The sequence below is a fragment of the Trichomycterus rosablanca genome, chromosome 11 (genome assembly GCF_030014385.1).
Source record: "Trichomycterus rosablanca isolate fTriRos1 chromosome 11, fTriRos1.hap1, whole genome shotgun sequence".
Classification (NCBI taxonomy): Eukaryota; Metazoa; Chordata; class Actinopteri; order Siluriformes; family Trichomycteridae; genus Trichomycterus; species Trichomycterus rosablanca.
Genome location: NC_085998.1, coordinates 29,445,683 through 29,589,861, shown reverse-complemented (window position 1 = coordinate 29,589,861; position 144,179 = coordinate 29,445,683). Strand labels below are relative to the sequence as shown.

Below are 144,179 nucleotides of genomic sequence, written 5' to 3'. Positions count from 1 at the left end.
CATCCATCCATCCATCCATCCATCCATCCATCCATCCATCCATCCATCCATCCATCCATCCATCCATCCATCCATCCATCCATCCATCCATCCATCCATCCAACTGCAATATTGATTGATCTAGTAAATACTTGATTAGACAATTATTATAGTGTATGACCTTTAAAATCTGACTTTTAAATCTGGTTGTTGATCAACATTAGCATCCATTAATTGCAGAGTGATTTGTTTATCGTTGAGTTTAGTCTTACACAGTGTTTGGGACTCGAGTGCTGCTATTTTCAGCAATTGTGGCATTGATTGATTATCTTAAATTATTTTATATGTTATTTTAGAGACCTTGATAGAACCACTAAAACACCATTTGGGTTCAGTACATATAAACAAAAGTTTAATGCTCAGGAAGTTAGTTAGTCCTACATTCTCCTGCTTTATTGTGTATATTAATGTAGAATTATGCATATATACATATAGATCCGTGGCGATTTCTCTAAGACTGCAAGGGAAGCTCAGCTTCCCCTAAAATGTAAAAAATTAAATGGTCAAATACGTATAGTTGTGTTAACATTTAATCGACTACAAATGGGTTAGAACACGTTCATCTCGAAGACGAGTTCGTTCAGAATCAGCTACTTATCACAAATCGACTGACTCGATTTTGTTAACTCCCGTAGCGTCAATGCATTTGCCAGTAGAAGCTGAGCGTCTATTCACTTCAATGGGACTGCATGGAAAAGTTTTTTTCATTGCTTAAAAACTCGCCGGTCATTGGATAAATGCCCCGATTTTGTCCCGCCCCCCGGACGCTGAGCGTCTCTGGGGGTGAATGGAGCTGTGGGCGGGTCTGGACGCGGAGCTTCTGCAAGATGATTGGAGGATCAGTCGAAAGGCTGAATCCCATTTTGATTGACAGCTATTTTGAGATCTACACGTCACTTAATCACTGGGAGCTTCAGTCCCATCGCGGAGTTTGCGAGTGAAGTCGAAAGACAAACTGCAACCCATTTCTTGGTATTTGCTTGGTGAAATTACTTGACCATTTTCATTGTTCATTGTATAAATAAAACACACTCATAGTATTTGTTTCAGGACACTGGTCAAGTCCCTGGAAATGATGCCTACTTGGTACGATAGGATCACAGGCCATTTTCTTGAAAAGGAAAGGAGGGCAGAATTTATGTATAAATAAATTGACAAATTTTATGATGTAAGCTGACAATGAGCTTCCCCTCTTTGAAAGACCAGCAGCCGCCACTGATATATATATATATATATATATATATATATATATATATATACAGTGTATCACAAAAGTGAGTACACCCCTCACATTTCTGCAGATATTTAATTATATCTTTTCATGGGACAACACTGACAAAATGACACTTTGACACAATGAAAAGTAGTCTGTGTGCAGCTTATATAACAGTGTACATTTATTCTTCCCTCAAAATAACTCAATATACAGCCATTAATGTCTAAACCACCAGCAACAAAAGTGAGTACACCCCTAAGAGACTACACCCCTAAATGTCCAAATTGAGCACTGCTTGTCATTTTCCATCCAAAATGTCATGTGATTTGTTAGTGTTACTAGGTCTCAGGTGTGCATAGGGAGCAGGTGTGTTCAATTTAGTAGTACAGCTCTCACACTCTCTCATACTGGTCACTGAAAGTTCCAACATGGCACCTCATGGCAAAGAACTCTCTGAGGATCTTAAAAGACGAATTGTTGCGCTACAAGAAGATTGCCAACACCCTGAAACTGAGCTGCAGCACAGTGGCCAAGATCATCCAGCGTTTTAAAAGAGCAGGGTCCACTCAGAACAGACCTCGCGTTGGTCGTCCAAAGAAGCTGAGTGCACGTGCTCAGCGTCACATCCAACTGCTGTCTTTGAAAGATAGGCGCAGGAGTGCTGTCAGCATTGCTGCAGAGATTGAAAAGGTGGGGGGTCAGCCTGTCAGTGCTCAGACCATACGCCGCACACTACATCAAATTGGTCTACATGGCTGTCACCCCAGAAGGAAGCCTCTTCTGAAGTCTCTACACAAGAAAGCCCGCAAACAGTTTGCTGAAGACATGTCAACAAAGGACATGGATTACTGAAACCATGTCCTATGGTCTGATGAGACCAAGATTAATTTGTTTGGTTCAGATGGTCTCAAGCATGTGTGGCGGCAATCAGGTGAGGAGTACAAAGATAAGTGTGTCATGCCTACAGTCAAGCATGGTGGTGGGAATGTCATGGTCTGGGGCTGCATGGGTGCAGCAGGTGTTGGGGAGTTACATTTCATTGAGGGACACATGAACTCCAATATGTACTGTGAAATACTGAAGCAGAGCATGATCCCCTCCCTCCGGAAACTGGGTCGCAGGGCAGTGTTCCAGCATGATAATAACCCCAAACACACCTCTAAGACGACCACTGCTTTATTGAAGAGGCTGAGGGTAAAGGTGATGGACTGGCCAAGCATGTCTCCAGACCTAAACCCAATAGAACATCTTTGGGGCATCCTCAAGCGGAAGGTGAAGGAGTGCAAAGTCTCGAATATCCGCCAGCTCCGTGATGTCGTCATGGAGGAGTGGAAAAGCATTCCAGTGGCAACCTGTGAAGCTCTGGTAAACTCCATGCCCAGGAGAGTTAAGGCAGTTCTGGGAAATAATGGTGGCCACACAAAATATTGACACTTCAGGAACTTTCACTAAGGGGTGTACTCACTTTTGTTGCCGGTGGTTTAGACATTAATGGCTGTATATTGAGTTATTTTGAGGGAAGAATAAATTTACACTGTTATATAAGCTGCACACAGACTACTTTTCATTGTGTCAAAGTGTCATTTTGTCAGTGTTGTCCCATGAAAAGATATACTTAAATATCTGCAGAAATGTGAGGGGTGTACTCACTTTTGTGATACACTGTATATATATACGTATATATATATATATATAGATATATATATATATATATATATATATAGATATATATATATAGATATGATACATAGGATTATATAATGTATAATGTTCTGCCATACACAGCTAAGAACATATAGATGAAAGCCTTGTATACTTTCCGTGATAGCTACCATAGCACAGCCTGCATGACATTAATTGGAAACAGCGCATGTGCACACTAGCTCAGTGTGAAAGGGCACTGGATTTCATGTTTTATTGAGTGATGAGGTGCTAGTGGGTTTGGCACAAATCCAATAAATATTAAGACAGTGCAACTGTTTTCAACACCCTGGATGACAGATTGTAACATGGTACAGCTACTGGATCTGATGTGCAACAGCAAATGCTTCACTCTGTTATCCTCAGCTTTCTTATCCTTAGTGTGTGGAAAAACGTTGGCATGGGTGTGCCAAAATATATGTTGCATTATCGCCCAATTTCCTGCCAGTCTAGTTGTATCCAACTGCCCGATAATGTTTCTGTATTTTTAGGTGGGTTGGTAAATTTGTGCTTTCTTAAAATAATAAAACTGGCACTGGAATTTCTCATGACATTCCTGAATGTTTGCAATTGTTCCCCAGAGTGTTTTCACCTGTACTGTGTATTTTCACCAGTAATGGTTTGGGACGAATGCTCAGGTACAGAATGGCTGGTTGAGTTATTCATTCATTACCGTTTTTGAATGCAGGCTAAGACAGGATAATGTAAAATCAAGCAGCTTAGGTTTTGCAGATCTGAAATACGACTGAATCAACACATTCAGTCATACAGATCCAGTCTTACAACAATTCATCATGTAAAGTAAAGAATAACAGTATAAATTCTTGCTGATTTTGGAAACAGAGTCCAGAGTCCAATAAGCACAAGACTTTAATCACTGTACAGTGGTACTCTAAATTTATGCCCTTCAGTGAGAAATTTGTACCCTTAAACTCGACATTTCTTTTAAACTCGACGTGTGTGTGACCGCCGCTTTGCTCAGCGCTTGGCTGCAGCGGTGTAGTAAAACATCATCAAAGTGTGCATATAAGACGAATATGCATTAGTGTGGAATAACCGTCAAATTCACTCTGAAAGCGTCCACATGTATCTGTGTTTAGCTGGATTTTCCCCGTTTCACTTTTAAACTTGTGTTATAGCTCGGGGTACTGAGAAATTGTGAGAATCAGCTTTTCCGAGTCTAAAATTCTTATTGTATCTCTCCACTAATGAACTTCCTTGCTCATTTTATTACAATTAATTACGTTAAGCTTTGTGCACTGCTACACTCCTTAGGAAATAATGGCACAGCCAGCGCAAAAACGATACCTGCTTCATTTTTTAAACACATACAGCAAATGTTTATTGTTATGTAAGTTATGTAGTTGTGGTTGGTATTTATTTATATATATATATATATATATACTGTATATATATATTTATATATATATATATATATATATATATATATATATATATATATATATATACAGTGTATCACAAAAGTGAGTACACCCCTCACATTTCTGCAAATATTTTATTATATCTTTTCATGGGACGACACTGTAGACATGAAACTTGGATATAACTTAGAGTAGTCAGTGTACAACTCGTATAGCAGTGTAGATTTACTGTCTTCTGAAAATAACTCAACACACAGCTATTAATGTCTAAATGGCTGGCAACATAAGTGAGTACACCCCACAGTGAACATGTCCAAATTGTGCCCAAAGTGTCAATATTTTGTGTGACCACCATTATTATCACTGCCTTAACCCTCCTGGGCATGGAATTCACCAGAGCTGCACAGGTTGCTACTGGAATCCTCTTCCACTCCTCCATGATGACGTCACGGAGCTAGTGGATGTTAGACACCTTGAACTCCTCCATCTTCCACTTGAGGATGCGCCACAGGTGCTCAATTGGTTGTGTTTGGGGTCGTTATCCTGTCGGAAAACTGCCATGAGGCCCAGTTTTTGAAGGGAGGGGATCATGCTCTGTTTCAGAATGTCACAGTACATGTTGGAATTCATGTTTCCCTCAATGAACTGCAGCTCCCCAGTGCCAGCAACACTCATGCAGCCCAAGACCATGATGCTACCACCACCATGCTTGACTGTAGGCAAGATACAGTTGTCTTGGTACTTCTCACCAGGGCGCCGCCACACATGCTGGACACCATCTGAGCCAAACAAGTTTATCTTGGTCTCGTCAGACCACAGGGCATTCCAGTAATCCATGTTCTTGGACTGCTTGTCTTCAGCAAACTGTTTGCTGGCTTTCTTGTGCGTCAGCTTCCTTCTGGGATGACGACCATGCAGACCGAGTTGATGCAGTGTGCGGCGTATGGTCTGAGCACTGACAGGCTGACCTCCCACGTCTTCAACCTCTGCAGCAATGCTGGCAGCACTCATGTGTCTATTTTTTAAAGCCAACCTCTGGATATGACGCCGAACACGTGGACTCAACTTCTTTGGTCGACCCTGGCGAAGCCTGTTCCGAGTGGAACCTGTCCTGGAAAACCACTGTATGACCTTGGCCACCATGCTGTAGCTCAGTTTCAGGGTGTTAGCAATCTTCTTATAGCCCAGGCCATCTTTGTGGAGAGCAACAATTCTATTTCTCACATCCTCAGAGAGTTCTTTGCCATGAGGTGCCATGTTGAATATCCAGTGGCCAGTATGAGAGAATTGTACCCAAAACACCAAATTTAACAGCCCTGCTCCCCATTTACACCTGGGACCTTGACACTTGACACCAGGGAGGGACAACGACACATTTGGGCGCAATTTAAACATGTTCACTGTGGGGTGTACTCACTTATGTTGCCAGCTATTTAGACATTAATGGCTGTGTGTTGAGTTATTTTCAGAAGACAGTAAATCTACACTGCTATACAAGCTGTACACTGACTACTCTAAGTTATATCCAAGTTTCATGTCTATAGTGTTGTCCCATGAAAAGATATAATGAAATATTTGCAGAAATGTGAGGGGTGTACTCACTTTTGTGATACACTGTATATATATATATATATATATATATATATATATATATACATATATATATATATTTTATGCATTTTGCTCCCATTTTCTTCCAATTTAGCCAATTTGTCTTCCACTGCTGGGGGATCCCCGATTTTTTGCAGTCGAGGTGGGTATATTGCTGCTCACACCTCCTCTGACCCTTTTCCACCCATGCACTCTGCACAGGCGCCTCTATCCACCAATCAGGGTCCTCACACAGAGTTTGAAGACCCCACCCACATATTCCGGTCATTCCCTCCCTGCAGGCACTGCCAATTATGCCCGCTAGATGGCATAATTGCCAGCTGACTGGTGGCAATGCCGAGTTTCTGACCGAGGAGTTTAGAATCTCGGCGCTGTTGTGCTGGGTGCCTGTGGTTGGTATTTATGTGATTGGTAATATTGTCAAGCATGTATATAAATAAATTATTCATATGACCAAAAGTATGTAGACACAAGTCCTTGTGCTTGTTGGACATTCCACACCAAATGATGGGAATTGCTATGAAGTCGGCCCTCCTTTTGCACCCATCACAGCCTTCACTCTTCTGGTAAGGTAATACACAAGAGTCAAGCATTCCAAACAAGGTCTGCCTAACAATCCAGCTTCTACTTTATCCCTGAGGTGTTCAATGGGGTTGAGGTCAGTGCTCAGGTCATCCAACCACGTGTTTATGGTACTTGCTTACCTGAACTGTCAATACTTCATGCCAACACAAGGGTTGTCCACATGCTTTTCATCATAGTGTATACTCTCAGTTGTAGCCTAGTGTACTAGACTAGTACTTGAAAGGTTGCTGCTGGGTTCAAGCCCCACCACTGCCATGTTGCTACTGTTGGGCCCTTGAGCAAGGTCCTTAACCCTTAATTGCTTAGACTATATACTGTTACAGTACCGAAAATCTAAATGCAGACGTTCAGAACTAAGTTTCAGGCAGCACTCGAATGCACTTCTGACCAAGCATAAACCTCTCTGTCTCTCTCTCTCTCTCTCTCTCGTTCTCTGTCTGTCTCTCTCATCAGCCTCTCAATATCTTTGTCTTTCAATCCATGGGGCCACTCTCTCTCATGGTGAAATTTCAGCAGGGTATGAGGGAATGCTTCACAGAGTTTAGCACCTTTTTAACATAGACAAAATAAATGACTTCTCCTAATGCTCTAATTGGCGAAGGTTTGATGATCGGGTATCACCGCCCTTAGGCATGAAGCCTGTCAGTTTTATAAAGAGCCAATCTATGCCTTTAATAGTGTGACTTTACTTCATCAGCATTAATATACCACGTTTAATAAATTGTCATTAATTCTTAAAGAACAGGCCTTTGTGTTAAAATGTTTTTAAAATAGGCAAGCAATAGGCACTCCACAATACTTGTTGGAATGTACAGCATATACACTGATCAGCCATAACATTAAAACCACCTCCTTGTTTCTACACTCACTGTCCATGTTATCAGCTCCACTTACCATATAGAAGCACTTTGTAGTTCTACAATTACTGACTGTAGTCCATCTGTTTCTCTGCATACCTTTTTAGCTTCCTTTCACTCTGTTCTTTAGTGGTCAGGACCACTAAAGAGCAGGTATTATTTAGGTGGTGGATCATTCTCAGCACTGCAGTGACACCAACATGGTGGTGGTGTGTTAGTGTGTGTTGTGCTGGTATGAGTGGATCAGACACAGCAGCGCTGCTGGAGTTTTTAAATACCGTGTCCACTCACTGTCCACTCTATTAGACACTCCTACCTAGTTGGTCCACCTTGTAGATGTAAAGTCAGAGACGATCGCTCATCTATTGCTGCTGTTTGAGTTGGTCATCTTCTAGACCTTCATCAATGTTGGCTGGATGTTTTTGGTTGGTGGACTATTCTCAGTCCAGCAGGAACAATGAGGTGTTTAAAAACTGCATCAGCACTGCTGTGTTTTATCCACTCATACCAGCACAACACACACTAACACTCAACCATCATGTCAGTGATGGTCCTGACCATTGAAGAACAGCATAAAGCATGTAGAGAAACAGATAGACTACAATCAGTAATTGTAGAACTACAAAGTGCTTCTATATGGTAAGTGGAGCTGATAAAATGGACAGTGTGTGTAGAAACAAGGAGGTGGTTATAATGTTATGCCTCATCGGTGTAAGTAAGAAATACACCAAAAATTAAACAGCAAAAAGGCCATAGCAAGACTTATAGCCCAAACATGAACTAATAGTGTCTGACATTTCATTTAAAGGTATTTTTATACACTCAAATGTCATGTCTATCTAAAAATTGTCACATTTACTATTTATGCAAATTAATTCAATTTTCTAGTCTTGTGCCTTACCCTGTGCATCAGCATTAAAAGCTTACAAATATGCCTCCTGTTTACACTCTCTACCCTGTTTACTTTGCAATCATTTACTGCATTAGTCTTCTCAATGAAGCCTATTTATAGCAGGAACTGGCGTTCCCGGAGTCATCCGCTTCTTGTGAATGAGGCATGGTAGCATTCACAAGGTTAACAGGATTACACTTCCAAAAAGGAAGGCCAGGTTACAAAGGCTGATCAAAACAACAAGCACTACCACACCTGGGTTATTTTGTATCCAGCACAGCTTAATGCTGGCATACTATTTGGGCAGAGTCCAGACTCAGTAGGGTTAACTTTTACTCAAGACCTCAGGTTTCAACATAGCTTATTTAGTGTAGACACCCAGATTAACCTGCCCTACTCTTAGATCAGGGGTGTCCGAATTGTTCTTGTTGGAGGCCAGATGGAGTAAAACAGAATCCTACAAACCCTGGGTCGCAACCCTTGGGTGAGTTTTTCTCTTGCAGTGAAAAATAATAGTAATTAAATAAACGAACTTTAACAGGCACAAACATGAAATGAACTTTTACATGTACGCCCCCATGTGGAGGCTTTACATTACATCTTGTAAACCACAGTGGGACCAGATTGCCCACATTTTTATTGATTAAGTATATTCTGTTCTAGATTAGTGCGTTTTAGATTTTTTTTTTTTAATGCATTTTCTCCCCCTTTTTTTCTCCCCCTTTAGCTTCCTCTCTGCCTATGCCGATCCCTGCTCTGACCGAGGAGATCGAAGCTAACCCACGCCCCCTCCGACACGTGAGCAGCAAGCCGTATGCATCTTATCACCCACACATTGACGAGTGTTGTGCCACCTAGAGTTGTGTACAGAGAGACACACCCTAAGAGCACTCTTTCCTCATCTCTGTGTAGGCGCCTCTAATCAGCCAGCAGTGGTCGAAATTGCACCAGTCTGACAGAGAGAGACCCATATCCGGCTTAGTCCCGCCCACCTGAACAACCGGCCAATCGTTGTTCATGTGGCCGCTCAGCCTTCAGCCGGCAAGGCGGAGCTGAGATTCGATATGATGTATTAGAGATCCAGCTCTGGTTGCAGCGTGTGTTTTTACCGCTGTGCCACCTGAGCAGCTTAGATTTGTTTACGCGATTACGACACCTAGAGTTCAAAAAGTTCAAGCTGTTTTTTAAAAATCTGTTTAATATCCAGACGACTGTAATTTTATTTCTAAAAGTACCTAGCAAGCTGTTTAAAAAATGGTAACGGTGGGCCGTAGTTTGGACACTCCTGTCTTAGACTAAATACATACAGAATGTTGTTCTGTTTAAGCTTGCTGCTCACACAGTGGACTGTATTGTGTTTAAAGACGGACGATAAGACGCAAGGTTCACTTATTAATTATGCTTCACACAGACAGGTTTACAAAGCTCGTTACTGTGTCCATTACAAAATGGAACAATTTACTTAAAACCTGTTATGTCTGAAATATCCTTATCCTTGTACTTATCCATTTTGTTTTGCTGGGGTCTTCTTGTGGTTCCCACGATGTGTAGAGAAGTGGTGTAGATTTCCACTACTCTACATTCTCTCTCTCTCCATCTCTTACTCTCTTGGTGTCTCTCTCACACACACACTGTTCCATTGTACTGCCGCTGGCCCCTCTTTGAACCTGGGCGGCTGTAAACAGGGATAAGTGCTCTCCATCAGCGACTGGCTGGCCGAGGACAATACTGTGACAGGAAGAGGACCTCTTCTGGCCCCTTGGTTCTTTCAGGTCCTGCAGACAGGAGGCCTGGAGCATGTGGTGGTGCACAGAAGCCGCGACACTCAATTACAGCACAATTACCATCTCCTTCCAGCCAAGGCGGTGACAGATGTGAGCAGACAACAGTCAATCAAAGGAGCCAGGCTTTTCCACGGGACTGATGTTTAACACTACATTTACAATGGTAGTGAACAGGTTACTGGTGTATTTCTTGGAGGTGTTTAGCAAGTTATAAGTTTTTTTACGAGTAATAAGTAAGAACAGTAGCCTAAATGTATACAGTCTAGTACATAATTAATTTTAACTAGCCAACTTATCCTGGTTCCAGTTGCAACGGTACTATCTAGCACCCACAAACACTGGAGGTAAGGCAGGAACACAACCTGGACAGTATAACAACTGCAGTGTAACAAACACACCTTCACCCACGCACCTGCATCAAGGATCCACTGATTAAAATATATTACAAACGGCGGTAAGGTGTAAAACACATCTCAAGCTTGTGAGATTGAATCTCAGCTCTGTTACCAGCAGGCTGGGGGCCTGTAGAAACAATGATTAGTTTTGATTAGTTTGTCCATCAAATTGGATGGCGGAAGGGAATCCATATAACTGATGCAATAACGATCTCTGCTGGCTGAACGATGGCACCTGCACAGAGACGAGGGATAATGGGAATCAGTGCGTGACTCTCCATGCAAGAGACTGAGCCCCGTATGAACTCACCAAGAGAGGTGTAAAGATGCAGTCGGCTACCGCACACGTGTCGAAGAGAGCATGTGTTAGTCATGATTCTACACGGTCAGGAGTGGAGGTCAGCAGCAGAAAAGAGATAGCAAAATGCAATTAGGTGACTGGACTATGACTAGATAAAAAATTTATTACATTACATTTATGCAACTGGCAACTTTTATCCAGAGTGGTAACAAGCAACCAAGAACCTGGTTAACTTGGCAGCTTGGTGGTAGTGGGAGAGGGATCCGGTAACTTTTTAATCAATAGTTTAACAGAGCTAGCGCTACCTGCAGCACATATGTTAATACAGTATATATTAATAAAAAATGGGACAGTAGGACAGAATGTTACTAAAAGAGATATTTTAGTAACATTCTTACTACTGCCATTATACAACATTCATAACATGACCTAAAGTTGGGTTACAACATGATTAAACCATTGGGAACTCAATACTGACCATTTCATTGCTTTAGGACAATGGGAATAAGACGATTTCCAAGACCTTGTACATTCCTAGAGACAGCATTGGGTTTAATGTTTGAAACCTGCCTAGCTATGAAAGAAAGCCTAGTATTTCATCAGCAATCTTTCCCTGAACATCTGGGACCTTCACTAGCCAGGGCCCTAGGTTTGGCTACTATACCTCTTAAGGTCCTAATGCCCATTTAGGCAGCCCATGATATCTTAGCTCACCTAATCTCACCTAGACATGTAACTCATGTAACATCTCACTTACATGTCTTTGGACTGTGGGAGGAAACCGGCGCCCCTGGAGGAGACCCACGCACTGGGACACTGGGAGAACATGAGGCTGATGTTGACATCCATAGATTCGAGGTATATATGGCAAAATAATTCACTTTAAGCAAAACTGTGTTTAAATTGTGGTCCATTTCTTTTGGCAAAACCCTATTTTAACTCTTCAAGACTACAAGGGTCCCTCGATAGACTTGCAGTTTCATAATAGTTAATAATTTTAATTGGATTCAAGTAAGGCGAAACACCTCCTCATTGTTTTTTTTACCCAGTCTTATTGTGGCTTTATGTTTTTGACTCAAGTTTTACTAAAAATGCGGTGAAAAGTAGTTGAAATATTTATTTCCCATCACTGTGTCTTCCTAAAACAAACACTATCTAGAAAAAAGTGTTAAAAATAATGTATACATATGGCAGAAGACTTCCAGTTGAGACACAATATAATACAAGCATATTAGGGTTAAGGACCCTGTTTAAGGCACAGCAGTGGCAGCCTGGAAGTGACAGGACTTGAACATTTGACCTTCTGATCAGCAATTTACAGTTTACCTTTACCACTGAGTAGTTGAAGCCTGCCACCCTGACCTCCACTACATACAGAGACTCTCATTGCCTTTGTCTGGTCAATGTGTAAATGATGCTGCATTGTGTGCAAGGGCTTGGGCAGGTCCCAAACACCTGACCAGGCTTTCAGACTTTTGTAATCTCACTAAGCAGGCTGGGATTTCCAAATCTAAGCCAGCTATCTGCTGGGCATCTCCCAGGAACAACACAGTCACTGTGTGGTCTAAATAAGCTGCTTTTGGGCAGCAGAGATCATGTAGAAAATGAATACCAGTGTAGTCGTATTTGGATAATTTAGCTGAGTGTGGTCTGGAAAGAGCATTTTATTTACAGATACAACTGGAAATATTCAACCTTCCTAAAGAAAGTAAGTATTTATAACTATAGACTTAGACTCTAGACTGCAGCCTTTATCAGGTGAATCAGACAACAATTGAACTAGGAAAATGAGTGATGTAGTAATTTAGAATATTAGTATTCAACCCCTACATGGGCAGCACGGTGGCTAAATGGGTAGAACTGTCGCCTCACAGCAAGGAGGTCCTGGATTCGATCCCCTGGTGGGGCAGTCTGGGTCCTTTCTGTCTGCATGGGTTTCCTCCGGGTGCTCTGGTTTCCTCCCACAGTCCAAAAACATGCAGCCAGGTTAATTGGAGACACTGAATTGCCCTATAATTGCCCTGAATTGCCTGACACTGAATTGCTCTTACACTGAATGGGTGTGTATGTGTGTGTGTGTATGTATGTGTGTCTGCCCTGCTATGGACTGTTACTGTGTGTCTTGCACCCATTGAAAAGCTGGGATAGGCTCCATCACTATCACTGCTGGACTGAGAATAGTCCACCAGCCAAATATATCCAGCCAACAGCGCCCCGTGGGCAGCGTCCTGTGACCACTGATGAAGGTCTAGAAGATGACCAACTCAAACAGCAGCAATATATGAGCGATCGTCATCTACAAGGTGGACCAACTAGGTAGGAGTGTCTAACAGAGTGGACACGGTATTTAAAAACTCCAGTAGTGCTGCTGTGTCTGATCCACTCACATCAGCACAACACACACTAACACACCACCATGTCAGTGTCACTGCAGTGCTGAGAATAACCCACCACCCAAATAATACCTGCTCTGTAGTGGTCCTGTTGGGGTCATGACCATTGAAGAACAGCATGAAAGGGGGCTAACAAAGCATGCAGAGAAACAGATGGACTACAGTCAGTAATTGTAGAACTACAAAGTGCTATAAAATGGACAGGGAGTGTAGAAACAAGGAGGTGGTTTTAATGTTATGGCTGATCAGTGTATTTGTGTGGTGGACAATCAGTGTAGATGTGGCAGTGGCTGTGACCTTGGGTTTGGAATCGCAACCTAATGTTATAGAGATTGCTACAAAAAGAAGATAAACAGAATTGAATGCAAATAAAGTATGGGAACCAGTGTTAAAAACCCTGACCAGTGCACTAACCTTGCTGTAAATGGTACGCTCCAAGCACATGTGACATTCCCTGGCACTAAAATGCAGAAATGGCAGAAGAAAAAAAGATTTTGAAAGGCAGGTAGCCAGTACTCGACTCCAGAATGTTAGATCTGTAAACCACATAATTGAACTTGGCGTTGATTGGTAACTGTTCCTTCAGTGCTGCATAAATCAAACCGAATCAGAAATAAAATGTCAGTTTTTGATTTTCTTTTAATAAAAAGAGTGCATTCTTTTCATCCTGTTCAATCCTTTTGGGCTTACATTAAAGCAGAGCCTTTAGCATGTTTTCTTCTGCCCACAAAAACAACACATTCATGACTAGAGGCGGTTTTCATGAGCTGCTTTTAGATCCTGGTGTCAAGAGGAGGGGCGCTCGCTTCAAAAACATTGTCTTGAAGTTCTTCACTTTTAAAAACACCGCTGGGTTTGGTTATGCCTCGGCTTTCTTCAATGAGCGTTAAATTAAAATTAGGCCGAGCAGGTTCAGGTTATGCTTGCCCTGGGAAAACAAATGATAAATTATAGTATTTATTGCATGAGTATGTGTTGTGCTGATATGAATGGATCAGACACAGTTTTTAAACACCTCACTGTCCCTGCTGTGACCACTGATGAAGATCTCAAAGATGACCAACTCAAACAGCAGCAATAGATGAGCGATCGTCTCTGAATTTACATCTACAAGGTGGACCAACTAGGTAGGAGTGTCTAATAGAGTGGACACAGTGTTTAAAAACTCCAGCAGTGCTGCTGTGTCTGATCCACTCATACCAGCACGACACACACTAACACACCACCACCATGTCAGTGTCACTGCAGTGCTGAGAATGACCCACCACCTAAATAATACCTGCTCTGTGGGGGTCCTGACCATTGAAGAACAGGGTGAAAGCAGGCTAAAATGTATGTAGAGAAGCAGATGTTAAGTGGAGCTGATAAAATGGACAGTGAGTGTAGAAACAAGGAGGTGGTTTTAATGTTATGGCCAATCAGTGTATATGTGTGCATTTGTCTCCCGGTCAGTGCAAACACATTGTTTATTCCTTACTGATTATGTGGCATGTGTAGTTAGGGCAAATATTTAACTGTTTTTAGACTTGGTGATGTATGGTTGACCATACTTACAGCCCGCCAGTCTGTACTGAACCCTTCTTCGGGTCAAGCCACCAAATTACTGTCACAGCCGCCAAGAAACGATACAACGTGCCTTTTCCCATCCTCATAACAAGCCTTCTCATGTCAGTATTTCAGCAGTTTCGAAATCTATGAGTATATGATTCTGTAAACTGTATTGTTAGCTTTGTTTTGGAAAAATGCTTAAAATGCATATTTGGGTGATTCTTCAATTGCGAGCTCGTTTGACCATCTTAACTTTTGAAAAATAAAATTAGGAATAATTTAGTTTTAATTATGTCAAGATAATGCTAGAGCACAGACTTAATGATGGCTACAATTGAGCTTATATAGAATTTTAATATTTCATATTTATCTGCAAAGTGGCACAGCAAAATGTCATTATGTGTTGGTAATGACGTGTTGCGGTAATGACAATTTTTACTTTTTTTAAGAAAAAAACTAGATAGGCCATGGATTTGCTAAAGCTAGTCAACAGCTAGTACAAGATGCACTTTAAATACATATAAATAATGTGTACATTTCTTTTTTTTTGGTAAAGTACTGCCATACTGATGTAAATGGTAATGACGCTGAATAAATATACTCTATGATCAGGAGGAATACATGATTAAATTACTCACATTTCCAGACATTAAAATGTTAATCTTCTCTCATGGCTGGCATGTGCTTCCTTGCAAGTCTTTGTTTCCATGGTTACAACATAAACAAGTGTTACCTTCAAATGATTCCCCAGAGAAACCATACACTGTTGCGGTAATGACGATAATGCTGGGGACAGTAATATATTGCTAAAAAATATGCATAGGTTGTACAAATATGAAAAAAAAAAATTACATTTTGTTTCTTTTTAAGTTATTATAAAACTCATATTGTGATTTTTATAATGAATTGATCACTTTTTAGCATTTTATTAGAGCAGAGAAGTTTTAAAGTCTGGGTTGGGGACAAGGCCAAAGTAGCAAAATATTGATGTTTAAATCATCATAAAAAATGAAAATCATAATTATTTTGGTATGTCATTTTTTTTAGTGAATGATCTTTTTAATACCTAAAATATTTGTTTTGTAAAAAAGTTTTTAACAAAATTTTTAACACAAATTTCTAACTTAGGGACGTAAAAGTTCCCCCAATTGAAGAATCACCCATTTATTGTGCATAATTATATTATTAAGTGTTTATATGAGTAAGCAGTAAGCCTGTAAGCTTGTATAAACACGATAAACTACAAGCCGACTCATTAGAGCGCCTAAAGAATGTAAACATGACCTGCTGACGATGTCTCCGTGGCCTTTCTGGACCGCCTTTGATCACGATTACATGATCTGTCTGATGTTTATCGCTGCAACCCTCCTTTTTAAGGCCTCTTTGTCTGGTTTGTGTTTGAGAAAACGCACTTGAACTTGAGTCAGTCACTTGAGTGTGCACGTTGTTTATGAAATTGAGGGTTGCGAGGAGTGTTTATTGGGAGTATTGCTTTAGTTTCTGGACATTAAGTCTCATAGAAAGGCTGGTATTTTCGTAGTTACATTGATATAAAGGGTTGAACTTGATTCTAGGGGTTGCGAGTGCCAGTGATCTGGAGGTTGCAGCTCCCTAAATGAGTGCACAATCTGGCACTCATTTGACAGCTTGAAGTTGGTAAATCTCAGCGTGGTTACAAATAGCGACTAGAGAGGTATTTACTGAGTAATAAAGGCTTTTCCCCCCTTCACAGAGTTAAAATAATATTGTTCTGGCTGTAATCATCCAATTAAAGCAGCCAGGCTGCTCTTGGAAGGGCTGAGGATCACATTTCAAAGGCTTCTCTCTGCCAGCTTCCATGCTGATGGAAAGATAGCCAATCGTGTGGCAGCTAAGTCCTGTGTATGCGTATTCGTAAGCGGAGGAGGAATTTCTGTCTGCCTGTATAGGGTTGCGTGAGACTGTGTCCCGCTCGCTCCACAAATAGTATAGAGGCCATTGTGCATGCTGGATCTTTATCGGCAGATCATCTCGAACATTCCTACGGTTTCACTTTAAATCCACTGCTTTCTCTCCAATCCTGAGCATAAAGTATTTGGCACAGCTTTACCAACTCCTGGAACTCTATTAGCTCATAGTGCCACAGTTTGATGCTATGATTAATCTGATGCATTTGAACTCATTTCACCTTGGGGTCACTGAGGTGTTCCTTTAAATTCCTAGGAACTCCTCGGAAGAGTGGTGACCCATCTGTCAGTGAGGTCATGTGGCAGGAAGATGGACCTGAGTCGGGTTTCTTGTTAATGAACTACATGCAAACCTCATTTCAAGACTGTCAGCAGTAACACTCTGCTACTGGCAACTTTAGAAGCTGAGAGAAAGAGAGAAAGGAGGCTTAGTTGGAGGAGAGCTATGGGAGCAGCTGAGAGTCTGGTGAAAGGTCTGTAGATGAAAAGTAAAATAATAATGGTAGGTAAAAATGTAAGGTTAAAAGAGAAAATGTGTACATTTTAAGCAGTAGGTGGGTACTGGTCACTGTGCTTTATTCAGGATAGTTACAGACTCATGTTTTCTTTTACATCACTTGGATGGCCGGGTGTGTGTGCATCGCTTACCTGGGGAACACATGGTACCTGGATGCACTATGGGAAGAAGGCAAGCCGGTGGTGGCACTGTGATGCTTTGGTCAATGTTCTGCTGGGAAATCATGTGTCCTGCCACCCATGTGGATGTTACTTTGACACATACCACCTACCTAAGCATTGTTGCAGACCATGTTCACCCTTTCATGTAAACAGTATTCCTTGATGGCTGTGGCCTCTTTCAGCAGGATAATGCGCCCTGCCACAAAGCAAAAATGGTTCAAGAACGGTTTGAGGAGCACAACAATGAGTTTGAGGTGTTGACCTGGCCTCCAAATAACCCATATCTTAATCCAATCTAGCATCTGTGGGATGTGCTTGATAAACAAGTCAGATCAATGGAGCCCCCACCTCACAACTTACAGGAATTAAAGGATCTGCTGCTAACATCTTGGTACCAGATACCACAGCACACCTTCAGGGGTCTAGTGGAGTCCATGCCTTGACGGGTCAGGGCTGTTTTGGCATCAAAAGGGGGACCAACACAATATTAGGAAGGTGGTCCTAATGTTATGCCTCGCTGTGAACGGAGAGACACACCCTGACAGCACTCTTTTCCCGTCTCTGTGCAGGCGCCATCAATCAGCCAGCAGAGGTCGTAATCGCATTAGTTATGAGAGAGACACTCTCCGGCTTAATCCCACCCCTATCTGATCAATAGGCCAATCGTTGTTCATGTGGCCAGCTCAGCCCAGCCGGCAGGCAGAGCTGAGACTCGGTACGATGTACGGTTAACTCACTGGTGGGTTTAAATCTGCCTTTAAAAGCAACATTAGTCCCAGAACCTTTTATTGAGAGGATTTAATGGCCAAATTGCAACACTTTAGCTAATAAGCTTAATTATATGTCACATTTTAGATGAATTTGGCAATACAACAATTAGAAGTTGTATGCCAGTAGTGCCAGGTACAAATATTACTTAGGAAAAAATGGACAGGCTTTTGGGTGGTGCAGAGGTCTATTACGCTAACCCACCACAGACAAGGATGTCTATACAGACATGATTGACTATGTCTGGAGGCGACCAAAGCAAAGCAAATGGACTGGCGCCCTGTTTGGGTATTCCTGCCTTGCGCCCAATGTCCTGGTGGAACTGGACCTGCCCAGGATAAAGAAGTTAATGCAAATGAATGGAATACAGGAGTGATGCTCCTGGTCTGTCTTTCACTTTTTGGGTTAGACCCTGTAGTTTAGAAATGTAACTTGCTGATAAAAGAACTGAATTTGACCCCAGTCCTATATGTTGGACTGGGATTTTTTTTTACATCCAACATTTTTTGGAATACTTGGATTATCTACTGACAGCCAGGACATTTCACCCAACAATACTGCCTAACATCAATTGTTCTTAATACTCATAATACTCCCAAATTTAGCCATACGCCTTCCTCAAATGGTAATATCTATGGTGCTGGATATAACGCTTACACACTTGGCACAGGGTATCACAGTTATGCCACCACAGCAAGCCTCTCTGCATGATGTCACAGCGTTAATTGATAATTAGCTAAGCTGGGTATACAGTATCATCTCCCATTTCAACAGTTGTGGGCATTTACTATGCATCACATTCTCAGGATTATGTATAGAATTGCAGTCGCGGGTTGAAGCGTATGTATTTTAAGGTCTTTAAGCAGGTGCAGTAAATCTTTTCTCTTTTCTGTGGGAATGTGAGTGCCAGCGCAAAGTACTGATAGACATATTTGGAAAATGTGTCACGGTAAAGATCCAGGGCTGCTGAGTGACGTCTTTATTTTTCGTCTGAGAATTGAATCTGGAAACATGGTGAAAAAGGTCATGAGCCATTTTACCATTTTTCATATCTGGATGTTTGTGTTGGTCGTGTACAGTGGTGTAAAAAAGTATTTGCCCCCTCCTAATGTCTTCTATTTTTTATATTATATGTATATATACGTCAAGTTATTTTTAATATTAGGCAAAGATAACCCAAGTAAACGCAAAATACTATTTTAAATGATGATTTTCAGCCCTACCTAGCCCTGTGTGAAAAAGTAACTGCCCCCTTAAGCTACTAAATCAACCAGTTAACCAAATTCAGTTGACCATTGGGTCACACCCAGGCATGATTACTGCCAGGCCTGTTGAATCTAAACATCAGATTAGAGAACATGGAAACTCAGCACACAAAGGACCCGGACCACCCCACCTGGGGATCAAACCCATGACCCAGCTTGCTCTGAGGCAACGGTGCTACCCAGACCTAAAACAACCACAATTAAATTGCACTGTGGCTCTGTGGGTAGCACTGTCGCCTCACAGCGAGAGGGTCCTGGGTTCGATTCCCAGGTGGAGGTTTGGTCTAGGTCCTTTTTGTGTGGAGTTTGTGTGGGTAAGGTTAAGTGGAGATACCAAATTGCCTTAGGTGTGAATGTGTGTGTTTGCCTTGTGATGGACTGGCAGACTGGCGTGTTTCCTACCTTTCGCCCAGTGAACTGAACCCAGCACGACCCTGAATAAGATAAAGCAGTGGTAAAACAGACAATGAATGAATGAACAAAGGATTTTTTTTGTAATCTCAGCCCTACACCATGAAATGTTAGGTTGTGCCCTTTTACAAAATAACAATTTAATTTGATATTTTAAACACATTTATACTTTGGTATCTACCAGATGTAATTTGTTTGCTGTTTTCACAGCATGAATGACTTGTTAATACTACAGTGGATACTATAAAAAATTCTGCCTCTGGTTTGCCCATGCTGTTGTAAGAATGCGAGGCATGACTGCATTGAATATGTCTCGTGTAATATTACATTGTGGTTAGAGTCTAAATGTGGAATTAGCTTTGAACTTCTCATTGTCCTTCTCAATACTGTAAGAAGAACCAAAGAACCGAAACCAATGTCTGGTTTCCATTTTGGGTTTTACAAAACAAATTCAATTCATATTCACTTACTTAGAAGAAAGCCACTTTTCTAATACGGTCGAGGATTAGAATACTAGTTTATTTAAAGATTTATTAAAGGTTGATGAAAGTTTGACCTAACAGTTTGGAAACAATAAATGTTTCTACTTGAACAGACAGATCTCATTTTAAAGCCACTGAAAGAGAAAATGTTTGAAGGAAGTTTGTATGGGTGTGTGTATCCGTGTGGAGTGAGGACTCAAAGCATAGCAATGAGTAAATAGTGGAAATAACAATCCTATAATTTAACCTCAAACTAATTCACGATACAATCTAAATGCTGCAATACGAAACCACTATGACAAACATAATGATAATAGTTTACATATTTCTGTAAGCATCTTGTCGTCTCCATATTTAACTCAGCCAATGGAATCCTTCACTGTTTACAAAACCAATTGTCTTTATTACTTCCAAAATGTTTTCCTTATTTCTAAAGTCACAAACATTATACAGATTTTTACCCGATTGCGTTATGCCTCCTCTTTACTGGTGCTGACCCCTGCTTCTGATTGAGGAGAGCGAACTGACACACTCCCCCTCCGACACGTGAGCAGTACCCGACTGCATCTTTTCACCTGCACGAGGTGAGTTCTCATGCCGATCAGCCTTGTGCACGGAGAGCCACACCCTGATCAGCGTTATTCCTCTACTCTGTTCAGACGCAATCGATCAGGCAGCAGAGGTCGTAATTGCACCAGTTATGAGGTCCAGCCAAACGTTGTTCATATAGCCGCCCAGCCCAGCCGGATGGCAGAGCTGAGACTCGATACGATGTATTTGAAATCCCAGCTCTGCTGTGCTAGCGTATTTTACCACTACACCACCTGAGCGACCATTATACAGATTCCACTGAAGGTGGGGTCAGTTTTCGAAGCTGCCGGTACTGTCGAAGTTAAAACGTGTTTACATACACTTTTAATACAAAGGATATATGAGGGATCTTCAAAAAGTTTCCGCACTTTTATATTTTATTTGGAAACGGTGAGGGTGCGCCACATGAACGGCCAGATTTAATGTTATCTTAATGATGAAACAACTAGCACACAGTAAGGAGTGGCAGCTTAGCACACACCCCCTCTCACATGTGCACAGTCACTGACCACTTCTTTTCACCCGTCAGAGATGTTGTCTAATATAGATCAGTATCTCTCTCTGAGTATCTCCGATATCTGTGAATCAACCATCCCCCATTCAAGAGCCCCGGCCAGCAGAGGCTGCAATTGCAGCAGCAATAAGGAATTCCTTCACACTTCCCTTTCCTCAGACACATCCAACTGTGACTGTGTAGGTGGATGCAGGGCTGAGATCCGAACTCAAGAGCTTAAGATCTCAGCTGTGGTGGGCTAGGTCATAAGACCTCTTAAATATTATGTTAAGCTACTACTGAATATTGCAATCTGCATTTTTGATGTACTGACCAGTCAGATAGCTCGTTGCTAGTGCTTAAAAGATGTAAAAGTATGTGGACATTTAAAGTCTGAGCATGTTGGACGTCTCATTTTATTTACTATGATTAGCGTACCATTCTACGCTCTTCTGTCCAGGGTTTTTATTAGATTTTAAAAGGTGTCTGTGGGAATTAATGCCCATTTAGTTAAAAGGCATGATAGGCACTACAAAACCAGGGTTTGAGTCAGCCCTGCATTTCCACAGCCCTGTGTTTGGGTTCCGGCTCATCCCCAGAGGTGTCCTCTGCCCGTCAGTGTTTCCTTAACTTAACGGCCATTAACCATCCCTGTTCTATGTCAAAAAAGAAAAGGCAATGGAAAGGGGAGAAAGAGAGAGAGTAAGCCTCAGATAGAGAATTCCTGACAGCTGATAAGGGGGGAAAGGAGATGCAGTTTACTGCACAGATAGTGCTGGAATGCATAACCAGATTATGACTGTGGCCATGACTACATCCTGACCCGTATCTGAGCCTGCTACGACCCATCGGTGCATCTGCTTTTTCTCTAAAATAGCTGTTTCATGCCTGCCAGGCTCGGAATAGTTTCTCATTTTTTGTCTGTTCTGATTCTAAATCCACTTAGATTACGACCTCAGACTCGATTCATTATAGACCTGCTGCTACCTTCGTTTCTAAAAGATCGTATAGGTACATTCAGACAGCAGGAAATAGAACATAGAGTGTGTTCGAAAACCTAGTGAGCTGCCTTGCTGTCTTACTGCCTACATAGGCAGCTGCCTAAGCAGAGAGGATTCTAATAAGTCATCGACTTATAAGGCAGGTTTATTCGAACGCACTACTTAGACAGCGATAACATCGGGTTTCGCTTACTAAGCTAACACAGTTAGCATCATGCCATTTAAGCCAATGGGATGGGGTGGCACAACATGCTAGCATGTCAACTAGCATTTCTCTCCGTGTACCAAAAACGCTAACGTTAAATTCACTGACAAGCCCGACTTTGCAAATAAATACACTTGTACACACGTTTATACAAATTAAAAATCAATAATAACTTATTTACGTTTGAAAATAACTCCGTTTGTTTCTCCGCACCATCCGCCATGTTTTTTATTTTTCTGTGAGAAAAGTTGTGCCGCATTGAATGCTGGGATCTGCTAAGGCAGCATTGGATACTCACTCGTTCTTGAGTCAAAATAGCGTTGATATTGTAAGATAACTTACTAGAGAGGGTATTAAGGCATCTAGAATTTCGAACAGGCTCCTTCTCGGGAGCGCGCATAGGATGACATAAAATGCTGTCTATGTAGAGAGCTCACTAGGTTTTCGAAAAAACCCATAATACCTTTATTTTTGTCATATATACATTTCCAGTACAACGAAATTCTAAAGCTGGGGTCAGAGCACAGGGCCACCCCTAGAGCCGAGAGCTACATGGCAGAGCTGGGATTCAAACTTTCAACCTTTCAACTGATAGCCCAAAGCTCTACCCACTAGGCTACCACAGTCAATATAAATTTAAAGCCTGTATTGGAATCAACAGAGGCTCCATGATTTGCCGACCAATTACCTCTATACAGACTCGATTAGGGGACAGACCTCATCTTCTAGACCTTCATCAGTGGTCACCGGACGCTGCGCACGGTGCGCTGTTGGCTGGATATACTTTTGGTTGGTGGACTATTCTCAGTCCAGCAGTGACAGTGAGGTGTTTAAAAGCTCCAGCAGCGCTGCCGTGTCTTATCCACTCATACCAGCAATCTATTAATCTATTATGGTTAATGGTCGTGTATAAGGCAGTTAACAAAATCAGACTCGTAAGACAGTCTGAAAAAGAGCCAGCCAGACAAAGAGCATTTAAGAGCCATGGGGTGCACCCCAAAATCATTTTAATTCACTATAAATCACAGTAGGCATAAGAAGCGGGAATAGCACAGGAATTATATACAGCACAGTGTACCCTGAACCGGGCTCATAGAAAGGGGGATTGTAAAATGGAACCAGTTTTAAGTCATCTGCTCTCTTCTTTTCAGAGAAAGTCAAACGAGTCACAGCACTTTATTGGGTGTGTTCGAAAAGCTAGTGTGCTGTCTACACAGGCAGCATTTTACGTCATCCTGTGCGCGCTCCCGAGAAGGAGGCTGTTCGAAATCCTAGATGCCTTAAAATCCTCACTTCTGAGGCATCTTATTATTTCAATGTTATTTTGGCTCAAGAACGAGTGAGCATCGTACGCTGCCTTAGTGATCAAGACAATCCCAGCATTCATGGCTGACGGGGCGGAGAAACGAATGGAGTTATTTTCAAACGTAAATAAAATATTACTGATTTTTAACTTGTATAAACTTGTACCGAGTGTTTTTATTTGCAAGTTCGGGCTTGTCAGGAAATTTAACCGTTATCGGTACATGAAGGGAGATGTTATATTGACATTAGCGTGCTGTGCTACCTCAGTTTATTGGTTTTAATGGCGAGATGCTAAATGCTAAACGCGAAATGCTAAACCCGATGGAATCGCTGTCTAAGTAGTGCGTTCGAATAACCTGACTTATGAGTCGATGACTTATTAGAATCCTCTCTACTAAGTCAGCTGCCTATGTAGACAGTAAGACAGCAAGGCCTCCCTAGGTTTTCAAACACACCCAATGTCTTTTTAATTAAAAGACAAACTGAACTGGTGGCAATGCTTTTTAGTTATGACTTTTCATTACCCTACCTTGCTGTCACTTTCACATGAGAAATAATTAAATCATAAAGCCAACGGTAATAATTTTTATTTATATAACAGTCATGTTAACAGTCCCCTATAGACAGCATTTTATATTAGGACCATTCTCACTATTAGTGTATCAACCACTAATGGCTTTTAATCGACAGCCAGCAGTAATATGTGCCACACACACACACACACACACTGTTACTGTTAAATCTGAGGTGTTATTTGAATATGACAACGTACTTGCGTGTTTTTTGTATGCGATTCTTAACTTATTTGATTATTTTATTTATGCATTTTCTCCCAATTTTAGCATAGTCAATTTGTCTTCCGCTGCTGGGGGATCCCTGATTGCAATTGAAGTGGGTATATTGCTGCTCACACCTCCTCCGACCCGTGTGCCGCCCTTAGTGGAACCCTTTTTCACCCATGCACTCTGCACAGGCGCCTCTCTATCTGCTAATCAGGATCCTTACACAGCGTTTGAAAACCCCACCCACATAGTCCGGGCATCCCGCCCTAGCAGAAAAGTGTCTGCTGCAGGCACTGCCGATTATGACCGCTAGATCAGCGGCCCCCAACCTTTTTTGCACCACGGACTGGTTTCATATAAGATATTATTTCACAGACCGGCGGGGGCGGGAGGATTTAAAATAGAATAACGACGCTGCTCCCACCTAGTGGTGATTCGGGTCAATAACACCTGTAAAAAAGTAGTGCTTTCATTGCTGATGTAGCAATCTCTAAATATCTATTCTTTTTGTGCGGCCCGGTAACAAATGACCCGCAGACTGGTACCGGTGGTTGGGGACCACTGCGCTAGATGATGCCCAGCTGAACCGGTGGCAACGGCGAGTTTCAAACCCGAGGAGTTCAGAATCTCAGTGCTGGTGTGCTGGTGTGCCACCTGGCCGCCTTAAACTCCTAAATCTTGAATCTTAAATGTTTGATTGATTCTTTATACTGCTGTTAGTCTGTCCCACACTGTTAACTGCCCTATAAAAAACTATTATCAATACTTGATTAAATTCACGCATCAGATCTCAGACCTACAGTTCTCTCATGCCCACCAGGGGGGTTAGCTGTTTGAATATTATTCCCATTACATAACTGCTAGACTTTATCTGCTCCTGTTATTATGTCCAGTTGGTGCTAAAAAGTTGACGTGCAACAAGTGCGATTTCTATTTTGTGGGTGATAAAAATCTGGTGCATTTTGTAGCTACAATTCTTTACAGTTTAGCATTTATACTATTTTATAATACACATAAAGCCTTAAAGTGTTAGGTTCTTTTCAGGTCAGCTAAAGAATAATGGTGTGTAATGTAGTGACTTCACCCTGGGCTCTGTGAACGTGAGCTCCGTCACTGCGGCAAGACAGGAAGGAATATGTGTGTATGTGTGTACAGTCAGGGTCTCAGAACAAAGCCCTCACTTCTGAACCTTATTTCTCCACGAACACAGACGGCAACAGGAAACAGCAGTGCGCACTAGCCTGTGAGGTCAAACTTCTACCAAGCCGTGGCACCTCGACAGGTCATTCCGGGTCTATTTTTCTCGTTACATGAGGTTATTGATTCATCGGTCCTGATGTGACGTCCAAACCTTACAGGAACCAGCTCATTGGTGGGTGTTTGAATGAACGCATGAATGTTGTGGGTGTCTAATTATGCAACATCTTAGTGTTTTTTTTTTCTGCCTGTTCATCTCTGGCTATCTCCGAACAATAGAATCATGTGCTGATCTTTGCTGATCCTTCCCAACACTATCTGCTCCATCACCCACCGATGATAGCGCGCAGACTGGCGTCTGAGCCGGCGATAGCTGTCACAAAGTGTCTCTATCTTTCTCTTTGTCTTGCTCGGTGCACTAGAGCGTGCTATTATGAAGGCAGCTTCTCGGTCAGGCGGAGGGTCACCCGCTGTCGTGAGAAAAAACAACCAGTCGAATTCCAGATCGAGCTTTTGAGAAGCAGAAGACAGGATGGCACCGAGGGAGGGCCCGGTCCGTGTTAGGAGCAGGCTGGAGCCGCGAGGGACAGGCGAGCGCTATTATCGCCCGGTCGTGGGTGCCCTGGTGTCGCTATGTCACCTTATCTACGCTGCCATCAGCCTCTCTGTCTGCCGCTGAGTCATCTGCGCCCGAGCGGGAATCCCATGATCCTTGTCTGGGTATGTAGGAATAGCACAATGTAAGCATCCACCAGACTTACAAACATCTTGAAAGTCCAAAAATTAAAGTGTTCTGAATACTCCACCACCCCCTTTATTTAAATGCTTAAAACATTTTGGATTGCTGATTCAAATTACAGTAGTAGTACAGTTTTGGGATCAAATTAGTATTTACAGAGCAGAAGTTATATTTTACTATTTAAAGCAGACAAGTGATTCTGGGAAAAACTAATTAGGGATGTGGGATGGGATCTTCTGGGTGAGGTCACTAAATAAATTACACAATAATAAACCCACATAAGCACGTACACCACGTTATTCATTATTTAAAGGAGCCTTCTAAAATCCCTATGCTTTTTACTTCTGACCAAAACAAGCTTTAGTGGCCAGTAAGCCATAGTCTGATACTGTGGTAGGGACAGTGGTAGCTTAGTGAGTAGAGTTTTGGGCTCTCAGTTGAGGCTCTAAGTCTTAACCCTCTTGACTCAAGGGGTGCCGTACACGGGCTGACCCTGCGCTCTGACCCCAGCTTCCAAACAAGCTAGGGTACACAAAATCAAGAACTTCATTGTACCTTACACATGTATATGTATATACACCGATCAACCATAACATTAAAACCAACTTCTTGTTTCTGTGACACTGACATGGTGGTGGTGTGTTAGTGTGTGTTGTGCTGGTATGAGTGGATAAGACACAGCAATGCTGATGGAGTTTTTAAACACCTCCCTGTCACTGCTGGAATGAGAATAGTCCACCAACCAAAAATATCCAGCGCCCCGTAGGCAGCGTCCTGTGACCACTTATGAGGGTCTAGAAGATGACCAACTTAAACAGCAGCAATAGATAAGCGATCGTCTCTGACCTTACATCTGCAAGGTGCACCAACTAGGTAGGAGTGTCTAATAGAGTGGACAGTGAGTGGACACGTATTTAAAAACTCCAGCAGCGCTGCTGTGTCTGATCCACTCATACCAGCACAACACACACTAACACACCACCACCATGTCAGTGTCACTGCAGTGCTGAGAATCATCCACCACCCAAATAATACCTGTTCTGTGGTGGTCCTGACCATTGAAGAACAGAGTAAAAGCAGGTTAAAAAGGTATGTAGAGAAACAGATGGACTACAGTCAGTAATTGTAGAACTACAAAGTGTTTCTATATTGTACATGGCGCTGATAAAATGGACAGTAAGTGTAGAAACAAGGAGGTGGTTTTAATTTTATGGCTGATCAGTTTATATACAAGGCCTAGAACAAGGAATTATCATGGAAATCTACTTAGAATAAAGCAAGATGGCAGAGCACAGACTGTGGAAGGAACTACGCATCCTGGAAATGTAGTAGCTCTTTACACTTGCTATGCAAATGTATTACAGTTTGATACATTGGTGGTTGGCAGATTTACTCTTCTTGACCCTGGGTGTATCAAGTTTCTCAGTTCAGTTATTTTATCTAGCCTGACACTACTCCCACCGTAAATGCTCCGTCTGGGAGAGGGACATCGGAGATCCCTGATGACATCGGCATCAGCAGACCATATTTTAGAAGATCTTCCAGTGCAGTCTGGATTGTGCTGAGTGGCTGTTCCAGCTCAGCAAAAATAAGCTACGGGGAAGGTACTCAGTGATCCTCACGGTTGATTATACACCATGTAAAAGAGAGGGTAAGAAAATATAGGTATGTGGGTGGGAAAGGGAGACCGGCTGAGACGAGGATCAACCAATGTCACTTGTATCAGTGTCCAGCGCTGTGCCAGGTAGTTAGTGTTAAACTCAAGAACCCATTTTCTCAAATGTCACTTATGGATTCTCGGGCTGGTTGTTTTTCCAAGGGTGTCGTTTTCACCACTCTTGAATCTGACAATCTGACTTGGCAAACACAAAAGCCAACGTGGTAACTTGAGTGCGACAAAATAGTTGCATGTGTGGTGTTGACTTCTGTTTTTTAGTATACACATGCTGCGAGTCTCACTTTTCCCCATTTATTATTAATACAGTAAATCTGTATACACACACCAGAATTTTTAAATGTTATATTTAAGCTATAGAAGTTTATTTAAATTAATAATTACAACACAGTCACATTTTTCCACTGAAAAAAGAGATGTACAGAGTAAAAAAAAAGAGATGTACAATCTATCTATCTATCTGTAATGAAAAATGATCCTGGGAGACATCTGTGCTAATTTATCAGCATTTAGGCAGCAACTGGCACAGCAGTAAGGGGGAAAGGTGGATAGCACCAGGATCTTGTTTTTTTTTTCCTATGCTTGAATGTCTTTCCAGTGGGTATTCTGTTTTCCATCCATCTTCCAAAACCATGCCAGTTTGCAGCTTAAAATTGCCACTATGTGCGCCCAGTTGGCTACCGCTCGGCTGGGTGCCCTAGCAGGCACAACTGGCAATGCCTGCAGCAGATAAAATTGGCCACTTAAAGTCTGCTGTGTGGGAAAACATCAGACTAAACAGGGCACGGGATCTTTAATGCTGTGTAAGGACCCTGGTTAGTAGGTAGCCCGAGGCACCTGTACAGAAGTGAAGGAACGTGGAGATCAGTGCATGACTCTCCCTGCGCAAGACTGGTCTCATGTGTGAATCCACTAATGTATGGGTGAATAACAAAAGATCGGTGGACTGACCCCTTCTGAATATACCCTCCTCGGACATTTATTGTCTGTTTTGTTGCTGCTTTATTTTAGTCAGGGTCACATTGGGTCTGATTCATTGGGCGAAAGACAGGAAACACCCTGCACAGGGTTGCTGTTTTTCTCTGAAACCGTTTTGCATTGGCCGATTGGTCCGGTTCAGTTTTCTGCTGGACTGGTCATGATGGAACTGCCCTGGGAGAGGTGGTGTGACGTCCCTTTTCCGGAGCGGACCCCACTAGTTAATACATGTCATGCATAGAGTGTGCCAGTTCATCAAGTTAGGGTGCCGCTTATGCATTGCTGACACTGGCAGATTCTGAAGGTTCCTTTGTTTTATTGTCATGTGCACAGTAGAAACAGCAGTTACACTACTTTCTTACTTTGAAATTCTTACTTTGCAATTCTTACTTTGCTTGTCCTCGGAACGTCAATTGTAAGTATATATACACTGCCTGGCCACAGGTCACCACCTGGATTTAACTAAGCAAATAGGTAAGAGCCTCCCATTGGATAATTACTGCATGGGTGATTATATTTCAGCTGGCAACAAGTTATTTAACCCTAACTGATGCAGTGAGTAGCTTCTCATTTGTTAAACAACCATGTGGAAAGACACATCCTGTGGTCGTGGAAAAGATGTTAATCTGTTTCAGAAGGGTCAAATTATTGGCATGCATCAAGCAGAAAAAACATCTATGCTGAAACTACTAAAATCTGGTTAGAAACTGTTCATCACATTATTAAAAAGTGGAAGGACAGTGGGGAAACATCATCTTCGAGGAAGGAATGTGGTCGGAAAAAATCTTGAATGATTATGATCCGCGATCACTTAAACGTTTGGTGAAATCAAATGGTAGAAAAACTACAGTAGAACTCAGGGATATGTTTAATAGTGAAAGTAAGAACATTTCCACACGCACAATGCGAAGGGAACTCAAGGGATTGGGACTAAACAGCTGTGTAGCCTTAAGAAAACCACTTGTCAGTGAGGCTAACCGGCAAAAACTGCTATGATTTGCTAGGGAGCATAAAGATTGGACTCTGGAGCAATGGAAGAAGGTCATGTGGTCTGATGAGTCCAGATTTACCCTGTTCCAGAGTGATGGGCGCATCAGGGTAAGAAGAGAGGCGGCTGAAGTGATGCACCCATCATGCCTGTGCCTACTGTACAAGCCTGTGGGGGCAGTGCTATGATCTGGGGTTGCTGCAGTTGGTCAGGTCTAGTTTCAGCAACTTTACGTGCCCAAAGAATGAGGTCAGCTGACTACCTGAATATACTGAACCACCAGGTTATTCCATCAATGGATATTCCAAGATGACAATGCCAGGATTCATCGGGCTCAAATTGTGAGAGAGTTGTTCAGGGAGCATGAGACATCATTTTCACACATGGATTGGCCACCATAGAGTCCAGACCTGAACCCCATTGAGAATCTTTGGGATGTGCTGGAGAAGACTTTGCCCAATGGTACAAATCTCCCATCATCAATACAAGATCTTGGGGAAAAATTTATGCAACTCTGGACAGAAATAAATGTTGTGACATTGCAGAAGCTTGTGGAAATAATGCCACAGCGAATGCGTGCCGTAATCAAAGCTAAAGGCGGTCCAACCAAATATTAGAGTGTGTGACCTTTTTTTTGGCCAGGCAGTGTATAAAACAGGGTTAAACTAACATAACACAAAAAAAATACAGACAGACTAAAATTAACTACTAAAACTAAACTAAACTAAATTACTAAAACTAAAAAAGCTAAAACTAATTACTGTACAAGATGAAAAGAATAAATAACTTGTGTATTATTGTGCAGTGTATTATTGTGCAAGTATCAGCAGTCATTATAAAGGTGCAATCGTTCAGTGTATTGTGCAAAAAGACAAAAACAAGAAAGAGGTTCAAGGTCCATGAGGTGAGATGGGGATGTGAAGCTCATATTTGTTAACAAGCCTTATTGCCTGTGGGTAAAAGCTGTTTGTCAATCTTGTTGTTCTGGCCTTTACACTTCTGTAGCGTTTGCCTGATGGCAAAGCACTGGCCTGATTTTTTTTCCAAAAACTGAGGTGTTGTAGCCATCCGGGGCAGCCTGTCATATCGTGACATCTAGTCCAGTTCTCAGTTCTGCACTATCCCTAGGGTGGCCAGCCGTCCGGTTTTAGGTCGGACAGTCCGGCTTTTCAGCTGCCAGTCCTCCATCCACGCAACGCTAGGACGGACACTTAAATATCCTCCTTTTAGAGTGAACTGGTTTCATTTTTGATCAATATTATCTGTCATTGGCTCGGGTACACATCAAAACAAATGCTTTGTATTTAATTGGTTTAACAGCCTCATTTGACTGCTTATAGTGCTACCACTGGCCAATCGCAGAAGGTCCACCCTCTAAATGCTAGTCTGTGATTGGGTGGTTGAATTTCGCTCTCTCGCTCTGGTCTGTATACACCTCTAATAGAGTCAGTTAGTCAGCTCTCATGCTCAGGAATGCTGTGAAAATGCCAAAAAGTAAACTTTTGGTGGCAGCGAGGAACGGACTTAAATATCAAAAGTAGACACAACATTTATTGAGTAAAACAGTAATTTGTTATAGAATTCTTGCTTAAATTGGTCAAAAACTCTGTTATATGGGTTATGGTTTCATTCTGTGTGTTGCAGTATCATGCCCCCATGTTCCTGGTATGATGTCCTCCTTTTGGGTGTAATGTCCTCCTTTTTGTGGCTATGAATGTGGCCACCCTAACTATCCCTGTTCTATTCACTTTCTCTATTGCAGGCTGCAAATGTTGCATTTTTATAAATATTTTGTCTTTGTTTCTGTTATTTTCTGTTATCTTGTTCCCCTTTTTGTTAGTGGTTAGGTTTTTCATTTTTGCAGGAACAGGGCTTTCCCTTGAGCTTAGGTAGCAAAGCTACATCCTAGTTGGGTGTTATTGTAGACTGGTTGACATGCATTGAATTGTTGGGGTGCTTGGATACAAACCTCCACCTCCTACACACACCTACACATACACAAATACACACTCGTATACGACTGTGTAAATGTGCCGTCTGAAGGCAGGGATATTGAAAGCAGATGTGAGCTCTTACATGGAGAGAGAAGCAGAGTAGGAACATTCCTTCAAGGTTATTGATTGCTGGTCCTTCGGCATGTTTGACCTATCAGCAGGACGCCAAATCTGTGATGATAAATTGAAACGGAGGTTAGCACGGAGAGAAGGGCATGCAAAGACATGGCAAATACTACTAATCTGGTCTGCACAGACAAGAAGACAGCAGCATGTTCATTCATCATTTAGCTTTAGCATCATTTACCCCGGCTATTAGCCTACTGACATTCCCACAACATTACCAATTCAAGTGGTCTGTGTACATTTTGTCACTAGTGTGTTGGAATGCTAACGTCTAATCTAATGCCTTTGTTAAGGCTTGCATTTCATCAACATAATCGCTGCTCTATAATCAACGTAGTGCATAGCTGGATAAATATTAGCTTATTCAGCTTATTCAGCAGACCCTGAGGTTTTTTTTTATCTAAACCTGTCAAAAAGTTATTTATTATCCTAAATGCACATTTTGGACTCCCAGTCTCTCCCTTCGATTATAACCAGAATGAACCCTTTGTCTTGCTGAGCTTTATCTAAGACCGGTGCTGGGGTTTTCAGGGAGATGAACAGAGGCGAACGTTATTAGTCTGAACAGGAATGTAAAGCATGTGTGTCAATGCCACACTTGTGTAATCACTCCAGCCTCCTGCATAATACCACACAATGAAGCCATGCATGGTGCTATCAGTGCAGAGGAGGGCACACAACACTACTCGTCCTCCCATATTCATGCCTCTATACATTTTCTGTGCATATGTTTTATGTACACCAATCAGGCATAACATTATGAACATCTTCCTAATATTGTGTTGGTCCCCCTTTTGCTGCCAAAACAGCCCTGACCTGTCGAGGCATGGACTCCACTAGATCCCTGAAGGTTGGCTGTAGTATCTGGCACCAAGATGTTAGCAGCAGATCCTTTAACTCATGTCAGTTGTGAGGTGGGGCCTCCATGGATTGGACTTGTTCGTCCAGCACATCACACAGATGCTCGACTGGATTGAGATCTGGGGGATTTGGAGGCCAAGTCAACACCTCAAACTCGTTGTTGTGCTCCTCAAATCATTCCTGAACCATTTTTGCTTTGTGGCAGGGCGCATTATCCTGCTGAAAGAGGCCACAGCCATCAGGGAATACCGTTTCCATGAAAGGGTGTACATGGTCTGCAACAATGCTTAGATAGGTGGTACGTGTTAAAGTAACATCCACATGGATGGTTTTCCAGCAGAATATTGCCCAAAGCATCACACTGCCTTCTTCCCATTGTGCATCCTGGTACCATGTGTTCCCCAGGTGAGCGACGCACACGCACCCGGACCCGGCCATCCTCGTAATGTAAAAGAAAACATGATTTCAGCTACAGTAGCTCGACTGTTGGATAGGACCACACGGGCCTGGGTTCGCTCCCCACGTGCATCAATGAGCCTTGACCGCCTATGACCCTGTCGCTGGTTTACCACTGTTCCTTCCTCGGACCACTTTAGAAATATACTGACCACTGCAGACCGGGAACTCCCCACAAGAGCTGCAGTTTTGGAGATACTCTGACTCTGATACTCGTCCAGCTATCACAATTTGGCCCTTGTCAAACTCGCTCAAATCCTTACACTTGCCCATTTTTCCTGCTTATAACACATCAACTTTGAGGATAAAATGTTCACTTGCTGCCTAATATATCCCACCTTTAACAGGTGCCGTGATGAAGAGATAATCAGTGATATTTACTTATTTACACCTGTCAGTGTCATAATGTTAGTGTGTGTTGTGCTGGTATGAGTGGATAAGACACAGCAGCACTGCTGGAGTTTTTAAACACCTCACTGACAAGGTAGGAGTGTCTAATAGAGTGGACAGTGAGTGGACACGGTATTTAAAAACTCCACTCATCCCAGCACAACACACACTAACACACCATCACCATGTCAGTGTCACTGCAGTGCTGAGAATCATCCACCACCCAAATAATACCTGCTCTGTAGTGGTCCTGTGGGGGTCCTGACCATTAAAGAACAGAGTAAAAGCAGGTTAACAAGGCATGCGGAGAAACAGATGGACTACAGTCAGTAATTGTAGAACTACAAAGTGCTTCTATATGGTAAGTGGAGCTGATAAAATGGACAGTGAGTGTAGAAACAAGGAGGTGGTTTTAATGTTATGGCTGATCAGTTTATATATATATATGTAGTACATCTCAGAGTAAAACTTCTTTAAACTGCATTCACTTAAACAGTCAACACACAAAAAACATGTTACATTTAATACATTTGACAAATGTTCTCCCTTTGCATCCTGCTCTTCTGCATTGTGATACATGTACGGCATCCACCATTTCTGGAAAATGCAGTGCCCATATTGTTTGACCTTTCCTTAAACTCTTTAGTCTGGGTCTCCTTAATCTGACTCCCCTGCATCAATTCTTTATTCTCATCAGCTTCCTTGTATAGAAATAGGTTAAAAACAGGAGGTAGTAAGTCCCGCTGTCCACTACAAAGGACAATGAATAAATGTTGTCCTTAGAAAGGGTTAAAATTGCTGTACTTCTTTCTAAATTGAAGTTAGGCTCTCTTATTAAAACAATAAAACAATTTGATTATTAGCAACAGAAACACAACATCAGCAAAAAACTGATCTCTTACCTTGCTTGTTGCCATAAAATGTGGAAGATGAATGGGTGAAAAGAAACACCCCGGTGCTTTGTTAGCCACATCCCCAATGAATGTGACATTACTAAAACCCAGAATGTACAGTACAGTAGTACTCAAATGGATTGCATTGGTGCTAGAATTAGAGATCTCAGACTTGGGTGACCACCTTCCTAATACTGTGTTGGTCCCCCTTTTGCTGCCAAAACAGCCCTGACCCGTCGAGGCATGGACTCCACTAGACCCCTGAAGGTGTGCTGTGGTATCTGGTACCAAGATGTCAGCACCAGATCCTTTAACTCATGTAAGTTGTGAGGTGGGGTCTCCATGGACCAGACTTGTTTGTCCAGCACATCCCACAGATGCTCGATTGGATTGAGATCTGGGGAATTTGGAGGCCAAGTCAACACCTCAAACTCGTTGTTGTGCTCCTCAAACCATTCCTGAAGCATTTTTGCTTTCTGGCAGGGCGCACTATTCTGCTGAAAGAGGCCACAGTGGACAGGGGTCAGCATGGACACCGTGACTGGTCTGCCGCTATGCAATAAACTGTGATGCACTGTGTATTCTGACACCTTTCTATCAGAACCAGCATTAACCTCTTCAGCAATTTGAGCTACAGTAGCTCGTATGTTGGATCGGACCACACAGGCCAGCCTTCGCTCCCCACATACATCAATGAGCCATGGACGCCCATGACCCTGTCGCTGGTTTACCACTGTTCCGTCCTTGGACCTTTTTTAATAGATACTGACCATTGCAGACCGGGAACACCCTACAAGAGCTGCAGTTTTGGAGATGCTCTGACCCAGTAGTCTAGCCATCACAACTTGGTCCTTGTCAAACTCACTCAAATCCTTATGCTTGTCCATTTTTCCTGCCTCGAACACATCAACTTTGATTATCTCTTCATCACGGCACCTGTTATACAGCAAGTGAACATTTTATCCTCAGTGTTATTCACTTCACCCGTCAGTGGTCATAATGTTATGCCTGAAAAGAAAGCTTCCACACTTAATCTTGGTTCATGAAACTATTGGTTGTGCATTATGCTGGCACATAATATGTAATTTAGAATACCCGCTAGTTAGCTTAGCCAGTTTACTATTTTTACATCTACTTTTAAATGACAACTCATTGCCAAGTTGTAATTACTCATGATGGCGAGGTGCAAACCTAGGTACTCAAAAATCATGCTATTGTGCGGTGCCCACTCTACGAGCTATGCCACTATGCCTCCACTTAATGATAGCCTTGAATTAGAAGTGCATGTTTAGCTCTTAAGCTGTGCAAAGTGGGAAAATACTACAGCAGAAGCAAGGCCTAATTCCATAACTACAGTGGTACCTTGTAACTCAACGTCCCCTAAACTCAAAATCTTTGAAACTCAACGCCCTTCATCGAGAAATCTGTACCCTTAAACTCAACGTTTCCCTTAAACTCAACGTGTTCAGTTTGTTTTTTAAAAATGTTTTTATTTAATTTCAAATTAAAAATGAACAGTCGCTTTGTTCAGCACTCGGCTTGAGCGGTGCGGTAAGACGACATCAAAGTGTGCATATGAGACGAATCTACATTTGTAACCATCAGATTCACTCTAAAAGTCCCACATACAGTATATCTGTGTTTAGCTGGATTTTCCTCCTGTTCCACTTTTAAACTTGTGTTAGAGCTCGGGGTGCTGAGAAATTGTAAGAATCAGCTTTTTATTTTAGTGTTTTTATGTTATATTTGTGTTATTTTCAGTGTATAAGTGTCAAAAACAACCCCATTATTTTACATATGCCTAAAACCAGACCATGGAAAGCATTAACAGGTTTCCCATGCATCCTTATGGAAAAAAAATACTCAATTCAATGCCTTTTAAACTCAACACCAGTCCCAGAAACAATTGACGTTGAGTTTTAAGGTACCACTGTATATGGACATAAGTATAACTAACATCTAACAAAGGTGAACAAACATATCTAAACTGCTGCTCTGAGAAAAAAGCATGTTATGCAAAAAGCATGTTGTTATGATAAATATTAAATTAATGATACAAGTAGTACTAGTTCTTAGTACTGTGACAAACGTATTTCTTTGAGACACAAACCAAGACTAGTCCGAGGTCAGGGTAAAGTGGTCTTAAAACTAGTCCCAAGTTTAAGACAGTTCCTAAGAACTACAACCCTGATAAATAGCTTTACATATGATGAATGTACAGTACATCTGTGTTGCCATGCACAGCAGTGATGTATTTATACCAAGAACTCATGACCAGTGTGAGTCTCGTCCTAGGTCCATTTTATGTGTCTGCATCTTTTTTCCCCTGCTGATTCTTTTCACCCCGCCTGTCTGTTAGGCGGCTCTGGGGCTTTTTTTTGTGAAAAGCAGAGAGATTAGCAGGAGTCAGGAGAACAGTAGAGGTAGTTAAAGGAGAAAGAGAGGGAGTTCATAGCAGCCAGAGAGTCTACTTCCCCTAGGCTTGGCTTGGCTTCTCTGTCCGACAGGGCCTGACGCCGCTGACTGCTGAGCTTATCAGTCAGCTCAGCTCGACTCCACTCAGCTCACCACTTACTGGTTTAAACAAGAAGCTGTTTATCTGAGTGCTGCCCTGCACCCTCACGTAAACTGTCTCCATTTAAATCTGTCCCTGCAGACTGATTCCCAATAACACGGTCTGTACAGACAACGAGAGACGGAGACAGATAGAATGAAGACGTGATGGAGTAGCTCTCTGATAGGGTTTACTAAGAATCACATCATCCATATCTCCATATTTTGGCAAGACAAGACATCTGTGATAGGTTTTCAGCAAGTTCCCCCACCTTTACCCTAGACATAGCCAATCACCAAACAATTGGACAAATACAGCTTTATACAGATACTTTCTGCAAAGCTAGATTTTGCTTTAAATGAATGTAAATTAAAGTTGAAGTCTGCCAGTTTAAAAAGATTACTTGCTAAGGTTTTGGAAAAGCCATTGATAATACTCTAGGACTCCAGCGTACCACAGTAAGAGCTATTATTTACAAATAGAGCAATTTTGAAAAAGTGGTGAACCTTCCCAGGACGTCCGGCCTATCAAAATGACAGAACCATGCATGGCTTCATTGTGTGGTATTGCTGTCAGTGCAGAGGAGGGCACACACCACTAATCATCCTCCCATATTCATGCCCCCTTACATTTTTCGTGCATATGTTTTATATATGTTGCTTAATTGGGTGGGGCAGCAGGTTGCGTTGGTTCTGCACCGTTTCAGAGCCCTTGGTACCTCATTTATACCTGCTTTGGTTTGACTGTTTTTTTTTTCTTTGTTAAATGTGATGTACAAATTGTTGCAATACCACACAAGGCAATTCCATGTCTGTGTAGATGCCTGGCCGATAGCACCATTACGATTCAAACCTGGATCCCAGTGGTGTTGGGCTAGCATAATTGACCACTAGTTGGACTCTCAAGCAGGTGCACTCAAGCAGGTCATGTTAAACCATTGAAATTTTCTATGCATAATAGTACATTGTTTGATACACTGATCAGCCATAACATTAAAACCACCTCCTTGTTTCTACACTCACTGTCCATTTTATCAGCTCCACTTACCATATAGAAGCACTTTGTAGTTCATCTGTTTCTCTGCATGCTTTGTTAGCCCCCTTTCATGCTGTTCTTCAATGGTCAGGACCCACACAGGACCACCACAGAGCAGGTCTTATTTAGGGGGTGGGTCATTCTCAGCTCTGCAGTGACACTGACATGGTGGTGGTGTGTTAGTGTGTGTTGTGCTGGTACTTAATTAATTTATGTGACAACAAGATGTTGTTCGAGGTACAGCAAGTGACTTCTGAGTTCATTTTTATACTACACTGCTAAGAAGTAGTAAAAAAACACATAATATGCTGATGTGATATGTTTTTCATTCTTTCTGGCCTACCAAACTGCTGGGAACTTATTTCAGGAACAAATTATAGCCGTGAAGAGTAATGTGCCAGAAGACTTTGAACAGTCGATTCATCTGAATGAGTTGTAAAATCTATAGCATCCAGTCTCTGTTATTTGATACTTTACTTTGTCACACTAATTTTGCATAAAATTGAAAAAGAAATCTCACTTCCAATGTTGTTTGGTCACTGTGATGCCTGCCGCTGTGTCCAGAATCATAACTCTTGACTCGTGACTTGCATAGACAATGCATGGTACCCTGTTAGTTATTCATATGGGATTTTTAAACTGGCATTGAGGGTTCAATCTTCGCCTTCGGTTGCTGTCTGTGAAGAGTTTCATGCGTACTTTGTACATCATGTATCCACACGTATCCTCTGGGTCATTTGACTTCCAAAAGCCAGAAAAATGTAAATCAGCTACTGTGTCCAGGATGTGTTCATGGTACATTTATGCCTCGTCTCCAGTGTTTCCATATGGCATTGGGCTTACAGTGAATAGACATACACCGACCAGGCAAAACATTATGACCACTGACAGGTGAATTGAATAACACTGATTATCTCATCACGGCACCTGTTAGTGGGTGGGATATAAAGTTGATGTGTTAGAAGCAGGAAAAATGGGCGAGCATAAGGATTTGAGTGAGTTTGAGTGACAAGGGCCAAATTATGATGGCTAGACTACTGGGTCAGAGCATCTCCAAAACTGAATCTACCTAGATGTGTCATAGAAGTGCCATTCTTGCCATTCTAAAACATTCCTGCCACCAATAACTGATGGGAACACTGACAGATCATAACATTATGCAAAGCTAGTGAGTGGAACCTTTTATTTATGATTTTTACATCATATACTGTGGGGGGGCATTTTAAGTATATTTAAATATTGGGAGGTAACATAGGTAACTCACTCATTTTCTAAGTTGATTATCCTAATCAGGGTGGCCAAGGGTTCTGGAGCCTACCTTTAATGGGTGCAAGGCATACAGAAACACCCTGGACAAAGTGCCAGTCCATCCCAGAGCAGACACACACACAAACACATTCACATCTTAACACACACACAAGCCCATGTGGGGCAGTGGGATATTCCGCTAGCACACCAGCGCCAAATTCTAAACTCTTTGGTTTAAAACTCGGCGTTGCCACCAATCGGCTGGGCGCATCTTGTTGGTAAATTGGCAGTGCCTGCAGCAAACACGGTTCTGCTAGGGTGGGATGACCAGACTATGTGTGTGGAGTCTTCAGGACCCTGGTTGGCAGATAAAGAGGCGGCAGTGCAGAGTGCATGGGTGAAAAAGGGTTCTGCTAAGGGCTGAGTGTGGGTCGGAGGAGGAGTGAGCAGCAATATACCCACCTCGACTGTAATCAGGGATCCCCCAGCAGCGGAAACAAATTGACTACACTACATTGGGAGAAAATGGGAGAAAATGCATAAATAAAAACAGAACACACACAAACATTTAAGGGCAATTTTAGTAGCTCCAATTAAACTAACTGCCTGTCTGTGGACTGTGATAGGAAACTGGAGTTCCCAGAGGAGAAAACATGCAAACTCCACACAGAAAGGATCCAGACCGCTCCACCTGGAAATCAAACCCAGAACCTTCTTGCTGTGAGGTGACAGTGCTGCCCACTGAGGCATCGTGCCACCCATTGGCAACTCTTACATTATAAAATCTTCCTACACACTTTTATTAAGACAGTTAAACAAATTAAAAAGAAAACAGCAAGAAAACTTAAATAAAAAGCTGATAAAATAAAAGCATGTACAAGTCAAGCATGTACAGTTTTAGTTTTGGCCTATGCAGCCCTGGCTATGCGCCCATACTGTTTATTTAAGAGGAATGACAAGCAGTTGCTGTTCATTCATTCTGTCCCCTTAGCAGATGAGTTGTTTGACTACGGTGCCAATGTCCCTCTGGGCAATAGAGATGGGAGTCTGTCTGGAATGCACCCATATCACACACTCCAAATAACTCGAAGTGGAAGTGAGATAATGCGAGCACTGGCGTTCTTTAAAAATTTATGGTCAAAACATTTTTGCCAGTGCTACTACCACATGGTTTACACCTTCATATCAAGAACATATGCTTCAATCGTTGTAACAAATAAGCCGTCATAAAATGTGTGTGTGCATGGAGATCATCGCCTGTCGTAAGCGTTATTCAGTTGGCATTCATATAAAGTTGTGCCCCCTTTTGGCTCTAACACCCTCCACCACCCCCTCTCCACTGGTTGGGTGCTGATGTTTGGTGCTTAAGTGTAGCTTGTGGTCAGGATTCCATATACAGTAGTACCTTGTAACTCGACGTCCCCTAAACTCTAAATCTTTGAAAATTGACACCCTTCGTCTAGAAATTCTCACTCACTTTCTTAACCGCCTATCCAATTAGGGTTGTGGGGGGTGCTGGAGCCTGTCCCAGCTTTTCAATGGGCGCAAGGCACACAGTAACACCCTGGCTGGGGCGCCAGTCCATCGCAGGGCAGACACACATACACACACACACACACATTCACCTATAGGGTAATTCAGTGTCTCCAATTAACCTGACTGCATGTTTTTGGACTGTGGGAGGAAACCCACGCAGACACGGGGAGAACATGCAAACTCCGCACAGAAAGGACCCGGACTGCCGTGACAAACGTGTGTTTGCGACCGCCGCTTTGTTTGCGACCAACGAATGTGCGACCACCGCCGACGTGTGTGCGACCACCGCTTTATTCAGTGCTTGACTTGAGCGGTAAAGTAAAACGACATCAAAGTGCAACTATGAGACGAATCTGCATTTGTGTGGAATAACAGTCAAATCCACTCTGAAAGCATCTGCATGTATCTGTGTTTAGCTGGATTTTTCTCCTGTTTCACTTTTAAACTTGTGTTATAGCTCGGGGTTGCTTGTTTTAGTACAATAACTCGATAGGAAATAACAGCACAGCCAGCGCAAAAGCCGTTTTGCCGCTTATCATGTGAATGAGCCTTTACTGAACGGAATACTGTATTCCATGATCAAGCATCTCCACGATTAAGAAGCGTAAGGAAACAATAAAGAAATATATATATTTTCAATTGTATTTCAGTGTTTTTATATTATATTTGTGTTATTTTCAGTGTATAAGTGTCCAAAACAACCCCATTATTTTACATAAGCCTAAAATATATGCAGTTCCATGGGACCCTGGCATTAACAGGTTTCTTATGCATCCTTATGGGAAAAATCCCTTAAAACTCAACGCCACTCCCAAAACCAATTGACGTTGAGTTTCAAGGTACCACTGTATTTATTTGTTCTTTATGCTTGGTTTGGGGACAGAAGAAAACACTAAGGCATGGATATTCATGGCATGGAAGGCTCATGTGCAGATTGTCTATTAATATAAGCTAATAAAATACAGATTTCTAGTCTTTTTTTATGGCTTGGAACTGAATGTTACAACCACTGACTGGTCTACTGCATTTAGTACTTGCTCACCCTTTTTACCCTTTCTGTAATCTCATGTTACCAATATTTTTTTGCCAGTTTCTCCTAAACTTCATATTGACCAGGGCAGCTTTAGCATGGGAGGGATTCAATGAACCCCAGTTGGATCGTATTAAAGTGCCACCCTTCTAAATTCTCAGCCAGTGTTTATTTATGGAGGCTGCATGTTTGTATATTCGATTGTATGCACACACAAATAAAAATGGGTGTCCACATTCGTTATGCCATGTGTGTGTGTGTTTGAGGGGTATCTGTTGACTCCTAGTAGGTGGTCCTCCATTTCTGTTATGTTGACTTTGCATTTCTGGGCTTCCGTAGATCAGTCTTGCTTGCCACTCATCTTGTCGAGACATTCTTGGGCTCATGTTGACCCCAACAATTCACACTGCTTTAAAAATGTCTGATTCGCAGTTCCAGTCGCGTACATCCAACCTGCATGTCCGTGAAATTAAATATTGGCACCTTCCTGGATCAGTGCTGTAAAGTTGAAGGTAAAATTTGAGCCGGGAGCAGTTTGAGGAGCTGTTAAGTCTGGGTTTAGCGAGCAACTTCAGGACATGCCTGCAGCTGTTAAAGAATGGACAGGATGGAGACAGGGTGATTGTCACTCAGCTGAAAAGTAGGAGGAATAAATGATTCGGTTTATTTTTGCCAAGCTGTCATGACAAGTCTGAGCATAATTTATGATTATTCAAACGGTGACTTGTACTGGTGATGATTTTGGTCTTTCAGCCAGTCTAAAGAATACATTAAACACAACACTGTCTATAAGTAATGAATTAATGCATGAATAAAGACAGTGGGGCAGCTGCTGACCTGGGATCAGCAATCCAGCTGACTGTGGTTTGGTCTTTGTCCATCATCAGTGTTATTCTGCCAGAAATGTAATTCAGTCATCAATATTTATCTTCAATGGGTGTAAAACCCAAGGTGTCAATCTATTACAAGACATTGCTACTTAACTCACTCATTCACAAGGTATAACAAACTCCCCTTGTACCTTGTAACTCGACGTCCCCCAAACTCGAAATCTTTTAAACTTGACACACTCCTTGGAGACGTTATATCCCTAAAGTCGACGTTTCCTTTAAATTCTACATGTTCAGCCTTTTTTAAAATGTATTTATTTAATTTCAAATGAACAATGAACAGCTGCTTTATTCAGCACTTGGTTTGAGTGGTGCGGTAAAACGTCATCAAAGTGAAAACATGAGACGAATCTGCATTAGTGTGTACAAACCGTCAAATCCACTCTGACAGCACCCACGTGTATGTGTTTAGCTGTATTTTAAACTTGTGTTATAGCTTGGGGTGCTGAGAAATGTATAGTGTATAACCACATGGTTTGCACCTTTATATCAAGAACATATGCTTCAGTTGTTGTAACAAATAAGCCGTCATAAAATTTGTGTGTGGGTGTGCGCATGGATATCATCACTTGTTGTAATGCAGATACGTTATGTGGACATTGTGTAAACATTATTCAGTAGGCATTGATATAAAGTTGTGCCCGCTTTGGCTGTAACACCCTCCAGAGTCAGAGCAGTATTAAGGTTCGGCACTGATGTTGTAGCTTGTGGTCCGGATTCTATATACAGTGCTACCTTGTAACTCGACGATACCCTCAAACTCGTTGTTCATCTTAAGCTTGATGTGTGTGCAACTGCCCCTTTGTTCAGCACTCAGCTTGAGCAGTGTGGTAAAACGTCATCAAAGAGCGACTATGGGACGAATCTGCATTTGTATGTAATAACCATCAGATTCACTCTGAAAGCTCCACATGTATCTGTGTTTAGCTGGATTTTCCTCACTGTTTCACTTTTAAACTTGTGTTATAGCTCGGGGTTCTGTGAAATTGTGAGAATCAGCTTTTCCGAGTCTAAAATGCTTATTGTAAAAAAATAAAACTTAACGTGGATTAATGTACTAAAAGAACAACAAAGGAACACTAAACCTCTCTTAATTATTACTGCATAAGTAAAAAGAAGTTCTCATAAGTTCTCTCCACTAATGAAAGTCCTCGCTCGTTGTTTTAGTACAATATGTCAGGTTAAGCTTTGTGCACAGCACCTTTACTGAACAGAATACGGTATTCCAAGATCAAGCATCACCATGATTAGGAAGCGTAAGGAAACAATAAAAAAGTAAAGGTAAAGTGCAGCTTTTATTGTATTTTTTATTGATTTTAACTGTTTTTCAATTGCGTTTTAGTGTTTTTTATATTATATTTGCGTTATTTTCAGTGTATAGGTGTCAAAAACAACCCCATTATTTTACATTAGCCTAAAATACATATAGTTCCATGGGACCATGGAACTCATTAACAGGGTCCCCCTACAGCCCTACAGCCTTAAAAATACCTTGTAACTCAGCACCTTTTAAACTGGACGCCACTTCCAGAACCAATTGACGTCAAGTTTCAAGGTACCAATGTATACTTAAAATGAAACCAGTGTTGGGGATTAAACATGTGTGTGTTATGCCAATGTCACTATGCCCAGCAACATAAGACTCCCTTATTGAACACCATGGGGGCAATTCAAGTATTACAGAAGCTCAGCACAGAGTAAATACTGTTAGAGTAAATAAAATAAGATAGAAACAATACAAATATTGACTATATAATGGAAATGACTGTTATACAGCAGTATGACATTACAACTATATAGGAAACACTATGTATACTGTTTGGGCTATTTGGTCAGTGTGAGAACAGCTTGTGTTTTCTTCTACTGTCATGCAGTCTGATGGCAGTGAGCACAAAAGAATGTCTGAAGCGCTCCGTCTTGCTCTTGGGTGGAATGAGCCACCATAGTTCCTCATTGAGAGGGTAAGAGGGATTGAGAGGAGGAGGAAGGACAAAATCAGAGTGATCCTGGACACTCATTACCTCCAGACCATCCAGCTCCAGACCCACCACAGAGCTGGCTTTCCTAACCAGCTTATTTTGTTTGTTGGTTTCTCCAGCCTTGACAAAAAAAGGGCACTGGCCACCACAGACTTGTAGAATACTTTCAGCAGCCCATTGCACACACTGAATGACCTTAGCCTGCAATGTCAACCTGCAATGGATCAACACATTGGCCTGTATTTCCTGTCAATTACCTGCCTCTAATATCTGCTTTTATATTTTCTATGAAGTTCCAATGTTCAGAGGAGCTTAATCATTTTCTTCTGCCTGGGATCAGATTTTTTCTTATTTTACCACAGGTTTGAAATTGAGGGCTGCAATTAAACAGATGAACATATCTGTAATTACAGCGGCTTTAATTAAAACCCTGCTATTCTACTCATTCCTCATATTTTTCTGTTTTATTTTCCACCTCCTTCACTAATTTTCTCTCATTCACGCTGTCTGGTTTTATTAGTGAAAGTATTGAGGTGTGTAGCAGGTAGAGGTGGTTTAGGCGAACGCTGTAGCGAGAGGATGGAATTGGGGGATGAACATAGGGGTAATTAGTGAGTAGGTTCATTGCTGTCATTGCTATGTCTTTTTCTCTGGCATGGATGACACTGGCGGGTGAAGCAGAATTATTTTTGGAGGTCATTGAAGCAAATGCATTTGTGGGCAACTGGCCTGAGAGTGAGTGGGACACTGTTGCCCAGGGAAGTCCATCCTCAAGCCAGCTTCATCATAAAGATGTAAAGCAGGCTATGCCGGAGCAAGTTATTTCTCTTTAATCTTCATATAACTGATCAACACTAAATGTATTCGTAAACATTTTGAGAGTTGGATGCCTGCAACAACAACCAAAAAGTTGGAACAGAGGTGTTTTCCATCACCTTTGTAGTAGGGTCTTCAACACTGTGGACCCTGGTTAGTAGCCCAAAGCGCCTGTACAGAAGTGAAGGAATGCAGAGATCAGTGCATGACTCTCCATGTGTGAGACTGGTCTCATAAGCAAATCCACTGAAGTATGGGAAAATAAGAATGGCTCGGTGGACTGAGCATGTGTCGGAGGGAGCTGTATAAGCTCTATATCTCTACCCTTCTCTACAATTGGCTATGCTAAACTGGGAGAAAAGGGGAAAATGCATAAATAGCAATACATAAATAACTAAGTTAGTCGTCCTAATGCTAATCTTTGGTAGTCCTTTAATCGGATTATATTATTGTTATTATCAGGATAATTTGGGTACATTTTAATGAAGTTATTAAAACATATAATTTTTTAGATTGTTTACAGGATTTTCAGCCTCAGTATGGCTTTCCTACCAGAACAGCGATTTCCAGCTACAGTAGACCCTTGAGTTACGAACGGTTTACCATACAAACATTGTGGCTTATGAACGATCTATTTCAACTTAACGTACGAACCAATTTCAGATTACGAACCGAAATTCGAGAAACAAACAAGTTGACACCGACCGTCTCTCTCTCTCTCTCTCTCTCTCTCTCTCTCTCTCTCTCTCTCTCTCTCTCTCTCTCTCTCTCTCTCTCTCTCTCTCTCTCTCTCTCTCTCTCTCTCTCTCTCTCTCTCTCTCTCTCTCTCTCTCTCTCTCTCTCTCTCTCTCTCTCTCTCTCTCTCTCTCTCTCTCTCTCTCTATATATATATATATATATATATATATATATACAGGGGTTGGACAAAATAACTGAAACACCTGGTTTTAGACCACAATAATTTATTAGTATGGTGTAGGGCCTCCTTTTGCGGCCAATACAGCGTCAATTCGTCTTGGAAATGACATATACAAGTCCTGCACAGTGGTCAGAGGGATTTTAAGCCATTCTTCTTGCAGGATAGTGGCCAGGTCACTACGTGATGCTGGTGGAGGAAAACGTTTCCTGACTCGCTTCTCCAAAACACCCCAAAGTGGCTCAATAATATTTAGATCTGGTGACTGTGCAGGCCATGGGAGATGTTCAACTTCACTTTCATGTTCATCAAACCAATCTTTCACCAGTCTTGCTGTGTGTATTGGTGCATTGTCATCCTGATGCACGGCACCGCCATTGGATGCACATGGTCCTCCAGAATGGTTCGGTAGTCCTTGGCAGTGACGCGCCCATCTAGCACAAGTATTGGGCCAAGGGAATGCCATGATATGGCAGCCCAAACCATCACTGATCCACCCCCACGCTTCACTCTGGGCATGCAACAGTCTGGGTGGTACGCTTCTTTGGGGCTTCTCCACACCGTAACTCTCCCGGATGTGGGGAAAACAGTAAAGGTGGACTCATCAGAGAACAATACATGTTTCACATTGTCCACAGCCCAAGATTTGCGCTCCTTGCACCATTGAAACCGACGTTTGGCATTGGCACGAGTGACCAAAGGTTTGGCTATAGCAGCCCGGCCGTGTATATTGACCCTGTGGAGCTCCCGACGGACAGTTCTGGTGGAAACAGGAGAGTTGAGGTGCACATTTAATTCTGCCGTGATTTGGGCAGCCGTGGTTTTATGTTTTTTGGATACAATCCGGGTTAGCACCCGAACATCCCTTTCAGACAGCTTCCTCTTGCGTCCACAGTTAATCCTGTTGGATGTGGTTTGTCCTTCTTGGTGGTATGCTGACATTACCCTGGATACCGTGGCTCTTGATACATCACAAAGACTTGCTGTCTTGGTCACAGATGCGCCAGCAAGACGTGCACCAACAATTTGTCCTCTTTTGAACTCTGGTATGTCACCCATAATGTTGTGTGCATTGCAATATTTTGAGCAAAACTGTGCTCTTACCCTGCTAATTGAACCTTCACACTCTGCTCTTACTGGTGCAATGTGCAATTAATGAAGATTGGCCACCAGACTGGTCCAATTTAGCCATGAAACCTCCCACACTAAAATGACAGGTGTTTCAGTTATTTTGTCCAACCCCTGTATATATATATACTGTATATATATATATACAGTGTATCACAAAAGTGAGTACACCCCTCACATTTCTGCAGATATTTAAGTATATCTTTTCATGGGACAACACTGACAAAATGACACTTTGACACAATGAAAAGTAGTCTGTGTGCAGCTTATATAACAGTGTAAATTTATTCTTCCCTCAAAATAACTCAATATACAGCCATTAATGTCTAAACCACCGGCAACAAAAGTGAGTACACCCCTTAGTGAAAGTTCCTGAAGTGTCAATATTTTGTGTGGCCACCATTATTTCCCAGAACTGCCTTAACTCTCCTGGGCATGGAGTTTACCAGAGCTTCACAGGTTGCCACTGGAATGCTTTTCCACTCCTCCATGACGACATCACGGAGCTGGCGGATATTCGAGACTTTGCGCTCCTCCACCTTCCGCTTGAGGATGCCCCAAAGATGTTCTATTGGGTTTAGGTCTGGAGACATGCTTGGCTAGTCCATCACCTTTACCTTCAGCCTCTTCAATAAAGCAGTGGTCGTCTTAGAGGTGTGTTTGGGGTCATTATCATGCTGGAACACTGCCCTGCGACCCAGTTTCCGGAGGGAGGGGATCATGCTCTGCTTCAGTATTTCACAGTACATATTGGAGTTCATGTGTCCCTCAATGAAATGTAACTCCCCAACACCTGCTGCACCCATGCAGCCCCAGACCATGGCATTCCCACCACCATGCTTGACTGTAGGCATGACACACTTATCTTTGTACTCCTCACCTGATTGCCGCCACACATGCTTGAGACCATCTGAACCAAACAAATTAATCTTGGTCTCATCAGACCATAGGACATGGTTCCAGTAATCCATGTCCTTTGTTGACATGTCTTCAGCAAACTGTTTGCGGGCTTTCTTGTGTAGAGACTTCAGAAGAGGCTTCCTTCTGGGGTGACAGCCATGCAGACCAATTTGATGTAGTGTGCGGCGTATGGTCTGAGCACTGACAGGCTGACCCCCCACCTTTTCAATCTCTGCAGCAATGCTGACAGCACTCCTGCGCCTATCTTTCAAAGACAGCAGTTGGATGTGATGCTGAGCACGTGCACTCAGCTTCTTTGGACGACCAACGCGAGGTCTGTTCTGAGTGGACCCTGCTCTTTTAAAACGCTGGATGATCTTGGCCACTGTGCTGCAGCTCAGTTTCAGGGTGTTGGCAATCTTCTTGTAGCCTTGGCCATCTTCATGTAGCGCAACAATTCGTCTTTTAAGATCCTCAGAGAGTTCTTTGCCATGAGGTGCCATGTTGGAACTTTCAGTGACCAGTATGAGAGAGTGTGAGAGCTGTATTACTAAATTGAACACACCTGCTCCCTATGCACACCTGAGACCTAGTAACACTAACAAATCACATGACATTTTGGAGGGAAAATGACAAGCAGTGCTCAATTTGGACATTTAGGGGTGTAGTCTCTTAGGGGTGTACTCACTTTTGTTGCCGGTGGTTTAGACATTAATGGCTGTATATTGAGTTATTTTGAGGGAAGAATAAATTTACACTGTTATATAAGCTGCACACAGACTACTTTTCATTGTGTCAAAGTGTCATTTTGTCAGTGTTGTTCCATGAAAAGACATACTTAAATATCTGCAGAAATGTGAGGGGTGTACTCACTTTTGTGATACACTGTATATATATAGTGAGCGGACAGCTGACGGTGTTTTTTCGGTGTTGTCTTTATATTTTGTAAAATTCAATATTAAAATGGCCCCAAATAAGGTGCAGAGAAAGCTTAGTGGTAAAAAAATTATTAAATCTATTACATTTGTTGTATAATTACTCCTGCCAGTAGCCGTCACTGTGTATCAGACAGAGGGGACAGTGAGTGAGAGAGAAGAAGGAAGTCCGCTGAGTAAAGTATTCTTTCTTTCGTGCAATTACACCTACAAAATACAACACTACTGAAATAAAGAAGGAGATAATAGAGAAATATGAGAGTTATTGTTGTTTCTGGTAGATACATTTTATAAAAAAAGAAGGAAATGTATTATGGTGTATGGTACAGCACACGTACTGTACTGAGTTGTGTGTTTTGTGTACAGTACTACTGTGTATTGTTGTTTATTATTATTTATTACAGTATTATCTATTCTATAATTTAAGATTTAAGGGAAAATATACTTGTATTTATAACAAAAAAGACTATTTAAGACATTAGAGATGTTAGGTAAGGGGGTGGTTTGGGAGGTCTGGCACGGATTAATTCTATTTACATTATTTCTTATGGGAAAAATAGGTTTAACTAACGAACATTTTGACTTAAGAACAGCCCTTTGGAACAAATAAAATTCGTAAGTCAAGGGTCCACTGTATGTTAAAATGCCTGATTTTTAATCTGTTCATCCAAAAAAGCAACACCAGGATAATGTAGGCCCAAATGAGTTTACATTCGGACATCATAGAAAGACAGACGGTGGAAAAGCAATACCCCATGGCCTGCTTTTATTAAACTGTCTAGGAATCTTCCACGTCCTCCATCATGTGCCAAATCTCTCCCTCACTTTTCATCGGCAGCCTGCTCTCCGAATTCCTCTCTGTGTTTTGCTGACCTCCGAACAGTCTGAGCATTTGGGTGATTGTGAGCTCTTGCATTTTAATATAAGGTTAAATAGAAATGTAACATTTTATAACTAATTATAAAAATAATGAGATACATTAATTAAACAAGTTTTGTACACCTTTTTGTAAATTTTGTAAATATATCACAAATATGCAAATTTTTTCTCTATTATACTCTACTTAGTTTGCTTCTTGACATAGGCAGTCTAATTTATTTTAACCTCATGGTACTTTATGGAGTCTATAAGACTACTATAAGATCCACCACCATACATACTTATCTTGATTATAGTTCAACAATCTTCAGTTCTTTGAGAATTTTTGCCACTCTATCCATCCTCTTCGCTACGTCTGGTTTGAGACTAATTGTGCTGGGCACACAATAGATAATAATGATTTAGGGAGGGAAGGGAGAAGGGAAGACCAAATGTGGACTCACCTCCCTGCTTTTACAATGGCAAATCCTACTAGATAGGTAGATAGATGGATGGATGGATGGATACTTTACTGATCCTGAAGGAAATTAAATTACTGTCCCCTGCTGGCCAATGCACCGATACGGACAGCAGAAGAATACAGAGAGAAGAGTGTGGTCCCTCTGTATGTGTTGGAGCTCCTTACAAGAATCAGCTGCTGACCTGTGTGGCTGGTGCCTTTACACTGGCTGAAGAAAAGTGTGTGCTGACCTGCTGACCTTCTTGGCCAGTGTGGATGGCGTGCAATTGGCAGAGGTTGCTAAATTGCAAAAAGAGTGCAAAAAGGGGTGAGGGGTCTGTCTATATCATAAAATGTATACTTTATATAAGTAGCCAATTAGTCTTCCACTGCTGGGGACCCCAATCAGATAAGAAGAGGGTATATTCACCTGACACATGCTTCCTCTGCACAGTCCACCGACTCACTCATACTTCGAGGGCCAGTCTCACGCATGGAGAGTCACACTCTAATCTCTGCATTCCTCTACCTCTGTAGTTCCTACACAGCGTCGAAAAATCCCATCCCATCCCATTTTTAGTCTGGTCTTTTTCTATTGTCAAATGTTTCTGCTAGAGGGCATCCAGTCAACTAATAGAATAGCTGAGAGTTCAGAATCCCAGTCCTGTTGTTCTAAGGGAACATCCTGCTGTGCTACCTGGGCTTCAAATTCAAAAGCTAAATAATGTTCTAGGTTATGTTTAAATAAATAATGAAGCCAAAACATATTGATAAGGATTTAAATATTTTTTCTGTATAACTAGCTATTGGTAAAGTAAAAAACTTAAAATGAAGGGAATTGTATTAGTGTTATCTTCTTTACCAAAGCATCTGGCATGTAAACACAAGTTAATAAGCTCTGTTTGTGTCTCTTAGTATACCTACATTCATATATGACCTCAAATATAAAAAATTATCATAAAGAAATAGATTTAAAAGACCTGTAGTGGTCTGTGTTGATTCGTCGCATGGCCTCACAGGTTAAAGATCAGAAAACAGGCTGCTCTTTGTTTCCAGTGCAGATTAATTTTACTAAATTCTCCTCCCAGCTGGTCTGGATGGGAAAATAATAAAAGAGTCGAGAGGCTTTGTTGTTAATTAGCTCCTTTGGAGTTAAGCTTTAATGACATTTATATAGTTTAGCCTAGGGGGTGAACAGCAGCTCAGGGGACTTGAGTGTGTGTCTTTGTGTCTGTGTCTTTTTCTATGTGTGTTTGAAATGGGATTTAGCTAATGTTCCAGTCATTGGATAGTGTCATTTTTATGGATGCCTGCACAGTGACAAAGAGCAAAGTATATACAGTATACAGTAGACCCTTGACTTACGAATTAAATTGGTTTCAAAGGGCTGTTTTTAAGTCAAAATGTTCATTAGTTAAACCTATTTTTCCCATAATAAATCATGTAAATACAATTAATCTGTGCCAGACCTCCCAAACCACCCCCTTACCTAACCTTTCTAATGTCTTAAATGGTCATTTTTGTTATAAATACAAGTATATTTTCCATTAAATCTTAAATTATAGAATAGACATTACTGTAATAAACAATAATAAACAACAATACACAGTAGTACTGTACATAAAACACACCATACATTTCCTTCTTTTTCTTTATAAAATGTATCTACCAGAAACAACAATAACTCATATTTCTTTATTATCTTCTTCAACAGTGTTGTATTTTGTAAGTGTAACTGCACAAAAGAAATAATACTTTACTCAGTGAATTCCTTCTTCTCTCTCACTCACTGTCCCCCTGTCTGATACACAGTGACAGCTACTGGCAGGAGTAATTACACAACAACAAACGTAATATATTTGTTCATTTTCTCAACACTGCGCTCTCTCTGCACATTCTTTGGGGACATTTTAATATTGAATTTTACAAAACAAAGAAAACATTGGAAAAACACTGTCCGAATGTTCACTCACTGTATATGTGTATGTGTATGTGTATATATATATGTGTGTATATATATATATATATATATATATATATATATATATATATAGCTAGCGAGCGAGACGCTCGGAGTCAACTTGTTTGTGACGTCACGTGTTTCGTGAATTTCGGTTCGTAATCCGAAATTTTTTCGTACATTAAGTTAAAAAAGATTGTTTGTAACCCAAAATGTTCGTATGGTAAACCGTTCGTAACTGAAGGGTCTACTGTAATTTACTTTTTATAATGAGTTACCTATTACTTTTTATAATACAGATAGGAGTTACCTATTATCCATTGCTCAGTATGTGAGTGTAAAGTAAAAAACTCACAACATCACTGAAAACACTGTATGCATAAATAAAGTTAAACCTGTGTAGTGCAAGTTTGTTACATAACATACAGCTTTGAAATCAGTGACACTTAAAATATAAAATTTTAAAACGTATTAAAAAGTATTCTGTTGATTATTGTAAAGCTATGGGCTACGACATACACGCAGAGATGAGTTAACAAGATTTAATAATAACAAAACACACAACAAGATTTTACACAAGACATTTTAACACAAGACCTATGCTAATGCTAACTGCTAATGCTAAGCTAAACACACAAACAATGCTAGAGCTAAGCTAAACTATACATGACCCTAAGCTGAGACTGGTAAAGCTAAACACACAGGAACTAAGCTAAATGCTAATGCTAATGCTAATCTAAACTAACCACACATGAACAAGGCTAAACAGAGCTAAAGCAAATTTAAAGGCAGGCAGGCAGAGTCAAAAACAAATTCAGAAGATGCTAAAGTTGAACGAGCTTACAAAGCCATGCATTGGTGAGGAAAACCAAAATAGTCTCTGTCTGACTGATCCACAGGCCTTCTTAAATGTCCTCAGCTAAACAAGAGGCACCTGTAGATCATTAACCAAAGCCCAATCACAAAGGGGGCGTTGGCTGAACACACGGAAAGGTGGGCGTGGCAGGTGTACTCCAGGAGCACACAGAGGCTGAATTCATTTTATTTATCGTCCGTTTTACCTCAGCTTTATCCTATTCAGGGTCATTGTAGGCAAAAGGTATGAAACACGCTGGACAGGTCACCAGTTCATCACAGGGCAAACAGAGGAAACCAGAGCACCTGGAGGACACCCACACAGACACAAGGAAAACGTGGAAAGTCCACACATAAAGGACCCGGACCGCTCCATCTGGGAATCAAATCCTGGCTTTTCTTGCTGTGAGGCGACAGTGCTACCCGTCAAGCCACCGTGTTGCTCTTTAATTCATAATTTAAGAAATGTAAAGCATTTCATTATGTGTCCTATATGTCCTACACTTTATTATCTGTCCTAAGTTTTTTTTTTAAATATGAGACAGGTCTGGACTACAGGCAGGTCAGTCTAGCACCTGCACTCAATACTGTTGTAACACATACAGAATGTGGCTCCAAAATGCAAAGAAAACAAGTTTATATACACCAAATATACTGTATATCTGTGCATTGTTCTATTATACATGGGGGGCAAAATAGTCTGACTGATCCACAGGCCTCCTTAAATGTCCTCAGCTAAATAAGAGGCACCTGTGGATCATTAACTAGAGCCCAATCACAAAGGGGGCATTGGTTGAACACACGGAAAGGTGGGCGTGGCAGGTGTACTCCAGGAGCCCACAGAGGCTGAATTCGTGACAATAATACTCATTCATTTATCGTCTGTTTTACCTCAGCTTTATCCTATTTAGGGTCATTGTAGGCGAAAGGTATGAAACACCTGAGTAGATAAAATACAATTAGAACTGAACACTTATTATATATTATAAATATTATATTATTTTTAGAATATCTTAGTCTCTCTCTAATGGCCAAGAGGGCCCTGGCGGTCCTCCTCTAGTAGATACACCGACCAGGCATAACATTATGACCACTGACAGTTGAAGTGAATCACACTGATTATCTCTTCATCACGGCACCTGTTAGTAGGTGGGATATATTAGGCAGCAAGTGAACATTTTATCCTCAAAGTTGATGTGTTAGAAGCAGGAAAAATGGGCGAGCATAAGGATTTGAGCGAGTTTGACGAGGGCCAAACTGTGATGGCTAGATGACAGATGATGGGTCAGAGCATCTCCAAAACTGCAGCTCTTGTGGGGTGTTTCCGGTCAGCAGTGGTCAGTATCTATCAAAAGTGGTCCAAGGAAGGAACAGTGGTAAACCGGCGACAGGGTCATGGGCGCCCAAAACTCATTGATGCATATGGGGAGCGACGAGCAGACAAGCTACTGTAGCTCAAATTGCTGAAGAACTTAATGCTGGTTCTAATAGAAAGGTGTCAGAATACACAGTGCATCACACTTTATTGTGTATGGGGCAGCAAAAGGGGGACCAACACAATATTAGGAAGGTGCTCATAATGTTATGCCTGATCGGTGTACATTGACAAACTGTCTTTACTGACAAGGGTGTTCTAAGGTATTCCAAAGCCTATGTGGTTATATTTATCATGGAAGAATGTCAGTTTTTAATCGATTGCTGTCTCAGTGATTGATCATCTGGATTACCTGTATCTTTTAAACATGTTATGTACTGTAGATGGTGAAGTCTTGAGAAACATTGTTCTTAAACTGTTAGACTATTCACTCATTCTTTTAATTGTTCATGTACTGTTGCCAATTCAATTGTTTACCTGTGGGAAGTTCCACAATAGGTGACTTTGATCACTTTACATATGACTAGAAATCAGTAATCATGTAAAACATGAAATATCTTTTGACTTCAGGCTGTTTATACTGTGTGTGCATGTGGTGCCAGGCAGGAGTCTGCGGTGCAGGACCAGTCTGGGGTGGGTGGACAGAGCTACTGCAGGGGCGCCTGTATATGTGGGAGCTGCAAAGCCTCTGAGCCCTGTGTTTGTGTACGGAGCACAGCCCTCTTATCTCCAGCCTGTACTGACGCCACACTCTTCCTGTTTGAAATCATTATCGCTGATTTTTTCTCCTCGGCCCTGCAACAGAACCCGCCTGGCTGGCCAGCCTTTTGATTCCCGCTCTGTTCTTTTACCAGACTGTCGTGTGTTTGTTATTTCTAAATCTATAGAAATTGAAGTTGCAACATTAAGAGTGTTGAGTGGTTAAAATGTTTCTTGCCACACAGTAACATGAATGAGCAAAATATTTTCCAGCACAAAGTGCCAAGCAGGTAACAGATTAAAAAACAGACTTAAGAGAAGCAATGCTGTGCATGGTAATTTGCATAATTGGCTTGGCTATATGATTTACAGAGTCACTGAGGGCAGACAGGACATGCAAGTCTGGCAGTCAGGAAACGCACACACATAAACACATTACATTTTGTTAAAAGATCACACACTAGCATTTGCACTTTTGAACACACAACAGTGATATTATAATACATATTACACATTACTTATAGGTTCATTTATACTGAGTTCAGTTTAAATGTAAGTAATTTAAACAGTCCATATTCTGTTTTAAAACAGAATTTTGATTGCAGACAGGATGAACCTGAGATATTTCATGGTTTTTTTTGCTCATCTTCATTTCATTTATTAATAAACATCCATTCCTGCATTTCAGGCCTGCAAGACATTTTTTTTTTAAATCGGGACGAGGGCAATTTAGGGCTAGTAATGAGGTGAATAAACTAAATTATGATGTGATTCCAAACAAGTGATTGTAATCATGGTTTGGTACAAAAGCAGCATCCAGGAAAGGCTGAGTCTTTGATGAGCAAGGATGATCAGTGGATCTCCAGTTTGTCAACGAATGCATGAGAAAATGATTGAAATATTTAAAAACAATGCACCCCAAAGAAAGATTGAAAGGGATTTGCATATTTCTCCCTCTACAGTGCAGAATATCATGAAACGATTCAAGGAATTGGGAGGAATTTCAGTGCGTAAAGGCCAAGGGTGCAAGCTTAAGCTGAACGCTCGTGATCTTTGATCCCTCGGAAGGCACTGCATCAAGAACCGCCACTCAACAATAGCTGATATAACCACATGGGTGAGGGATTACTTTGGCAAACCTTTGTCAAGTGCTACAATACAGAGTTACATGCATACATGCCACCTAAAACTTTACTGTGCAAAAAAAGAAGCCTTATGTTTACCATGTCCAGAAGCAGTGTCAACTTCTCTGGGCTCTGAGGCATCTAGGATGGACCTATTATCACACAGTGAAAACGTGTATTGTGGTCAGATGAATCAGCATTCCAGGTCTTTTTTGGAAAAAGTGGACGCCGTGTGCTTTGGACCAAAGACGAAAAGGACCATCCAGACTACAGTACAAAAGCCAGGGTCTGTCATATGGGGCTGTGTCAGTGCCCTTGGCAAAGGTCATTTACACTTCTGTGATGGCAGCATTAATGCAGAAAAGTACATTGAGATTTTAGAGCAGCATGTGCTGCCTTCAAGACGTCATCTTTTCCAGGGACGTCCATGCATTTTTCAACAAGACGATGCAAAACCACATGCTGCACACATTACAAAGGCATGGCTGCAGAAGACGAGGGTACGGGTACTGGACTGGCCTGCCTGCAGTGACCTGTCCCCTTTAACCCTGTCTGCTCCAGGAATGCCGTACAATGGGTGACCCTGCGCTCTGACCCCAGCTTCCAAACATTCATTGTGCTGTACATGTGTAAATGAATATATGACAGATAAAGGCATTATTCTGTTGTTATTATTATATGATCCTTGTAAGCAAGAGTGTGAATTGCCAGACCAGTTTTTTATTCAGGCATTCTAATTGGCGACCAGTAAACTTCATACAGCAAAGCTCAGAAGTAAACCAAGGAGCAGCACAAGTTCTAAGTTGATATAGGATATCCAAAACATTTTGGTCAGGGTTGAGGTTTTCATGGACACAGTGGGCGCAAGGCAGGAACAACCCACAATCCATTGTGGGCATAACTAATTTCGTCTGTGTTGGTGCTCGGCCGGCCGACAGCACCCTCTGAGACCCGGCGTCACCCGAATGCCATCAAATTAAAAACATCCTACACATAAACTAACTACATTTCTAACTACTTGCATTTCAATGGACAAATCACTTCCATTTATCACGCATAAACAAAAGCTAATGCTGCCTGACTGGCTTTTCCCGTATTACCAAGCAACACCCACTTGTCTCTTTCCACCTGTCTGCCCCCAGTCGCCTGGACGTCCGATTGTGATGGCGCCAAGTGTTGCCTGCTCTTTAGCCATAAGCAGAAACAGTGCAGAGCCAGCGTGCCTTGTTCAGGTTCCCTTTGTTTTCCATCTAACTTCCTTCCTGGATTTCTTAGATATTCTCTCCCCACTGATGTAAGTCCAAACACTGGCTTATTTAGAAAGTAAACATCTGAATGAGGGGAGGATCCACGATGGCGCTGGCATTTACGGAGACAGGCCGGCACTGAGCAGACGTCTCGGCCAGCCAGGCCGCATTCATACCGTAACAATATGCAGCCGCATTTAATCATGTGCTGTGGGTGACGGTAGGTTCCTTGAATTCTTTGAATGATGAAGAGTGGGAACTGGGAAGTACCACAGAAAGCTATGTATAGTATAGGGCTAAAGAATGACGTGCGGTATAAAGAGACTCACATGGCTAAAAGTATGTGAAGGCCTAAACATTCCACCCAAATATTAAGCACTTTATTCAACATTTCAAAAGTGTTAAGTATTAAAGTTGCCCCCTGTGGTGCTACATTTTTCTGGTAACACATTTGGCAAGATTTTGGAACATGGCAGTAATTCTCCCACATACTGGACCAACCACAACCCTGATCAACATAAAGCAATAGACTAATATCACACAAGTCACTGCACTTTTTAGTATGCCAGTGAAACTGTTACTTAATTACTTAATTTTTTGAACTTGTAAGGAATGGGTGCGTTTATAATAACAAAGCCCACTTATTTAAAGGTGTATTTACAAATATTTTGGACAAATAATCAAAAAGATACACCATTTATCTATGAGAATTTGATTTGCTTTTGATTGCCTGATACTGCTATATAAAATATATTATTATTATATCAATAATAATTGTCTGTTTTACCACTGCTTTCCCATTCAGGGTCGTGGTGGGTCAAATTCACTGGGCTGAACATAGGAAACACCCTGGACAGGTCACCAGTCCATCACAGGGCAAACACACACCTTCACACACCCACTTATACCTAGGGCAATTTTACTATCTCCAATTAACATGACTATGTCTTTGGACTGAAACCGGAGCACCCAGAGGAAACCCACGCAGACACCTAGAGAACATGCACAGAAAGGACTCGGATCGTTCCACCTGGGAATCGAACCCAGGACCTGCATGCTGTGAGGTGACAGTGCTACCAAACATGTCGCCCAATAGTAATATTAATACTAAGAGTACTACTCCTATTACTACTAATATTAATAATATTAATAATAATATTATCACTACTGCTGTTAATAATAATATTTAACAGTACTATTTCTACTATTACTACTATTACTACTACTACTGATATTAACAATACTACTACTACTATTACTACCACTACTACTAGTACTAATTATAATAATAATAACAACAACAATAATAATACTACTACTAGACTACTACCACTACTGCTACTACTACTAATAATAATAATACTAGACTACTACTACTATTTAGAACAAAAATAATAAAAATCCTACTACCACTTTCACTACTACTACTACTACTACTACTACTAATAATAATAATAAAACTACCACTACTACTAATAATAATAATACTAATAAAATAATAATTACAACAATAACACTACTAATACTTTTAGCAATATACTGTACTACTAAAACTACGACCAGTACTACTACTAATAATAATACAAATAATAATTATAAAAAGAACAATAATAATAACAATACAAATACTACTACTACTGCTAATAATAACAATAATAATAATAATAATAATTATTATTATTATACAGTTTTTCAGTAAGAGTCAGTTGTAGGCTTACACTCTTGGTCATTAAGCACAGTAGGCAGACTCTTCATTACTGCTCTTCTGTGAGAACCTGAAACTGTGAGAGGCCCCTGACATGCATTACCTGTGCCACAAACCGCTTTCATCCACACACTTCTTAAAGCTGGATGTACAGAGCGAGAGGATGCGTGGGGGGTAATTTAATCACGGCTCTCCAGAGAGTGCTCTCACAAACGGGGGCTCTGGGACTACGCTGCATGTATCAAATTCAGAATTCCTAGCGAAGCTCTGAGCTGGGGTTTCATCAAGATAACTTGCCCTAAACCCAATCTTAGTGGCCAGCCACTCCTCACATGCCCCCCCTTTCCACCAGGATTATTTTTCACCAGCATGGGCCTGGTGGACATATTTATGGCAAGTACTCAACACTCCTGCTTGAATTTTTTTTTCAAAAATTAATGGATCAAATAAATTCTGGGAAGTTTTTGTACCAACATGGAAAAGGTAGTTGACACAAACCGCTATAAAGTCCCCCCCCCCCCATACCCCCCACCCCCCCCCCCCCCCATTTTTGTGCATTTATATTAATATTAGGATCAAATTATTTAATGATGAAAGGTGTTCATGCTTCAATACCTAGTTAAAATTGGATTGTAAAATAAACCAGACTAACTGCAATGTCTACCAGCTACAATATGTCCAAAGTGCCTTGCAAGAAGACAGTGGTGTAAAATGCTATCTTGTATGGATCTGTGCTTGACCAGGTGGTCACCTGAGGATAAACCTTGGTTCACATACTTGTGCAGCTCTGTAGCACAGAAAAGCAAACACACCAATTCCAAAGTAGCCTGGTTTACAGTTCTGGATAGGCAATGGTCAGCTGTTCCCAACAGTATTTGTTTCATGTGGTCCAATGCCTTTATTCATCAGTGGTTTTGACCAGTCATCCGCTTTGATGTCGATTCAAGTTGCATTGATGAAATTATATCAAAGACAAAAAGCTCATGCTTGGGTGGCACTTATAGCAATCTATAATGCTCCTCCACTGCTAAGATCCGGATTTGAAATTCAGAAGTGGCGTCTACACAGACATGATTGGCTATATATTACACTTAACAAGACATCTAAGAAGATTCATGAGCATGAACAAGAGCATGAACAATATCCAAATCCATGAATAGCAAATACATGATATGACAATCGAACCAATACATGAGCATGAAAACCATAATAGTCTCCGCTAAAAGATCCACAGCTGCTCCCTTAAATGCCCTAAGCATTACACCTGAAACAAGGAGCAGCTGTGGATCATTAGCTTCCTTGACCAATCATACAGAGGAGATGTAGGCTTGACAACACACAAACCACCTCCAATCCAACATGTGCTCCTGGAGAAAGGGGCGTGGCACATCAACACATTCCCACCAGGTGCTTACTGTTTCCAGTGGAAACGAACCTAACATGACCATGACCAGGATTAAACCACTGTTGAAAATTAAATAAAATGAAGTGGTGTTCCACCTATTTAACAATGTGCACCTGGGTTCCATCCAGTCTGATGTCTGCAACACACTCAACACACTTTACCACTGGATCATATTACCCTTTTCTTTTAATTATACTTTTAGTTGAAGATGCCAATTTTTGCCCATTCTTGCTGTATACTAGACTTGAGTTGCTCAACAGTCCGTGATCAGCGTTGTCTGATTCTCTTCTTCATTATGTGCCATATTGTAACGAATGGGCTAAGATGTGACAAGAGACACTAATCTAAACACTCAAGAAACCTGACTAAACTATACTAGACCTAAGACTAACAGGCATGAACAAGACTTTTAACAAGATTCCTGAGCATGAACAAGAGCATGAACAAGAGCATGAAAACCAAAATAGTCTCCGCTGAAGGATCCACAGCTGCTCCCTTAAATGCCCTGAGCATTACACCTGAAATGAGGAGCAGCTGTGGATCATTAGCTTCCTTGACCTATCATACAGGGGAGGTGTAGGCTTGACAACAAACAAACCACCTCCAATCCAACATGTGCTCCTCGGGAGAGGGGCGTGGCACATCAACCTGAGCTCCAGGAGCACAAAGAGGCTTAATTCGTGACACACACATTTTCATGGGAGAGAGATCTGGACTACAGGCAGGCCAGTCAAGCAAACGCACTCTGTGTCTATAAAGCCACTCTGTTGGAAGTCATGCAGAATGAGGCCTGGCATTGTCCTGCTGAAGAAGACATGGAGTTCCTGGGAAGGACGTCATCTTGACGGCAGCATATAGTATGTCTCTCCAAAATACCCATATAAACCTCTGCATCAATGAAGGGTAATCAATACTCAAGTCTTAAGACTATAAATTAAAAAGACGTAATAAATGTGGACTACTGTAGGTATTAGCAAAACAATTCCTTGAGATCCTTGTAATTTGTTGACCATTTAAAATGTACAGTAAGAAAACTTAATATTGCTTTTAATAGATTTATACATTTATAAATAAGTATTGTATTTCAAAAATCATGCAGTTACATGACCCAGGATGGTTTTCCTGGGTACATTCCCTCCACCAGGATATCCTGCCTCTGCCACTGACATCTTACCCACGAGGCAGCAGTGGGCCGCCCATTGTGAGCAGGCCTACGTGCTGAGGTCATAAAGAGAGCCAGACTGGCAGGCACTTTGCGGCTTCCTCCCAGATACCAAATCAAGTAAATCAAAATTAGGAGTCGTTAGCTCAGCTCTCCAAGAGCCACGATGACTGCGACTCCTTAACATGCACTTAATGGTAGCAGATAGGCGCCCATTGTGGGAACATGAAGGTGCTTATATTAACAAGCATGACGTGCTCAGTTTTGTTCTTCTCTAGCGTGGTTAAACTGAGTGATGATCTTGTCGGTATTGTAACACACAGAACAGATAGAGCAGAGCAAAATTCCGTTAGGCTGCTAAGATTCACCACCTCACATGTGGTGCTGTTACTCCATCACCCCTTAAAGAGATACATTTTTCACAGGCTGCCTAAGGCTATAAAGATGTGAGACAAACTAATCCATTTTAACATGACTGCCCTGTCAGGGGAGCGCAAGAGCATGGACATATGGAGATTAATCACAGCCCAGCAGTATTGATAACTTGTCTGATTCATGCTCTGATCAGCTCAGGAAGACAGGGTCGACAGATTCATTATCAAAATGCTATTTCCCTGTCTTGTTTGCTTTTTAACAATATATATTGCAATAGATTTAGGGGAAATTAATAAATAAATAAGTGTTCTCTGAGCTGAAAGGGGTGCTATGAATTTTGCTTGTTGATTAATGATATTCTTTGGTACTTTTTTCCATAATTTACCTCTGTATATGGACAACTCAGTGGAACAGCATGTACAGTGTATCACAAAAGTGAGTACACCCCTCACATTTCTGCAAATATTTCATTATATCTTTTCATGGGACAACACTATAGAAATAAAACTTGGATATAACTTAGAGTAGTCAGTGTACAACTTGTATAGCAGTGTAGATTTACTGTCTTCTGAAAATAACTCAACACACAGCCATTAATGTCTAAATGGCTGGCAACATAAGTGAGTACACCCCACAGTGAACATGTCCAAATTGTGCCCAAAGTGTCAATATTTTGTGTGACCACCATTATTATCCAGCACTGCCTTAACCCTCCTGGGCATGGAATTCACCAGAGCTGCACAGGTTGCTACTGGAATCCTCTTCCACTCCTCCATGATGACATCACGGAGCTGGTGGATGTTAGACACCTTGAACTCCTCCACCTTCCACTTGAGGATGTGCCACAGGTGCTCAATTGGGTTTAGTCCATCACCTTTACCTTCAGCTTCCTCAGCAAGGCAGTTGTCATCTTGGAGGTTGTGTTTGGGGTCGTTATCCTGTTGGAAAACTGCCATGAGGCCCAGTTTTCGAAGGGAGGGGATCATGCTCTGTTTCAGAATGTCACAGTACATGTTGGAATTCATGTTTCCCTCAATGAACTGCAGCTCCCCAGTGCCAGCAGCACTCATGCAGCCCAAGACCATGATGCTACCACCACCATGCTTGACTGTAGGCAAGATACAGTTGTCTTGGTACTTCTCACCAGGGCGCTGCCACACATGCTGGACACCATCTGAGCCAAACAAGTTTATCTTGGTCTCGTCAGACCACAGGGCATTCCAGTAATCCATGTTCTTGGACTGCTTGTCTTCAGCAAACTGTTTGCGGGCTTTCTTGTGCGTCAGCTTCCTTCTGGGATGACGACCATGCAGACCGAGTTGATGCAGTGTGCGGCGTATGGTCTGAGCACTGACAGGCTGACCTCCCACGTCTTCAACCTCTGCAGCAATGCTGGCAGCACTCATGTGTCTATTTTTTAAAGCCAACCTCTGGATATGACGCCGAACACATGGACTCAACTTCTTTGGTCGACCCTGGCGAAGCCTGTTCCGAGTGGAACCTGTCCTGGAAAACCGCTGTATGACCTTGGCCACCATGCTGTAGCTCAGTTTCAGGGTGTTAGCAATCTTCTTATAGCCCAGGCCATCTTTGTGGAGAGCAACAATTCTATTTCTCACATCCTCAGAGAGTTCTTTGCCATGAGGTGCCATGTTGAATATCCAGTGGCCAGTATGAGAGAATTGTACCCAAAACACCAAATTTAACAGCCCTGCTCCCCATTTACACCTGGGACCTTGACACATGACACCAGGGAGGGACAACGACACATTTGGGCACAATTTGGACATGTTCACTGTGGGGTGTACTCACTTATGTTGCCAGCTATTTAGACATTAATGGCTGTGTGTTGAGTTATTTTCAGAAGACAGTAAATCTACACTGCTATACAAGCTGTACACTGACTACTCTAAGTTATATCCAAGTTTCATGTCTATAGTGTTGTCCCATGAAAAAATATAATGAAATATTTGCAGAAATGTGAGGGGTGTACTCACTTTTGTGATACACTGTATGTGGGTGCCACGCAGCATGAGGGTCCTGGGGAACTTATGTTGATTGTTGTGCTAGTTGTCCTTGGTTGTAAAAATTTATATTTAAAGGTTCTACCAAACTGGACCTTTATAGCACAGAGTCAGGTGGATCTAAGTGACTAAAATGAATGTGAACTAAATAAATAACTTGGGTACAGTATTTCATATACAGTCATATTTCAAATACAGTGGTACCCTGTAACTCGATGTCCCCTAAACCCGAAATCTTTAAAACTTGACGCCCTGTGTTGAGAAATTTGTACTCTTAAACTCGATCGACATGTATGCAACTGAAACTTGGCTTGGCTTGAGCAGTGCGGTAAAACATCATCAAAGTGTGAATATGAGACGAATCTGCATTTGTGTGGAAGAACTGTCAAATTCACTCTGAAAGCATCAACATGTATCTGTGTTTAGCTGGATTTTCCTCCTGTTTCACTTTTAAACTTGTGTTATAGCTCGGGGTGCTAAGAAATTGTGAAAATGAGCTTTTCAGAGAGAGTCTAAAACGCTTATTGTTAAAATAATCTTAATGTGACTTAATGTATTAAAAGAACGACATAGGAACACTAACCCTCTCTTAATTATTACTGCTCATAAGTTCTCTCCACTAATGAAATTCCTTCCTTGTTGTTTTAGTACAATAAGTCACATTAAGTTTTGTGCACCACCGCACTTCATCGTCTCCATGATTAAGACGCATAAGGAAACATTAAATAAGTGTCAAAAACAACCCCATTATTTTACATTAGCCTAAATGTAGATGCACTTCCACGGGGTCATGGAACATAATAACAGGTCCCATCCATCCTTATGGGAAAAATACCTTATAAACTCAATGCCTTTCCCAGAACCAATTGACATTGAGTTTCAAGGGACCACTGTACCAATATTGCAGGCTTAAAGCACATTAAAGCTACATTTCCATATGCTGGAGGTAGCATAACATATTAGGTAAACTCTCATATTAACAAGGACATTTTCATTATTCATGCATTCATTGTCTGTTTTACCACTGCTTTATCCTATTCAGGGTCGTAGCAGGTACAATTCACTGGGCAAAAGGTAAAAAACACTCTGGACTAATTGCAGTCCATCACAGGCAACATTTTTTGTTACATTTTTTTATAAGAACTGCCAAGGGTGACAAGTAGTTTTAAATATAAGATTTTAAATAATGAATACAATTTTAGTGATTGTAAGATTAAACAATCACATTTACCCATCTTTTAATGATGCCAAAAATAATCTGTGTAATATACAGTATAGTACAGTGCTAAATAATACCTTATAGAATAGTTAAAGCTACATAAAGACAACTTTTCATTGTAAAATGCACTATAGAAATAAATTGGGCCAAGTAGTGATAATAGTATTTTACTAATCAATTATACAGGGGTTGGACAAAATAACTGAAACACCTGTCATTTTAGTGTGGTAGGTTTCATGGCTAAATTGGACCAGTCTGGTGGCCAATCTTCATTAATTGCACATTGCACCAGTAAGAGCAGAGTGTGAAGGTTCAATTAGCAGGGTAAGAGCACAGTTTTGCTCAAAATATTGCAATGCACACAACATTATGGGTGACATACCAGAGTTCAAAAGAGGACAAATTGTTGGTGCACGTCTTGCTGGCGCATCTGTGACCAAGACAGCAAGTCTTTGTGATGTATCAAGAGCCACGGTATCCAGGGTAATGTCAGCATACCACCAAGAAGGACAAACCACATCCAACAGGATTAACTGTGGACGCAAGAGGAAGCTGTCTGAAAGGGATGTTCGGGTGCTAACCCGGATTGTATCCAAAAAACATAAAACCACGGCTGCCCAAATCACGGCAGAATTAAATGTGCACCTCAACTCTCCTGTTTCCACCAGAACTGTCCGTCGGGAGCTCCACAGGGTCAATATACACGGCCGGGCTGCTATAGCCAAACCTTTGGTCACTCGTGCCAATGCCAAACGTCGGTTTCAATGGTGCAAGGAGCGCAAATCTTGGGCTGTGGACAATGTGAAACATGTATTGTTCTCTGATGAGTCCACCTTTACTGTTTTCCCCACATCCGGGAGAGTTACAGTGTGGAGAAGCCCCAAAGAAGCGTACCACCCAGACTGTTGCATGCCCAGAGTGAAGCATGGGGGTGGATCAGTGATGGTTTGGGCTGCCATATCATGGCATTCCCTTGGCCCAATACTTGTGCTAGATGGGCGCGTCACTGCCAAGGACTACCGAACCATTCTGGAGGACCATGTGCATCCAATGGCGGTGCCGTTTATCAGGATGACAATGCACCAATACATACAGCAAGACTGGTGAAAGATTGGTTTGATGAACATGAAAGTGAAGTTGAACATCTCCCATGGCCTGCACAGTCACCAGATCTAAATATTATTGAGCCACTTTGGGGTGTTTTGGAGAAGCGAGTCAGGAAACGTTTTCCTCCACCAGCATCACGTAGTGACCTGGCCACTATCCTGCAAGAAGAATGGCTTAAAATCCCTCTGACCACTGTGCAGGACTTGTATATGTCATTTCCAAGACGAATTGACGCTGTATTGGCCGCAAAAGGAGGCCCTACACCATACTAATACATTATTGTGGTCTAAAACCAGGTGTTTCAGTTATTTTGTCCAACCCCTGTATATAAAGTCCCCAACTGGAAATACACACTGATCATCTCCCTACAAATCCTGGCAGTGTCTTCATCTCCTAATTTCACTGCTCTTCCAACCTGACAGCCAGCAGGTCAATAACCAAGGCTCTTCAGTCTCTGGTGTGATTTATTCCCACTAACTGGAAACAGAGGCATCAGCCTTACTACCTGTGGTCTGTGCTCTACCAAAAAAGTGGCTCTTTTGGGAAAACCAGGCCATGGCAAGATCAAAGGTCGCAGTGGAAAGTGTGACCATCGTTGTGGTGTAAATCACGGGCAGGGAACAAGCAGGTTACACGGCTGACCAACACAGCAGCAGCAGGACTTAAATCATGAGGATTCCCTGGTGAAAACAGGTCGCAGTTTTACCTTACAGAGCATCAAATCAAAAGGCCATTGCCTTTTTCGTCTAACAGTGCATCTAACAGTATTGGAAAGTTAGATTCAGTCGTGCAAACACGTACTTTTGAACCGCTGGTTAAAAAACAAACGTTATATAATATACTGTATATATATATATAATATTCAACTTTGTTTTAAATGCAATTTAAAGTAAGTTAGAGGTACAGTGTATCACAAAAGTGAGTACACCCCTCACATTTCTGCAGATATTTAAGTATATCTTTTCATGGGACAACACTGACAAAATGACACTTTGACACAATGAAAAGTAGTCTGTGTGCAGCTTATATAACAGTGTAAATTTATTCTTCCCTCAAAATAACTCAATATACAGCCATTAATGTCTAAACCACCGGCAACAAAAGTGAGTACACCCCTTAGTGAAAGTTCCTGAAGTGTAAATATTTTGTGTGGCCACCATTATTTCCCAGAACTGCCTTAACTCTCCTGGGCATAGAGTTTACCAGAGCTTCACAGGTTGCCACTGGAATGCTTTTCCACTCCTCCATGACGACATCACGGAGCTGGCAGATATTCGAGACTTTGCACTCCTCCACCTTCCGCTTGAGGATGCCCCAAAGATGTTCTATTGGGTTTAGGTCTGGAGACATGCTTGGCCAGTCCATCACCTTTACCCTCAGCCTCTTCAATAAAGCAGTGGTCGTCTTAGAGGTGTGTTTGGGGTCATTATCATGCTGGAACACTGCCCTGCGACCCAGTTTCCGGAAGGAGGGGATCATGCTCTGCTTCAGTATTTCACAGTACATATTGGAGTTTATGTGTCCCTCAATGAAATGTAACTCCCCAACACCTGCTGCACCCATGCAGCCCCAGACCATGGCATTCCCACCACCATGCTTGACTGTAGGCATGACACACTTATCTTTGTACTCCTCACCTGATTGCCGCCACACATGCTTGAGACCATCTGAACCAAACAAATTAATCTTGGTCTCATCAGACCATAGGACATGGTTCCAGTAATCCATGTCCTTTGTTGACATGTCTTCAGCAAACTGTTTGCGGGCTTTCTTGTGTAGAGACTTCAGAAGAGGCTTCCTTCTGGGGTGACAGCCATGCAGACCAATTTGATGTAGTGTGCGGCGTATGGTCTGAGCACTGACAGGCTGACCCCCCACCTTTTCAATCTCTGCAGCAATGCTGACAGCACTCCTGCGCCTATCTTTCAAAGACAGCAGTTGGATGTGACGCTGAGCACGTGCACTCAGCTTCTTTGGACGACCAACGCGAGGTCTGTTCTGAGTGGACCCTGCTCTTTTAAAACGCTGGATGATCTTGGCCACTGTGCTGCAGCTCAGTTTCAGGGTGTTGGCAATCTTCTTGTAGCACAACAATTCGTCTTTTAAGATCCTCAGAGAGTTCTTTGCCATGAGGTGCCATGTTGGAACTTTCAGTGACCAGTATGAGAGAGTGTGAGAGCTGTACTACTAAATTGAACACACCTGCTCCCTATGCACACCTGAGACCTAGTAACACTAACAAATCACATGACATTTTGGAGGGAAAATGACAAGCAGTGCTCAATTTGGACATTTAGGGGTGTAGTCTCTTAGGGGTGTACTCACTTTTGTTGCCGGTGGTTTAGACATTAATGGCTGTATATTGAGTTATTTTGAAGGAAGAATAAATTTACACTGTTATATAAGCTGCACACAGACTACTTTTCATTGTGTCAAAGTGTCATTTTGTCAGTGTTGTCCCATGAAAAGATATACTTAAATATCTGCAGAAATGTGAGGGGTGTACTCACTTTTGTGATACACTGTATATTGCATATTTAATAAAGCACTAAAAACCCAAACTCAGAATTTTCAATTCACATCACTGATACAGCACTATTAAATTCTGTTATATTACTGAAATACACTGACCAAGCATAACATTATGACCACTGACAGGTGAAGTGAATAACACTGATTATCTCTTCATCACGGCACCTGTTAGTGGGTGGGATATATTAAGCAGCAAGTGAACATTTTATCCTCAAAGTTGATGTGTTAGAAGCAGAAAAAATGGGCAAGCGTAAGGATTTGAGCGAGTTTGACACGGGCCAAATATTGATGGCTAGACGACTGGGTCAGAGCATCTCCAAAACTGCAGCTCTTGTGGGGTGTTCCCAGTCTGCAATGGTCAGTATCTATCAAAAATGGTCCAAGGAAGGAACAGTGGTAAACCGGCGACAGGGTCATGGGCGGCCAAGACTCATTGATGCACGTGATGTGGTCCGATCCAACAGAATCTTTTGGGAGCTGAGAACACTAATTGTTTTTATCGGTGGGGCTTGAACCGGTGACATATTTAATTACTAGTCCAGCACCTTAACCGCTAGGCTACAAGTGGCATTTTTACCAATTCTTGATTGATATGAGACAGCTGCTCATTAGTCCATGGTTGCAATTGTTTGATTTTCTTCATAGAGCTTCTTCTTTGCTTAAGGTGAGAGTTTTACTGTTTTTACTGATCTTTACTATTTGATCTTAGCAAGAGACCACTGTTCCATGTACTTTTATATGACTAATTACAACCTGCTGTATTTATATGGTCACATGTAATTCACCAACTTAATAACAGACCACAAATCCAATATTATAGGCATCAAAGTTAATAATCTGAGCATGCTTTTAAAGCCAATTAAGGCAAAGAAAAAATCATAAGGAGGGTGAAAGGTCATGAGGAACTAGTTACTTGCGTTTGTCTCCTTGTGTTTGGTAGCAGTGCTGTCTCCCATTAGCTAAAATGAGTCTGATGACATGCTCTTCCTGTGTTAAGCCTCTCCGTCGAACGGGATGTTGGGACCCTAAATTGCGGCAGGACGCTCTGTTTTAGGAGGTCATTTGAAGCCGGACATCATGTCTCCCCAGCACAGCCTGTCTCCTGATAGGCTATCAAACCGTCAACTTTTAAAAGGGGGAGCTGGTGCTACTTAACCAGGCAGACGCCAGACAAACTGGTTATCGTTATCAGGACCTCTGATAACTGATCACTGTGCTAATGAGCATCCAGGGCAGAACGAACAGTGAGAAAATGTGCAAATACACCCAGAAAGGGATTCTCCGAACTTGTTGATGATTAACAAACCACTATGGTGAGCATTTTTAGTTCAGGAATCCCACAAGTAGCAAAATATTTACATTTCGGACCCAGACCGCCCCACCTGGGGATCGAAACCAGGATCTTCTTGCTTTGAGGTGACAGTGCTGCCCATTTAGCCACCGTGCCTAATAAGAGTTTTCAATATAACTGTTAAATATAACTTCTCATAGTCCCCGTAGTTCAGGATGCTTTGTATCAAATCTAACCCAAAGCTCATAGAATAAGAAACTCTGCAAAGATACAGTGCCTTGAAAAATTATTTAAGTTTTTTATATTTAATATTCTTGGCTTACACATTTGACCCAACAAATTTAAGGGCAAATGCAAAGAAAATGTAAATGTACCTGCTTACTTCCATGATTCTACTTTCAGGACATGTTCCTTGACTGTAGTGCATCTAGAATAGCTTCCTCTGCCAAAAAGTTGGCTTTACTTAGCAATTAGGAATGATATAGCTTACAAAACAGCCACATTTTAAATGTAACAAAGCAACATAATCAGCCTTCCTGCAAGGCTCAAATTTTTACCACATCATCATCCCAAACTTACAATTAAACAGTAATCTGACAGATGTTTTGCATTTGCGCACCAGACAATAAGAGCCAAGTGGCTACCAATCCTTTTTTCTCATAACACTCTCCCACCCACTCTTTCTAAGGATGGTTAGTGGGTTAGGACTGGTTTGTTAGGCTTAAAGTAAGATGGGTGCGGTGGCCACAGCGGCCCCTTTTGCTTTTGTAAATGGAGTTTGTGAAAAAAATTTACAAAAAGGTCACTCTTGTAGATGATGTCATGGTTGGCATTAGGTTTCAGCCTGGGTTTTAAGAAGGGTTGGATTTACTAGCATTTGGGAAACATTAAAATGTACAGCGGTTCACACTGGGAGTGTTTGTACTCTCAACATCTGCCCTTTCCGTTCCTCGCTCCCCCTTCATATGTGTCCCTGAAACCCAGCCACTATGCCATGTCAGCTTGGGCCTCCGTATAAGTATACTTTCATTAAAACGCTTAACATTGATTCTCTCACTTGACCCTTAAGGGAACTTTTACAAGATGCCTCATTTTACCAAACTCCCTTGCTGAGTGGCATTCTGGTCTACCTTATTCACTGCGGACTGTTGTTGTGCCAAGTCAGTAATTCATCATTGATGGATGCCGTGTTCAGTGTGTTTAGGGCTTACATGTGAATGTTTTTGCCCGAGTGTGAGGACTAAGTTGTTCCAATGTGTGAAAATGTGCTCTGTGCCAGTTTACTTTGGCTCATGCTCTTTGCTTTCTGTGTGTGTTGGCATCTTCTCTTAAGCAGTATTTTCACCTCTTGCTGTAATGTAACCCAGGTACATTTTTGAGCAATTCGAAATAAAACTTTATGAATGTAAAGCTTCACACACATACACACACACACACACACACACACAAGCAAGCACATGTCCAGCAATTATTTCTTCGGTTCTTTAATAAACTCGGGTATTCACGCAATTTCCAACACTGCAGTTTTGTCAATGGAATATTTAGCAGTTCAGAATGGCAGCCTTAAAGCGACTTACAGTATACACCAATTAGCCATAACATTAAAACCACATCCTTGTTTCTACACTCACTGTCCATTTTATCAGCTCCACTTAACATATAGAAGCACTTTGTAGTTCTACAATTACTGACTGTAGTCCATATGTTTCTCTACATACTTTTTTAGCCTGGTTTCACCCTGTTCTTCAATGGTCAGGACCCCCACAGGACCACCACAGAGCAGGTATTATTTGGGTGGTGGGTCATTCTCAGCACTGCACTGAAACTGACATGGTGGTGGTGTGTTAGTGTGTGTTGTGCTGGTGTGAGTGGATAAGACACAGCAGCGCTGATGGAGTTTTTAAACACCTCACTGTCACTGCTGGACCGAGAATAGTCCACCAACCAAAAATATATCCAGCCAACAGCGCCCTGTGTGCAGCGTCCTGTGACCACTGATGAAGCAGCAATAGATGAGCCATCGTCTCTGACTTTACATGTACAAGGTGGACCAACTAGGTAGGAGTGTCTAATAGAGTGGACAGTGAGTGGACACGGTATTTAAAAACTCCAGGAGCAGAGCTGCTGTGTCTGATCCACTCATACCAGCACAACACACACTAACACACCACCACCATGTCATTGTAACTGCAGTGCTGAGAATGAGCCAACACCTAAATAATACCTGCTCTGTGGTGGTCCTGTGGGGGTCCTGACCATTGAAGAACAGGGTGAAAGTAGGCAAAAAAATTTAATTGTAGAACTAAAAAGTGCTTCTATATGGTAAGTGGAGCTGATAAAAATGGACAGTGAGTGTCGAAACAAGGAGGTGGTTTTAATGTTATGGCTGATCGGTGTATGTTTTTTAGCATCGAGTTTTACATAGAAAGTTAGAAAATGTTTGTCCTAGACAAATGAATTATTTATGTGAAAAATGGTTGTGGGATGAATCTTTTCTTGTAGCGTATCACGACAAACAGTCTACCGGGGAGCCTGCGAATAACAATACAAAGAGGTTTGTATGGTTTAGGAAGAGTTGCCTAAAAAGAATTCTTCCTCCAACGCCTCTAATTTGGGGCCCTTAGGAATGCCTGTGTGTGTGTGTGTGTGTGTGTGTGTGTGTGTGTGTCAGCGCCCGATTGCATTTAAATCAGTCTGGCAGAGACAGTGCAATTAGAGGCTTTCACTCAGTTATCTGGCTCTCAAAGACAGACTGTCTCCACGACCAACTGAACAAATGCTGATAAAAAGCTGGAAAATATTATTCTTCAAACAAGTTTGTCTCCGACCGGGGATCGGCTGGCTTGGATGGCTTGGACCTCAGTCTCGCCGTCTCTGCTGGTCAGGAAAAAACACAGAACACTCAGATAACCACGCTATTGATCGTCCCTCTCGAAAGGCAGTGTAGAAAAAATGTTGTAATTTAATTGAGACTAACCAAAGGCTGCCATTTCAGCTCCGAGGCAGCAGGACCTTACAGGTGTAACTTTGTCATTTCTTGCTGTGCTGGTGCTGCATTTCTTAAGCCGTTCTAAAATTACCGCAAGGTTAATAAAGGTGGTGGTGCAGTGGATAAAATGCATTTAAGCAAAGCATTACTGAATAATTTTAACACAGTAAATCAACAGAAGTAAAAGGAAAGCATTTAGATACTGAAACACAAAGTTAACAATGTTAAATATACACTGATCAGCCATAACATTAAAACCACTTTGTAGTTCTACAATGACTGACTGTAGTCCATCTATTTATCTGCATGCTTTGTTAGCCCCCTTTCATGTTGTTCTTCAATGGTTAGGACTCTCCCAGGACCACTACCTAGTTGGTTCACCTTGTAGATGTAAAGTCAGAGACGATCGCTCATCTATTGCTGCTGTTTGAGTTGGTCATCTTCCAGACATTCAACAGTGGTCACAGGAAGCTGCCCACGGGGCGCCGTTGGCTGGATGATTTTGGTTGGTGGACTATTCTCAGTCCAGCAGTGACAGAGAGGTGTTTAAAAACTCCAGCAGTGCTGCTGTGTCTTATCCACTCATACCAGCACAACACACACTAACACACCACCACCATGTCAGTGTCACTGCAGTGCTGAGAATGATCCACCACCCAAATAATACCTGCTCTGTAGTGGTCATATGGGGGTCCTGACCATTAAAGAACAGAGTAAAAGGAGGTTAAAAAAGTATGTAGAGAAACAGATGGACTACAGTCAGTAATTGTAGAACTACAAAGTGCTTCTATATGGTAAGTGGAGCTGTTAACATGGACAGTGAGTGTAGAAACAAGGAAGTGGTTTTAATGTTATGGCTGATTAATATACATCACACTGCATGTTCTGGGGCTTTTATGTGTAAAGGGGTGTAAGCACCATGTGTAATGCAATGCCTCAATATATTATTCTGGTAGCCACCTTGATTTGGCATGTGACTGGTGTTCATGGTGATGTGTAACTCAAGGAAAAGCTTTTTCATTAGCCTAAAAAGCTGAAACACTAGGTTGAGGCCCAAGTCTACTATCTTGACACATTCCCTGAGAGTCTGAATGGGCTCTTAATGGGTTGGATCAGCAGGAATGTGATCATGGAGCCTGGCCACTGACAGTCGGGCCCTTTGGGGCATGAATTACCCACATACAAAGAGAAGATGACACAGGCTGCCTCAGGCCCTGTCTGCCTGGACTGGCCGTCTTCAGCAAAACCAAATGAATTAAATTGCCTCCAATTAAAGATGTAACTATCTCTCTATCTGTTTGCTCTGTTAACTTGAGTAACATATCTAGAGTTCCCGGGTGGAACAGCAGGAAATTATGCTAGCCCACTACCACTGGGATCAAGGGTTCGAATCCCCAGCGGTGCTAGCAGCAGGTTGGGTGAGTACATTTAAATGATCGAGTATATCTAAGGTGGGGTGGCCGAGGTCCCATGATGGATCGGCAACCTGTCCGGGGTGTGTTACTGCAATGCGCCCAGTGATTCCTGAGAAACTGCACCCACTGTGACACAAGTGGTGAAAAATTGGTGGTAAAATGCAATAAAATTAGCCGCTCAGGTTGCACAGTGGTAAAAACACACACTAGCGCACCAGAGCTGGGATTTCGAATACATCGTATCGAATCTCAGCACTGCCATCCGGCTGGGTTGAGCGGCCACATGAACAACGATTGGCCTGATGTTCATACAGGGGTGGGGTGTTAAGCCGGATAAAGACTCCTCGAAACTGATGCACTACGACCTCTGCTGGCTGATTGATGGCGCCTGCATAGAGGCAGGGAAAGAGTGCTGTCAGGGTGTGTCTCTCCGTACACAAGGCTGATTCGCATATATGCACTCAACTTGTGTGGGTGACAAAATGCATACGGCTGCTGCCCACGTGTCAGAGGGGGCGTGGGTTAGCTTCGTTCTCCTCAAAATCAGAGCGGGGGTTGGCATTAATGGAGATGCAGTCGGGCAATTGGACGCGCTAAAAAGTCGGGAGAAAAAGGGATATAAAATATATATATAAAAAATGCAATAAAATTAACTGCATATACAAATTCTGCAAGTTATTAATGAAGGCGCCCAGGTGGTGCAGTGGGAGTTTAAATCTCAGTTCTGCTACCGGTTGGGTGGGCAACCCAAGCAGGCACAATCGGCAGTTCCTGCAGCAGACAAAAAATTTAAGCATACATCGGGATACATTTTATAGTTATTTTTGTTACATTTTGTCCTGCATAACACTGTATTATGAACTTACTTCCAATGTATTTACTGCCTAATTAGTTTTGTGTGCCATTCAGACAAACAGTTGTTAAGCAAGGAGTTTTACCCAATAATGTTCACTTCTACCAGTCGCACCGATCTGCTTCGAGTTGCTAATTCAGTCTGAGATGAGACGGGGGCCGAGGATGAGGTTAAGCGTAAGTGTCTGGTATTAATCATTTAATTGCTCGATGAAGAGTGTTTCCTTTGGCTATCTGCCATCTGTGAGTGGAAGACTAAAGATATAGCTGTAAAATCCCTGCCAACTCGGTGTCCTCCACCCTGTGATGTCCACATGGCTAAGAGTGTGTGTCTGTTTCTCATTAGTGTCTATTCACACACACTTCCAGTTTCCTTATGGAGAATTAATGTCTTGTGCTCTTTGAATGTATGGCTGTTGTCACTGGCTGGTGCGTTTTATTGTTGAGTGGCTTCTACCCCCTTTTACTTATTTTTACTGTCAACACAGAGGAAACATCATTAATTTATTTGTTACCAATACCTGGCAAAACTGGGCACAATGTGGAAACATGCTGGGATGGGCACCTTTTTGTGCAGGGCATTACATACTCTACATCGTCGTAATTGCACCAGTCATGACCCCGAGCTGTAACACAAGTTTAAAAGTGAAACAGTGAGGAAAATCCAGCTAAACACAGATACATGTGGAGCTTTCAGAGTGGATCTGACTGTTATTTCACACAAATGCAGATTCGTCTCATATGCGCACTTTGATGACGTCTTACTGCACCGCTCAAGCGAAGTGCTGAACAAAGCGGCTGTTCATTGTTTTTGTTTTTTAATAATTTTTCCCACTTTTTGCCCCAATTTTCTCCCCTAATCTAGTCGTGTCAAATTACCCTGCGTGCGTCCTCTATACTGATTCGACCCTTCACCGCTGACTGAGGACGCCTCTCAACTGACGTACATGTACAGTCGGTACAGACAGCATTTTCCACCTGCACGAGTCGAGTTCATACACAAACGGGCACTGTGTACGGAGGGCCACACCCCCATCAGCATTATTCCACAGCCCTGTGCAGGCACCATCAGTTGCACCAGTTACGAGGACCTATGATCCGACTTTTTACCCCCAACCCTGAACAACAGCCAATCGTTGTTCATGCTGCCGCCCAGTCCAGTCGGAAGGCAGAGCTTAGACTCGATACGATGTATTCGAGACCCCAACTCTGGTGCGCTAGCGTACTTTATTGCTGCCCCACCTGAGCGGCGTAGTGGCTGTTCATTGTTGAACACGTTTAAGGGAAATGTTGAGTTTAAGGGTACACATTTATCAACGAAAGGCATTGAGTTTTAAAGATTTAGAGTTTAAGAGACATTGAGTTACAAGGTACCACTGTAATCCTTAACATTATAATGTTTCATATACATTTATTCATGCCCAAATTAGCATTAGATATGTGCAGTGGTACAAAGTGACCTTGGACTAAGTAGTCACTTAGACTAAATGTTCTCAACAGATCATAAATGACTCCAGTCTGGCTCTAAAAAGTTTCCTTGTAACTGATCTTTGGTGTCCCACAATGCAAAGCAAATTTTCATGTTCCATTTTTTTTATTTTGCTAATCTGCTTTTGTAATTCATCTGCATGTATCCGTCTCCCGTGTTTAATTTGATTTGATCTCTGCTCTCTCTGAAGTTTCAGCCTGCACCGAGCTGGCGTGACCATCAGGTTATTACCCTGGGGTTTCCGGGGGGATGGGGGGGGGTGTCGGTCTGTCCCAGCAGTTACAGCATGTAGAAAGTGCCAGTGGAAACAGCTGGACCGTGTTTTCAGCCCTTCGACTATATTACCTCTTCTGCTTTGAAGAGCTCTTTGCTTACACACTTTCACACATGAAACCCACATAAGGGTCAGCCAAGTAAGGTGAGCAGTAGAGGATGGGATCAAGACCGAGTTTTTCCAGTGCTCTTCGCTTTCACGGCTTTTAGGAGGGAAGAATATGTTTAATATGATTGGCTGTAAGTTTTGGGGTATGAATGGGGCACCGTTTATGCTGAAATGTCACACTTCTCAAATTGTTTATATTTCCTGTGGTATCTTTATTTGACAGACTTTTATCCAAAAGGGAAGGGGTTATGCACAAATGCCTAGAATGACTGTTTGCTAGTGCTAAGCCTATTTTCTTACAACATTTTGAATAAAAGCCCAGAACCCCAACCACTAATTAACCACTAACCAAAACTGAAAACAATGGGATCAACCACTTATTACATATACACCAATCAGACATAACATTATGACCACCTCCTTGTTTCTAGTCCATCTGTTTCTCTACATACCTTTTTAGCCTGCTTTCACCCTGTTCTTTAATGGTCAGGACCCCCACAGGACCACTACAGAGCAGGTATTATTTGGGTGGTGGATCATTCTCAGCAATGCAGTGACTGACATGATGGTGGTGTGTTAGTGTGTGTTGTGCTGGTATGAGTGGATCAGACAAAGCAGCGCTGATGGAGTTTTTAAACACCTCACTGTCACTGCTGGACTGAGAATAGTCCACAAACCAAAAACATCCAACCAACAGCGCACCGTGGGCAGCGTCCTGTGTCCACTGATCAAGGTCTAGAAGATGAGCCACTCAAACAGCAGCAATAGATAAGCGATCGTCTCCGACTTTACATCTACAAGGTGGACCAACTAGGTAGGAGTGTCTAATAGAGTGGACATTGAGTGGACATGGTATTTAAAAACTCCAGCAGTGCTGCTGTGTCTGATCCATTCATACCAGCACAACACACACCAACGCACCACCACCATGTCATTGTCACTGCAGTGCTGAGATCATCCAGCACAAGAAGGACCAGAGTCATCTTTATTTTCTGAGGAAACTTCGGTCCTTTGGTGTGTGCAAACCCCTGTTGTGGACTTTCTACTAGTGTTTTTTACCTGTTTTGTGCTGTTCTATCTATCTATCTATCTATCTATCTATCTATCTATCTATCTATCTATCTATCTATCTATCTATCTACAGTATCTATCTATCTATCTATCTATCTATCTATCTATCTATCTATCTATCTATCTATCTATCTATCTATCTATCTATCTATCTATCTTTTTACAATATTATGTAAAGTAGATGGTGCATTGAACTTATTGACAATTATTTTATGATGTTTGGAACACAGTGGTTAAACATAATACATTGCGCCCAGGTGGTGCAGCGGGATATTCCGCTGGCACACCAGCACCAAGATTTTTAACTCCTCAGTTCTAGCGGGCATAATTGGCAGTGCCTGCAGCAGACATGGTTCTGCTAGGGCAGGGTGACCGGACTATGTGGGTGGGGTCTTCAAAACGCTGTGTAAGGACCCTGATTGGCAGATAGAGAGGCGCCTGTGCAAAGTGCATAGGTGAAAAAGGGTTCTGCTAAGGGCTACACACAGGTCAGAGGAGGCATGAGCAACAATATACCCACCGCGACTACAATCAGGGATCCGCCAGCAGCGGAGGACAAACTGACTACACTAAATTGGAAGAAAAAGGGAGAAAATAGATAAATAACATAGCAAAAAAACACACTGTTGCTTGTACAAACTGATCCTTTGGTAGACCCTCCTTTTTATACCCAATCACATATACCAGATGCTTTTTGTAGACTGTTTCAAAACACTGTCCAAACTTTTTTGGCATGTGTTGCAGGCATCCAGTTCTAAATGTCTAGGAAATTAACAAATCACAGAATCCTCTTTTTGCATTTTAAGAAAAGTCCCAAATTTTCTGGATATACAGTATATATATGGGAAGGTGCAGCCTGGCAATATCTGTTTTTTTGGTCTGCCTGACTTGTGATTAAGTTACAAAGGGGGACGTATGTTCAACAGGTGCCCTGAAGACAGAGTAGGCATGAGGGGCTTTGTGCTGTCGCTCCCTCTCTAACCTCCATGAACCTGCCTGAGTAATCTGATTCCCATTCACTCACTGGCAAGCATTACTCTCACTGACACAGCAGGGGTGTTGTCAGATGATGGGAATGATTTACTTTAATCTTTATATATAAATATATCCAAAAGGAAAGTTGGGACATTTTGTAAATTGCAGTAATTGTAAACTACAGTAACAGAATCATGATTGTCTGTACAAGCAACAATGGGTTGTTTTAACATTGTGTTCCAGACTTCCAGAACAGAAACAATGCTTTCTTTTGTGAGAAGAACCAAATTAAGTACTTCAGAAAACTGTCGTCACTTAACACAGTCCACAACTGCATCATAAAATGCAACTTGAAACTCTATTACACAAAAAAACAAGATATTAATTTTATGCAGAAATACCATTGAGTTTTCTGGGCCTAGGCTCAACTCAGATGGACTGACAGACAGTAGAAACGTGTGCTGTGGTCAGATAAGTACATGGTTCAGCTTGGTTAGCAGAAAAAAAGGACAACGAGTTCTCCATGACAAAGACAAAGAGGACCATCAAAACTGTTATGGGTAAAAGCTGCAAATGATAACAACTGTCATGGTATGGGGGTGCATCCGTGCCCATGGCATGGTTGACTTGCATAGGTGTGAAGGTACCATTGATGCAGAGGTGTGTATTTCGATTTTAGGCAGACATGCACTTGTCATGCACGTCTGTGATTATTTCAACAAGACAATGGCAGGTCTTGTTTTGTATGTGCTACAACAGCATGGCATCAAAGTCACAGAGTGTGTGTGTGCTTAACTGATGTGCCTGCAGACCAGATCTGTCTCCTATTGAAAATGCATCATGAGGTGTAGAATCAGACAGTGGCGACTATGGACTGTCGAGGAGCTGAAGTCTTGTATCAGGCAAGAATAGACAAACATTTCACTTGCAAAACTACAACCATTAGTGTCCTTAGTTTCCAAATCAATAAAAGGTCTCAATAATGGGAAACGTGATGGAACACAGGGGTAAACATGCCTGAAAATGGTGTGTGTGTATTATAATAGATTAAAATATATATATTAATTATATATATATATATATATATATATATATATATATATATATATATATATATATACACACGTATATATACTGTATATATAATTGTAATATGTATTATGTGGGAAACGTGATGGAACACAGGGGTAAACATTCCTGAAAATGGTGTGTGTGTGTGTATTATAATAGATTAAAATATATATATTAATTATATATATATATATATATATATATATATATATATATATATATATATATATATATATATATATATATATATATATATATAGGGCTGTCGAAGTTAACGCGATTATTACGCATTAACGCGACCTCAATTTAACGCGATTAAAAAAATTAGTGCCATTAACGCAAATTCTAGTTCATGTTGACACTTGACTGGTAGAACAAACGTTTTAATGTCGGACTTGCCACCGTTTTTCATTTGCGGTTTGTTAACATAATGTAACCGATCGTGGTAGTGATGCACTTGCATAATAAAGAAATAAATACACGCTATATTCACAAGTTGTCGGGAGCAGAACACTTTATTACACTTAATTAACTTCTTCTTCTGTACCGAATACCGGAAAGCTGAGTCGAGCACGTTAGTTCATGAACTATGGAAGCCCCAAAGGGTCAAAACACACTCACTTCGTGTAGAAACGTCCATCAAACCATCGTCACGATACAACCACAGACAAGTCTGTTACAATAACTACGCCTTATCCCACCTAACGCACCGCTGATCTACAATGTTTGCTGATGGAGAAATTCTAACCTACAATCTGACATTTACTGCCTAGTATGTGAGTGAATAAACTCCCTTACAGTTTTCTCTTGTCCCAGCAGTTTTTAACATAAGTACATATAGCATAAAATGTGTTCACCATTTTAATTGTAACATTTCACTTAAAAATCCTTGTTTTCTATAACATTTACACAGATCTTTTTTTATGCGATTAATCGCGATTAACTATATGAAATTCTGAGATTAATCGCGATTAAAAATTTTAATCGTTTGACAGCCCTAATATATATATAATTATAATACACGTATATATACTGTATATATAATTGTAATATGTATTATGTGTATATGTATTATTATTATGTAATTGTAATATATATATATATATATATATATATATATATATATATATATATATATACAGTGTATCACAAAAGTGAGTACACCCCTCACATTTCTGCAAATATTTCATTATATCTTTTCATGGGACAACACTATACACATGAAACTTGGATATAACTTAGAGTAGTCAGTGTACAGCTTGTATAGCAGTGTAGATTTACTGTCTTCTGAAAATAACTCAACACACAGCCATTAATGTCTAAATAGCTGGCAACATAAGTGAGTACACCCCACAGTGAACATGTCCAAATTGTGCCCAAATGTGTCGTTGTCCCTCTCTGGTGTCATGTGTCAAGGTCCCAGGTGTAAATGGGGAGCAGGGCTGTTAAATTTGGTGTTTTGGGTACAATTCTCTCATACTGGCCACTGGATATTCAACATGGCACCTCATGGCAAAGAACTCTCTGAGGATGTGAGAAATAGAATTGTTGCTCTCCACAAAGATGGCCTGGGCTATAAGAAGATTGCTAACACCCTGAAACTGAGCTACAGCATGGTGGCCAAGGTCATACAACGGTTTTCCAGGACAGGTTCCACTCGGAACAGGCTTCGCCAGGGTCGACCAAAGAAGTTGAGTCCACGTGTTCGGCGTCATATCCAGAGGTTGGCTTTAAAAAATAGACACATGAGTGCTGCCAGCATTGCTGCAGAGGTTGAAGACGTGGGAGGTCAGCCTGTCAGTGCTCAGACCATACGCCGCACACTGCATCAACTCGGTCTGCATGGTCGTCATCCCAGAAGGAAGCTGACGCACAAGAAAGCCCGCAAACAGTTTGCTGAAGACAAGCAGTCCAAGAACATGGATTACTGGAATGCCCTGTGGTCTGACGAGACCAAGATAAACTTGTTTGGCTCAGATGGTGTCCAGCATGTGTGGCGGCGCCCTGGTGAGAAGTACCAAGACAACTGTATCTTGCCTTCAGTCAAGCATGGTGGTGGTAGCATCATGGTCTTGGGCTGCATGAGTGTTGCTGGCACTGGGGAGCTGCAGTTCATTGAGGAAACATTAATTCAAACATGTACTGTGACATTCTGAAACAGAGCATGATCCCCTCCCTTCGAAAACTGGGCCTCATGGCAGTTTTCCAACAGGATAATGACCCCAAACACAACCTCCAAGATGACAACTGCCTTGCTGAGGAAGCTGAAGGTAAAGGTGATGGACTAAACCCAATTGAGCACCTGTGGCGCATCCTCAAGTGGAAGGTGGAGGAGTTCAAGGTGTCTAACATCCACCAGCTCCGTGATGTCATCATGGAGGAGTGGAAGAGGATTCCAGTAGCAACCTGTGCAGCTCTGGTGAATTCCATGCCCAGGAGGGTTAAGGCAGTGCTGGATAATAATGGTGGTCACACAAAATATTGACACTTTGGGCACAATCTGGACATGTTCACTGTGGGGTGTACTCACTTATGTTGCCAGCCATTTAGACATTAATGGCTGTGTGTTGAGTTATTTTCAGAAGACAGTAAATCTACACTGCTATACAAGTTGTACACTGACTACTCTAAGTTATATCCAAGTTTTATTTCTATAGTGTTGTCCCATGAAAAGATATAATCAAATATTTGCAGAAATGTGAGGGGTGTACTCACTTTTGTGATACACTGTATATATATATATATATAAACAATTACATTTTCGATATTTAGCAGACGCTTTTATCCACTGAGGGTTAAGGGCCTTGCCTTGCCCAAAAGTGGCAACCTGGCACTGGTGGAGCTTGAACCGGCAACCTTCTGATTACTAGTTCAGATATATATATACACACACACACACACATACACACACACACACATACAGTATTTATTACATTGTATAAGGTTAAATTTAAGCAACCTGACCTGAACAAAGAGGGCAGTGAAAGTAAATGAATATATATGAGCTATACATGTATCACGTCTTAATAAATATCTCTTTCATAATTAAGCTCTTAAGTTAATTATTAAGTTAATTATTTCATACAGTACATTCTAATAAATATGTGTGTGTGTGTGTGTGTGTGTGTGTGTACACTTTAATAATTAAGCTCTTAGGTTTAAAGAAAAATTATTGTTTATTTATTAAGTTTCACCTTAAGAGAGATGCCACCTGGATGCTCTGGGCACAACACAACAATACATCATCAGATCAGTACATAGTATAGCAACAGTAACAGTTAACGGCAATTTTGAATAGCCAATCCACCTTCTGCATGTTTTGGTTAGGTGGAAGGAAATCACCTGAAGGAAAAACACAGATATTGAAGGTAAAAAATGTCAGATGACACAATCAGCATTAATCAAATGATGACCATTATTTTTCATTTTTATAAACCTGTGAACAGAGATTTGGGTGACCTGATTCCTTTCTTTCACATTTCCTTTTTTCCACCAGGATCATTTAATTAATGACACTGTCAACACAGCAGCAGTGTTAAGGCTGTATTTACATAGCTCACTGCAGAATAAGCCTGGCACATGCACTGCTGTTTGGCAACCTGCCTCCAGATGAGGAATTTATTTCATTCACTGTGAATTGTAAAACACAGAGGGCGGGTCTCTTTGGGACTTTTAATCCTCCTCAACCAATCAGTGACTCTGGTAGGCGGGCAGTAAAGTCGGGCTGACCAATCATCAGCTCGTCATGCTTTACTTTTGCTTCATTGAGTAAATAATCAGGGAGTGGGCGGGGCCTCGCCTGGCTGACTCCAGTGAGAAGTTTTAACTCTTTAGGTTACAGAGATCTGCATGGCAGATCTTTATGGCACTAGTCCAACAACAACACTTCACTACTGTCAATCAGCACTGATGGTGAAATACTTACAGCATTTCTTAGCTGTAATTAATGATTTAACATGATATTCACTGGGCAAAATTCAGGAGCCACCCTGGACAGGTTGCCAGTCCATCACAGGGCAAACAAGTACACACACACACACACACACACTCAACTCAAACGTAGTTGTATTGGCATGACAGAATATGGGCATTCGTATTGCCAAAGCTTAGTAACATATTTAGGGAATATATACAAAAATAAAGTAAAATAAAAAATAAAAAAAATCAAGCAACAACAGTAATAATAGCAATAAAAATAGAAAATATACAATATGTATAAAGTAAGGCAGTAATAAGAACAAAAGTGTGTGTGTGTGTGTGTGTGTGTGTGTGTGTGTGTGTGTGTGTGAGCCATGGTCACCCACTGTTCCTCACCTGGTGGCAGGAGTGTGTACATGGACGGAGGAGAACATGTAAACCCTATACAGAAAGGACCCAAATCGCTCCACCAGGGAATCGAACACAGAAACTTCTTGCTATGAGGCGACAGTGCCACCCACTATATGTATGTGTGTGTGTACACATTTAACACTTTGGTTACATTAATGACAGGTTAGGTAACCACTGGTCACGGAAGATTCATCCTTAAAGTCCTTAAAGTGAAACACAGTCATGGACAATTTTGTACATCCAACTCACCTCACTTGAATGTCATAGGACTGTGGGAGGAAACCGGAGTTCCTGAAGGAAACCAACGCAGACATAGGGAGAACATGCAAACCCCACACAGAAAGGACCCAGATCGCTCCACCTGGGAATCGAACACAGGACGTTCTTGCTGTGAGGCGACAGTGCTACCCACCATATGTGTGTGAGTGTGTGTGGGTGCGTACACATATTAATGGACAAACTTATTGGGACACTCCTTCTAATTTCTAAATTCGTGTGTTTCATCCACAACAATTACTAACAGGTGTAATAAATCAATTATATAAAGAAAGCTGTACTTTATATAAATAACATCAGCTGGACTTCAAGCTTCAAGTCAAGGTTGTGCAAGACACAAGCATCAAAAATATGTCTAAACAAGAATTTATTTGTATTTTCTATTTTTTTTTTTGCTTGATTGTGTGATCATGGTACTTGTCATTTTCTGAGTATTAAAATAATAAGACTTGTTCCAAATGATCCTACAACATACATATATTAAAGCACGTACATATCCATGAATTGAACTTTGGGGGGATTAAATCTATAGAGATGGGGGGTCATTCTAAAACATTCCTGTCATATGATTAACTAATGGGAGCGCTGACAGATCATAACATAACATTATACAAAGCTAGTGAGTGGAATATGTGTATTTATAATTTTTACGTCATTGTATTGGGGGGAACTTAGCATATCTGAATACTAACATGCCCCCCAACCTTAAAAAAAAACCAAAATTGTAATTATGGTCTTGTATTGAAGAAATCATTGGACTTATTGTAGATTGGCTACTCCAAATTGCCTCCAAGTGTAAGTGAGTATATAGGTTATGCCCTGCATTGTGCCTAGCAATCTGGGTAAATCTGCTACTGAAGATAGATGAATGAATGAATGAATTAATGCACTAACGATAATGATTCTGTTTTTATATGCTCTCTGGACATCTTTGCTTGCATATGGCTACATTGTGTCCCTAAATAAAAGCCTGTTATGAGGTCACTGTTGAATTTGTGGTGTTCCTGCACACCTTGTGGGCAGAATTAACTGATATCCATATAATAAAAGTATATACACAGCTCTTGAAACAAAAAAAAAGTCTTACCCCCGACAAAGCCAGATCGTATTTGCTGGATGGATAATTTTATTTAAACATTACATTTGCTTTTTTATTCCTTTTACACTTGAACATGCCCAAAAATAAATAAATAAATAAATATGTAATAGGGTCTTGTATTGAACAGACTATTGTACAAAAAAGAACTGTGGCAGATTGGCTACGCCAAAATGGGTGATACCTGCATTGTGCCTAGCAATCTGGGTACATCTGCTACTGAAGATAGATAAATGAATGAATGAACTCAAAACTATGTTTCTGTGTTTATATGCTCTCTGGACATCTTTGCTTGTATATGGCTATATTATGTCCCTAAAAAAAAGCCTGTTATGAGGTCACTGTTGAATTTGTGGTGTCCCTGCACACCTTGTGGGCAGAATTAACTGATATACATATAATGAAAGTATATACACAGCTCTTGAAACAAAGAAAAGTCATACTCCCGACAAAGCCAGGTCGTATTTGCTGGACTAATAATTGTGTTTAAACATTACATATTTCCATTATTTACACTGGTAAACAGTGGCGTAACTACAGGGGGTGCAGGTGCACTGGGGCCCATGGCAGGGAGGGGCCCCTCCACGACATGAACTCAAGCACCCACCTCACTATATATATATACTCTCTCTCTCTCTCTCTCTCTCTCTCTCTCTCTCTCTCTCACTATATATATATATATATATATATATATATATATATATATATATATATATATATATAATATATATATATATATATATATATATATATATATATATATATATATTAGGGCTGTCGAAGTTAACGCGATAATAACGCATTAACGCGACCTCAATTTAACGCGATTAAAAAAATTAGTGCCATTAACGCAAATTCTAGTTCATGTTGACACTTGACTGGTAGAACAAACGTTTTAATGTCGGACTTGCCACCGTTTTTCATTTGCGGTTTGTTAACATAATGTAACCGATCGTGGTAGTGATGCACTTGCATAATAAAGAAATAAATACACGCTATATTCACAAGTTGTCGGGAGCAGAACACTTTATTACACTTAATTAACTTCTTCTTCTGTACCGAATACCGGAAAGCTGAGTCGAGCACGTTAGTTCATGAACTATGGAAGCCCCAAAGGGTCAAAACACACTCACTTCGTGTAGAAACGTCCATCAAACCATCGTCACGATACAACCACAGACAAGTCTGATACAATAACTACGCCTTATCCCACCTAAAGCACCGCTGATCTACAATGTTTGCTGATGGAGAAATTCTAACCTACAATCTGACATTTACTGCCTAGTATGTGAGTAAATAAAACTCCCTTACAGTTTTCTCTTGTCCCAGCAGTTTTTAACATAAGTACATTTAGCATAATATGTGTTCACCATTTTAATTGTAACATTTCACTTAAAAATCCTTGTTTTCTATAACATTTACACAGATTTTTTTTAATGCGATTAATTGCGATTAACTATATGAAATTCTGAGATTAATCGCGATTAAAAATTTTAATCGTTTGACAGCCCTAATATATATATATATGACATTTGTTTAAAGGGCCCAAAATGGTTTTTTTCTTGCACTGGGGCCCATGAGCTCCTAGTTACGCCACTGCTGGTGAAGTATGCTAGGAGTGCGAAGTCGATAGTGCTTGTCGTGGGGTTGGAGGAAAGAAGGGACGGTGCGCCTTTAAGAGTTAAGAAACTTGAAACCTTGTTTGCGCAACAATCAGTGCAGCTCGGAGCCGCCAAAGTGTCTAGACTAGCACATGATGGGAGTCAGCCAATGGCTCCACCGCTCTCCTCAGGGGCCCCGTGTGTGCGTGCGTGTGTGTGTGTGTGTGTGTGTGTGTGTGTGTGTGTGTGTGTGTGTGTGTGTGGGAGAAAAAAAGCAAAGCGGAGAATCAGAGAAAGCGAGAGAGCTGCTTGCTAGGCAAGCTGCAGTCAGTGTGACCAGGTCTTTGCGCGGAATCGGAACGCACTTCTATGCAGGATTGATGCTTTTCTAGGAGAGGATATTTCTGGATGATTGAAGCGTAGTGCAACAGGAACAGTGGGGAAAAATCAGCCGCAAGTTCAGTGGAATTAATTCACCCAGGAGTGTCGTACAGGGGGGTCTAAATAGGTTTCAAAGTCCGAAATCCTTGTGGACGTGCAGGCTCGTTTTCGGTATAAGTTACAGCTTCATTTGCGCCTTCTTATTAAATAGGAACATGAATGAACTAGTGCGTTAAACTTTATTTGCGTGCACAAATACTCGCGTTTGCGCTTGAATGCATTTTACTTTACCGGTATCATTGCATGTATTTGTAGTTTGGTGTAGTTTAATGCTACCTCCGATCGTGACTTACAAACTCATGTGGTTTAGTCGGCGGTCCTTGGTGCTCGGCTGTGCGCTCTCTGCACAGCGCTCGGCCGACCTTAATGTTGTTCGAGATCAAAAACGGTTCTGAATCGGAACAGAAATAAATAACCAAAATTATCGTATGTTCAGGACGAAACGCTCAGGTCTAGTGCGGCGACTCTGGAGAAGCCGTTTGGTGCCAGATAACCAGGAGGGCGAGGGCGATGCCAGGAGCGGTGATTGCTCTCGGGACGATGTGGGCGACACTTCGGAGAAAATGGCACAGCCTGAGTGGGGGGCGATGACCCCGAGCGCCCCGGCCGGCGCTGACCTCGGGGGCCGGGTATGCTCCGGTTTCGGCGCCGGCTGGGGGGTGACTTTGGTGGACCAACGCGGCGGCGGTGCCGTGGTGTGCGTCCCGGAGCGGCTAAGCCCCCGGTCCGCGCAGGACATCGACGGCAGGACGGTGACATGCTGCTTGTTTAAAGACCGCGACCCTTCTGGATCGAGAGGCTCGGAAGGTGAGCCCGGATCGTGTCACTGGGCGCCGCGGAGTCCCGCTGGATCCTCCGGGGAGAGTCCGGAGGCGAAGCGGCGCTCGTTGGCGGAGCAGGAGCTCAAAGCGGCGACATACTCGCTGTTCAAACGACTGAAGGAGAAAACCCTGGAGGCGCTACTCGAGGCTGTGGAGTCCCGTGGTGGAGTGCCGAGCGAGTGTGTGATGGTGGCCAGGGCCGAGCTGAGACTCGGACCCCATGCTGCCCCCCCGCAGCTGCTGGTGTGTAAGTTGTACCGCTGGACAGACCTGCAGCACACAGCCCAGCTTAAATCGCTCTGGGAGTGCAAGAGCTTCTCAGGCAGAGACAGTCCACTCGTCTGCTGCAACCCCTACCATTACAGCCGCTTGTGTGGGCCAGGTAAGCTCACCTGCACTCTCAACATCTGGATCCTGGGTGGGAATAAGGGGTCTGTATATACACACTTGATCTACTCAATGTGCCAGTCAGTAGTGCACTCTCAACATCTGGATCCTGGGTGGGAATAAGGGGTCTGCATATACACACTTGATGTACTCAATGTGCCAGTCAGTAGTGCCATCATAGGGCAGGGCAACCCCTACCATTACAGCCGCTTGTGTGGGCCAGGTAAGCTCACCTGCACTCTCAACATCTGGATCCTGGGTGGGAATAAGGGGTCTGCATATACACACTTGATCTACTCAATGTGCCAGTCAGTAGTGCCATCATAGGGCAGGGCAACCCCTACCATTACAGCCGCTTGTGTGGGCCAGGTAAGCTCACCTGCACTCTCAACATCTGGATCCTGGGTGGGAATAAGGGGTCTGCATATACACACTTGATCTACTCAATGTGCCAGTCAGTAGTGCCACCATAGAGCAGGGGTACTAAATACTATCAATGCAGTTGGTCTTGGCCTTAAAACTTTGATCACTTATATCAGGTACAGTTCCTGCCCAGTTGGTATGCAAGCTTTTAGCCACACTGACCACTGGAAATCATAGAACAGTCCACATAATGTATGCATTTATAGTGGAAAGAGGAAGAGCTTATTGTTGCTCACAATGGTTAAACCAACCATCCAGATGTTCTCTCGTGGCAGGGATGCCCAAACCCTTTTTTCTTTTAAAGTGGGCCAGAGTTTGTGATAGTAAAAATACCTTTGGAAAACAAGTAGATACCCCAAAACATACATAATTATTCCTATTTATGCCAACTATTGTAAGTAAATTTAAATATATTTTCAAAAAATATGAATTAATAAAACTGCGTCTTTCAAGAAGTTCATACATTTACAGCATTTAGCAGATGCATTTATCCAAAGCGACTTACACAATGAGCTGAACACGATGAGCAATTGAGGGTTAAGGGCCTTGCTCAGGGACTCAACACTGGCAACTTGGTGGTGGCGGGGCTTGAACCGACAACCTTCTGTTTACTAGCCCGGTACCTTAACCACTGAGCTATCACTGCCCTTAATAAGTATTGAAGAATTTAAACATAAAATTTAACATTTAGCAAAAATGGATGTTTAGTAACTGATTTTCTGATGTGTTGGATACACATTGGCTGTGGTCTCAGTTTGGACCTGAATTTCTGTTCATATATAATGTGCCTGGGAGTGGACACTCCAGCATGATGAAAATTTGCCATCTTTGCAAATGTGTGAGTCAGTTTGTTTACATCTGACTGCATGATTTAAGAGTTTAAAGTAGTTTTCACGGTTTCCTGTAACTCATTTTGCGAAAAGAAAACTAATAAAATGCAAAACATCTGCAGAGGATGCTAACTAACACACTAAAAATAACATCCAGGAAATCATTGAGGCGGGCATATTTTTGGCATGCTACTTTACAGTAGTGTTGGTCATGAATGCCAGGTATAGAAATGTATTGTATGGGAAAATGCAGACTGCATTCTGTGGTTTTACCTACTATGTGTAGGTAAATATGTACATATAATGTAACATGTATTGACTACGTAATTGTAAGTTTCTTTCATGCAAGTTTGCACCATTAATCTGTAATAATATATGATGTATTTGTCCAAACAACTCAAACTCAACCCAACAGTGCGGCCTTTGCATAAATAATTATTTTAGGATTTTTACAATGACTTAAAGCAGCACTGTACACCATGGTAACAGTATTTTCCTGCTTACTATATTAATGCCACTTCTTTTATTAATAACAAAACCTAAGATTAAAAACAGACATCATAGGGATTGCAGTTCATATTACTTATAATTAAAGGTAAAGTAATTGTACCATAACTGCACAATATGATGCTTATAATTATTATTATAGTAGTATTTCATTTTCATCAACGTTATCCTGATTAGGGTCACACTGGGTACATATTTACAGGAACAAACACGGGGTGTAGGATATAATTCTGTTTTCCTAAAATTGTTTATTATTAAAGAATTTGAACTAGAGCTGATATGGCGGTATAATATACACACGGTTAAACATTAGCATCATACACCTTTAAATGTCGTAATAAAACATGTTTTCTGGAGGAAAATGAAGAAAAATCTGTTTTTGTACCATTAATGTCTTAAAATTGTAATACTTGTGCAAATTATCTGAGTTTAATTACTTTTTGTCATATTAGATCCCCCGTACAAGCTTAAATAAAAATGCCCAGCTAGCACAACTTAAATCTCAGGTTTAACAAGTATGGATGTATTCACTGATTAAACATTAAAATAAGCAAATATTATATATTCTCTGTAAGTCTGCATGCCATAAAATGATGTTTATCCTTGAATTGGACTGTCTGATGTCGTTCTGGTTTGTAACAGGCCTCAAATGTTCCCTCTTCCTTGCATGCCAAGAAGAGTTGCATTAAGATCCCAAACTGTGACACTGATTAACATGTTACAGATGCTTTTGATAAAATGTAGCACACTAGCGCAGGCCTCTTCGAGTGAGGGAAAGGTTCAAATCGTTCCCAGGTTTAAAGTAAAGTGGCACGCACTCCTGCCAGTCCGTGTAGAATGCCTGTTTATCTGACGCCGACCGGGAGAGCCTTGAAGTCTTAAATCAAACTGTATGCATTCAGAACGATTTTCCACTCAATTTGGGTTCTCTATGTGGCTGCTTTTCTATACACTTCATTGAAATCCCTCCATTACACCAGGCCTCTTAACATCCAAGTAATTGAAGCAAATTACCTCCTGCCTAATTACCTAGTCTTCCAAAAAGAAGTGATATGTATAAACTGACCTGCATGTGCATTTCAGTGGGCTGGTAATTACACAGACCTGCCTTAACAGACTTAACCCAAGATATTTAGACTTAATGTCAGCTTGTGATTATAAAAATATTACACATAGGGATGTGTGTACGTTGCAAATCCAACCTGTAATTTGATAAACTAAATAGAAATGCATGCAATAAAATATATATATATATATAAAAAAAAACCTCTCATATTAGACATTTTGAATATTACAATTTTACATTTTGAATATTTAGCGGATACATTTATCCAAACTGACTTACAATTGTGAATACAATGCATGCAACTGAGGGTTGTGGCAACCGAAATAATAGCCCAGTACCATAACCAGGTTTATGCAATAACAAAAGCATTAAGACAGCAAATACGTATAATTCTTGATCCTTTGGTGAAATGTCACAATTGTGATGGGTGTATCTTATTAGCAATCAAATGTCTAGAAACGTTATATTAATATACGTTGTGTGACGTCAGTAAAATGTAAATTTTACTAGATATAATGTAATATTTTTAATCTCTTATTAGAGATCTAAACGCAATATCTAAACAGCTAAACTATAAACCAGTGTTTACCCACTGTGGTGTGTCTCCTAAACATTGGAAAGCATATCAAAATAATAAATAGTGATGGACAATATAGCCAAACCAAATTTGTCATGTTATATTTAGTTTTGCATTAATTGTATGTTATGATAAAGTAAAGTTACTATATTTATATGGCAGAACTGATGTGCCTTGTAATTACAAACTCTTATCTTATTATTGTTGAAGTCCTGTATAAATAAAATCTCCTTTCCCCTTAAATTCTCCTTTGGCATGCCTCCTCTTCTTTCTTAACAGAAAATTATAGGAAGCAGTTATTTTTAGCTAAATACACAGCATTGTGATAATAAATCCTGACAGCCTTATAAACACTAGAGCAAAATCTTTATGGGTAGAGACATTTCTAATATCAGATGTTATATATCATCATATTGCCCAAGCCTATTGTATAACATGGATTGATGAGCCAGAACTGCTTTGAGACATGGACTCCACAAGATATATGGGAGTCCTGTGGTACTGTGGTATCTGGCATCACAACATTACCAGCAGGTCCTTAGAACCTCTGTACATTGCAAGGTGGATCATCCTACAATGTGTCACAGGCCTGGCTCTTATGTCCAGTACCGATGCCTATGTGCCCATTATATGCTGCCTTTGTCAGTGGACAGGAATTAACTTAGACACTTTGACCGTCTGGCAAATCTGCAGCCACATTCATATAAAGGTTTGATGCACTGTGTGTTGTGACACATTCACCTCATCACCGGTATTAAAATTACGTGCAATCTGAGTCTTTATCGAATCCATAGCCTTAACCTCCTACAGTGTCAATGAGTCTTGGCGGTCCAACAATCGGTTGGCGGTTTGTGGCTTGTCCATCCTAAGACTACCATTGGTGGGCACTCATTGTTACTTCAACCCAGTCATTTGGCAATAACGATTTGGGCCTTATCATAGTCACTAAGGTGTTTATGCCTTCCCATATCTGCTGCATTTAACATAGATATAAGAAGTAACTTAACTTCAACCCAACATTTTACAACCCAAAATTAGAAAAAGTTGGGACACTATGAAAAAATTGGGACAGTAAAGCATTTACCACTTTGTAATGTTGCCATTCCTTCTCTCAACAACCAAAAGATCTTTTGGCATCGATTACAGGTGTTATTTTATCCCATTCTTCCTTGAAAATACGTCTTAAGGTGTGCAACAATTCTGTGTTGGCGCTGTCGCATTTCAAAATGTAAACATTCTTCACACATTCTCTATTGGGGACAGGTCAGGACTGTAATATGCCTTTGCAATATGTGGAGCATGTGGTTTAGCAATTTCTTGTTGAAAAAAGCATGGACATCCCTGGAAAAGATGACGTCTTGAAGGCAGCATTTGTTGCTCTAAGATCTCAATGTACTTTTCTGCATTAATGCTGCCATCACAGAAGTGTAAATTACATACTGACCCTGGGTTTTTGGACTTGTTGCTGATAACAGTCTGGATAGTCCTTTTTGTCTTTGACAAGTAGTAAATAGTATCTATTTCTTCCAAAAAAGACCTGAAATGCTGATTCATCTAATGACAATACATTTTTTTACGGTGATGGTCCATCCCAGATGCCTCCAAGCCTAGAGAACTTGATGCCACTTTTGGACATGGTTAACATATGGCTTCTTTTTTGCACAGTAAAGTTCACAGGTTTGAATTTTTTTTACCTCATTACTAGCCCTAAAGTGCCCCATCACAATTTTTTTGGAATGTGTCGCAGGCCTGAAATGCAGGAATGGATGTAAATAAAAAAATTAAATAAAGTTGACCAAACAAAACATGAAATATATTGACTGCAATCAAATAAGTCAACCTAAGAAACTAAGAAAGACTGAATAGACAATGCAAATGGAAAAAAATGTGTTTTCTAGACCCCATTTTCCTCTAGTTTTTTCTGATTAGTGGATGTATATACCCATGGCCATGACGTGCGCAATTGTTACTAAACAGACATTGACATGCACACTTTTGGGTGGTCCTAATGTTTGGCTGTACTCGTTGGTGGTGGGGGTTAATGGAGGTATTGTGGCTGTGGTCAAAAGGGGCTCTTCCAAAAAGTGTCTGAAGAGCAATGCTATTAAACTTGCTATATGAAGAATGTAGAATTGGTCACACTTAACTGTTGAAAGCACACTGACAAGCCCACATATCACTTATGGAAGATGGGTCCCTGTTAAGTCTGGTTTCTCTCAGGATAAGTCTTGACACTGCTACCCTTGGTTTGTCCTTTAGGGGTTTTTGGAACTGTAATCTATAAAATTGCATTGAGGCAGTGCCTACTGTAAAAAGCGCTATACAAAAATATGTAAGGGTCCTTTGGCATAGATTAAAACACTACTTTGTTTTTACTACAAAGTGCCTAAACTAAATTGTAAGCATACTATCTGTCTTTCGTATTGTTAAAAGTAGTAAATTTCAGGTTTTAGATATGAGAGGCGCCATGCTTTCTCCCCCATATTGACATAACTAACTCGCGTCCATGCGTAACCAGATAAGGCCTAAATTCCTCACAGCACACTGTTGTAACGGCTTTTTCCTGTAAAGTTCATCAAACAACAGTAAAACACTAGTAAAAAACAGAAGAAATACTCGAGTCTTGTATTTATTCTCAATAGCTTTATTTAAATATTTGAACATGTATCGTAGTCACAGTGTTCCGTACATTTCCCAAGTGTTTGCAGAACAAATTACAGTAGACCCTTGAGTTACGAATGGTTTACCATACAAACATTTCAGGTTCCGAACGATCTTTTTCAACTTAACGTACGAACAAATGTCGGATTACGAACCGAAATTCGTGAAACACGTGACATCACGAACAAGTTGACTCCGACCGTCTCTCTCTCTATATACATATATACAGTGAGCGAACATTCGGACAGCGGACAGTGTTTTTTACTGTATTTTCTTAATATTTCGTAAAATTCTATATTAAAATGGCCAAAAAGGAGCTGCAGAGAAAGCGTTGTTGTGCTGTATAATTACTCCTGCCAGTAGCTGTCACTGTGTATCAGACAGAGGGGACAGTGAGTGAGAGAGAAGAAGGAACTCAGAGTAAAGTAGTCTTTCTTTCGTGCAATTACACCTACAAAATACAACGCTATTGAATTAAAGAAGGAAATAATAGAGAAATATGAGAGTTGTCGTTTCTGGTAGATACATTTTATAAAAAAGAATGAAATGTATTATGGTGTATGGTACAGCACACGTACTGAAATGTGATGTGTGTTTTATGTACAGTACAGTACTACTGTGTATTGTTGTTTATTATTGTTTATTACAGTAATGTCTACTCTATCTACTCTATACTTGTATTTATAACAAAAAAGACCATTTAAGACATTAGAAAGGTTAGATAAGAAGGGTGGTTTGGGAGGTCTGACACGGATTAATTCTATTTACATTATTTCTTATGGGAAAAATAGGTTTAACTAACGAACATTTTGACCTAAGAACAGCCCTTTGGAACCAATTAAATTCGTAAGTCAAGGGTCTACTGTAGTTTGACACAGGGGCGGAGCCAGGGGGTGGCCAGTGGTGACCATGGCCACCATAAATGAATCTTCGGCCACCCCTCCGGCCCCCCCATCACCGCTTTGCCGGCAACTTTTTTTGCGGAAGCATTTCTGCACGCAGGTGTTCTCTTAGGGACGCAATTCAACAGCGCACCCCAAAACCGTGCAGTAATACACGACATAAATGTCAACCACCAACACAATTACAGAAGCAGTACTACATAGTGCTACTATTACTATTTAGTAGTATTTGTGGCGAGCTACGAATAAAGGCGCAACCGGGCTCTGCGCGTTCCAGTGTTGCCAGATTGGGCGGTTATCCGCCTAATTGGGCGGATTTTGTTGGAAAACAATTTAATAGTAGTTAAATAACACTTCTATTTAAAAGAATATATTCCGTTTTAAGAAGCTCCAGCATTGTAGAAGGCTGTTAAAAGTAAAGTCTATTTTCAATGCTGGTTTGGCTTAATAGTGTTGGTCAGTCTGTATCATATTGTTGAAAAAATAATTTAAATTTGTTTTCCATGCATTCACACTGGCATGTTCTGGGGTTCAAATAAGTCTCATCATTACACACAAGTTGGCAGCCAAATGATAATGTATTGCAAAGGAATAGCTTTGAAATTCTTCCTCATAATGTTAAGGTTATAGGCTATATTTTGGTTTTTCACTTGTCAGGGAAAATGAAGAGAGAAAAAAAGCTTATTATTCTTCGTGATGTAATTCTACATGGCACTTACTGCCTGTATAGGTAAATGAGTGAGTGACCACATAAAAAAGGTATCAGTTTCTGTGCCACCCCTGTGTGAGCAATGGTCTCAGTCTGGCCACCCCTATGAAAATTGTCTGGCTCCGCCACTGGTTTGACAAGACAGCATTATGTATCAATGGTCTTAAAGGCTTGGCTAATATTTTATCTGCATTTTTAGACCATTTTAAACTTTTAATGCATCAAGGGTAAACAGTAATCCATACAGCTTTGTGTAATCTGTCCTGTACATTAGCATTGTAGCATTGCTTAATAAAATAAAATAAAATCTTTTCCTCAGTGCTGTTTTTACTGCATTTTTTAACTATCTTCTGGCATTACATGATGAAATGAGTGTATATTTGTGTTTAAATGGGACAGAAAGAACAAAAAAAGTGTTTTATTGACACACATAATATAAGCTAATTTATGTATAAGCTATATGGATTTGTATGTAACTTTATGTGGACTGGACTGTGCGGAATACCGTGACATTGCGTGTGTGCGTGTAAACGTACAACAATGCAAAGAAGTATTTATATTTGTCGTATGTATTGAATTTTTATAACTTGGTTATAAAATAATAAAAGTACTTTATTTAAACGTTTACAATTCGTAGGTATGTGCGTGTTTAGAAAGCAAAAGCAAGCCGAACATTTCTAGTCAGCACTAAACGTAACTAAACGTAGCAGACAAAACCTCTTTTCTTTTTTCTTTTATTTGGTTAGGCATTATCCCTTTGAAATGAGATCAGTTTCAAGTTGCGTTTTAAAAGCCCTTTTGCCTAAGAAGGTCCCCCTTATGCTATTTAGGCGAAGGAGTGGTGATAATATACAGTTTGCATACTGCTGGCGCCAGACTGACTAGCTGCGTGTATGTGAGTGACTGAGTTTAGGATCCTGGCAATTACCGCCGCCGCTCTTAAAGAGACACTCGCTATTATGTGCTTTTTCTCCTGCTTCTATTGCTGCTTCTCCCTTCAGGCAGCTCACTCATTCGCGCGCGCGCGCGCGCGCTCACTTTTTATGGAAGGCCAAAAGGGTCATAAGTACAGCGAATTTGCACACAGAGGTCGAAAATAGTTAGCAGTTAGCACTGCATTTCCTTTATTCATTTACTAGTACTTAAATGTAATTTATTTGCTCGAGTGATACCCTTAAGGGTACATATTTTGTACCTTTAGGTACAATAAAGCTCTCATTCATGAACAATTATACTGTAGAAACTAAAGCTCATTAAGAAATCATAATTCACTACTGTATCTTACATTACTTACATGTACTTTCCTATGAAAAAATACAATTATAAAACGAATAGTTCCGGTCCTAAAATCTAATTGGCTAAACCACGTTCGAAGCCGTTGTAAAATAAAGCAATAAGCCACGCGAAGCGGAGTGCCTAAAACTTCTTTCCCCGTGCTAAAATCATAACAGTAACGCACGGTCTCCAGTGGCTTATTGCTTTTATAAAACGGCGGTCAACATAAAATATAATAAATACAACAATGTTTAATTCATAAATGTATTTATTGTGTATAAACTTACAATAAAGCATTCTTCCGCGACGCAAAATAGTTCGATTAACAGTGTTGCTAGGCAACATGAGGGCGAAAATAACATTAATTTTTTCTATTCAGTGGCGTATTAATATGGAATGATGTGAGGTGGTCCTAGGTGTGCGTTTATCGGGGATTTTACAACGGCTTCGAACGCGGCTCAGCCAATCAGATTTTAGGACCGGAACTATCCGTTTTATAATTAAGCAATAGAACACGAGAGGGAGTGTGTTATCGCGAATAACATCACGGCTGTGATTTGGTCGCAGGCACGAACCGAAGGCGAGTGCCATAGTTCATTACAGCCGTGATGTTATTCACGATAACACATGACCTCAAGTGTTCTATTGCTTTTATACAACAGTTTTTACAACATAAAGAAAGAAAATAAATCAAAGAAGCCCTGAATTTCATATTAAATATGCTTTAATATTAACAATACCTTCCGCCAAAAAGTAGTTCCACAACGAATGAGTTGCTACTATGCAATGGTAAAAATTCCCTACCCTGCCTTAACACGGTAGGCTAAAAAAGGCATATAGTTTAACACTACAAAGTAACGCTAGTTTGGAATAAAAATAATAAGCGAATATGAATAAGCGAATATGAAAGGAAAAGCTAAAAATAAAAATAATTAAGAATTAAAAGATAGAATTTAGTTATTTATTAGAGTTATTGTGTTATTTGTATATGTTAATCTTCACACTTCCGTTCACTGTGAAAAAACAGTTAGAAAAAAAGGCTGCTCTGTAGTATGTGCAATGTCGTTACTGGCAATGCGTCAGCGGAGTAATGCAGTTGTGGTGTGAAAAGACTGTGCTGTTATCACAAATATCAGCACGGTTAGAACGCTTCTCAACCAATCAGATTGTAAGGTCGGAACTAACTGTTGTATAATCCCCGATATACGCACACCTATGACCACCTCACATCATTCCATATTAATACGCCACTGAAAAGAAAAAGTACAAACTTGGTTGAACACTATTTTAAGTACTATACATGGAAATGTCCAGATTAATATAAACAGTAATCCTAATCATTAAGCGGTGTTTCATCCAAGAAATAGTGTAATAGTGTTTGTGGAGGAATGTTTATTGCGAATGTTATGTTCGCCCTCATGTTGCCTAGCAACACTGTTAACGGACTACCTGGTTTCGTGGAAGAATGCTTTTTGTAAGTGTTTTTGTAAATAAAAACATTTATAATTTGAACATTGTTGTATTTTATTACAGTAGTGTTCATAAAAATAGCAGTGACTTTAAAAAAGTGAATAAAGCACAAAATCATTATAATAACTTTTATTTCCATAAATGCAAACGCACTGAAAATACTACACTTTCAATTCTAAATCAAAACATTAACTAAATGTAGCCAGTTTGTGTTAATCCTTTACAGAAAGTTAAGAAAAATGAATATTAGGCTGTTCAAAAAAATAGCAGTGCCAGCATTTTTCTTTAAAAACTAAAAAAATTGATCTATAACATGAAAAAATGTTTGAGGTTTCACTTTACTTTAAATTACTGAACTAATATTCAGTGGCATAACAATTGTTTCCGAGATCTGTGCATGGAGTCGACCAACTTCTGGCACATCTGAACAGGTATTCCAGTCCAGGATGATTAGACGACATTCCACAGTTCTTCTGCAATTTTGGGTTTTGCCTCAAAAAAACGTGTTTCAGATATCAGCCCACAAGTTCTCTCTGGGATTGAAGTCAGGGGATTGGGCTGGTCACTCTATTACCTCAATCTTGTTTGTCTGTAACCAAGATGTTTTGGGTCATTGTCATGTTGAAACACCCATTTTAAGGACATTTCTTCTTCGACATAGGGCAACATGATCTCCTCAAGTATTCTGATATATTTAAATTGATCCATGATCCCTCGTATGTGATAAATAGGCGTAACACCATGGTATGAAAAACATCCCCATATCATCATTTTGTACCACCGTGCTTTACTACCTTCACAGTGTACTGTGGCTTGAATTCAGTGCTCGAGGGTCGTCTGACATACTGTCTATGGCCACTAGACCCAAAAAGAACAATTTTGCTTTCATCAGTCCACAAATGTTGAGCCATTTCTCTTTGGACCAGTCAATGTGTTCCTTGGCAAATTTGAACCCATTCAGGACACGTCTTTATCTTAACAACGGGACTTTGCAGGAGTTCTTGCTGGTAAATTGGCTTCACTTAATCATCTTCTGTACTTACTGGTAACTTCAGATGTTCCTTGATCTTTCTGGTGGTGATCATTGGCTGAGCCTTTGCCATTCTGGCTATTCTCTGATCCATTCGAACAGTAGTTCCACGCTTCCTTCTGGGTCTTTCAGGTTTTGGTTGTCACTTTAAGGCATTTTAGCTGAGCAGCCAATAATTTGCTGCACTTCTCTGTATGTTTTTTCCCTCTACAATCAACTTTTTAATCAAAGTACGCTGTTCATCAGAACAATGTCTGGAACAACCCATTTTACCCAGTATTTCAAAAGGAAATGTGCTATGACCAACCTGTGCAACATTTGCCACCCTCCTACCTTAAATAAGGGCCAAAATTGACACCCGTTCTTCTGCAGAATGAATGACTTCACCAATTGAACTCCTCACTGCTATTATTTTGAACAAGCCCCTTTCAATCAATGCTTCGATTACTCAGAATGAGTGGGATGCATGTCCTAATTGTTGGGTTTGTTTTGTTTTCAATACTCTACTACACTTTCAAGTGAATTTTTTGCTATGTAGAAATATCACTTCTACTAAAAACAGTGATTTATCAAGTTAATGGTGTTGGACTGCTATTTTTTTGAACACCACTGTATATTTTATATTTTATGTTGCTTTCCGCTTCGCGTCGTGCCAAAACATTCTTCCCCGTGATAAAATCGCAGTAACGCACGGTCTCTCGTGGCTTATTGCTTTAATAAAGGATATTAAATAATCAATATTGAGGATATTTAAAGTTTTTGTTATTTTAAAGTAATTTTATAGTTTTATAGGCTTAGTCTAAATCTGTGGTATTGTTTCGGTGGCTTACAATAATGCTCTCGTTCATGAACAGTTATACTGTAGAAACTAAAGCTCATTAAGAATTCATTATACACTACTGTATCTTACATTACTTATATGTACTTTCCTATTAAAAAATACAAATAAAGGATATTAAAAAATCAATATTGAGGATATTTAAAGTTGTAGTTATTTTAAAGTAATTATTATAGTTTTATAGGCTTAATCTAAGTCTGTGGTATCGTTTTGGTGGCTTCTGGGCTTAAGCTCCTGATTAATTTTACAAATTCCATGTTCTTTTTATGACATATCATTAAAAACAATAGTATGATGGAATCACATGGAATTATACACATTATTTTTTGGGGATATACAATTTTATATAATTTCCCCAAAAAATAAAGCCTCTGTGCTAGGCTGTAGTACTACCACAAGTATTATATCTATTCAAGTTATTGGAGTCAACCAGATATATTTGATTAGGAAAGATGATTGTGATGTGGTTGTGAAATGGTTTTAAATGTTATTTTTTAATTTAAAAATGAGTAGACAGACAAGTTTGTCAGTCAGTATATACATATACGTTCTTGCATCAGTCAGTATAACAGTCTTGTAAAAACAGATTTGACTTACCTGTCATTCTGTATTTCTGTGTTTGTGTGAGGAGTGATTGAAAACTAAAGCTCATTAAGAAATCATAATACACTACTGTATCTTACATCACTTACATGTACTTTCCTATGAAATATACAAATAAAGGATATTCAGTAATCAATATTGAGGATAAAGTTTTTGTTGTTTTAAAGTAATTTTATAGTTTTATAGGCTTAGTCCAAATCTGTGGTATTGTTTCAGTGGCGTCTGAGGCTTAAGCTCCTGATTAATTTCACAAATTCTGTGTTTTTTTTTATAACATCTTATTAAAAAACAAGAGTATAATGGTATCACATGGAATTATACGCATTATTTTTGGGGATATATAATTTTATATAATTTCCCTAAAAAATTAATACTTTGTGCTAGGCTGTAGTACTACCACAAGTATTATATATATTCAAATTATTGGAGTCAACCAGATATATTTGATTAAGAAGGATGATTGTGATGTGATTGTGAAGTAAATATCCTTTCAAACGGTCTTGTTAAAAGAGATTTGACTTACCTGGCATTTTGTATTTCTGTGATTGTGTGAAGGGTGGTAATAAATCAATTAAACCAACTATAATATTTTTATACAATTATATAAACTAATTTTATCATTGGTAGTACTAGACAAGACCATAAAGAAGAGATAAGATGACAGGACAAAGAAAAAAGCAAGAGAGTACTTGAAATGACAACAGGCACTATTTTAGCTCTGTCCCAAACCACATACATTTGTATCAAATAATATGTCTTATTTAATTATTAATGATATGTTCAATAAAAGCTAAGCATTTTAGAATGTACCATACTGGTGATTGTAGCAAGCATCTTTCCACTGTCACCATAGCACACCAGGGGAGAATTTAGTCCAAGTTTTAGTATCAAAAACCATATTAATATTATATATATGTTAGCTCTTTACTAAAAAGTACTCAACTGATTTAGAATATATATGAGTAATTATATGCAGATAACTAGATTAGTAGCTAGATATGTTATACCATGGAATTTAGATAACATGAAGGTATAAAGCTTCTATTTATAGGGCATCGTGAAATAATTATAATTTGCCTATTAAAGATTAGCGTGAAATTCCACATTTATTATCATTATTGTTTTTTGATGAAAGGTCTCAGGGAAACGATTGTAAACTACGAGAGTCAGGGGAGTAGGTGCCCATTTAAAAAAAAACAAAAAAAACTAGGATAAAACATGTCTGTGATTCTTTGGTTGTAATACTGCTCTTCTCCTCCTCCTCAGAATCGCCACCTCCTCCATACTCAAGACTTTACCCTAGTGATGAACACAAGCCACTGGGTAAGCCTCATCCACCCACTAATCCAAGATCTTAAATATATATATTTTAAATCTTGTATTAGCTTTAGTCCTTTTGTTTGGGAGTAGGTAATTTTTTTGGAATGTACAAGAAAGATTATGATTTTATGAATTTGCATGTGTTAAAATAACACACTGACAAACAAATATGTCCTAAACTGTGTAGTAAAAGTCATTGGCATCAACTGTCACCCACCAGTAGAACCACTGACACCAAAGAGGAACAGACTGGAATTGAGGATTACAACGTGAGGAATTTTAATGGTAGCAAAAGCTAAACCCATTGGCCAGAAATGTGTGTGGTATCTGCAAAAGATTGCAGTGACTGCAGCCAGTATCCGGCGGGCCCATTTTCAGCATGCCAGTGTGGAGCCAGCAGCCTGGGCTCTGGGCTGGATGTGGTGAGAGCCTATGGAGCCTGGCTAAGGTTTGGGGTTTAGGACAGGATATCCCACTGTACCACATTTCATCCATGGAAAGTGATGCCATTCTAAAGCGGGCTAGCTGCTGTGGTCAGGTTCGTTTTTGTTGGTCATGGTGGCATTTTTGGACTAGCTATAGGTCACAATTAATGATTACAATTGCGCACACTGTTCTGTAATTGTCCATAGACAGGAATGGCATGTTAAGTGTAAAGTTTTACATATTGTAATTTTTATATGCTATGTTTTCGCTTGAGTGTACACTGTAATGTCCTTCTAATACCTGTTTCCTGTTCTCTTAGATCTGTCAGATTCCACACTGTCTTACACTGAAATGGAGGCTGCCAGCTCACCAAACATCATCCAGGGGGAATTCTCAGGTGAGTCTAAATTTTTTTGGAAAAGTCACAGGCCTTTGTATGTGCCAATTATACATGCTTTGCATTCTAAACATTAGCATGGCTCATGCTGTGGTTGTCAGATTATGGAGATATTTTTAAGCGCATGAGGTAATACTACTGTTCAGTCAGAGGCGTTTCACTATTTTGTACTGTTGAAGTTTGTAACGTGAATCATCAGTGTAGACATTGCTGAGGTACAGATATTGTTTTTATACCTATACGACAATAAGTCTATATATTAGTAAATTAGGTGTTGAACCAATAGGTATTTTATTCTCTATGTCTGAGATGCGTAATGGTGTGTTATGATGATTGTGGATGGAATATGTGTTCAAACATTGTGTGTTTGGTTATTCTTTTGGTTTTAGGTGTTACTCAATACCTAAAATGCGTAAACATTTTATGGTGTGTTAGAACAGTATAGAAAACATTGCTTTTTTGTCGTTGGTTTATGATTTAGATTGCAATTCAGTCAAACTAAATGTATAACCTTTAAAGTTTGGTTGGTTTTACGTTGTGCTTTATTTGTCTTCATTACTATTTTAATTAGTTGTGTTTTTTTTATTTTAGTTAATTTTAATACCTCAAATGCTTCATGCAGGGATTCTTAACCTTTTCCTCGCCAATAGGCAAATAAAATTCTCTTTTACTTAAACTGATATTAAGTTTTGTTGAGTATGCTTTAAACAATAGATGACGTTAGTAATTAACTTCAAATTATAAGTAATATTATAAATTATAAGTATAATGGGTAAAACACGCTAGCACACCGGAGCTGTGGGATGAGTTTGCAGTGTAATTTATTTTATTTTAGGTTAAGCGTAGATTCCCTCTTTTTAATTGGTAGCTATTTGTTTTACTTTTGCCTTAAATCACTAGACTTGACTTTCCCTTTGGGTTTTCTATCTATCCATCCATCCATCCATCCATCCATCCATCCATCCATCCATCTGGTTAGTCTGATGTGTCAAAAAAGTGTGCTGAGTAAATGTGGTACAGGTGTAAGGTATAGATAGATGATTGCTAAAGGGATTCTTCTCTCTTTACGGCTATGGGTTCCCATTCACTCTGGAGGTAATTTGTTTTTTCTGTTGTCCTTTACTCCTCCTCATTAAAGAGCATTAGGATTGGGAAAGATAAAGCTCTTATTGTGAGTCCAGGCGAGGCTCAGTGGGTTTTCCTGGCTGGCCAAAGAACTGGCCTCACCTCCTCTGTTTTTCTTTCAGAAATATTTGAGTAGGATCAAACTGTAATAGGATCCAAGCTTGCCGGGACACACTCACGCTCACACACACACACTCACATATACCGTGACTACTCGCACAATTTTACAAATCCGAAGCAGGCATGCTCGAACTGCACACATTTGACCCCCCTTTACACCCACACACACACACACTGACAGAGTAACAACTTTATCTAGGCACGCTGAAAGTCATTTACAACGAGGGGGGAGTTTTTAGAGAGAGTATCCTGTCAATGGGGCCACACTGGGAGAAAAGAGAAGAACCAGTCTCCCGATTTGAGAAGAAACACTCCCCTCTTACTTAATGCATGAACTTAACATGCCCGTCTCATAAAACTGGAAGCGCATTTCACATGCATAGGATCATGGCCACAGTGGAGGCCACACCTTTCTCTTCCAGGCTAGGGATGTTAGGCTTACATTTAAACAGAACAGTGGATGGAAAACTTGGTCTCTCTTTAGAATCAGTATCTCATCATCACGACTCCTCATGCAAGCAGCACTCCCTGTGTCAATAAGCGCTGGTTCAAACACTTTGATTCTGTATATATGTTGATCGTCCTGCAGTAAGCACTAGGCTTTTCAAAACGAACTTTACTATTTAAGTGCTATTGGAAATCATATAATATTTATATATTTGAAGGTGAAAATGGGCATTGGAATAATTATAGTCTGCTGATTCATGGAAAAGGAGTGATACAGTAATACAGTGGTACCTTGTAACTCAACGTCCCCTAAACTCAACATCTTTGAAACTCAGTGTGCATATGAGACAAATCTGTATTTGTGTGAAATAACCATCAGATTCACTCTAAAAGCTGCATGTATCTGTGTTTAGCTTGAGTTTCACGTTTAAACTTGTGTTACAGCTCGGGGTTCTAAGAAATTGTAATCAGCTTTTTATTTCAGTGTTTTTATATTATATTTGTGTTATTTTTAGTGTATAAGTGTCAAAAACAACCTTATTATTTTACATATTCCTACAATATATGCAAGTCCATGGGACCATGGAACGCATTGACATGTTTCCCATACATCCTTATGGGAAAAATTACCTTGAAATTCAATGGCTAAAAGCAACGCCAGTCCCAGAACCATTTGACGTTGAGTTTCAAGGTACCACTGTATAAAAATTGATAGCGCAGATACTCATAAGCAAAATGCTTTCTCTTATACGTACTTGATATGAGATATTAATTAAATTACTATGTGCTGTTTAAAGCTTGTAAATAACTCAAATGAATATGTAGCTTTTAAAGTATTTGCCACCCCTGTTGTGCATTCTTGCTTTTTGTTGCCCAGCCAGAAGAAACCTCAGGTTAGAAATGATGGATTACATTTAAATCCCTTGTTTTAACAGTAAAAATGAGTCTCGGTGAGAGATGATGTGTCACTGAGGCCATTTTCCTGTAACACCGGGCTCAGTTCTCGTAGCCGCTGCTTTGTATAGCTAATTGTGTTTATCTTGGTTCATGCGCTGCATAGAATTGCCCAGATAAGCCAGTATATCAGAGTTCCTTTGGAGTATTGGAGAGGAGAAAGCTCTTCTTTCCAAAGTAGTTATCGGCACACCTCCACATCCGTCTCCAGCACCCCACCCTTTTGGCATGCGGAGAGTGGAGATCAATGAGCAGCAGTTAAACGTGTGGTCCCCCACCCACACACAGGAACTAGCAAAGCCCTTAAAAGTGGGGCCAGGGGGCACGTTGTGCGTGTTTGTGGGGGTAACCCCTGTATAGTGCATAGTGTAGCCCCTGGGCTACTGTAGTACCAGCGTCTTAACACTTATTCCTCTTTGCAAAGCGTGTCTCAACTAGAGAGGGAGAGAGGTGCTTTTTAGATTTTTTTTAAACTTTTGTTTGAGATTCAATAGTCGGCGGTTTGACTGTTTGAGCAACACGAAATGATGTAGTTTACAGCCTCATTCAGTTTGTCTGGAAAACAGCCCCGGGGTGCTGCTAATCTCATCAATGAAACTGCACAAAAATACTTGTTGATAAAGGGTTTAGAAATGTTGCAGACAGTCAAGATGACGAGATGAAAAAGCAGCAGCATTAAAAAATTTTGATATTATATTGCTGACAAACAAAAAAGCTGACAAAATAAACATATGTAAGAACATTATTAATAGAAACACTTCCTCGATTCATTTGTTTAATATTGACATTTATATATTTATATCTTATATTTATATATTTATATTTCTGGTTATATCTTATATTAATATTTATATATTTATATTCTATATTTATATGTTTATATCTTATATTTATATTTTATATTTATATATTATATTTATATATTTATGTTTATATATATATATATACAGTATATATATATATATATTTATAATTTATATATTTATATCTATATATTTATATTTACATTTTATATTTATATATTTATATCTATATATTTATATTTACATTTTATATTTATATATTTAATAAATCAATAAATATAAAATATAAATATAAAATGTAAATATATAAATATATAAATATAAAATGTAAATACATAAAATATAAAAATTTTATATTTTACATATTTACATTTTATATTTATATATTTATATTTATATATTTATATATTTATATTTATATATTTAGATATTTACATTTTATATTTATATATTTATATTTTATATTTATGTTTTATATTTATATTTTTATATTTATATATTTATATATTTATATTTTTGGCATTTAGTAGACGCTTTTATCCAAAGCAACATACAGTATACAGTCCAAGCAATTGAGGGTTAAGGGCTTAGCTCAAGGGCCCAACAGTGGCAACCTGTCAGTGGTGGGATTTGAACCAGCAACCTTCTGCTTACTAGTCCAGTACCTTACTAGTCCAGATATTCTGCTAGCACACCAGTGCCGAGATTCTGAACTCCTTGGTTCGAAACTCGGAACCAAAATTTGCAGTGTCTGCAGCAGACACGGTTCTAAAATGGTTCAATGATTTAGGGGGTGCTCCATAAGATAGTATATGTGTAGCCTAGCTCATGGGAACAAAGTTTGATCCTTGCTTCTGGTTAGCGTCTAAGAAGCGCATGTTCTCCCTATGTTTGAGTGGGCTTTCTTTAAAAACCTATCATTAGGTAAATTAGATCCTGACTAATGTAGTGTTCCTTATTCTTCGATGGACTAATATCCTAACATGGATTTATAATCCTGGGTTAGGAGTCTCCAAAATAAGCTCTGGACCTACCATGACCCCCAACAGGCACAATTGTCAGTCCACAACTGTTGCAGCAGACAAAATTGGCAACTTGTCTGCTGGGTGGGAAAAGACCAGACTAAAAAAAAAGGCGGGTCTTTGATGCTGTGTAAGGACTTTGATTGGTAGGCCGAGGCGCCTGGACAGTAGTGGAGGAACAGATCAAGGGTCGATGGAAGCGTGTGTCAGGCAAATATACCCTTTTCTGACACATTCTGGGTCCCCAGCATCGGAAGACTAATTGGTTACACTAAATTGGATGAAAAAGGGAGAAAATGCAATTAAATAAAATGCAGTAAAAAAAAAAAAACATAACCACTGCAAGCTAAGGGACACTTTCCTATTCCACATTCCTAGTGCTGGAATTATAGGGTGTTATATTTCTATTTTATATGTTTACAGGGCATTTTCCAAGACCTTTGCATGCCTTGTAATGTACTGTGGCTTCCAAGCTTATGCTGAATAATTCTACTCTTTAGATCTTAGTATTTTTTAGCCAGTGTATCAGACATTAACAGTGTGCATTTGCCGTGTTTACGTCTGCGCTACCGTGTTTTACTCTGACCCTTCCCAAGTGAATTCGTATAACTACCACATCTGTTTCCCTGCATATTAATGTGAGCTGTGACATCTCGGTGAAGATGTTTGTCAGCCAGTGTGTACACTGTATCAGCAAGTAGTTATCGAGTTTTCATTTTTCATAGCGGGGCTGCTGAACATATGGTGGCGGGGTTGTACATCTGCGCCGGGGCGTGAGTGTGCCGAATCCTCGACTGGGTAGTCATGAACAACACCTGTTTCCTCACTCCGTGCTCGTGGTCGTGTGGACATTAGACTGATGCCCTTTGAAGCTTTCTCTCATTGCTTCCTGTATAACTGTTTGTGCGAGACTGTGTGTTTCCCCTGCACGTTGGGTTTTTTGTGATCAGTTTCGTATGTCTAAGCCTCTGGATCAGTAACAGTGAGAATTTGTTGCCTGTTTGCTGCCAATAATCCTGCTGCTTTCTAAAACTTGTGATAATTTGCCAGTCAGTGAGTACAGCTCCACTTTTATAAATGGACCAGGTGTCCAGGTTCGGGGCATACACTCTGTAGTGATTGCTGTGGTCTCAGACTGACGTCAAGAGTCTTCACGAGCTCCCTTAACAAGTGTGATGGAGTAAGCTGCCAGATGTTCAAGAGGAAGCGAATCCAAACTATTTACAATTGTACAGCTGTACGAGTGTAGCTGTGGATGGTGTTACATCATCATTATGTATATCAAGTGACAGTAGGAATTGAGCTGTGTCATCGGCGTCAGACTCTCTTTCTTGAGATATGCCCATACTATGAGATAGTATAGACTAGATCTGATTAGTATACATCTGATCTGACCTTTCCTCTTGCTTTTACTGTTCAGCTGACCAAGGGTTCTGTTGTAGTAGAATTTGAAGAGGCAAAAGCCTCTAATGGCTTTTGTGTTATTTTTATTGTTTAAGGTTTTTGAGACATTAACATGAGATCACAAATATGAAGTTTCTAATATTTTGATATAACGAAGTGATATAATGAAAGTTCATTGTTATTTTTTTCCAGCAGGGCAAAAATTCATTTTGGGTTATTGGCCAGCAAAATAGGTGTTAATGCGTATTTGCAAATGGATATATACAGTATATATGAGACTGCATCTGCAACTGCATCTTTCCTCTGCACGAGGCGAGTTCATATGCGGATCAGCCTTGTGCACGGAGAGCCACACCCTGATCAGCATCATTCCCCAACCCCAACTGCACAGGTGCCATCCATCAGCCAGCAGAGGTCATAAATGCACCAGTTATGAGGAAGCCTGGTCCGGCTCATCCCACCCTGTGAACAACAGCCAATTGTTGTTCATGTAGGCACCCAGCTGAGATTCGATACGATGTATTCGAAATCCCAGCTCTAGTGTGCTAGCGTATTTTACCGCAGCACTACCTGAGCGGCCTACAATCATTACTTTTTAAAAAACTAATTAATATATTATACGAGAAATATACATTTTAGTTTTAACTTTTGAATTTATATATAAATTATTATGGCAAAAACAGGGCATCTTTAATAGTGGGTGATGTTTGTCTGTTTATTAGGATTTTAACGTCATGTTTTACACACTGTGTTCGATATTACCTTGTGAACTGATTAATCTTGTGTAATGAGTAACTACCGTTCCTGCCATGACTGTAACTAGTTATGGACAATTTTGTATCTCCAATTCACCTCACTTGCATGTCTTTGGACTGTGGGAGGAAACTGGAGCTCACGGAGAAAACCCATGCATACACAGGGACAACATGCAAACTTCACACAGAAAGGCCCCGGACCACCCCAGCTGGGGATTGAACCCAGGGCCTTCTTGCTGTGAGGTGACAGTAATAGTGGGTGTTGTACTAACACTGAGTAATAATTTGGTGTATAAAAACATACAAATCTATATTTTTGGTGTATTTAAATAAAATATAGGTTTGCAAAATTTAACAAATATTCCCAATCATCAACTAGTCCAATATGTATTAAGTGGGCCAGGTTTCTTTTACATCTACCCCATTTAAAGTTGCATGCTGGCTAATATGCACAATCTACATCTGTTACTTCAGCTTTGAAGTCAGACCAAGTTAAAAGGTAATATTTGTAAAAAGGTGATACAAATAACCAAAGCACCATAAATAATCATAAAAACCAGAATCACTCAACCTTAAAGAAAGAACTGCTGTTAGCTTTACAGCTAGCCAGCAGGGTGAATGCTATTTGACAAGCAACATTTGCTACAAAGCTCAGTTTATAGTTCCTTAAAGGAAACCTTTGAGATTCGACTTGCCACACACGAGTGAAGAATTAAAACAAACAAAAGTGGCAGAATGTGAATACATATCTGCATACATGCTGTTTGATAAACAGACAAAAATGCTATTGTGTATAAAACTGCTAGGTTTCAGGTTGCCATTACAGTGAAGACAGGAGTTTGAACCCCAGCACTGCCAATCTGCTGCTATTGAACACTTAATCAAGGTCCTAAACCCCCAATTGTTCACAGTTGTCTCACAGTATTCTGCCTAAATGTGAATGGATAATTTACCACACATATAAGCAGCTAATTTCAGATGAATGGAATACTGCTGTATTTTAATTTTAGCTCTTGCGAAGCGTTACCTCATGTTCCGCTGGTCATGCCAACTTGTGCGCCGAAAGAACAACATATATTCCTTTATCGCCTGCCCATGTGAAATCTCTTACTAAAAGCCAAATCAAGCTACACGTGGCTTGTCGGGGGCCACTGGACCATACTAGTCCTTTATATTACTTCGGTCCCCTTTCATCCTTTCCTCTCTGCTCTGCCCCGGTACGTCCCAGCGGGCTACAACCCCTCTATCCATGTCGGTCTTTTTCCTTCTCCCTCTTTTTTTTCTGCCTGGCATGAGGCCTCAGGTTTCCACCGCAGCCCCCGGGCCTGGCCGCACTCCCCCAGGGCCTTGAGAGCTCCAGGATACGGGATGTGGAAATAATGTGACTCGAGTACTTCCACCCTGCCTCCAGAAAATCAGGTCCTGCGGATTGTTTATTTGAGGGGAAGGAGGCCTCGGCCAAACATCCTGTTTTAAAAAGGGCCTGCCTGGGTTTTGTAGCACCGGGGCTCAGGGCCCGCTGAATCGCCTCTTTGATGGCAGGGGGAGGCATAGGAATGTTGAAGAGAAGGCCAGTGATATGGAGGTGATGTGTGTATTTGTAGGATTTGTTTGTTTGTTTACGTGTTTGTGGATTCTCATTATCGGATCTTTCCTGAAATCTTAGCTTCGGATATTCGCCTATAGAGTCCGTGATGTCAAACTTCCTGAACAAACATGTTTTCGTCTTCTGAAAATCACAAACACGCATGCATACCAACACACTATGTGCTGTCACTGAGGCCATGGAGCTCTTTTCGAGTGTGTGTTCCTGTCTGGAGAACCTGACTTCCTTTTCCTGTTACATAACACATGTAAACGACAAACACACGCCGTTATCAGTCATTAGAGGGCAGCTGTATTGGCCTCATGCATCTCTGTACTGTAATACAGTACAGCAATCAGTCAGTCCTTATTACTTAGTATTTACTTACTATCACAATACACTTTTTATGTACTTGATGATTTCAGTACTTCTATAATCTTTATACACTTCATTACTCACAGAAACAAGTCACAGATTTTAGCATTTTACATTAAAAATAGCTTAATTACTGGGATTTCGAATACATCGTATTGAATCTCAGCTCCGCCATTCGGCGGGGCTGGGCGGCTACATGAACGATTGGGTTCCTCATAACTGGTGCAATTACAACCTCTGCTGACTGATTGAGTTGGGGAATAATGCTGATCAGGGTGTGGCTCTCCGTGCACAAGGCTGATCCGCATATGAACTTGCCTCATGCAGGTGAAAAGATGCAGTTGGTACTGCACACGTGTCAGAGGGGGCGTGTGGCAGTTGCAAAGTTCCTCATTCAGAAGTGGAGGGATGTATCGGTAGAGGTGAGGTGTAACACAATCAGGATAGTTGGATATGACTAGATTAGGGGAGAAAATTGGGGGAAAAGGTTTTGAGCGAATTTGACAAGGGCCAAATTGTGATGGCTAGAAAACTGGGTCAGAGCATCTCCAAAGCTGCAGCTCATGTGGGGTGTTCCCGGTTTGCAGTGGTCAGTATCTATCCAAAGTGGTCCAAGGAAGGAACAGTGGTACACCGGCGACAGGGTCATGGGCGGCCAAGGCTCATTGATGCACGAGGGGTGTGAAGGTCAACTGTAGCTGTAGCTCAAATTGCTGAAGAAGTTAATGCTGGTTCTGATAGAAAGGTATCAGAATACACAGTGCATCACAGTTTGTTGCGTATGGGGCTGCAAAACGGAAAACCAACACAATATTAGGAAGGTGGTCATAATGTTATGCCTGATCGGTGTAACTTGTGACAAAATTTTAAAATTCCTGTGTGTTCTCATGACATAATACATGATTCAGGTACTGAAATTGCACTTGTGTCCCATATTGCAAAATGGGTATTATGTCAGAGTACTATTGTCAATACTGGTAATAGACTAATATGACATGCTATTTAGTACAGCTGTATGTGGTTTGAAGCACAGCCTTAATAAAAAAATTATGGCTTATTTCAATCATTATTTTATATTTGTTAAAAAGTCCTGCCAAATGCCATAAATGTATTAAGCAATGTACGTTAATGGCCAGCTTTTATGAGATGGTTTTCAATTCACATTTTTATGAATATAAATCAGTGATGGTATAACCAATAAATGTCAAAAGTATATATGTTTACAGGCCACAATGAGAAACTTAGTATATTAAAACAATATAATAATCTTATTATATAACTAATTTAACATTGAATATACCAAGTATCACAAGTATGTTTTTTACCACAATGCCTACTTCTACTCCGTAATAAGTTAGACTTTCATCTTCTTTTGTGTGTATACACATGTTCAGTGTATTTATGTCTCGGTGGGTGTATTCGGTGTGTATCTGTGTACTTGGCTTGACCTCTTGATGTGGGATTGGAATGAGATCGAAGGGATATTAGATTAAAATCTTTTGTTTGCTCTCCAGGTTGTTTAAGTGTTATAAGGATTTCAAGATGTGAAGCGTTTGCAGCGAGAAGGATGAGGGGGGTGGGAGCGAACAAGAGCGGAAGAGAAGGGAGAATTGTTTGGACCTGGGCTGCATACTTTTCTAACAGCATCGCGGTGTTGTTTTTGAGCAGCGCTGTCTTTACACGAGAGCGCGACTATCTTATGAAATAGTCTGGCTTGGACTGTACGTGACTATTAGAACCTGGCTAATCTAGTGTGGTGTGTGTATACGGGCTTTGAAATCAGTTGTAAGTAAACAGAAACTGCTGGTGCACTCATGGCAACACTATCAGCAGCAGGGCAGGGCTTCGGCTCATAGGGGCTAGGTGTAATTTGGTCTGTATTTTTTAAATAAAGTATATATACTGTATATACTTGTGGGATTGTATATCCCACTTTAGCGCATACAATTTCTTACCCGTCAATCATCCTCTCACTAATGCTGGTCCCTGCTCCTGATTGGGGAGGACGAGGCTGCTCCACGCCCCCTCCGACACGTGCACAGCAATCGAACATCTTATCACCTACACGTGACGAGTGCAGTGCGGTACAGCGCTGTGCACCCTCTACCGCACCCCTTTCCCATCTCCGTGCAGGCGCCACCAACCAGCCAGCAAAGGTCATAATCACACTAGTCTGAGAGAGAGAGTCCCCATCCGACTTAGTCCCGCCCCTTATCTGAACAACAGGCCAATCGTTGTTCATATAGCCACTCAGCCGGCAAGGCAGAGCCGAGATTCGATACGATGTATTCGAGATCTCAGCTCTGGTGAACAGCGTGTGTTTTACCGCTGCGCCACCTGAGCGGCAATTAAATAAAGTATATTACCTGTCTGTTATTCCGGTCTGTAACCTTGAAATTAACATCCATCACGACCTGTTTTACGTAATTTCAACAGCAACCTTTCCCTGCGCAGCTGCTAATATATCTTTGAATGACTAAGATGCCCACGTGTATTAGGGAATGCAGACAGCTGCGTACATACTGTAAGGCAGATTAAAAATACAGCCCATTTGCACAGGTTATCGTTTTCACCAGGAGATTTCCTCCAGAGCCGCGATGCCAGTGAGCTAATCCTCCGGTGTGCCGTGGGAAGGCTGGTGCCGCCCGTCTTTCTGCGCCTCTATGCTCCCTCCTCCACAACTTGCTTCGCGCTCCTCCAATGGAGCCATTCATCCCGGCCAGGCCATGGGGTTAGGACAACAAATAAAGAGCCAGCCATGCTATTAAAAATGTATGGAATGTCCAACTGTTGGTTTAGTATTTTAGCCAGCCTTCTCTCAAGGCTGCCGAACGCTTGAACGCTTGAACAATGCCCCATTTGAGCGTGGGCCTGCCTTGGCTCAGGGGAACAAACGGAAAAGAAGTGGCAGTTGTGGATGCTGATGCTGTGTTTTTGTGTCAAAAAAACCGGGTTTTGAGACTTGCCATTTATAAATGTGATTAAATTTGGGTTGTGGTTCATACTTGCGCCCCTCCCTATAGGAACGTTGACAGTTTTTCCGGGACCGATGGCGGCGGTATTTTTAAAACAGCGAAGAATGAACACATTCTTCCGTGCCTGCAGAACGCATTGTGAGGATTAAACAAGGGGGCCCACACTGCCCACCTTCCCCACGTTCACCCCTTTCCGACAGAGAGCCGCTCTCTCTGTATGTGAGGAAAGTTTTTTTTTATTCCTTTACCAGTTTGCTTGGCATGTGACTTGCTAACGTGTAATGTTAACAGTCGGTGTATTTGCCATGGAATTGGATTTGAATTTCCTGTTGTGGTTGTTCTCTCGCATTCACATTCACTCTTTTCCACTGCCCGAGCCAACTGACCCCTTCTTTTCCCCACCCTCGCAGAAACGGTTGAGCGTTCCGATCAAGAGACTTGAAAGCGGCGCAAAGCTGTCAGCCTTGTACTGGCGCTGGCGAAGGTTTATGTTTTTCCAGAGCACCGCTGGCATTGAGGAGAGCTGTTTGTTTGGTGTTTGAACATATGGAAATATTATGTATTCAAACCTAGTGGGATCCAGCATGTATCAGTATAGGAAGGGAGCTTTCCACCACACAAACCAGAGCTAATCTGAAGGGTCGACTCAGCTGCACCAAACAGATTTTGTATGCAAACGATGTGCGAGATATTTCACATATTCATGCCTGGAGGTAAACCATACCGTTTCTAATCTCGTTCGCCTGCCTTCACTCCCATTATTGGTCGTGTCTTCGTTAAGACAACCAGAGAAGTCACTGTATGAAGCCCAGGTTATTCCTGGCTTGCACCCAAGGTTTCCCAGTACACCCAAGACCTGCCATGACTCTAACCGGGATTAATAAAAGCAGTTGATTAAAGTAAATTAATAAATGAACGTACACTATGTGTTAGGGATGTAACGATGCACCACAAGACAGTTAAAAATCGGTGCACGTGTGCCACGATTCTAATCGGTTATTCATTTAAGATGAATCGATATTCACTTTAAACAGCAGAGGGCACTGGCGCCATTCACGTCACCTGGTTGACGTCACTACAGGGTTGCCAGGTTTGGAATTTTCTAGCCAAATGTATTTATGTGAGGATACTTTCTTTATTTGTATTATTCATTTATTTATTTAATGTTGGGAAAAAATCGAATCGTGAATCACAACACATCGCATCGTGGGTAGCGTGTATCGTTACATCCCTACTATGTGTAGTTCAATGAAACACATAGGTAAGTAGATTACAGACATGAAAGATTCACTTATTTACATTTACATTTTTGGCATTTAGCAGACGCTTTTATCCAAAGCGACTTACAGTATACAGTCTAAGCAATTGAGGGTTAAGTGGCAACCTGGCAGTAGTGGGGCTTGAACCAGCAACCTTTGGATTACTAGTCCAGTACCTTAATCTCTAGGCCACAACTGTCATTCATCTTCATAATGCATCATGGTCACCTAGGAGTGGGTAGCACTGTCGCCTCCCAGCAAGCCGATCCCAGGTTTGATTCCCAACAGGAGCGGTTTGGGTTCTTTCTGTGTAGACTTTGCTTGTTCTCCCCGAGTCTGTATGGGTTTCCTTTGGAAGCTCCAGTTTCCTCCCACAGTCCAAAGACATGCAAGTTAGGTAAATTGGAGATACTAAATTGCCCAAGATGGTGTTTGACATTGAACTTGGTCTAATAAATCATGTGTAACTGTCTCTTAATAAATAAACAACCTATGAGGCTTGTTTTGGGAGGTGTAATGAACAGCATAACTGTACTTGCTGAGTGTGATTTATCCTGCACTTTATATTGCATTAGACTGTCTAGACAGTACCGTTTAGAAGACCAAACTAGTTCTAAATTCTAATAACTGCCTGTGTGCAGTTTGGCATTTGGTGTAGATAGATATTTTCCAGGTCCTCCTATTTCCCTCCCCCCAAATATGCAGATTGGTGGATTGGCTACTCCAAATTGCCCCTAGATGTGGTTAAGTGTATATGTGTGATGTTTACTCTCAAAAACCTTTGTGAAGTTCCTCGGAGCAAGAGGCTGTGACCCAGATTAACTTCAGTCTAGACCTGGCCTGGCGGCGATCGAACTGAAGTTATATTTGTTCACTCCACTGTGCACTCTGATGTCATTGGTTGTATGACCAACCACATCATAGCTTTGTTGTTTTGACCCCTAACCCTCCTGTCCCAGTTTGAGCTCATGGCACGACGTGGAAATAAAGACCTCTACTGATCCGCAGCAGGGCCAGCACATCATCCCTGAGTCCAGAGCCTGGTTTAGCTCTCCAAATGTAATTACAGGGCTCAATAGGAAGTTTGTCCTGCCCTTCATCGCTCCATTTTGAGGCCTTTCTGAACTCTTCTGCATGCTGGCTATTTATGGACGCAGAAAAGATCTGGTTATCCAAAGCTTAGTCACAATTTTATCTAATATAGGGTTATGTAAAACACTGTACTGTAGGGGATATGAGAAGTGAATGCTGGTAGCCTATTATTTGATTTGTACAGAATTTTTTCCTGCTCCTGACAAGGAGACGCAGCTGTTCCTTTTCACGGCTGTCTTGCTGACAGGCCTAGTAACATGTGAAGTATCAGAAATACTCCCTTGCACATTTAAATGGACTGTTTAAAAGCTGTGATTAAAACTAAGCGTTTGGACGACAGTGTCCTGACGGAACCCCTATGACTGATCGATGGACAAGCATCCACCCTGCCAACTGTGAGTCCATCACCAGACTGTGTATTCACCATATTTAGATTTACACTCACCTGCAGTATGTTGGCAATGCTTAATTTTACTGTCAGAGCCTATTTTCTGCTGAAACATCAGAAGTGTGTTTGGGTTGTGCATGGATTTAAGGATTTCTCCTGACCGATCAGCTTCTAATAGTTTCCTAAATAAGCAGTTGTGTACCTGTGGAAGGGGCACAAAGGAAGAATGTATCTAAACTCTTCCAAAAAACAATGGGGTCCAAATTGTGAAGTTTTGATGCCTACTGTCACAGTGGCGCATTGGGTAGTGCCGTCACCTCACAGCAAGGAGGGTCTGGATTCTATACTCAGCTGGGTGACCAGGGGCCTTCCTGTGGTCCCTGTGTCCGTGTGGGTTTCCTGCGGGTGCTCCGGTTTCCTCCCACAAGTCCAAAGACATGCAGTCAGGCTGACTGGAACCTACTCGAAATCACCCTAAGTGGGAGTGTATGTGTGCATGTGGGTACATGTCTGTCTTGTGATGGACTGGCAACCCATTCTGGGTGTTTCCTGCCTTTTGGTCCATTAATCAGACCCCACCATAGCCCGGCCAGGATAATTTGGTGGTAAACGAGGCAGTAAATTAATTAAAGATTGTATCTTTTAAAAGTACATTTAGATTTTCACCATTTAGCAGACGCTTTTATCCAAAATGACTTACAGTACCGTGACAGTATATTATCTAAGCAATTGAGGCTTAAAGGCCTTGCTCAAGGGCCCAACAGTGACAAGCTGGCAGTGTTTAATTACTAGCCAAGTACTTAACATATTAATTTCCTGATCCATTTTCCCCATAGTATACCGTACCAGTATCCAAGATCTACATTGATCCCTTACATCCCACACTAACCAAACCCAGTGTCATACTGTACATCCTGGAAGTGATGCACACATGCCCGGCTGTCCACACGATTTTGCGAGCTGCCGAGGTTCCTCCGGAGAGACTGAATTGTTATTACGGGCTCAGACACCCCTATGTGTTGAAGTGTGAACTCATAAGGGCTGTTGCACGCCTCTCTGTGCTGAAGAAGCCAACTGCTGGGCTTTACATGTGGCTGAGGTGTGAATCTTACGGTCATTTGAGCGAGCATCCAGGTCCATCGTTAACACTCAAACTCAAAAGAAGCTTTATTGGCATGACAAATAAGGACATTCGTATTGCCAAAGCAAGTTACAGGGAAATATAAAAATAAAAATAAGAAAAAACAAAAATATACAGAAGTTACATGTGCAAAAAATATTATAAAATAGAATAAAATATTAATAAAAACAGTGCAAAAATAATAACAATAAAAATTATAATATTCACATTAATGAGGTAGAACACCAGGAGCATATAGAGCAGGATTACGGCAGTGTAAAGTAATGCGCTGAATAATTGACTCATGTGCTTATGGAATTTTTGTTATGGTTTTACACCGATCAGGCATAACATTATGACACTCACTGTCCATGTTATCAGCTCCACTTACCATATAGAAGCACTTTGTAGTTCTACAATTACTGACTGTAGTCCATCTGTTTCTTTGCATGCTTTGTTAGCCCCCTTTCATACTGTTCTTCAATGGTCAGGACCCCCACAGGACCACAACAGAGTGACATGGTGGTGGTGTGTTAGTGTGTACTTGTATGAGTGGATCAGACACAGCAGCCCTGCTGGAGTTTTTAAACACCTCACTACCCCTGCTAGACTGAGAATGTTCCACCAACCAAAAATATCCAGCCAACAGTCAGTAATTGTAGAACTACAAAGTGCTTCTATATGGTAAGTAGAGCTGATAAAATGGACAGTGAGTGTTGAAACCAGGAGATGGTTTAAATGTTATGGCTGATCAGTGTATGTTAAAAAGGAATGCTTAAAAATGTGTCCCAAAATATCAGACAAGTTGCAGGGCTCTAGAGTGCGACCAATTTGGTCGCACATGCGACCTAATTTCTCAATGGTGCGACTAAAAAAAATCTCAGGTCGCACCGGTGCGACCAGGCGTCCGAGGGGAAAAAAAACAACAGATACACATTAGGCCAATATCATGGTCTAAACCAATCAGAGATAGTGAAGGGCGGGACAATATTGTAGCGGTGATATGTGAGCGACATTCAGCTCAGCCAATCATAATGCAGCACCAGGTTTCTACATTGTGCGTTCGGATGTTCTGCCGTAAGTTTAGTTTTGTATATGAGACTCGCCGGATGTCCCCAGAATGGAAGTTCGGGTTCTGGAGCTCGGCGGTGTAAAGTGCTGTAACGCTCACTTAAGTCCTGACTAAACAGTTAAAGTGACTCGACCCTGTCGTGTGCCTTTATTCCCACACCTCCACCACCGCACAGCAAAAGACCCGCAGCATCCCCACCGGACAGCGGCTAGGTGAGCCGACCCTCTACAGTAGCAAGGGGCTAATGCTAGCGGTAAAGTGCCGCGATAGTGAAAGTAAAAACACGACAATATTTTCGTTAAGTAAAATATAAAAATAACTAAAAGACCAAAATATATTAGAATACATGTAGTCAAAATACACAGTGAGTGCACCGCAAGCGATTTTGGGAATCTGTGTAAAAGATCCAGTAAAGCCGATAATATAATGCACTGCATTTAAGATTACACTCTAACACACACACAAACATACATATAATTTTAAATATACACACACATATAAATAGATATACACACATACATACACATTTACTCTATTATTTTTATAATTTTTATAAGTGTGCTATAATTAGTCTGTAATACTATAATTAACTGTAAAGAAGACAGTGGCCGGCAATAGTATATTTGTGACTGGTTCTAATACATTTCGAATTGAAAGGCTGAAAAAGCCCAATGCATCTATAAAACACATTACATGCCTCGATAAATGCACTGCCCAAGTGTCCCCTCTCCCCACTGCCTTTCAGCGGCAGGCAGCAGCAAACAGATCATCAGACGAAACCATGTTGACCAGATTGTTAGTTATTTACAAGTCAATATTGCCTGTATGGACAGTGATAAAAAAAAAAAAAAAAAAAGTGAACCTGTAAAACTGCGGTGTTAAATGCGATGCGGTCGAAAATTTGGGTGCACCTAACTTTTGTGCTGGTGCACCTAAGAAAAAAAGTTAGGTGCACCAGTGCAACCAGTGCAAAACGTTAGTCTAGAGCCCTGAGTTGAAGTTTGGCAGGCTTACAGTATCTTGTTCATGCCATGGTCACATACCAGAGGTTTGCGGGAATTGGCTTGTATATGGTTTGCTTCCACGACACTATACACGACACATACTCTTTAAATAAATAAAAAATACCAAAAATTAAAATGCCAGCTTATCCTATAGCTTCTTGTTTTTTTTAAAGCATGAATGGATATAAATGGAAAATCAATATTTACTGTTGGATTTCTAAGCCGTGATTCATTTTTACTACAAAAGCAGGAGCGGAAATGACAAATTCATCGTCTAATTTTAGCTGATGCATTGTTACTCTGAGGCTTAATTTGTCATGTATGTAGTATGTCAAAATAAATACTACAGCTTTAAAAGTTTCCCAAATATGAGAAGTGTTTGACTCATTTCTTTTATACATGGCTAACATACACCGATCAGGCATAACATTAAAACCACCTCCTTGTTTCTACGCTCACTGTCCATTTTATCAGCTCCACTCACCATATAGGAGCACTTTGTAGTTCTACAATAACTGGTTGTAATCCATTTGTTTTGCTGCATACTTTTATAGCCTGCTTTCATTCTGTTCTTCAATGGTCAGGACCACCACAGAGCAGGTATTATTTAGGTGGTGGATCATTCTCGGTACTGCAGTGACACTGACATGGTGTGTTAGTGTGTGTTGTGCTGGTATGAGTGGATCAGACACAGCAGCGCTGCTGGAGTTTTTAAATACCGTGTCCACTCACTGTCCACTCTATTAGACACTCCTACCTAGTTGGTCCACCTTGTAGATGTTAAGTCAGAGACGATCGCTCATCTATTGCTGCTGTTTGAGTTGGTCATCTTCTAGACCTTCATCACTGCCCACAGGGTGCTGTTGGCTGGATGTTTTTGGTTGGTGGACTATTCTCAGTCCAGCACTGACAGTGAGGTGTTTAAAAACTCCATCAGCATTGCTGTGTCTGATCCACTCATAGCAGGCACCATGTCAGTGTCACTGCAGTGCTGAGAATGATCCACCACCCAAATAATACCTGCTCTGTAGTGGTCCAGGGAGAGTCCTGACCATTGAAGAACAGCTTGAAAGGGAGCTAACAAGGCATGCAGAGTAACAGATGAACTACAGTCAGTCATTGTAGACCTACAAAGTGCTTCTATATGGTAAGTGAAGCTGATAAAATGGACTGTGAGTGTAGAAACAAGGTGGTGGTTTTAATGTTATGGCTGATCAGTGTATAATAAAGAACCCAAACATAACAGCTCAACACCCTCCTTAAAAATGTGCATGGCAATGCCTGATTTGTTACATTTGTGTGTGTGACAGTAAGGGTTGTATTAAATATTGAGCTGATGGTAGTTCTTTGTAAAGCATGTGCTGAATGCAGATGATATAATCAGGCATAAAGATCTGAATGATACTGATAAGGATCAAATCATTATGGCCAGACGGCTGGCACGGCAGAGGACAAGAAGGCCATGGTGTCTGGTACAGAACAACAAAACAGCTGAATATCTTAATACTGGTTGGTTTATGCTGGGGATCTGTTCTTACGTCTGTTGCTTTGGCCTATTTTTTAATCCAGGCTTCCTGAGAGAGAACTAAACGAGAGAATTAGAAGAAAGCGTGTGAGGGAGAAAAGCTTCTGATTGAAAGAGCGAGCAGGGTTGGTTGGTAACGTCTGGCTGATAGAGCAGTTTTTGATGGCAGAGATAGCGAAGGCGCCAGCTTAAACTTAGTCGCCCAGTAGCGATAGTCCTCGAATAAATCAGAGCCGTGCCACTATGGAGCTGAATATGGTGGGTTGGAAATGGGGTCTGGCATGTAATGATTACTACATTTACGTTTCAGATTTTCCGACTCACATTTGCAATCCCACCGGTCTGCATCCTGTCTGTTTAGGAAAAATAATGCGCTGGTGTCTTAGGATATATTCCGTCCAGCATAAAACTGCTCCTTTGTACATTGCTCTCTTTTTCATATATAAAACCCCAATTTGTGTCCGTGTCCCCCTGTACTTGTCGGTGCAGTGGTATAGTCTAATAGCTGGAGGGGAATCTAATCCTTGGCACAGGATTAGAGACTCCAACAAGCCTTTCTTTCCCAGCTCTGTTTTTCTTTCTTTTTCCCTCTCGCTCTGTGGTTAAACGTACCAGCAACAGCACTCCCTCTCTCGCTGATCTGCGGAGGAATTATTTCATCTTTTCAGAATTCTCCGGATTAAAGAGGAATAAAACAGAGACCAGTGTGGCTCTGTATCTCTGTGTGTGTGGGGGGGGGGGGGGGGTTGCTGTCTGGATGTGTGCTATTTCTTTCTATACGTCTTGCCGGCTGAATCTGATTCTAGCCCGGGGCTGTTCTGTTCGCTTTACTTCACTGCACGGTGCTTTCAAAAGCATTACAGTATAATAAGAGAGGATTGCCATTGAAACTCTCAAGACCTTTTTTGTGTACTTAGTTGTACTTAGTAGTAATTACTCCCAGATTGGGATGGGCAGTGTGTGTGGGTTCCCTACTTTTGTCTGTTTTGACTTTTGATGTGCTTTTATGTATTTCCACTCTATGCAAAGCTTCTATAGATCAGCGTAACTGCTAACTAATGTACATTTTATCAGCTCCACTTACCATATAGAAGCACTTTGTAGTTCTACAATTACTGACTGTAGTCCATCCGTTTCTCTGCATGCTTTGTTAGCCCCCTTTCATGCTGTTCTTCAATGGTCAGGACTCTCCCTGGATCACAGAGCAAGTATTATTTAGGTGGTGGATCATTCTCAGCACTGCAGTGACACTAACATAGTGTTGGTGTGTTAGTGTGTGTTGTGCTGGTATGAGTGGATCAGACACAGCAACACTGCTGGAGATTTTAAACACCTCACTGTCACTGCTGGACTGAGAATAGTCCACCAGCCAAAAACATCCAGCCAACAGCATCCCGTGGGCAGCATCGTGTGACCACTGATCAAGGTCTAGAAGATGACTAACTTAAACAGCAGCAATAGATTAGCGATCGTCTCTGACTTTACATTTACAAGGTGGACCAACTAGGTAGGAGTGTCTAATAGAGTGGACAGTGAGCCAGCACATACCAGCACAACACACACTAACACACCACCACCATGTCAGTGTCACTGCAGTGCTGAGAATGATCCACCACCTAAATAATACCTGCTCTGTGGTGGTCATGTGTGGGTCTTGACCACTGAAGAACAGGGTGAAAGCAGGTTATAAAAGTATGTAGAGAAACAGATGGACTACAGTCAGTAATTGTAGAACTACAAAGTGCTTCTATATGGTAAGTGGAGCTGATAAAATGGACAGTGAGTGTAGAAACAATCAGGTGGTTTTAATGTTATGGCTGATCAGTGTACTTACAGTACTGTTCAGGCCAGGATCGTACTTGCTTTAAAGTAGGTACTAGTTATATTATTAGTATTGTAAGTATTATATTTTAAGCAGTATGATAAGTATGCAAGACAGCTGCTATAAATTTTCCATGCTCAATTAATGTCATCCATGCACGTTCTCAGAAATAAACTCAATGCATCGTCGTAGAGCTAAATATACCAACCCAGTGGTACAGCATAGACAACAAAACATACTGTAATTGCTTCAATATTTTTAATTAAAAATACTAAGTTACACACAGTGGGTAGCACTGTCACCTCACAGCAAGAAGGTCCTGGGTTCGATCCCCAGGTGGGGTGGTCCGGGTCCTTTCTGTGTTCAGTTTGCATGTTCTCCCCGTGTCCGCGTGGGTTTCCTCCGGGTGCTCCGGTTTTCTCCCACAGTCCAAAAACATGCAGCCAGGCTAAATTGAGACACTGAATTGTCCTATAGGTACCTAGCTTTAAGGATGCATAAACCAGTGCATTTTAGTGCCGGTCCCAAGCCCGGATAAATAGGGAGGGTTGTGTCAGGAAGGGCATCCGCCGGCAACCCCTAATGGGAGCAGCTGAGGAAATAGACTAAGTTACACACATTCTAATGTAACTGACCCACAAATTATTGTGCATTTAATTAGAAAACACTTCATTCACAAAGTATTTTCTATATGTACAGGTCTCCTAGATATTCGAAATTAGAGCAAAGTAAATAGTCCAAATTAAAGCTTTTCAACTGGAGACTCAGCTTACCTGATTATTCACAAATATTGGTGGATTTTGGAATGAGAAACTAGCTTTTCTGTATTTGTATGACTTTCCATGCTACAATGGGGTTAAAACAGCAGTACTTACTAATTATGTTCCAGGAATGGCAGTAATGAATGCCTTCTAATGGATATTATTTCCATTTTCATTTAGCAGACGCTTTTATCCAAAGCAACGCACAGTGACGACCAAATACAATTTAAAGCAATTGGGTTAAGGACCTTGCTCAAGGGCCCATTGGTGGCAATTTGGCGGTGGTAAAGCTTGAACCAGCAACCTTCTGATAACTAGTTTGGTACCTTAAATGCTGAGCTACCACTGCCTTTAAATGTTATGATTTATTTGTTTTAGTAGGATTTTTTAACGTCATGTTTTACACCCTTCGGTTACATCCATGACAGAAACGGTAGTTACTCGTTACACAAGATTCATCAGTTCACAAGGTTATAATGAACACAGTCAATTTTCAGATTGTCTTTGGACTGTGGGAGGAAACCGGAGCAATGGGGGTAAACCCACGCAGACACTGGAAGAACATGCAAACTCCACACAGAAAGGACCCGGAACACCCCACCTGGGGATCTTGCTGTGAGGCGACAGTGCTACCCACGTAGCCACCGTGCCACCCGATTTTATGATTCAGATGCAAAGTAGGTACACACACAGGTACTGCTGACCTGAAATCTTCATTACCGTACATGCATACAGTCTCACTGCAAGTATGATCCTGGCCTTGGGGTCTAAATTTATATATATATAATACATTTTGTAACATTTTGATAAACTAGTAAGATAAACCTACTATAGTAATAATGCTGTATTAGAATGTGTGCATAGGTATTTAATTTGATGTATTTTACAGCTGGTACTGTTGGGCAAAATTAGAATTGGAACTGCTATTAGACACTTAGTGCAATTAATTTATATATTATGTTTGCGACAGTACAGCATGATTCACGTCCGGGTAATCAGTTCATTATGAATTGCACTGTCCGAGGAAGTGACATGGCACTTTGATCCTCCTTACTTTTCGAATAAAGGGGGAGAAGCAGCCGTACAGGTCCGGCGTGGTTTCCATGGCGCACTTTGCTTGATCAGGAACAATCTCGCTCTTTGCCCTGCAAAGCACGGGATGAGAAAAGAGCCATGAAACGAATTTGTTTACCCAAGTGATTGCACTGTAGTTTTAACAGGGCATTATGCCGCGAGTGTAGACGTTCAAAGGGAACGCCTTTGTGGATTCGTGCGTGTGTGCGCGCATTGGGTTTTGAAGAAGATCGAACAATGAACGAAGCAAAACAAAAAGCTGGACAGAAAGAAAAGGTTTTGCAGTTACTTTGAAAATACCGTGCCATTTGCGGTCGTCTTTCTCTCCGTCTTTAGTGATGAGAGAACACAGACATTGTAAATTAGCCAGTCGTGCTGTTGACTGATCTGTATTGGTCACGCTTTCTAGTTATTACCTTTGATCCACTGTTTGACTTTGCAGTTCACTGTCACCATTAAATCATCCCGGTCTGACTGCAAGTCCGTGGCTTTAATCTCGGGTCAGCTTCACACAACAGCACTGTGGAGAAGTTTTTTAAGTGTAGCACTTTTGCACACCTGATCTGCTTATTAAACTTAAAATAAGGGTAACAAACAAGGGATGTGATTCTTTTTTTCTTATTTTTGGTACTAAAGCTGTAAGTTTTTGATGTTATAATGGTATTAAAACACTACAAGCAAGCTATACAAATACCAAACGCAAATGTTGACATGCTTTGTGACCTGTGTGCATTGAAATAGTCAGAAGATATGTAAAACTCCAAACAATAATAGTGTATTATTATAATTATAGTGTATTCTATCTTTGCTTTTTTTTCTAATACAAGTATTAGCAGGCAAAATACATGTTAAGGGAAAAATGTACAACAGTATAACATGTCATATAGTACTGTATTCCAACTAATATAGTAGAGAGAATTGCTGTGATTGTCAAGAAAGGTACCGAACAAAATCAGCCCCTCTCTTTGCTGTATGCCAGGCATGTCCAAAGTCCGGCCCGCGGGCCAATCACGGCTTCTGTCTTGAATTGCATTATTTGTGGCCCGCCTGCACAGTCGAACCAAAATAATAAATCATGCAAATTCGACATGCATTTCCTCCGTTTACCAGATGGTGGCTGCAACACTGTGCAAATACGCATTCATATGAGAAGCGGCAAACAATGATTAACGGGAACAAAATTAAACGTGACGTAGTGTATATTTATGTATGTATGTATAAATGTGTGTATGTGTATGCACGTATGTATGTATGTATCTATTTATGGTAATGTACAGTGTATCACAAAAGTGAGTACACCCCTCACATTTCTGCAAATATTTCATTATATCTTTTCATGGGACAACACTATAGACATGAAACTTGGATATAACTTAGAGTAGTCAGTGTACAGCTTGTATAGCAGTGTAGATTTACTGTCTTCTGAAAATAACTCAACACACAGCCATTAATGTCTAAATAGCTGGCAACATAAGTGAGTACACCCCACAGTGAACATGTCCAAATTGTGCCCAAATGTGTCGTTGTCCCTCCCTGGTGTCATGTGTCAAGGTCCCAGGTGTAAATGGGGAGCAGGGCTGTTAAATTTGGTGTTTTGGGTACAATTCTCTCATACTGGCCACTGGATATTCAACATGGCACCTCATGGCAAAGAACTCTCTGAGGATGTGAGAAATAGAATTGTTGCTCTCCACAAAGATGGCCTGGGCTATAAGAAGATTGCTAACACCCTGAAACTGAGCTACAGCATGGTGGCCAAGGTCATACAGCGGTTTTCCAGGACAGGTTCCACTCGGAACAGGCTTCGCCAGGGTCGACCAAAGAAGTTGAGTCCACGTGTTCGGCGTCATATCCAGAGGTTGGCTTTAAAAAATAGACACATGAGTGCTGCCAGCATTGCTGCAGAGGTTGAAGACGTGGGAGGTCAGCCTGTCAGTGCTCAGACCATACGCCGCACACTGCATCAACTCGGTCTGCATGGTCGTCATCCCAGAAGGAAGCTGACGCACAAGAAAGCCAGCAAACAGTTTGCTGAAGACAAGCAGTCCAAGAACATGGATTACTGGAATACCCTGTGGTCTGACGAGACCAAGATAAACTTGTTTGGCTCAGATGGTGTCCAGCATGTGTGGCGGCGCCCTGGTGAGAAGTACCAAGACAACTGTATCTTGCCTACAGTCAAGCTTGGTGGTGGTAGCATCATGGCCTTGGGCTGCATGAGTGTTGCTGGCACTGGGGAGCTGCGGTTCATTGAGGGAAACATGAATTCCAACTTGTACTGTGACATTCTGAAACAGAGCATGATCCCCTCCCTTCGAAAACGACCCCAAACACAACCTCCAAGATGACAACTGCCTTGCTGAGGAAGCTGAAGGTAAAGGTGATGGACTAAACCCAATTGAGCACCTGTGGCGCATCCTCAAGTGGAAGGTGGAGGAGTTCAAGGTGTCTAACATCCACCAGCTCCGTGATGTCATCATGGAGGAGTGGAAGAGGATTCCAGTAGCAACCTGTGCAGCTCTGGTGAATTCCATGCCCAGGAGGGTTAAGGCAGTGCTGGATAATAATGGTGGTCACACAAAATATTGACACTTTGGGCACAATTTGGACATGTTCACTGTGGGGTGTACTCACTTATGTTGCCAGCTATTTAGACATTAATGGCTGTGTGTTGAGTTATTTTCAGAAGACAGTAAATCTACACTGCTATACAAGTTGTACACTGACTACTCTAAGTTATATCCAAGTTTTATTTCTATAGTGTTGTCCCATGAAAAGATATAATAAAATATTTGCAGAAATGTGAGGGGTGTACTCACTTTTGTGATACACTGTATGTGTATGTAGTTATGTATGTATATGTATGTGTGTATGTGTTTGTTTGTGTATTTGTGTATGTATGTACTGTAAGTGTGTATGTATGTATTGTTTGTCAACATATGTACTGTATGTGGGCTGATTTTGTTTGGTTGTCAACCTACAAAAAACGCATGTATGTACTGTACAGTATTTATGTACTATCCAGTTATAACTCCTGGTGGGAGAAAAAAGAAAGACCCTAGATTTTGTTTGTAGGCATGTATGTGTAAAGTTCTAGGGAGCTGAAAGGTTAATAATGGAGTTGGTGTTGTATGTGTTTTTGCATCATTAAATGCAAATGCAGCTCATGCATCACCGGTGTCCCAGACTGAGGAGCGGATGCATGCAGAGTTGTGGGTGTTTTTGATTTGTTTATGAATACAAAATGGTATTCCCTGATAAATGCATAGTCATACTGTGTCCTTTACCAAGTCTAATGCTTAATGAATTCATGTTTAACAATCACATTGAACAATTGTACAAGTTCAGTCCTTCATGAGAGTGGAAGTCACTACACTTAATAATTCGCAACTGATCGCGTAGCTTTTGTTGAGCAAATCACAGACACTAATCCGACACTGCGCTCACAGAGCAGAGAAGAAAAAGCTGGAAACAATTACACCACTTTGCATCTGTTTAACCCTGCCACCTTCCAACAGCTCCGTTTACCCATTAGGCAAGTAGCAGTCGTTATTATCACCATTATATTCTCAGAACCGTCTCCTCTATGTGTCAGTCTTCTCAAAGACACACGCTGCCAACTAATAGCAGCCAGACTGTGCTTTTAAACAGCCTGAGATCATTACACAATACCACCTTAACAATGCCACTATAAAACCCTGTTTATTTTTAGAGTTTCATCAGACAACTATGCTTTGAATTAGACATAGCGAATCTGGTTGCTGTGCGGCACGGTGGCTTAGTGAGTAGCACTGATGCCTCTCACAGCAATGAGGTCCTGGGTTCGATCCCCAGGCGGGGCGTTCCGGGTCCTTTCTGTGCTGAGTTTGCATGTTCTCCCCGTGTCTGTGCGGGTTTCCTCCCACAGTCTAAAAACATGCAGTCATGTTAACTGGAGACACTAAATTGCCCTATAAGTGAATGTGTGCGTATGTATGTTTGTCTGCCCTGCGATGGACTGGCGTCCTGTCCAGGGTGTTACTGTGTGCCTTGAGCCCATTGAAAAGTTGGGATAGGCTTCAGCACCCAGACCCTAATTGGATAAGCGGATAAGACGAATGAATGAATGAATGAATCTGGTTTCCGCTGAACAAGCTATCTGAATTTCTAACACAAATGTAAAACTTTCAGAAACTCAGACTGAAAGACCGTTAGGGCGCATTTATGAAAAAAAAATAGGTTAGCGTAGCTTTAGAACAGCACAGGAACACTGAGTTCTCTAAATTATTACTGGTCATAGGTTTTCTCTACGTAGTGCACATTAAAACACTTTTCTCTTTGGATTGCTTCTTGTTTTTAATTGCGCAGAGTAAAATGCTCTTTCACTGGTTACGTTCTAATAGTAGAGTAATTATCTGGAGCCACAGTGCCACATGTTCTTAGTAAGCATATTTACATTCTGTAAGTGCATCATTACTGAAGGGATGCATGAGTGCACTGAGTACATAGCAGTGTGTACATGGATGAAATGAAGGTTTTGCCTTGGGTCACCGTCGGAGGTCTCTGGGGTGAGACGGTCAGGAACTCTGCATCCTGCTGGTTGTCAGTATGCTGATGTGCATTTTCCAGACATAATGACTATTCACATTAGAGCTTATATACTCTATTATTATATATTTTTCCTGGTTTAAGACATCAGCCTGATCGACTATATTTGAAGGTGGATGGGATAGAAATTTCCTGATTAATTGTAGGTTTGGTCCTAAAGTATATATAGAAACGTAAGCCAAGAGGAGTCTGCTATATTTGCATTATTGAGCAGTAAAGATAGCTTGGAGCAATGTCTATACAATGACTGAATGAGGGTTGTAAGCAAGCCAGCCTAGAGTTCATGCATTTTTCTATTCTTAATTCAAGATTGGATTACTTTCAATTAATATCTTTAAATAAATATTTTTCTTGTCATCTTAAGGGGTTCTCTATCACTTTGAATCATAAAATTGTTTTTTTATTTCTTGATTAATTGAAAAACCCTAAAAACAGGCCACTCGGGTGGCTCAGCGGTAAAAACACACGCTGGAACCAGAGCTGGGATCTCGAATACATCGTATCGAGTTTCAGCTCTGCCTGCCGGCTGGGCTGAGCAACCATATGAACCAGTGGCGGCTGCTGGTTTTTCAAAGAGGGGAAGCTCATTGTCGGCTTACATCATAAAATTTGTCAATTTATTTATATATAAATGTATAAATTCTCCCCTTTGTTAGTTTTCAAGAAAATGGCATGAAATGGGTTGCAGTTTGTCTTCCGACTTCACTCACAAAATCCACGATGGTACTGAAGCTCCAAGCGACACCTGTCAATCAAAACGGGATTCAGCCTTTCGACTGATCCTCCAAACATCTTGCAGAAGCTCAGCGTCCAGACCCGCCCACAGCTCCATTCACCCCCAGAGACGCTCAGCGTCTGGGGGCGGGACAAAATCGTGGCATTTATCCAATGACCGGCGAGTTTCGAAGCCGCCCATGCAGCCCCATAGAAGCAAAGAGACGCTCAGCGTCTGCGGGTAAATGCATTGACGCTCCGGGAATGTATGAGTTAAGTTAACAAAATCGAGTCGATTTGTGATAAGTAGCTGATTCTGAACGAACTCGTCTTCAAGATGAACGTGTTCTAACGCATTTGTAGTCAATGAAATGTTAACACAACTGTACATATTTGACCATTTAATTTTTGACATTTTAGGGGAAGCTGAGCTTCCCTTGCAGTCTTAGAGAAATCGCCACTGGTATGAACACTGATTGGCCTGTTGTTCAGATAGAGGTGGGATATTAAAAAGCCGGATAGGGTCGCTCTCATAACTAATGCAATTACGACCTCTGCTGGCTGATTGATGGCACCTGCACAGAGATGGCCCAGTGCTGATCTACACTGCACTCGTCAAAGTGTAGGTGACAAGATGCACGGCATGCTGCCCGTGTGTCGGAGGGGGCGCGGGTTAGCTTCGTTCTCCTCAATCAGAGCAGGGATCGGCATTGGTGGAGAGGAAGCATGATGTAATCAGGCAAGTGGGCACGTTAAAAGGGAGAAAAAGGGGAGAAAAAATGCATAAAAAAAAACAAAAAAAAAAGTCCCCTCAACTGTTGTTTTTACCTCGTTTTTTGAAGTACCATGGTCACAGTGGGTCTGATTTATTGGGTGAAAGGCAGGTTGGCAGTCCATCATAAGGCAGACACACTTACACTTACTTTTAATTTTCAATAGCGCCAGTCTTTAGAGTCTTTGGAGTTTAGGAGGAACCAGAGCACCCAGTAGAAAGAAACTACCCACCCAGAAGAAAGAAGCGCTGGTTCAGTAGCAATAAACATTTAATGTACGTTGACTTGCTTTGAATTATTATAGACAGCCTGTCATTTACATCTCATCTATAAGGACAACTGACCATGAATTTACACCGATTAGGCATAACATTATGACCCCCTTCCTAATATTGTGTTGGTCCCCCTTTTGCTGCCAAAACAGCCCTGCAACTGTGATGCACTGTGTATTCTGACACCTTTCTATCAGAACCAGCATTAACTTCTTCAGCAGTCTGAGCTACAGTAGCTCGTCTGTTTCATCGGACCTGCAGTCATGTTAACTGGAGACACTAAATTGCCCTATAAGTGAATGTGTGCGTATGTATGTTTGTCTACCCTGCGATGGACTGGCGTCCTGTCCAGGGTGTTACTGTGTGCTTTGAGCCCATTGAAAAGTTGGGATAGGCTTCAGCACCCAGACCCTAATTGGATAAGCGGATAAGACGATTGAATGAATGAATGAATGAATGAATCTGGTTTCTGCTGAACAAGCTATCTGAATTTCTAACACAAATGTAAAACTTTCAGAAACTCAGACTGAAAGACTGTTAGGGTGCATTTATGAAAGAAAAAAAGGTTAGCGTAGCTTTAGAACAGCACAGGAACACTGACTTTCTCTAAATGATTACTGGTTATAAGTTCTACAGTAGCTCGTCTGTTGGATCGGACCACACTGCCAGCCTTCGCTCCCCACGTGCATCACTGAGCCCTGGTCGCCCATGACCCTGTCGCCGGTTTACCACTGTTTCTTCCTTGGAACACTTTTGATAGATACTGACCACTGCAGACCGGGAACACTCCACAAGAGCTGGAGTTTTGGAGATGCTCTGAGGCAGTCGTCTAGCCATCACAATCTGGCCTCATTTGCTGCCTAATATATCCCACACACTAACAGGTGCCGTGATGAAGAGATGATCAGTGTTATTCACTTCACCTGTCAGTGATCATAATGTTATGCCTGGTCGGTGTAAGCTTGGTACAGCTCATATCAGTCAGTGGGTTTGCATTTTAGCAGTCTTTACTTGCCAGTATCTATGTGTGAGGTAGTAACAGTCACTAATGGATATGGAAACTTTCTTTGTGCAGCCCCAGATTTGCCATATTTGTGAAATGATGGGACAATGATAAACACTGGAGAGAATCTAAATTGACAGGAAAAGAGAGAGAACAGAGAAACAGGCCACACGGCTGAGTGATTATTTCCAAACACACCTGAATATACGACGGATAATGACAGTAACAATAACCTGCTTGAAAGATTATACTGCTTTCTGTCAATTTTACCCTTTTGCAGAAAAATGTAATGTCTTCCCGGTCTCTCCCTCCATGCTGACACAATCATAGAGCGTCACAGCCAAAACACACAATACGGTCCAAAACAAAAACACCGCCTGACATTCTCTTCATCTCTCACGTAGTTAAACCGTTCTGAACACAATTAAGAAAAGACCCGACCTCCTGTGCTGTGCAGAACTCACTTCCAAGCCAAACATGGAATCGATTATTAACTTTATTCCTTACACAGCGTTAAAATTCTGGCTCCGTCTCTCTCTGACCTTTCTTGTATTTGCTTTTCGGTGCTAAAATTTATATAAAATTTCATTTCATTTTCATTAACTGCTTCCCGGTTTATCCCGGCAGGTCCGGTTCCACTGGAATTGGATAAACGGTTAAGAAAGTGAGTGAGTGAGTATATTTGGGCAAGGGGAGCATGGTGGCACAGTGGGTAGCACTGTCCTGGGTTCGATCCCCAAGCGGGGCGGTCCGGGTCCTTTCTGTGCGTCTGTGTGGGTTTCCTCTAGGTGCTCCGATTTCCTCCCACAGTCCAAAAACATGCAGTCAGGTTAATTGGAGACACTGAATTGCCCTATAGGTGAATGTGTGTGCATGTGTGTCTGCCCTGCGATGGACTGGCGCCCCGTCCAGGGTGTTACTGTGTACCTTGCGACCATTTAAAAGCTGGGATAGGCTCCAGTACCTCCCGTGACCCTAATTGGATAAGCGATTAAGAAAGTGAGTGAGTATATTTGGGCAAGGGTGGCATGGTGGCACAGTGGGTAATGCTGTCACAGTGGGTAATGCTGTCACCTCACAGCAAGAAGAGCCAGGGTTCAATTCCCCGGCTGGATGGCCAGGGTCCTGTTTATGTGGAATTTGCATGTTCTCCCCTTGTCAGTGTGGGTTTCTACAGGTGCTCCGGTTTCTTCCCACAAGTCCAAACACTTGCAGTCAGGTTAATTAGAGCTACTATAAAGTGTGTGTGTGTGTGTGTGTGTGTTTGCCCTGTGATGGACTGGCGACCTGTCCGGGGTGTTTCCTGCCTTTCGTCCAATGAATCAGACCCACCACGACCCTGAGCAGGACAATGAATAACAGACAGTAAATGAACAAATGAATAACCAAAGTGGGTTGCACAGCATCACAGCTGGTAATATGTACTGCACAGTAACAGGGCCCTGAAGACCTGGGTTCGAACTTCATGGTGTAATCTCTACTCACTGACAGTGTTCCTTTAACACAGCTTAGTACAAAGAGATGTGATCTATAAGGACATCCTGTTTGTATCTTAGCATTATATAATGTTTCCTTTTATAGAAGTGGCGCAGTGGTCTGTGACGCTACCCCACCAATAGCACTGCTGAGATTAGGACCTGGATCTACAGATCTGGCGTCTACACAGACGTCACTGGCTATGTCTGTGGGGTGGCCGAAGCCCTGTGACGAATTGGCTCCCTGTCCGGTGTAAATGAAGAATTTCTCCTGGGTTAATTATTATATACTGTAGTATAATGTGGTTATAAAAAGAATGGTTTTTGTCATATATACATTTGACTTACAGTAGAGTAAATTTTTTTTCCATATATCCCTGCATAGTTGAATACTGAGTTCAGAGTGCAGGGTCACACACACACGCACACTGAATGGATTAAGGACCTTGCTCAGTGGCCCAACAGTGGCTACTTGGTGGAGTAAAAATCCCTATTATGGTTTTTCTTTAATATTCAGGTTTTAAAAATGAACAACAACACACTAAATTATGCTGGTGCTGTGTGGGTGGTGTACAGCACCATGGTCCTAAGAACCTAAGGTTTAAATCTCACCTCCAGTCACGGGCTGTAAGGAATTTAGCATTTTGTTCTTGTGTCTGTGTGGGGTTTCTTTTACCTTGCAAAAACATGCAGTAGAATGATATCTAGGGACAATTTCTACAATTCTACTACAGTGTGTGAACCAAAAAAATATGGTGAATTTTGAATAGTATACAGACGTGGCGAATAACAGTCAAGTTAAAGTAAGTTCTTGAAGCTGGAATGTGTGTCGTGTGCGTTGGGTAGATTTTCTTGTAAAAACGCTGGCCATGTTCAAAGCCTCTGAAATGATAGCAGAGCGAGGGTCGTAAAGCGGGCGAAGGAGGAAGAAAAGATAGCTTACAGGCTAGTGCTGGATCAGAGGAATTCGCTAATGGTAATGTTCGGGGGCCCAGCAGAGAGGGACCGTTTTTATGCTCTTTGGGAAAGTATGTGTATAACCACACATCCACTCCCACACGTATTCAGAACTCAATACTGGAGCCTGTCCGAGTTTTCCTCCCAGATCAGGGCTGTAGATCAAAACACACAATGCAAAATGTCAAGGGTCGTGTGTGTGATGATGTTCTGGAATTTCAAAGCATCTGAATGGTTGGAGCACATTTATTTTTACCCAAACTAAAACATCCACACATATTTTTGTGTGATTTAACATTTTAATCTTTTTAATTCACTCTTAGTTATTACAATCTGCTATTGCTGATGACTTCTCTGTGCTTAGAAGCATTTTCATGGGATCTTAAGATGCTATGTACATGGAATAGCCAAGTCAAACCAATTTTAGCCAAGGTCAATGGCACGTTATGCTGAGTAAATTTGTCCATACATGTAGTCAAAGCAGCTGCTGGAACACAGATGACTCTGTCCACAGTCAAGTGAGCTTTATATGAGCTTACTATAAATGCTAAATGCTATCCCACTAAGTTTAGCGACCACCAAAATAATAATTTGAGATGCACCATGTATGTATATTTTGGACTCAGAGGATAAACTTCTAAATAAAGCCATTTATTTTATTATTATAAACTATTATAAATGTATAATAATAATAACAATAATTATTATTATTTATTATTGTTATTATTATTATTGTTATGATTATACAATTATTATTATTTTATTTTATTATTACAAAATAATAAATTATTATTTTATTAATATTGTTATTTTATTATTATAAATTATTATTATTGTTGTGTTATTATTTTATGATTATAAATGTATGATATGTTATTATTATTTTATGATTATAAAAAATTTTTTATTATTACAGAATAATAAATTATTATTATTATTTTATTATTATAAAATGATTATTGTTATTATTATTTTATTATTATAAAATATTATTTTATTGTTATTATTTTATTTATTATTTTATTATTATAAAATAATAAAATGTTATTATTATTTATTATTATATTTTTGGTGCAGAGATTATTATATTAATTATTAATATATTAAAAAACTGCCAAGACGTCTTTTTCACCCGTATGTAAACTTTTGACTCCTGATGTAACACCACATTTGCAGGTTTGTGTGTATATAAACCAAACACTACATAACAGACAGGATGTTCATTAGGTCCTGAGAGTGTAGCCAGTGAATGGGATGGGGCCATAGAGCAGGCCCTTTAAATTCTCTCTGCCAATAGACTCTCTGAAGCAAAATAATGGCATCACTCTGTGTGCGAGTTAATGGGAGCTGATAGGGCGAAGCCTGGGGGTCAGAGGGTCGCAAGCTTGGGCTAAGTTGTCAGGGAGCTGAATGCCATTCCCCTGGCCCACAGCGGGAGCGAAGAGGAAGGGAGGGGAGAAAAAAAATCCTCCATCACCCCCATCCCTTCCTTGCCACCTTCAGCTACCCGTTGGAATGTGCAGACAGAAACTTTAGAAAGATGAGGGGTGGGGGGAGGAAAACGTCGGATATGAGCTCATAATTCTCTCCTTCGGCAGAGAAAGAGGCCGGAGAACGTAATGTACACAAACTATGTGGAGCAAAGTGTCATGGAACACGGTATTGTGTGTGTGTATGTGTGTGTGTGTTGCACGGTTTGTCACGTATCCAGAGACCTGTAACTCACTAGGAAAGCAAAGTGCTTTGGAGCTAAACAATGAATTAGTGATATGTAGTGATTTACAGCGGTGCGCCATTCTTTTTTCTGTTCTCTGTGGCTTTCTGACTAGTTATTTAGTCATGCTTTTAATGGTTCATTCATTCATTTATTTTAACTGACTGCTTCATACTGGTCAGGGTGGTCCAGTACCACCCAGAAACTTTAAGTTTAAGGAAGAAATGCACCCTGGACAGAGCGCCAATCCATTGCAGAGCAATACACATACACTTACTTAGTTTCTCATACATCCGGGGCAAATAAGAGTAGTCAGTCCACCTTCTGCATTTTGGGAGGTTTAGAAAACCCTTATAGACTGGTGACCAGAGGTACGGATTGAACTCAGTTACATGATGCTGTGCAGCACCTAGTCTACCAGCTAGATCACAATGCTGTCCACCACTACATCAGATTAATAAATATAAATAAATAAGAAAATATATATGTAATATAGAAATAGATAAAGACCAGAATGTATTCCCATCTTCCCTCAGTGTGTTTTGGAGAACGAAGAATCAAGAGTTTATTAAAGATAAATACACACAAGTACTCCTCTATAGATACACTAAGCTTATTTGACTTTTTATTGATATTTTTTTGTACATTTGTGCTATTTTCTCATTTTTATTGGGTAAAAATAATATTAAAGGGTGAATGAAGGCAGGCTGATTCGGTTTTTGTCAGATTTAGTTATCAGACTTGAACTGGTGCCCCTTGGTGCCCCCTTGAGGCGCTACGAAAAATTACAACAGTGTAGCATTAGCCAAAAGCACGTAAATACAAACTTATTTGACGTATATAAACGATTTTGCTAACACTACAGACTCCTCACTTCTGATATTTGCTTAATTAAAGTTTGTTTTTACGTTGTTTACGTTATCTTTTTAATTTTACTTCTCAAATTCACCTGGCCTCAAGGCTTATAGTGTGTCAAGTGTTAGCCATGTGTTTTACTGTACCACTGTGTGAACCCCTCAGGTTTCCTCAAACCTCCCAAAATGCCAGTAGGTGGATTGGCTACTTTTATTCGTATTAAATGAATGTGTTAGTGTGGTTTGTCCACGATGGATTGGCATATTGCTGCCTTGCATCCATTGTTCATAAATAGATGAATAAATCGACTACGTACAAGTACATCAAGACTCCATTTGAAGATTTTCCCCCCAATAGGGCTTGTTTAGTTGTTATAATGTCTAAATACACATTTATAAAGTCATTATACATTTAAATGTATAATATATTTCACAGGTTTTACTTTCATTCACCTACATGTATGTAAATGAATTTCCTAAAGAAATTAGTGTACATTTTATGGCATAACCAATATTTTTACATATAAAGTATTATTAATCAATTTTTACAATTCAAAGTACATTAAGGGTTTGTGTAGCAAGACAGTAGACGTATCTCTCACACAAACCGACCCACCTCATTCATTTCCAGTTTTACAACCTCTAGACCCAACCATGTTTCTTTTAGACCTGTGGGAAACACTAACCATACTTTATTTTATGCATTTATCATTTACTTTGATAGTTTTCATTTGCTTACATTATTAATCTCTAATTATACACAGATATCAAGAAGGTCCTAGGTTCGATCCTCAGGTGGGGCGGTCCAGGTCCATTCTGTGTGGAGTTTGCTTGCTCTCCCCGTGTCTGCATGGGTTTCCTCCGGGAGCTCCGGTTTCCTCCCGCAGTCCAAAGACATGCAAGTGAGGTGAATTGGAGATACAGAATTGTCCAGGACTGTGTTTGACATTAAAACTTGTGAACTGATGAATCTTGTGTAACCAGTAACTACCTGTTCTGTCATGAATGTAACCATAGTGTAAAACATGACATTAAAATCCTAACAAACAAACAAAAAATCTACATCAAGTGTTGGATGTAAATACAGTAGATGAAAATAGTATTTCAACTGATGAATTTACGTCATTTGGGAAGATTTGGGACAGATTCTGAAGTATGTCTGTGGGAATGTGTGTCAATTCAGTCAAAAGAACATTTCTTCATGACTTTATATATGTTGCTTTGTGCACAGGGGCACAGGAAAGGGCCTTCCTTAAACTGTTCTTGCAAAGTTGGAAGCTTATAATTTCCTATATAGTTGATTTATTAAACCGGTTAGCAATTGTTGCAGTAATTAGATGGGGTGTCCTAATACTTTTCAGTCTGAAAGCAGTCTAAAAAAGGCCTTACTATTTTAGAAATTGTTGACCCATAATGCCGTATGTTCTAACCCTCTGTTTTCTCTCTTCCATAGATGCCAGTTTGTCACCAGACGCCCCGAAGCAGAGCCACTGGTGCAGCGTGGCGTACTGGGAGCACCGGACACGAGTGGGCCGCCTCTACCCGGTGTACGAGCCCTCAGTGAGCATCTTCTATGACCTACCTCAAGGCACCGGCTTATGCCTGGGCCAGCTTGGCGGTGAGCGACGCGGCGGCACCGCCCAGCGAACGCGCAGCAAGATCGGCTACGGCCTGCTGCTCAGCAAGGAGCCCGACGGCGTGTGGGCCTACAACCGCAGCCAGCACCCTATCTTCGTGAACTCGCCGACTTTAGAGGCGCCAGGCGGCCGTGGCCTACTCGTACGCAAGGTCATGTCCGGCTACTCCATCAAGGTGTTCGACTATGAGCTTTCAGCTCAGCTGCTGCTGCGCCGCGAGGCTGAGCCCGGACTACTGGATGGCCCGTACGACCCCAACAGTGTGCGCATCAGCTTTGCCAAAGGCTGGGGGCCGTGCTACTCACGCCAGTTCATCACCTCCTGCCCTTGCTGGCTTGAAATCCTTCTCAACAACCACAGATAACACACGCAGACTCAAACGGACAGATGGTCACGGACTCAGAACTTAGAGACACGGCAAAAGGCTGGACAGACCCCGCAAACAATCCCAAATATCGTCTACTTAGATTTAATATAAAGTTTTCTATATTATATAAAATATATATTATACTTGTAAATACTGGAGTCATTTTTACAATGTAATTATTTATGTATGGTGCAATGTGTACATGGACAAGTTGAAAAAAATACAGAAATGCACTTTGGCTTATATATTATATATATAAATATCTATGAAAAAATAAAGAATCTTTCAATACCAATTTGAAAAATTATACAGCAAAAATAGGATGCATCCTGGTTTTGGTGTATAGTTTTTACATATTATTAATATCCAGACAAAAAGCTAACACCATTCACACATTGATAATAAAGTATTCAAGTAATGTTGACTGAAACGGCTTCTTTTTTCACATGAATTAAGTTTTTAACTAATATTATAACTTTAACCATGACTTTTTGTTCATGCCCCTTTTTGGTAGTTTAGAAACTCCGAGATCAAACATCATGATCTGTAAGATGCTGAATAACAGCACATTGAAATTTGATTAGTGCCCGATTACCTGATTTTGTATTCTTTTGTATTTTCTCCACTTCAATAGAATTTGTTCCGATTGTAGATTAAAACTGAGGTTATATGTCCACTCTACTCAACAATCTGACGATAATCTCTGTTTACTAGAGCTGGGCGGTTCCTGAATCACCCGGGTTATTGATTAGAATTTTTGTACTGAATCAGGAATCACGAGTCCGAGGTCTCAATTACCCGGATCCTATGAGTCCTCTGACTGGCTGCTGTTAAGTACACAAGAGTGAGTAGACTCACTAAAAACATCGCAGACTCAGATAATTTGGCTGAACCCACTTCACCCAGTAATAAGTAAGTAATAAGTTAAATATTCCAATAAACAAGCGGTTAAACACTGGTGTTTGATATGTGACTGATTTTATGCACATGCTATTATTATTATTATTATCAGTAGTAGTGGTATAGATTAGTAATGCAGCATATTTTTTGTAAGCAAAACAACAACAAAATATAGTTATATTATTAGTAAAATGCAAATGCTTACAGGCTATTTTAGGATTGTACCACTTAAGGAGTATCATAGTCCTTCCCCCATGGTAATTTATTGACTGTTTGTTTTGGTGCCACTGTGGCTGCCTGACTGGGTCAAGTTACCATGGCAATTTGTTGTTGACCATCTCCCTTGAACGTTTGATCCATAAATATACCCATCTGATTGGTAGGTGAGTCCACCTCCTCTCCCCCTCCTTGTCCCTATCCCCCATGATCAAGATTCCACTTCGAAAAGTGTCAACTTGTCACTGATAAGAGAAGTGTGAAGTGCCAAGAGAATTAAGAGAGACGGATTTATTTACAGATGAGTGCACAGAAGACAAGTGATATTTGGATGCATTTTCATGCAGTAAATCAACTGCAATCAAGATGTCTGTACAAGTGACTCAAGTGAACCGGATCACATTACTGAGTGACTCAGTTTAACCCAAATCCATAAAATGAACCGAATTTACCACCACTACTGTTTACATGCACGCTACAAGAAATCCCATCCAAAATGACATGCG

The 144,179-nt window shown here is 41.0% G+C and overlaps 1 protein-coding gene across 1 annotated transcript; it reads left to right on the top strand.

Moving 5' to 3' along the window:
- Nucleotides 1–89,566: 89,566 nt before the first annotated feature.
- On the top strand, nucleotides 89,567–142,935 carry smad6b (SMAD family member 6b). The gene is made up of 4 exons (XM_063004141.1): nucleotides 89,567–90,483; nucleotides 104,646–104,702; nucleotides 105,445–105,522; nucleotides 142,007–142,935. The coding sequence occupies exons 1-4, from the start codon at nucleotides 89,709–89,711 to the stop codon at nucleotides 142,552–142,554; spliced, it is 1,458 nt and encodes a 485-aa protein (XP_062860211.1). The 5' UTR covers nucleotides 89,567–89,708; the 3' UTR covers nucleotides 142,555–142,935.
- The last annotated feature ends 1,244 nt before the right edge of the window (nucleotides 142,936–144,179 follow it).

Coding starts and splice junctions, on each gene's coding strand:
- smad6b (XM_063004141.1), top strand. CDS start 89,709: ATGTTCAGGACGAAACGCTCAGGTCTAGTGCGGCGACTCTGGAGAAGC. Junction 90,484..104,645: donor CAGCCGCTTGTGTGGGCCAG/GTAAGCTCACCT, acceptor CCTCCTCCTCAG/AATCGCCACCTCCTCCATAC. Junction 104,703..105,444: donor TGATGAACACAAGCCACTGG/GTAAGCCTCATC, acceptor CTGTTCTCTTAG/ATCTGTCAGATTCCACACTG.